Genomic DNA, 121,896 nt, shown 5'->3' on the forward strand with positions numbered 1-121,896 from the left:
AACTTCTTAACGCAACTTCTTGAACATGTGCGGTAGTAAACGGATGGATGGACTAAAAATGCATGAGAATGTATTATGTTTTGAACATTTATTTTTAACACTTATTACAAGTGGAATTATTCATTACTTATCATGTTGAGCAATGTCAGCTCACATTTATCCGAGAGCCAGTTGCAGTCATCAAAAGAGCCACATCTGGCTCGCGAGCCATAGGTTCCCTACCCCTGGTCTAGTGTTTGATTTCATAAATACTGGAGCTTAAATGTAATGAAACTAAAAAGTGTTATTGTCATTTTGCTCAAACAGAGTTTGCAGCTCTTGGTGGGTTAACTTTTGTGGGAAATTGGCTCAAAATGGCCCATTCCCCACAAAATGCCAACCCCTGGTATACTTTTATGTGGTATTCTGTAGGAAGTGTTCCATTTGCGACATAATCAGGTTTTATCCAGCATGCTCTCTGAAGCTTTTACTGAGTGTTAAGTAAAAGGAGGGTTATGTAACTTTGGGCTTTTTGTTAATGCGTTTTTCTTTGAAACCCAACGCAGACTCCGCCTGGTAATTTTACAGCTGGTTCACATTCCTAACAACGCAATTAGATACGCCCCGGCTTGTTTCCACTCAAATCCATGTGACAGCAACAGCTCATAAAATGTGTTGTTGACATGGATACGGGATGTTTACTTATCGCAGTCCACATATTGATCTATTATCCAAGAACTCACAGATGGAAAAACAGCAAACCTCTGAACATTGTTCTCTAATACAAAAGTATAAACTAAACAATGGCCTCTGCCATAATTTACCCATTGTGAATAAAAAAAAATGTACAATTCGTGAAGTACTTCAATTCTTATGGAATAACAATGTTCAATAGATAAGTACAATAGAACATGTTTCTGTGGACAAATAGGCAATAATGCATGATTTACACACCATAGAAAAGCCAGTAGATTTAACTTTTTTTGTTGTGTTTGTTACAACAAATATAAACCCCATTTCCATATGAGTTGGGAAATTGTGTTAGATGTAAATATAAACGGAATACAATGATTTGCAAATCCTTTTCAACCCATATTCAGTTGAATGCACTACAAAGACAAGATATTTGATGTTCAAACTCATAAACTTTTTTCTCTTTTGCAAATAATAATTAACTTAGAATTTCATGGCTGCAACACTTGCCAAAGTAGTTGGGAAAGGGCATGTTCACCACTGTGTTACATCACCTTTTCTTTTAACAACACTCAATAAACGTTTGGGAACTGAGGAAACTATTTATTTATATAAGGTTTTACTACTTACGTATAAAATACTACACGGTCTAGCTCCATCCTATCTGGCCGATTGTATTGTACCATATGTCCCGGCAAGAAATCTGCGTTCAAAGGACTCCGGTTTATTAGTGATTCCCAAAGCCCAAAAAAAGTCTGTGGGCTATAGAGCGTTTTCATTTCGGGCTCCAGTACTCTGGAATGCCCTCCCGGTAAAAGTTTGAGATGCCACCTCAGTAGAAGCATTTAAGTCTCACCTTAAAACTCATTTGTATACTCTAGCCTTTAAACAGACCCCCTTTTTAGACCAGTTGATCTGCCGTTTCTTTTCTTTTTCTCCTATGTCCCACTCTCCCTTGTGGAGGGGGTCCGGTCCGATCCGGTGGCCATGTACTGCTTGCCTGTGTATCGGCTGGGGACATCTCTGCGCTGCAGATCCGCCTCCGCTTGGGATGTTTTCCTGCTGGGTCCGCTGTGAACGGGACTCTCGCAAGGTTCTCATAGTCATCATTGTCACCAACGTCCCACAGGGTGTGAATTTTTCCTTGCCCTTATGTGGGCCTACCGAGGATGTCGTAGTGGTTTGTGCAGCCCTTTGAGACACTAGTGATTTAGGGCTATATAAGTAAACATTGATTGATTGATTGATTTGTTGAAGCTTTGAAAGTGGAATTATTTGCCATTCTTGCTTGATGTACAGCTTAAATTGTTCAACAGTCTTGTTGTCTTATTTTACGCTTCATAATGCGCCACACATTTTCGATGGGAGACTGATTATTTCAGCAAGACAATGCTAAGCCACGTGTTACAACAGCTTGGTTTCGTAGTAAAAGAGTGCGGGTACTTCCTTGGCCCGCCTGCAGTCCAGACCTGTCTCCCATGGAAAATGTGTGGCGCATTATGAAGCGTAAAATACGACAGCGGCGACCCCGGACTGTTGAACGACTGAAGCTCTACATTAAACAAAAATGAGAAAGAAATCCACTTTCAAAGCTTCAACAATTAGTTTCCTCAGTTCCCAAACGTTTATTGAGTGTTGTTAAAAGAAAAAGTGATGTAACGCAGTGGTGAACATGCCCTTTCCCAACTACTTTGGCACGTGTTGCAGCCATGAAATTCTAAGTTAATTATTATTTGCAAAAAAAAATAAAAAAAATAATGAGTTTGAACATCAAATATCTTGTCTTTGTAGTGCATTCAACTGAATATGGGTTGAAAAGGATTTGCAAATCATTGTATTCCGTTTATATTTACATCTAACACAATTTCCCAACTGATATGGAAACGGGGTTTGTAGGTGGGAAGCGGTGTCTTACAGCTGCCTTTAGCAACACAAACACAGCCGGTGTTTCCTTGTTTACATTCCCGAAGGTGAAGCTTTACTATGGAACAGAGCGGTCAAGCGAACATGGTTCCCGACCACATGTCAACCGGCAGCTTTCGGTGAGAAAATTGTGGTAATAAGTTGGCTCTTACCGTAGACATGAGTGGAGCTTGCGTCCTTCCTAGTGCACCTGTCAAAGAGGCAGCTGTGTGGCTTCCCTCAGAGACACTGGCGGTCACCACACCCGTGGCTACACCCTTCCGACTTTCAGGTATAACAGTATAATCTCCCTAAGACACTAGTAACACAATAAGCAGATAAGGGATTTTCCATAATTATCCTAGTAAATGTGTCTAATAACATCTGAATCCCACTGCCCTGTCTTTTTTTTTTTTTTTAGTCCTTTAGTCCTTCACTCTCACTATCCTCATCCACGAATCTTTCATCCTCGCTCAAATTAATGGGGAAATCGTCGCTTTCTTGGTCCGAATCGCTCTCGCTGCTGGTGGCCATGATTGTAAACAATGTGAGGATGTGAGGAGCTCCACTACCCGTGACGTCACGCGCACATCGTCTGCTACATCCGGTACAGGCAAGGCTTTTTTATTAGCGACCAAAAGTTGCGAACTTTATCGTCGATGTTCTCTACTAAATCCTTTCAGCAAAAATATGGCAATATCGCGAAATGATCAAGTATGACACATAGAATGCACCTGCTATCCCCTTTTAAATCAGAAAATCTCATTTCAGTAGGCCTTTAATGGCCTAAGATATAAATGTGTGTGTCCAAGTTAAAGAAAACTGCAGGCTGTCTTCTTTTAATGGAATCATTACAATCTTTGGCAAGCTGGGTAATGTTTGCTGTGGTCTGGAACAACGTGGCATACAAACACCTTCTAGAAATGCAGCCGATATTACATACAAATAATGTGTCCTGCATGAGACATGCAAAACTAAATTATATACAAAGAGGATAAAAGTAAAGGATATCAAATGAGCTCAAATATACCTACATATGATTCATAATGATGCAATATGTACATACAGTTAACCTAAATAGCATGCAAGCATGAATTAGCTTTTAGTCATGCGCTGTTCAAATATGCCTGATTAGCACTCCAGCATGTCAATAACATCAAAAAAGCGCACCTTTGTGCATTCACGCACAGCATTAAATTTTTGGTGGACAAAATGAGACAAAGAAAGAGTGGAAGATTTTACATGTAAACAAACTGTTGAGTCACAGTCCACTTTATGGTGGGTTCAAGAACCGCTGAAATAATTAGGACTAAAAAATGTTCACCAAATACTTTCATCAGTGAAGCATACACACAAACATATTAAACAGTTTGGGAAAGTTTATGTTATGTTTGTCCTCAAACAAAAAAAACATTAAAACATACTAAAACAAAAACTATATTTTCCCCCGTCAACTAACATTTTCCAGGCACTAAAACGCTCCAGGCCCCCTCCCCCGCGACCCTGAAAGGGAGAAGAAGAAGAAAATGGATGGATAAACAAAAGCACAGTAGTTGAAAGAAACATATGTACACATTTTCAAATTTAATGACACTTTGTAAACAAAAAAATATTTCACACACACAAAAAAATCTACTAGTATATAGAAGGTTGTTTGAATACGTTTATACAGATGTAAACAAACACAGTCGTCTAATCTGACGTCACTTTAAACCAACTGCTACTTCTTGGGTACTGATTAATGCGAAGGGCTACCAGTTTGATACACACTTAAATAAATTGCCAGAAATAGCCAATTTGCTCAATTTACCTTTAACTCTGTTATTATTAATAATTAATGATATTTATCTTTGTGGAAACACTGATCATCTCAATGATTTTTCACATTAAGTATACATATATATATACATATATCTAAACTGATAAATATAAAAAAAAAAAAGGGTATTTCTGTCTGTCATTCTGTCGTACATTTTTTTTCCTTCTACGGAAGGTTTTTTGTAGAGAATAAATGATGAAAAAAAAACACTTAATTGAATGGTTTTAAAGAGGAGAAAACAGGAAAAAAATGAAAATGAAAATTTGAAACATAGCTTATCTTCAATTTCGACTCTTTAAAATTCAAAATTCAACCGAAAAAAAGAAGAGAAAGACTAGCTGATTCGAATCTTTTTGAAAAAAATAAAAAAAGAATTTATGGAACATCATTAGTAATTTTTCCTGCTTAAGACTAATTTTTGAATTTTGATGACATTTTTTAAATAGGTGAAAATCCAATCTGCACTTTGTTGGAATATGTAACAATTTGGACCAAGCTATATTTACAACAAAGACAAATCATTATTTCTTCTACATTTTCCAGAACAAAACATTTAAAATAATTTCAAAAGACTTTGAAATAAGATTTAAATTTGATTCTACAAATTTTCTAGATTTTCCAGAATATTTTTTGGGAATTTTAATCATAATAAGTTTGAAGAAATATTTCACAAATATTCTTCGTCAAAAAAACAGAAGCTAAAATGAAGAATTAAATTGAAATGTATTTATCATTCTTTACAATAAAATAAATTTACTTGAACATTGATTTAAATTGTCAGGAAAGAAGAGGAAGAAATTTAAAAGGCAAAAAGGTATGTGTGTTTAAAAACTCAAAAATCATTTTTAAGGTTGTATTTTTTCTCTAAAATTGTCTTTCTGAAAGTTATAAGAAGCAAAGTAAAAAAAAAAAGAAGAAGAATTTACTTAAACAAGTGAAGACCAAGTCTTTAAAATATTTTCTTGGATTTTCAAATTATATTTGAGTTGTGTCTCACTTAGAAATAAAAATGTCGAGCAAAGCGAGACCAGCTCGCTAGTAAATAAATAAAATTTAAAAAATAGAGGCAGTTCACTGGTAAGTGCTGCTATTTGAGCTATTTTTAGAACAGGCCAGCGGGCGACTCATCTGGTCCTTACGGGCACCGCGTTGGTAACCCCTGCTGTATCATATCCGGCAGATTTCGCACTTTTTTTTTGTTTACTGTTGTTTTTCTTTGTCTTAGAACAAACAACATACCACAAGAACAATGAACACACACATGAAATATCCAAAGGGACAAAAGGAAGTAAATGGAGGGATGAATGCCATCCATCCATTTTCTACCGCTTATTCCCTTTTGGGGTCGCGGGGGGCGCTGGCGCCTATCTCAGCTACAATCGGGCGGAAAAGCAATGACAGTATCAGTTCACCACAACAGTAGTTGAAAGAAACATACACCTATTTACACATCTTCAAATTTAATGACACTTTTTAAACAAACAAAAAAAGAATGCACATACAAAAAAAAATCTACAAATATATAGAAAGTTGTTTAAATATGTTTATACAGATGTAAACACATCTGACGTCACTTCCGCTACAGGGCGCTCGTCTCAATGACGTTGCTGTGTCATTTCCGGCTGATTTGGCACATTTTTGTATTTTGTATTTAGAACACACAATACACCAAAAGAACAATTAATACACACATGAAATATCCAAAATGCATTTACGTGTGCGTGCGTGCGTGTGTGTGTGTGCGCGCCGGGCTTCAGACAAAACAACAACACCGGGTTATTTTTTATTTGGCCGTCATTGTTCTTCTCTGATTGGCTGAGGCATTGACCAATGAGAAATAAGGGCGGGAGAAGAGAAACATGGAGGACGAGCACGTCAGCAGGGTTGCAGTCGCTTGTGTAAAATCCAGACAAAGTGTGTTTATGTAACCTTCTCCACGGGTTATTGGCTAACGAAAATCAAGACGTTGACGTGAAATGTCGCTGAGTGCTTCGTGTGACTCGGCCCGTCAGAAAAGAAGTCTTTCAAGCCTTCTTGGTAAGTTGACGGCTGACTTAACAAGAAAGGTGTTCCTCACTGGCCCCGCCTACTTTGTGACTGTTAGCATCTTATTATAACTCTGACTGTTAGCATCTTATTATAACTTTGTGACTGTTAGCATCTTATTATAACTGACTGTTAGCATCTTATAACTCTGTGACTGTTATCATCTAATTATAACTGACTGTTAACATTTAATTATAATTATGTGACTGTTAGCATCTTATTATAGCTCTGACTGTTAGCATCTTATTAATACTTTGACTGTTAGCATCTTCTTATAACTCTGTGACTGTTAGCATCTTATTATACTGTAACTCTGTGACTGTCAGCATCTTATTTTAACTGTGACTGTTAGCATCTTATTATAACTGACTGTTAGCACCTTATTTTAACTCTGTTACTGTTAGCATCTTATTATAACTCTGTGACTGTTAGCATCTTATTATAACTCTGACTGTTAGCATCTTATTATAACTTTGTGACTGTTAGCATCATATTATAACTCTGACTGTTAGCATCTTATAACTCTGTGACTGTTATCATCTAATTATAACTGACTGTTAACATTTAATTATAATTATGTGACTGTTAGCATCTTATTAATACTTTGACTGTTAGCATCTTCTTATAACTCTGTGACTGTTAGCATCTTATTATACTGTAACTCTGTGACTGTCAGCATCTTATTTTAACTGTGACTGTTAGCATCTTATTATAACTGACTGTTAGCACCTTATTTTAACTCTGATACTGTTAGCATCTTATTATAACTCTGTGACTGTTATTATCTTATTATAACTCTGTGAATGTTAGCATCTTATTATAACTGTGACTGTTAGCATCCTATTATAACTCTGTGACTTAGCATCGTATTAAAACTCTGTGACTGTTAGCATCTTATTGCTTACTTTGTGACTGTTAGCATCTTATCATAACTCTGACTATTAGCATCTTATTATAACTGTGACTGTTAGCATCTTATTATAACTGTTCCTGTTAGCATCTTATTATAAGTCTGTGACTTTTAGCATCTTATTGCTTACTTTGTGACTGTTACCATCTTATTATAAGTCTGTGACGGTTAGCATCTTATTATAACTATGTGACTGTTAGCATCTTATTATAACTTTGTGACTGTTAGCATCTTATAAGTCTGTGACTGTTAGCATCTTATTGTTTACTTTGTGACTGTTAGCATCTTATAAGTCTGTGACTGTTAGCATCTTATTGTTTACTTTGTGACTGTTAGCATCTTATTGCTTACTTTGTGATTGTTAGCATTTTATTATAACTCTGTGACTGTTAGCATCTTATTGCTTACTTTCTTACTGTTAGCATCTTATAAGTCTGACTGTTAGCATCTTATTATAACTCTGACTGTTAGCATCTTATTATAACTCTGTGACTGTTAGCATCTTATTATAACTCTGTGACTGTTAGCATCTTATTAACTCTGTGACTGTTAGCATCTTATTGCTCACTTTGTTGCTGTTAGCATCTTATTATAACTCTGATTGTTAGCATCTTATTATCACTCTGTGACTGTTAGCATCTTATTATAACTTTGTGACTGTTAGCATCTTATTATAACTTTGTGACTGTTAGCATCTTATAAGTCTGTGACTGTTAGCATCTTATTGCTTACTTTGTGACTGTTAGCATTTTATTATAAGTCTGACTGTTAGCATCTTATTCTAACTCTGTGACTGTTAGCATATTACTATAACTCTGTGACTGTTACCATCTTATTTTAAGTCTGTGACTGTTAGCATCTTATTGCTTACTTTGTGACTGTTAGCATCTTATTATAACTCTGACTGTTAGCATCTTATTATAACTCTGTGACTGTTAGCATTTTATTGCTTACTTTGTGACTGTTAGCATCTTATTATAACTCTGTGACTGTTAGCATTTTATTGCTTACTTTGTGACTGTTAGCATCTTATTATAACTCTGTGACTGTTAGCATATTATTATAACTCTGACTGTTAGCATCTTATTGCTTACTTTGTGACTGTTAGCATCTTATTATAACTCTGACTGTTAGCATCTTATTATAACTTTGTGACTGTTAGAATCTTATTATAACTGACTGTTAGCATCTTATAACTCTGTGACTGTTAGCATCTAATTATAACTGACTGTTAACATTTAATTATAATTATGTGACTGTTAGCATCTTATTATAGCTCTGACTGTTAGCATCTTATTAATACTTTGACTGTTAGCATCTTCTTATAACTCTGTGACTGTTAGCATCTTATTATACTGTAACTCTGTGACTGTCAGCATCTTATTTTAACTGTGACTGTTAGCATCTTATTATAACTGACTGTTAGCACCTTATTTTAACTCTGTTACTGTTAGCATCTTATTATAACTCTGTGACTGTTAGCATCTTATTATAACTCTGACTGTTAGCATCTTATTATAACTTTGTGACTGTTAGCATCATATTATAACTCTGACTGTTAGCATCTTATAACTCTGTGACTGTTATCATCTAATTATAACTGACTGTTAACATTTAATTATAATTATGTGACTGTTAGCATCTTATTAATACTTTGACTGTTAGCATCTTCTTATAACTCTGTGACTGTTAGCATCTTATTATACTGTAACTCTGTGACTGTCAGCATCTTATTTTAACTGTGACTGTTAGCATCTTATTATAACTGACTGTTAGCACCTTATTTTAACTCTGATACTGTTAGCATCTTATTATAACTCTGTGACTGTTATTATCTTATTATAACTCTGTGACTGTTAGCATCTTATTATAACTGTGACTGTTAGCATCCTATTATAACTCTGTGACTTAGCATCCTATTATAACTCTGACTGTTAGCATCTTATTATAACTGTGTCTGTTAGCATCTTATTAAAACTCTGTGACTGTTAGCATCTTATTGCTTACTTTGTGACTGTTAGCATCTTATCATAACTCTGACTATTAGCATCTTATTATAACTGTGACTGTTAGCATCTTATTATAACTGTTCCTGTTAGCATCTTATTATAAGTCTGTGACTTTTAGCATCTTATTGCTTACTTTGTGACTGTTACCATCTTATTATAAGTCTGTGACGGTTAGCATCTTATTATAACTCTGTGACTGTTAGCATCTTATTATAACTTTGTGACTGTTAGCATCTTATAAGTCTGTGACTGTTAGCATCTTATTGTTTACTTTGTGACTGTTAGCATCTTATTATAACTCTGACTGTTAGCATCTTATTATAACTTTGTGACTGTTAGCATCTTATTGCTTACTTTGTGATTGTTAGCATTTTATTATAACTCTGTGACTGTTAGCATGTTATTGCTTACTTTCTTACTGTTAGCATCTTATAAGTCTGACTGTTAGCATCTTATTATAACTCTGACTGTTAGCATCTTATTATAACTCTGTGACTGTTAGCATCTTATTATAACTCTGTGACTGTTAGCATCTTATTGCTTACTTTGTGATTGTTAGCATTTTATTATAACTCTGTGACTGTTAGCATCTTATTGCTTACTTTCTTACTGTTAGCATCTTATAAGTCTGACTGTTAGCATCTTATTATAACTCTGACTGTTAGCATCTTATTATAACTCTGTGACTGTTAGAATCTTATTATAACTCTGTGACTGTTAGCATCTTATTAACTCTGTGACTGTTAGCATCTTATTGCTCACTTTGTTGCTGTTAGCATCTTATTATAACTCTGACTGTTAGCATCTTATTATCACTCTGTGACTGTTAGCATCTTATTATAACTTTGTGACTGTTAGCATCTTATAAGTCTGTGACTGTTAGCATCTTATTGCTTACTTTGTGACTGTTAGCATCTTATTATAACTCTAACTGTTAGCATCTTATTATAACTTTGTGACTGTTAGCATCTTATTATAACTCTGTGACTGTTAGCATCTTATTATAACTTTGTGATTGTTAGCATCTTATTATAAGTCTGTGACTGTTAGCATCTTATTGCTTGCTTTGTGACTGTTAGCATCTTATTATAACTCTGACTGTTAGCATTTTATTATAACTCTGACTGTTAGCATCTTATAACTCTGTGACTGTTAGCATCTTATTGCTTACTTTGTGACTGTTAAAATCTTATTATAACTCTGTGACTGTTAGCATCTTATTAACTTTGTGACTGTTAGCATCTTATTATAACTCTGTGACTGTTAGCATCTTATTGCTTACTTTGTTACTGTTAGCATCTTATTACAACTCTGACTGTTAGCATCTTATTATAACTCTGTGACTGTTAGCATTTTATTGCTTACTTTGTGTCTGTTAGCATCTTATTATAACTCTGACTGTTAGCATCCTACAGTATTATAACTCTGTTAGCATCTTATTACAACTCTGACTGTTAGCATCTTATTATAACTCTGTGACTGTTAGCATTTTATTGCTTACTTTGTGACTGTTAGCATCTTATTATAACTCTGACTGTTAGCATCTTACAATTTATAACTCTGTGACTGTTAGCATCTTATTATAACTCTGTGACTGTTAGCATATTATTATAACTCTGACTGTTAGCATCTTATTGCTTACTTTGTGACTGTTAGCATCTTATCATAACTCTGACTGTTAGCATCTTATAACTGTGACTGTTAGCATCTTATAATAATTCTGACTATTAGCATCTTATAACTCTGTGACTGTTAGCATCTTATTGCTTACTTTGTGACTGTTAGCATTTTATTATAAGTCTGACTTTTAGCATCTTATTCTAACTGTGACTGTTAGCATATTATTATAACTCTGTGACTGTTACCATCTTATTTTAAGTCTGTGACTGTTAGCATCTTATTGCTTACTTTCTGACTGTTAGCATCTTATTATAACTCTGACTGTTAGCATCTTATTATAACTCTGTGACTGTTAGCATTTTATTGCTTACTTTGTGACTGTTAGCATCTTATTATAACTCTGTGACTGTTAGCATTTTATTGCTTACTTTGTGACTGTTAGCATCTTATTATAACTCTGACTGTTAGCATCTTACAGTATTATAACTCTGTGACTGTTAGCATCTTATTATAACTCTGTGACTGTTAGCATATTATTATAACTCTGACTGTTAGCATCTTATTGCTTACTTTGTGACTGTTAGCATCTTATTATAACTCTGTGACTGTTAGCATTTTATTGCTTACTTTGTGACTGTTAGCATCTTATTATAACTCTGACTGTTAGCATCTTACAGTATTATAACTCTGTGACTGTTAACATCTTATTATAACTCTGTGACTGTTAGCATATTATTATAACTCTGACTGTTAGCATCTTGTTGCTTACTTTGTGACTGTTAGCATCTTATCATAACTCTGACTGTTATCATCTTATAACTGTGACTGTTAGCATCTTATAATAACTCTGACTATTAGCATCTTATAACTCTGTGACTGTTAGCATCTTATTGCTTACTTTGTGACTGTTAGCATTTTATTATAAGTCTGACTGTTAGCATCTTATTCTAACTCTGTGACTGTTAGCATATTATTGTAACTCTGTGACTGTTACCATCTTATTTTAAGTCTGTGACTGTTAGCATCTTATTGCTTACTTTGTGACTGTTAGCATCTTATTATAACTCTGACTGTTAGCATCTTATTATAACTCTGTGACTTTTAGCATTTTATTGCTTACTTTGTGACTGTTAGCATCTTATTATAACTCTGACTGTTAGCATCTTACAGTATTATAACTCTGTGACTGTTAGCATCTTATAACTCTGTGACTGTTAGCATATTATTATAACTCTGACTGTTAGCATCTTATTGCTTACTTTGTGACTGTTAGCATCTTATCATAACTCTGACTGTTAGCATCTTATAACTGTGACTGTTTGCATCTTATAATAACTCTGACTATTAGCATCTTATAACTCTGTGACTGTTAGCATCTTATTGCTTACTTTGTGACTGTTAGCATTTTATTATAAGTCTGACTGTTAGCATCTTATTCTAACTCTGTGACTGTTAGCATATTATTATAACTCTGTGACTGTTACCATCTTATTTTAAGTCTGTGACTGTTAGCATCTTATTGCTTACTTTGTGACTGTTAGCATCTTATTATAACTCTGACTTTTAGCATCTTATTATAACTTTGTGACTGTTAGCATTTTATTGCTACTTTGTGACTGTTAGCATCTTATTAACTCTGTGACTGTTAGCATCTTAATATAACTCTGCGACTGTTAGTATCTTATTATAACTCTGTGACTGTTAGTATCTTATTATAACTCTGTGACTGTTAGCATCTTATTATAACTCTGTGACTGTTAGCATCTTATTATAACTCTGACTGTTAGCATCTTATTATGACTTTGTGACTGTTAGCATCTTATTATAACTGTGACGGTTAGCATCTTATTATAACTCCTTGACTGTTAACATCTCATTAAAACTGACTGTTAGCATCTTATTATAACTTTGTGACTGTTAGCATCTTATTGCTTACTTTTTGACTGTTAGCATCTTATCATAACTGACTGTTAGCATCTTATTATAACTGTGACTGTTAGCATCTTATTATAACTCTGTGACTGTTAGCATCTCATTGCTTACTTTGTTACTGTTAGCATCTTATTATAACTCTGACTGTTAGCATTTTATTATAACTCTGTGACTGTTAGCATCCTATTGCTTACTTTGTGACTGTTAGCATCTTATTATGACTCTGACTGTTAGCATCTTATTATAACTCTGTGACTGTTAACATCTTATAACTCTGTGACTGTTAGCATCTTATAACTCTGTGACTGTTAGCATCTTATTGCTTACTTTGTGACTGTTAGCATCTTATTATAACTCTGACTGTTAGCATCTTATTATAACTCTTTGACTGTTAGCATCTTATTAACTGTGACTGCTAGCATCTTATTATAATTTTGTGACTGGTAGCATCTTATTTAAACTCTGTGACTGTTAGCATTTTATTGCTTACTTTGTTACTGTTGGCATTTTATTATAACTCTGTGACTGTTAGCCTCTTATTGCTTACTTTCTGACTGTTAGCATCTTATAACTCTGACTGTTAGCATCTTATTATAACTATGTGACTGTTAGCATCTTATTATAACTCTGACTGTTAGCATCTTATTATAACTCTGTGACTGTTAGCATCTTATTCCTTACTTTGTGACTGTTGGCATGTTATTCATTATTTTGTGATTACTAGCATGCTATTCCTTACTTTGTGACTGTTATCAATGCTAGCACTCACAAAGTAAGAAATAACATGCTAATTTAGCATGTTATTCCTTACTTTGTGACTGTTGGCATGTTATTTCTTACTTTGTAACTGTTAGCATGTTATTGCTTACTTTGTGACTGTTAGCATGTTATTCATTATTTTGTGATTACTAGCATGTTATTCCTTACTTTGTGACTGTTATCAATGCTAGCACTCACAAAGTAAGAAATAACATGCTAATTTAGCATGTTATTCCTTACTTTGTGACTGTTGGCATGTTATTTCTTACTTTGTAACTGTTAGCATGTTATTGCTTACTTTGTGACTGTTAGCATGTTATTCACTATTTTGTGATTACTAGCATGTTATTCCTTACTTTGTGACTGTTATCAATGCTAGCACTCACAAAGTAAGAAATAACATGCTAATTTAGCATGTTATTCCTTACTTTGTGACTGTTGGCATGTTATTCCTTACTTTGTGACTGTTAGCATGTTATTCATTATTTTGTGATTACTAGCATGTTATTCCTTACTTTGTGACTGTTATCAATGCTAGCACTCACAAAGTAAGAAATAACATGCTAATTCAGCATGTTATTCCTTACTTTGTGACTGTTAGCATGTTATTCCTTACTTTGTGACTGTTGGCATGTTATTCCTTACTTTGTGACTGTTAGCATGTTATTCCTTACTTTGTGACTGTTAGCATGTTATTCATTATTTTGTGATTACTAGCATGTTATTCCTTACTTTGTGACTGTTATCAATGCTAGCACTCACAAAGTAAGAAATAACATGCTAATTTAGCATGTTATTCCTTACTTTGTGACTGTTGGCATGTTATTCATTACTTTGTGACTGTTAGCATGTTATTCCTTACTTTGTGACTGTTAGCATGTTATTCATTACTTTGTGACAGTCGGGATGTTATTCATTACTTTCTGACTGTTAGCATGGTATTCCTTAGTTTGTGACTGTTTATTATTTCCCTTATTCTCTGACTGCTGGAATTATATTCCTCATTCTCTGACTGCTAGAATTTTATTCCATACTTTCTGACAGTTAGCATGTTGCTATTCCTTACTTTCTGACAGTTAACATGTTAATCCTTGTTTTATAACTGTTAGCAAGCTATTCCTTACTTCCTGACATACTCCTTATTCTCCGACTGTTAGAATGTTATTCCATGCTTGCTGTCAGTTAGCATGTTATTCCTTACTTTCTGACTGTGTGAATGGTATTCCTTTTTTCTGACTGTTAGCATGTTATTCCTTACTTTCTGATTGTGAGCATGTTATTCTTTGTTTTATCACTGTTAGCATGTTATTTCTTACTTTCTGCCTGTTAGCATGTTATTCCTTACTTCCTGACTGATAGCATGTTATTCCTTGTTCTCCGACTGCTAGAATGTCCTTCCTTACTTTCTGACTGTTTAATGTTCCTCTTTTTCTGACTGTTAGATTGTTATTCCTCACTTTCTGTCAGTTAGCATGCTATTCCTTACTTTCTGATTGTGAGCATGTTATTCTTTGTTTTGTAACTTTTAGCATGCCATTTCTTACTTTCTGACTGTTAGCATGTTATTCCTTACTTTCTGACTGTTAGAATTGTATTTCTTTTTTGTGACTGTTAGATTGTTATTCTCTTTTTCTGACTGTTAGCATGTTATTCTTTACTTTCTGACTGTTAGAATGATATTCCTTTTTTCTGACTATTAGAATGTAATTCCTTACTTTCTGATTGTTTGAATGTTATTCCTCTTTTTCTGACTGTTAGAATGTCATTCCTTACTTTCTGTCTGTTTGAATGTTATTCCTCTTTTTCTGAGTGTTAGCATGTCCTTCCTTACTTTCTGACTGTTATAATGTTGTTCCTCTTTTTCTGACTGTTAGATTGTTATTCCTCACTTTCTGCCAGTTAGCATGCTATTCCTTACTTTCTGATTGTGAGCATGTTATTCTTTGTTTTGTAACTTTTAGCATGCCATTTCTTACTTTCTGACTGTTAGCATGTTATTCCTTACTTTCTGACTGTTAGAATGGTATTTCTTTTTTCTGACTGTTAGAGTTATTCCCCTTTTTCTGTCTGTTAGAATGATATTCCTTTTTTCTGACTATTAGAATGTAATTCCTTACTTTCTGACTGTTAGCATGTTATTCTTTACTTTCTGTCTGTTAGAATGATATTCCTTTTTTCTGACTATCAGAATGTAATTCCTTACTTTCTGACTGTTAAAATGCTATTCCTCTTTTTCTGACTGTTTGAATGATATTCCTCACTTTCTGTCAGTTAGCATGTTATTCTTTACTTTCTGATTGTGAACATGTTATTTTTTGTTTTGTAACTGTTAGCATGCTATTTCTTACTTTCTGACTGTCAGCCTTTTATTCCTCTTTTTCTGACTGTTCAAATGTTATTCCTCACTTTCAGTCAGTTAGCATGCTATTTCTTACTTTCTGTCTGTTAGCATGTTATTCCTTACTTCCTGACTGCTAGCATGTTTTTCCTTATTTTATAACTGTTAAGCTATTCCTTATTTTCTGACTGTTAAAATGATATTCCCTAATTTCTTACTGTTAGAATGTCATTCCTTACTTTCTGACTGTTCAAAAGTTATTCCTCACTTTCTTTCAGTTGGCATGTTATTCCTTACTTTCTGATTGTCAGCATGTTATTCTTTGTTTTATAACTGTTTGCATGCTATTTCTTACTTTCTGACTGTTAGCATGTTATTCGTTACTTTCTGACTGTTAGAATGGTATTCCTTTTTAATCTGACTGTTAGAATGTCAATCTTTACTTTCTGTCTGTTTCAATGTTATTCCTCTTTTTCTGACTGTTAGAATGTTATTCCTCATTTTCTGTCAGTTAGCATGTTATTCTTTACTTTCTGGTTGTGAGCATGTAATTTTTTGTTTTATAACTGTTAGCATGCTATTTCTTACTTTCTGACTGTTAGCATGTTATGCCTTACTTTCTGACCTTTAGAATGGTAATTCTTTTTTTTGATTGTTAGAATGTCATTACTAACTTTCTGATTGTTGGTTTGTTATTCCTCTTTTTCTCACTCTCCGAATGTTATTCCTCACTTTCTTTCAGTTAGCACGAGGTTCCTTACTTTCTGATTGTGAGCATGTTATTATTTGTTTTATCACTGTTAGCATGCGTTTTCTTACTTTATGACTGTTAGCATGTTATTCCTTACTTTCTGACTTTTAGAATGGTATTTCTTTTTTCTGACTGTTAGAATGTCTTTCCTTAATTTCTGAGTGTTATAATGTTGTTCCTCTTTTTCTGACTGTTAGATTGTTATTTCTCACTTTCTGTCTGTTAGCATGCTATTCCTTACTTTCTGATTGTGAGCATGGGTTTCTTTGTTTTGTAACTTTTAGCATGCCATTTCTAACCTTCTGACTGTTAGCATGTTATTCCTTACTTTCTGACTGTTAGAATGGTATTTCTTTTTTCTGACTGTTAGATTGTCATTCCTCTTTTTCTGACTGTACGAATGTTATTCCTCACTTTACTTTCTGACTGTTAGCATGTTAATTCTTTACTTTCTGACTGTTAGAATGATATTCCTTTTTTCTGACTATTAGAATGTAATTCCTTACTTTCTGACTGTTACAATGCTATTCTTCTTTTTCTGACTGTTTGAATGTTATTCCTCACTTTCTGTTTGTTAGCATGTTATCCGTTACTTTCTGATTGTGGACATGTTATTTTTTTTGTTTTATAACTGTTAGCATTTTATTTCTTACTTTCTGACTGTCAGCATGTTATTCCTCTTTTTCTGACTGTTCGAATGTTATTTCTCACTTTCTTTCAGTTGGCATGTTATTCCTTACTTTCTGATTGTCAGCATCTTATTCTTTGTTTTAAAACTGTTAGCATTCTATTTCTTACTTTCTGACTGTTAGCATGTTATTTGTTACTTTCTGACTGTCAGCATGTTATTCCTCTTTTTCTGACTGTTCGAATGTTATTTCTCACTTTCTTTCAGTTGGCATGTTATTCCTTACTTTCTGATTGTCAGCATGTTATTCTTTGTTTTATAACTGTTAGCATGCTATTTCTTACTTTCTGACTGTTAGAATGGTATTCCTTTTTAACCTGACTGTTAGAATGTCAATCCTTATTTTCTGTCTGTTTGAATGTTATTCCTCTTTTTCTGACTGTTAGAATGTCATTCCTTACTTTCTGTCTGTTTGAATGTAACCCCTCTTTTTCTGACTCTCAAAATGTTATTCCTCACTCTCTTACAGTAAGGATGTTGTTCCTTACTTTCTGATTGTGAGCATGTTATTCTTTGTTTTATCACTGTTAGCATGCTTTTTCTTACTTTATGACTGTTAGCATGTTATTCCTTACTTTCTGACTTTTAGAATGGTATTTCTTTCTTTTGACTGTTAGAATGTCCGTCCTTACTTTCTGACTGTTATAATGTTGTTCCTCTTTTTATGAATGTTAGATTGTTATTCCTCACTTTCTGTCAGTTAGCATGCTATTCTTTACTTTCTGATTGTGAGCATGTTATTCTTTGTTTTGTAACTTTTAGCATGCCATTTCTTACTTTCTGACTGTTAGCATATTATTCCTTACTTTCTGACTGTTAGAATGGTATTTCTTTTTTCTGACTGTTAGATTGTTATTCTTCCTTTTCTGACTGTACGAATGTTATTCCTCACTTTCTTTCAGTTAGCATGTTATTCCTTACTTTCTGACTGTTAGCATGTTATTCTTTACTTTCTGTCTGTTAGAATGATATTCCTTTTTTCTGACGATTAGAATGTAACTCATTACTTTGACTGTTACAATGCTATTTCTCTTTTTCTGACTGTTTGAATGTTATTCCTCACTTTCTGTCAGTTAGCATGATATTTCTTACTTTCTGTCTGTTAGCATGTTATTCCTTACTTCCTGACTGCTAGCATGTTTTCCCTCATTTTATAACTGTTAAGCTATTCCTTACTTTCTGACTGTTAAAATTATATTCCTTAGTTTCTTACTGTTAGAATGTCATTCCTTACTTTCTGACTGTTGGATTGTTATTCCTTTTTTTCTGACTGTTCAAATGTTATTCCTCACTTTCTTTCAGTTGGCATGTTATTCCTTACTTTCTCATTGTCAGAATGTTATTCTTTGTTTTATAACTGTTAGCATGCTATTTCTTACTTTCTGACTGTTAGCATGTTATTCTTTACTTTCTGACTGTTAGAATGGTATTCCTTTTTTATCTGACTGTTAGAATGTCAATCCTTACTTTCTGTCTGTTTCAATGTTATTCCTCTTTTTCTGACTGTTAGAATGTTATTCCTCATTTTCTGTCAGTTAGCATGTTATTCTTTACTTTCTGGTTGTGAGCATGTAATTTTTTGTTTTATAACTGTTAGCATGCTATTTCTTACTTTCTGACTGTTAGCATGTTATGTCTTACTTTCTGATTTTTACAATGGTAATTCTTTTTACTGACTGTTAGAATGTTATTCCTAACTTTCTGATTGTTAGTTTGTTACTCCTTTTTCTGACTCTCCGAATGTTATTCCTCACTTTATTTCAGTTAGCATGTTGTTCCTTACTTTCTGATTGTGAGCATGTTATTATTTGTTTTATCACTGTTAGCATGCTTTTTCTTACTTTATGACTGTTAGCATGTTATTCCTTCCTTTCTGACTTTTAGAATGGTATTTCTTTTTTCTGACTGTTAGAATTTCCTTCCTTACTCTCTGACTGTTGTAATGTTGTTCCATTTTTTCTGACTGTTGGATTTTTAATCCTCACTTTCTTTCAGTTAGCATGCTATTCCTTACTTTCTGATTGTGAGCATGGGTTTCTTTGTTTTGTAACTTTTAGCATGCCATTTCATACTTTCTGACTGTTAGCATGTTATTCCTTACTTTCTGACTGTTAGAATGGTATTTCTTTTTTCTGACTGTTAGATTGTTATTCCTCTTTTTCTGACTGTTAGATTGTTATTCCTCTTTTTCTGACTGTTAGATTGTTATTCCTCTTTTTCTGACTACGAATGTTATTCCTCACTTTCTTTCAGTTGGCCTGTTATTCCTTACTTTCTGACTGTTAGCATGTTATTCTTTACTTTCTGACTGTTAGAATGTAATTCCTTACTTTCTGTCAGTTAGCATGCTATTTCTTACTTTCTGTCTGTTAGCATGTTATTCCTTACTTCCTGACTGCTAGCGTGTTTTTCTTCATTTTATAACTGTAATGCTATTCCTTACTTTCTGACTGTTGGAACAATATTCCTTAATTTATGACTGTTAGAATGACATTCCTTACTTTCTGACAGTTAAAATGCTATTCCTTTTGTTCTCTACTTTCTGACAGTTAGAATGCTATTCCTTTTATTTTTTACTTTCCAATTGTTATCATGTTATAACTCAACTGTCTCCATTCTCAGATAGTCACTCTCTGAAAAGGCCAAAGCAAGGAGATGGTCAGTGGCTGCAGAAAGCAGCCATCCAGTTGTTGGAGCAGCAGCAGGATCTCTGCAGCCTGTTCAAAGAGATTGGGGTGAGTAAATAAAAATTTACCAAGTTATAATTATTTGATTTTTTTGTTTAATCTGTGAAGCAGTGGTCTTTCAACAAGTGGAAGCTCATATTTTAGCTGCTTTATAAACACGAGTGCAGATGCTAGATTTTACAAACCCCAAAACCAGTGAAGTTGACAGGTTGTGTAAATGGTAAATTAAAAACAAAATAAAATGATTGGCAAATCCTTTTTCAACCTGTATTCAAATGAATAGACTGCAAAGACAAGATACTTAACGTTCAAATTGGAAAACTTAGGTTTGGTACGGGGGTCTACCGAACGAGTTTCTAAGCCAAAGTCTTGACAAGCTGCTTTGCTTCTTCTGCCTGTGTGTCAGTACCCAGCATTGTCCCACCCACACAACCATCTGATTGGTTACATACAAAGCGATAACAGCCAATCAGCAGTGCGTATTCAGAACCCATGTCGTCAATGCTTCAGCGTCGAGCAGATATGTGTTTAACAGGTGAGCATAAGACAGCGTACTCTCCCCAAATTATAATAAACACCTCCCAATCAACGTTCTAGTTACATCACTATGAGCCCGTTTACGTTCTAGAAACTAAAACTACAGCTCAGTTCGCTCGCAGTCCTGGCTTGAGGTGAAGGCTAATTAGCTTTTAGCGTAACGTTAGCTCATTTTGCTGTGTGTGAGTGTGCGTGCGTGCCCTGTCTCTGTTATTTCACTTGAACTCCATGGTGTTCAGGGATAAATAGTCTCTCCTATTCCTATTGTGCTATTTTTTCAGCTACAGTTACATTAATCAATAGTAATTTAGCAGCCTAGTTTTGAATAGCAGGGTCCCTGCTATCACATGTTGACAAAAATATAACATTTACATAATAAAAAAACTACAGGCTTCCCAAATCCTGTAATAAATGAAGCATGATGAGTTGACCTGAAACTGTTTAATGTTGCACTTTTTATATTTGGAAGAAAAGTTTTGTCATTTCATTTAATCAAAGCAACAACATGAGGCAGTTTAATGTAGATTAACGTGGGCAGAATATTATAGCGTTCCCAATGTTAAAAGGATAAAGCCATTGTTTACAAATTTTGTAAATAAATAACCCAAAAATTTATATTTTGTTGTTTTCTTACTGTACTGAAAATGAACCGAACCGTGACCTCTAAACCGCGGTACGTACCGAACCGAAATTTTTTCGTACCGTTACACCAATAGGTACTACATTAAAAAACGACATCAGTGTGTAAAGGTTTTGGAGCAAAATATATTGCCATCCAAGCAACGTTATCATGGACGTCCTTGCTTATTTCAGCAAAACAATGCCAAGCCACGTGTTACAACAGCGTGGCTTCATAGTAAAAGAGTGCGGGTACTAGACTGGCCTGCCTGTAGTCCAGATCTGTCTCCCATTGAAAATGTGTGGCGCAATATGAAGCCTAAAATATGACAACGGAGACCGCGGACTGTTGAACAAATTAAGCTGTACATCAAGCAAGAATGGGAAATAATTCTACCTGAAAAGCTTCAAAAAGTGGTTTCCTCTCTTCCCAAACATTTACTGACAGTTCCCAAACATTTACTGAGTGTTGTCAAAAGGAAAGGCCATGTAAAACAGTGGTAAATGCCCGTGCCAACTTTTTTGCAATGTGGTGCTGTCATTAAATCTAAAATTATTGATTTTTTGCAAAAAAAATAAGTTTCTCAGTTCAAACTTTAAATATTTTGTCTTTGCAGTCTATTCAATTGAATATAAGTTGAAAAGGATTTGCAAATCATTGTATCTTGTTTTTATTTACAAATTACACAACAAGCAAACTTCACTGGTTTTGAGTTTTGTACAAAGAAAACGTCACCTAAAGAACTGTAAATTTCTTCTTATTAACTTGGAACAATGGTCCGAAACTTTAAAAATGCTCTGGCAGTAGTTTACATTTCAAGGTTGCCAATTGGGTCGTTTTACTGTCAATCAAAAAGGGATTCAGTCTCAGACAGATAATCCAATCATAATGCGGAAGCCTGGCATCCAGGCTAGCCAAGGCCGAGACTACTTCTAATTTACTTCCAGAGCGTCTGGGCATCTGTGGGCAGGACATAGCAGAGCATTTATCCAACGATTGTCTAGTTTTTCTGCAGTGAAACTAGGGCTGGGCAATATGGCCTTTTATTAATATCTCCATATTTTTAGGCCACGTCACGATACCTGATATTTATCTAAATTTTTTGCCTTAGTCTTTAATGAACACTTGATGCATGTAATCACAGCAGTATAATGATTCTATGTGTCTATATTAAAACATTCTTGTTCATACTTCATTAATATATGTTTATTTTAAACTTTCATGCAGAGAGGGACATCAAAACTAAGTCAATTCACCAAAACTGTATTTATTAAACAGTTATTAAGCAGTGGCACAAACATTGATGTCATTTCAAAACAAAAAGTGCAAGATTGTCAGAGACATTTCAAAACAAACTATGAGTGCACTTTTGTGCATGATGTCACTAAGCAAAACAACACTCAATTAAAGTGCACTTTTTGTACAGAACGCCACTACAATAGTTTAAAACAAATAAAGTGCACTTTTGTGCATGATGTCACTAAGCAAAACGACACTAAATTAAAATGCATTTTTTGTACAGAACGCCACTACAACAGTTTAAAACAAATAAAGTGCACCTTTGTGCATGATGTCACACAAGATATTTCAATAAGTGCCAAATGCAAATGAGCTGCATAATAAGAAATCAAATAGATAGATAGATAGTACTTTATTGTAGTATATATAGTATACGTACTTCGCTATGTTGTAGGTTCCTGCGGACGTTATCTCCTTCTGTTGTTGATTATTTGTTTCATACGGTGTTGATCTGGAAATGGTTGCTTCGGCATTTTGTTGGTGTGGCACCGAACGGAGATGTTGTCATGCAGAGTTTCAAGCACTCTTCATTCTCTTCATAGCGGGTGACTTTTCAAATGATGCTACATTGGCAGTGGTGCTACTTTTTGTAGCAACGCTTTTGCCGCATAACTGTTCAACATATTCCTGCTTGAAGCCAAACCACAGCCCGACGAATTCTTCTTTCATTTGTTACCAAATTCGCACCTTCTCTCTCTCGTATTACCACCCACACCACTCCGCTAGCTTTCACTGCTAACGTTACCATGTCGCTACCTGTCTGCTACGCGGGAGCGTGTGACGTTGCAGACATGACGTATGTAAGAAGGTGCGCTTGTTTTATGTCTGTGAGAAGGAGAGACAAGAAAGCCTGTAGTGTAATGCCTGCAGCTAATAGCAACTGTGTAAGATTCACATATACTCGAATATCACAATATAGTAATTTTCTATATCGCACAGAGACAACCCCGCAAAATATCGAGTATATCGATATATTGTCCAGGCCTAAGTGGAACAACCAACTCTATTCTACCACATTGAAGCCAATAAATGCACGGCTTCAACACTGTTTAATGCACTGTGACGCTATCACAATCAATGAGAAGAAAGACTTGTCAGCTGTGAAAAAAATGTGAACGATTTTTAGGGCATATTTAATCAATGTAAGGTAAAGACAAAAATACATTTCTCACCACTTTTTTAGATTTTAGGAATCTGAGTTTCCCCAGCACTCTTAGAGCAATCGCCACTGCCATATCTCTGCACTGCAGGTCTCCAAGATGAACTTGGAGACATGGCATGGTAGAAGAAGGCTAGTCAGGGAGGCCATCAAGTCCGATCCTCTCAATATTTGCACGGTTCACATTTTGTAGATCGCTGTTTGCTGGTACATCTCAGATATATTAAAGTACGTCAACCGTGCAGAAATGATGCCAGGAAGTACTTTAACACGAGATTGTCTGGAGCGGACGCCGTCTTGTTGTTGGTTGATCAAAGCTTTTCGGTTGCAAGATTTTTGGTGTGTCTTTAGTCAATAGTGCGTAAATAATGGGCTGTATATATCCATTCTAACAATGTATTACTTTAATTGGTTTTCATTTAAAATACCCTCACTTTTGAGGTTTCGTGGCTTTCATGTTGCTGTGGTGCCGTGTAGGGCTGGGCGATATGGACGAAAAAAAAATCTTGATATATTTATACTTAAACTCGATATTTGATATATATCTCGATATGTTTTCCGGTGAAAATATACATATAAAGATATTCATTTTTGAGCGAAATTCACTGAAATTAGAGTGAAAGATAACTGTTCTGTAAACAGTCAGTTGTTCTTTTCTTAACCCAGTTAGTCAAGATGGGTATTAACCGCACAAAAAATAAACCGTTTCAGTAGCACAGAATTACATAACATAAATACAATTTAAAAATATTATTTCTACGTAAAATAAATAAACATAGCTGTGCAAATATTAAAAAATGTATGAAACTCAGATGAAAAAATAATTTGCAGGCATGCAGTTTTTAATTCCCAGTTAACAATGTAATGGACTGTCACACACGTACGGTTCTGGTCAGCGCCAAGTAGGTGACTTGACTTAATTGTGTGGCTATGATCTTCCTCACTTTGGCATACATTTTTGGCAGCATTTCTCAAGAACATTTTTGATTTGGGCTTACATGGTAAACAATTTTATCCATACGCATACATTTGTCCAAATGTGGCCAAGTTGACGCATTGTGGGTATCCTGGACGTCGTCTACATCAGTGGTCCCCAACCTTTTTGTAGCTGCAGACCGGTCAACGCTTGATAATTTGTCCCGCGGCCCGGTGGGGTGTGGGGGGGATCCTTTTTTTTTCTTTTTTTCTTTGTCATGAAAAAGGGAGGTTTTTGTCATGAAAAATGGAGGTTTTTTGGGTTGGTGCACTAATCGTATGTGTATCTTGTGTTTTTTATGTTGATTTAATTTAAACAATTTTTTTAAAAAACAAAAACATTTTAAATTAAAAAAAAAAAATTCTTCTGCGGCCCGGTACCAATCAACCGGGCCGCGGCCCAGTGGTTGGGGACCACTGGTCTACATCGCTAAAAGAAAAATCTAAGAAAGAGAATCTCTCTACTCCACTAGTTTTTTAATATATAAATCGCGCGCTTGAATATTCGCTCTTCTCTTCTACTCTCTCATTGTCATTTGGGATGTCTGTTGTGATTTCCCTTCTTGGTTTGATGACCCGCGCTATCCTGCCTCTGATTGGCCTGTCCCTAATGTTTTGCCCTAATGGCAACCAATCACAATTCATAGTAAACAACCAACCAATCATGGATGTTCATGTACGTGCAAGAAGTAAGATGGAAGGGGAGGGGTTTAGTAGCCCATGGAGCGTTGAGAGGAATCAAGGAACACAACAAATAAGCGGTGTTTGGTCATTTTAACGTGAAATAAATTACCATATTTTTCGGAATATACGTCGCAGTTTTTTTCATAGTTTGGCCGATGGTGCGACTTATACTCATGAGTGACTTATGTGTGAAATTATTAACACATTACCGTAAAATATCAAATAATATAATTTAGCTCATTCACGTTAGAGACTAGATGTGTAAGATTTCATCGGATTTAGCAATTAGGAGTGATGTATAGCTTGTTGTATATGTTATAGTTATTTGAATGATTCTTACCATAATATGTTACGTTAACATAGCAGGCACCTTCTCAGTTGGTTATTTATGCCTCATATAACGTACACTTATTCAGCCTGTTGTTCACTATTCTTTATTTATTTTGAATTGCCTTTCAAATGTCTATTCTTGGTGTTGGGTTTTATCAAATAAATTTCCCCAAAAAATGCGACTTATACTCCAGTGCGACTTATATATGTTTTTTTCCTTCTTTATTTTGCATTTTCGGCAGGTGCGACTTATACTCGGAAAAATACGAAATACAGATATTCCGATATTTTCTTAATCCATATCATGTTTAGAAATATAACCATATATCTTACAAACTCAATATATCGGCCAGCCCTAGCGTCGCGCCACGATCAATCTAATTGATCAAGGTTTGAGGATGATGGCCAAAATTCCAAAAAAAGTGCTGTTTTACTTTTAAGAAGCTGGAGCAAAAAAGTATATTGAGGGTTTCTTTATTTATTAAAAAAATAAATGAAACTTGATTAAAGATATGTGCATATAGTTACTTTTTGAAGACATTCAACAATATGGTTACAATAAAAATAACTGTAATAATTGTGGTCTCAATAGTTCTGATATAAAATGTTCATATTGTGATGTTAATGGCTGTGATATTTTTTCCAGGCAAGCAATCCAATCAACAGCACCGGAGAGGAGCAAAGGAAGGAAGTCGCTGAAGGCATCCCATCAGACGTTGAAGGATCACTTTTGGGTAAAATTCAATAGTTGTTTGACGTCTCTTTAGTTGCATTTGCACTGCAGGTCAAAGCACAATTCTGATTTCCTGCTGACAGTACATCAGATTTATAGGTAAAGTAGTCCTCCTGTTACGACGTTTCACATGAATTATTGATAAAGTACAAGAAGAAAAACACAACTCGATATGTGCATGCTTGTGGAAGAATACGCTTGATGACTGCTTCACGACAATAATGTCCCGTGTGTTTGTTCCATACATGATATCTGTAACATAAAACAAAGGGAGAAGTCCAGTTGAATGATATGTGGTCAACAAGGCAGATGTGTGTGTTGTGATCATGACAGTGGTTCTCAAATGGGGGTATGCGTACCCCTGGGGGTACTTGAAGGTATGCCAAGGGGTACGTGAGAATTTTTTAAAATATTCTAAAAATAGCAACAATTCAAAAATCCTTTATAAATATATTTATTGAATAATACTTCAACAAAGTATGAATGTAAATTCATAAACTGTGAAAAGAAATGCAACAATGCAATATTCAGTGTTGACAGCTAGATTTGTTTGTGGACATGTTCCATAAATATTGATGTTAAAGATTTCTGTTTTTGTGAAGAAATGTTTAGAATTAAGTTCATGAATCCAGATGGATCTCTATTACAATCCCCAAAAAGGGCACTTTAAGTTCATGATAACTTCTATGTGTAGAAATCTTTATTTATAATTGAATCACTTGTTTATTTTTCCACAAGTTTTTAGTTATTTTTTTTCCAAATGGTTCAAGAAAGGCCACTACAAATGAGCAATATTTTGCACTGTTATACAATTAAAAAAATCAGAAACTGATGACATAGTGCTGTATTTTACTTCATCTCTTTCTTTCAACCAAAAATGTTTTGCTCTTTTTAGGGGATACTTGATTTAAAAAAAATGTTCACAGGGGGTACATCACTGAAAAAAGGTTGAGAACCACTGGAACATGAGATTACATAGAAAACATCTGATCGGCATATTTTATCAAGTACTTTTTTAATACATCTGTAGAATTTGAATTCCGCTTGTAACAGTCACTACTAGCTAGTGAGGTCACGTTATAGAAGTAGATCGGATGTCGCTGCAGCAGTACATTTGAAACGTGAAAAAAATGAAAATAATAATGGACTCAGCCAGTGTTCATGTTTACAGTGTCAGGGTTGAGACGCCAAGCTCGGCAGCTTGCTGTGCCGCTGGCAACACTTTCAGTGAAGTTGGTGCTGGAGAGGCTGAGGGAGATCACTGGAAGTGAGGACAATGACCGGGAGATCCTCACCGCACCCCAAAGTGTGAGTACTGTATGTCTGTTATTATTTCACAGTGTTTTGTCCCAGGTTTCTTTAAAGTGTACCCACCACCAAATTTGGGGTGAGTTTTTAACCTCCCATTATATTTGAATCCCTCCATGATTCTGTGATGTTGCAATTGCGCCATGTAAGGGTAAGACAATTAAGAACATGTTTCATTCTGACCTAGCAAAGGGGAAGGATTTACACGACACAAATGTAAAAATGTGATAATATTCTCTCATCGTCTCTCATATATCAGCAAAAATAAGTACTATAGATTGCTCTCAACACTTCACAAATGCTCTTAACGTGTTGGGGTAAACGTGTTGGAAAAGAAAGGATTGTTTAAAATTGACAAACACTTTTCAAATGTAAAACATACACCAAACATCTGTCACTTGTGGACGACAGAGTAGACAGCGGACAATAAGAAAGCCTTTGGTGATGTTTAAATTTATTATTATAAGTAAGATTACTATTTTTCATTAAAATTAATTAAAACAGTACAGTCATTTGAATATCTAGCCATTGCTTGTGTTAGGGATATTTCGTCTTTATGTAGAATGGAATGCATAGGGAGTCGTTCTTTGGAAAACTCTGTTTTGCTTGGAGAACAAAACACAAGAGGTCTCGCATGTTGCTATTGTAACGCCTGCCCTTAGTGCAATACAGAAAATGACTATATTGTGATATTCGAGTATATGTTCTCACACAGTTGCTTTTGGCTGCGGGCATTACACTACATGCGTTTCCCACTCTTTCTTGTCTCTCCTTCTCCCAGAGACATAAACAAGCGCACCTTCTTGCATACGTCACATACTGTCACGCGTGCAATGTCACACGCCTTCCCCGAGCAAAGCGGTAGCTACATGGGTAACATTAGCTGTGATGCTAACGGAGCAGTGCGAGTGGTAATACGAGAGAGAGAAGGTACGAATCTGGTAACAAATGGAGGAATAATTATTTCCCAAGAAAAACAGCATGGGGTGCATCGTCTGGCGGTGGTTTGGCTTCAAGCGGGAATATTTTGAACAATTATGTGGCAAAAGCGTTGCTGCAAACCGTAGCAGCCCTGCTAATTTGTAGCATCATTTGAAAAGTCACCCGCTAGAGAATGAAGAGTGCTTGAAACTCTGCATGTCTACATCTCCGTTCGGTGCCACACCCACAAAATGCCAAAGCAAAAATTTCCAGATCAACCCAGTATGAAGGTCTTTATTGCAGTGGTCTGTAACACAGTGCACAGTGAATGGTGGTGAATCCACTTTTGTACCAGTAACTTTCGGGAATAGGTGTCAACAGTTATGAGCATTTACTTCGGTACATACCACCTTTTACCAGCAACGGGCGCTTTTGCACCACTTCTTCCGTCACATATGATACAAATACTTTTATTTATCCTACAAGCGATCTCATTCAAATTGCAGTAATATTATTAGTAGGGGCATGAGGAGCCCACAGGCAGTGAGAGAGGGACATGAGTGTTTGGCAAAAACTGCAACGCATTTACCTATTGAGACTGAATAAAACTGAATAAAGGCTGCAGTTTAATTGTTTTCACAATTGTTGAATCCGTATTGTTACCTCTAAAGTTGTGCAGCATTAACCTTTTCGGTTTTTATTAAATGGGATTACTTGCTACTTATGTGATGGTTGACGGATGACAGCGAGACTTGTGCAGTCACTTTAATTAGCAATTTTCTACGCACTCGCTCTGATCTGAGTGAATCAAGTGAGGTTCTGCACATGCGCTCTGCTATAGGTAAATCAAGTGGGGGGGAGCCTTAGCGTGCAGGTTAAGTTGTGATCAACTGAATCGATTTGCTTTGGTGAGTGACTCAGAGGTACCCGAGTCAGGAAAAAAAAAAAATCACATTTGCCATCAGTAATGATGGTAAACCCCTGCTTCACATTTCATTCTTATCTGTTGAATCCTCATCCCTCTGAAAGTGGTCACATTTTCCCATCCTCACTTGCATTTTCTCATGTGCTTAGAATCGTTGCCTCTGCTTGTTCCGGTTATTACCATGGAATGTGTCCAGACAAACACAGAGTCTGGTGCTCTTTTTAAACTTAATTGCCGACCTTAACACGCCGACAGCAGCCCTCACACAAACACACTCCAAATTCAGTGTCATAGCATAGCTGATGCTTCCTACAAGAGAGGAGTAACTCTCTAGAGCAGGGGTGTCAAACTCAAATACAGAGTGGGCCAAAATTTAAAACTGAACAAAGTCGCGGGCCAAGGTTGAACAAATTAACCTTTTAATAGGGACCCAAACAAGTTTTGCATTGAATATTGAACAAGCAAGGCTTATATATCTTTATAGTGACATGCAAAATTGAGGTTTCAAATAATAATATTAATAATAAAAAAATATCAATGGCATATCAAATACAATTTTAATAAAAATTGAATGCCTCTTTTCTATTTGCAGCCTTCTGAGGTAAATATCGAAATAAACTTTTTCCACAGGCTAACAATAAATTTGAAAATAAAATAACAATAATGAATGAATCAAACAGTCAAGCTTTGAAGTAGCATGATAAAGTGCATGAATAAAATGTTAATTATTGCTCAGTTTGCTACACTAATTTGCTTTATTTCTGACAATGGAACAAGCAACGCTTGTATAACCTAATAGTACAAAAACAACTTTCAAAAAACAAATTAAAAAACATCAATGGTATATTAAATAAAATGTAAATAAAAAATGTAATGCCTCTTTTCTATTTGCAGCCTTCTGAGGTAAATATCAACATTAACTTTTTCCACAGGTTAATCATTTTTTTATGTGTTGGGTGGGGGTGTATTGTAGCGTCCTGGAAGAGTTAGTGCTGCAAGGGCTCCTGGGTATTTGTTTTGTTGTGTTAATGATGTGTTACGGTGCGGATGTTCTCCCTAAATGTGTTTGTCATTCTTGTTTAGTGCGGGTTCACAGTGTGGCGCATATTTGTAACAGTGTTAAAGTTGTTTCAAGGGCCACCCTGAGTGTGACCTTTATGGCTGTTGACCAAGTATGCTTTGCATTCACTTATGTGTGTGTGTAGTAGCCGCATATATTACGTGACTGGGCAGGCATGCTGTTTGTAAGGAGGAAAAGCAGACGTGATGACAGGTTGTAGAGGATGTTAAAAGCAGTACCTTTAAGGCACGTCTCCAATATTGTTGTCCAGGTGCAAATTGGGAGAAATTCAGGAGAATGGTTGCCTCGGGAGATTTTCGGGAGGGGCACTGAAATTCGGTAGTCTCCCGGGAAAATCGTGAGCGTTGGCAAGTATGAGTATTAGCGGCACCGCCGCTGTATAATTCCAGTGAGCCAGCTCTAATGTTGATTTGATATTGCTTCAAGGGCCAAATTAAATTACACGGCGGGCCAAATTTGGCTCGCGGGCCAGAGTTTGACACCCATGCTCTAGAGTCCACACCATCAGCACAGCACTTCCTCATTATCCACCAATCACACTAACATTAAAGTTAACACCGGAATTCTGCACATCAACATAATAACTCAAGCAGTTTGTTACACAATCTTCATTTGTTTCTTCAATCGTGTATCAAAGATCAATTTTTGGTGTACTCTGAGGATTGTATGCACTTACTGTGCTGTAAAATGTCGCACTTTTGTTTGCATATTTCACAGGTCAAGCTGTGCGCCCTGCTGGAGTCTGCCAAAGAGCTGTTGATACATGGATGCCTCTGCCCCAAGCTGCTTTGGCAGGAATACAGGAAGTATCATGTGTGTGGAAGGTTTTTTTCCAATACTGCAGAAAAGGCTGGGTGATTATGGCCTAAATCTAAATCTTGATTTATTAATTTACCGTTAATGCACAATTATCGATTCACGGTGGCAGAAGGGTTAGTGCGTTAGAGATGCGCGGTTTGCGGTCTCATCCGCGGAGTCCGGTTGACATGACGAAAACATTTTTTTTAATTAGATTCGGGCGGGTGGCGGTTGAACCATCCGGAGACATTTGATATACATGGGTCTGGGATCGGTATCCTTTGCCATTCAAAGAGCCATTTAAGACCTGTTCATAAAGCGAAGAAGTCAATAGGAGACGCTATTATTCTCTTGAACGACTACCGGCAGTCACCCAGATATTAAATATTAGTGCGTGCTATGAAGCCATTGGCTTGGTCGCCTTCTACATCATACACGATCTGCTTGTCAGTCCAGCATCATGTTGTGTGTGGCTTCCGCGGCAACGCGCACACGACTGCAAGGCATACTACGTGCGTCGGTAAGGTGGGCGGGGTTGGGGGTGCGGGGGTGTAAAATATATTCAGGATGTGTCATGAATACAAATGATTATGGGTATTAGTTGTGTTGCGTTTATGTTGTGTTACTGTGAGGATGTTCTCCCGAAATGTGTTTGTCAATCTTGTATTGTGTGGCTTCATAGCGTGGCGCATATTAGTAAGTGTTAGTTGTTTATATCACAACCATCAGTGTACTCTGTGTCACCCAGTATGCCAATCAATCTCATACGTGTGATAGCGGAAGCTGCACACAACATGTTGCTGGACCAACAATCGGTTCGTACATGTGGTTGAAGGTGTCAAAGGCAATGGCTTCACAGCATGCCCATATTCTTGTCATCAGGATAAACGCTATTGAATAGTTGCGAGAACGTTAGCGGCTCCGATTGACTACATTACTCTGTGAAACAGTTTTAAATAGTTCTGTGAGTGGTAAAGGTGGCCAACCTCTGATGTAATTCAGTGGGCGGTTGGCGGGCGGGTACGGTCCCGATAAAAAGTTGGTTCGGGTGGGCGGCGAGTGGATGACGATTTTGGTGATGCGGATGATATAATTGCCTATCCGCGCATCTCTATAGTGCGTCTGCCTCACAATTCAAAGGTCCTGAGAAGTCAGGGTTCAATCCCGGGCTCGGGATCTTTCTGTGTTGAGTTTGCATGTTCTCCCTGTGAATGCGTGGGTTCTCTCCGGGTACTCTGGCTTCCTCCCACTTCTAAAGACATGCACCTGGGGATAGGTTGATTGGCAACACTAAATTGGCCCTAGTGTGTGAATGTGAGTGTGAATGTTGTCTGTCTATCTGTGTTGGCCCTGCGATGAGGTGGGAACTTGTCCAGGGTGTACACCGCCTTCCGCCGGATTGTAGTTGAGATAGGCGCGAGTGCCCCCCGCAACCTTAAAGGGAATAAGCGGTAAAAAAAGGATGAGTGGGTGGATGGATGGATGCACGATTATCGCACTCTCAACTACTATTCTACTTTTTGGTCAATGTCATCCTTATTGTAGCCAAAGTACAGTAGCGTGGTACCTCAACTTATGAGTGCGAATATTTGGTGTCTACGTTTAGGTATTAATGTTGCTTTCAACGACATGTGCTTTACTTTTTATGGTTGTGGTTGATTCTTGTTGGATCAACCAGCACACAAGACCGTAACAATAGTATAACATCACCACAAGTGTCTCCCAGTTTTTCCTCAATGTGTAAAATTTATGCACTGAAAATAGTGTAAAAGGACTTTAGTCAGTGTTTTTTTGCAGTGATAATTATGACCATTTGATACAGATTGTATTACATATTGGAGAATGAATTACTTTGTTATTGTATTTAAATTATTGAAGAATTTAAATAAGTGCTGGGCGATTATGGTGAAATCTAAATTAGATTAGATAGTACTTTATTTATTCCGTCAGGAGAGTTCCTTCAGGAAAATTAAAATTTTCAGCACAATCCCATTCAAGTTTAGACAAACATTACAGGGAGACAGAACAGGATCGCTGACGGGTCTGCCGGCTTCCAGCGCCCCTTACAAAAAAGATGAGATAAAGGTAAACAAAGGGGGGGAGGGGGGGGGGAGAAAAAAATAGAAGATTAAAATAAAATTTAAAAAATCGGTCTTTGCCTGGGCCCTGGAGAGGAGGTGCAGACTGAGGCCAAGGGAAAAAAAACAAATAAATTAAAAAAATAAAAAAACAACTCATAACCATGGTACACATCCCTCTTTCATGTGTGTAAGACGGAAACATCAAAGAACACAGAGGACATTAAAGACATTAAAGCAGCACATAAAACCAGACACTTCTACATACAGCTATGAATAAAAAGTAAAAGAAACATATCCAATGTGGTGGCCTCTGCGGTGTTCCACGCCATCGTCTGCTGGGGAGGAGGGAGCATGGTCAGAGACAGAAGCAGACCCAACAAAGCAACCAAGACAGCCGACTCCACTCTCGGCCAGTGTCCAGTCCGCATGGATGAGTGAGGATACGTCCAAGGTGACTGAGGTGTCCGACACCTGCTCACCCAGTCAAGACACCGCGAAGCCTCTCCGTCCCAGCGCTCAGTGCTAGCTCTGCAGCCCTGTCCCTTCATCCGCATCCCCTCCAGTACATCCAAACATACTCTGGTGTAGCAGACACCCAGCAGCTGGTCTCCATAGCCAAAAGGCTCCCGGGAGGCAGATCCGGAAGTCCACAAAAAAAGCACCACAGAGGTCACGAAAGTGCCACCCCCTGTCACACAGCCCCAAAGGGTCCCGGACCAAAAGGCAAAAAAATATAATAAGACATGAAAACAAGAGGGAAACACAAAAGGATGACACAAGAGCACAGAGCTCCTGCCTACAGCAGCCACTACAGCAGCGCCATCTTGGAAAAAAAAAAAAAAAAAAAAATTGGTTCCTGTAGGAATTTGCGATGGCGCAGACGTTCCAATTAACACAAAATTCAACCGATCTTCGCGAATTATGTTCCGCCTGGCAACTTTGTCCAATGCCTGCAGCTTTCCTGCATATTTGGAACAATCAGGGTCATTTTTGGCAATCAGATTTGTTTGAGGGGTGGCGCTCAGACACGCACATCAACTGGAGTCCTTATTGTAGCCCAACTGTTTCCAAACAACTGACACATAATTGCTCCTGGGTACAAACTGCTGTTGTACTGTTGACTCACTGTTGGACTTTTCCCCATGACACTTCTGTTTAGAGGACTAAATGTGACAGTGTCATGTGACTACTCAACTTCTTCTGCTGCTTTTTTGGCCAGCCTTCATGCTTTGCAGCACCTGGCTGCTTTTTATGTTTTATTAGAGAGAATTACAAGTGGAAGCACCAAAATAACTGTCACAACTGTTTTACATTTACGTTCAAATAAAAAACTCTAAATGTCGGTTTTGATATTTTTTTTAATTACTTTTCTAGTCCTGGTGTATCAACAGAATGATGAGTGTGACTTATTTACAGAAACTACCCAAGCTGGATATTGTGTACCAACTTCACTTGAACGGTGTCCTCACAATAAAGGATCTTTTAAAGAGGTGAGATATGTTTGTTATATTTTGTTAATTTATTGCACAGCTACTTTTAACATTTTGGAGCCCAGGCTAGCTTTTAGAATCTTTAGTTACTTTTGTGTTTACTTTATATTTTACCTTCAAACCATTTATCTTGCCTTAGTTGTTATTTTCGAGGAAAACCTCTCTTGTGGGACATAATTTTTTCCCCCCATTTTGATATAGGGCCCGATTTACTAAGATCCAAATACCATGCGTTAAACGGCGTGTGCAATCTATAAAATACCGTGTTGCGTGTAACTTATTAACACTGTGTGTACAATTGTAAAGTGGTGCTGACCACCTTATTTAAATTAGGATTTTGTGTGTACTATACGGGGCATCAACTCATTTACTGCACATTCATGTTATCATGCAGGAGACATCTACCACTTTTTATGGGCATTTTAGAAGCAGCTGTGCACTGCATCTACATTGACACAACTTTTTTTAAATTTTTACCGCCGAATGTGCGCTTATTGAAAAGAGGCTGCACTTACTCCGCTCCAGACGGAAAAAAAATGTATACTTAAAAAAGTTTTTTCATATAAGGAATTTTTAATAATAAATATTCTATTTAAAGAAAAAAAACTTCACTAAAGAAATACCAAAGTACACCTAAACGCATCAGTTGAATTTGTTTTAATCTGTCCCTTAAATCCTCCAGTCACGATAAAATTATAAAATGAGGATGCTGTGAAGTTTGCCTCAGTACAAGCTATGCTACTCTGTCTGTTACTCTTGTCTGCAGTATGCCCCAAAAATACATTTTGCCAGGGATACACACGAGTTGCTTTTACTCAGTGGCATCTATAGATCCAACAACAAACTTAACGACTAGCAACACACATACCGGCTAATCCACCTAGTGCTACCAACAAACCCTGGTTCACAAAGGACATTAAATTTTCACTTACATTTTCAATCAATCTCCCATCAAGTGTATGGTACCAAAATAATTTAAAGACTCCATTAGCATCCCCATTCCCTAATCAAACAAAATACTGACTTTAATGACTAGGTGGTGCCTCTCCAGGTGAAAGGGGCAGTCGCCCGGGACAGGCAGACGGACGGGGTTGTATTACCTGAGATACTTTTTTTTTTGGACTTAGTAAATATTGACTTACTAAGACAAAATAATGACTAAGTCAAAATAATGACTTACTGTAAATAAGCGTTTGCAATAATGGTTTGAAAAACTGAGTTAAAAGTGCTAACCCGCACCGTCTCTCCTCTCCGCCTGCCTGAGCACTGACTCCATGCGCTCTGAATACGCACTGCTGATTGGCTGTTACCGCTCTGCGTGTAACCAATCAGATGGTTCTGGGGGCGGGACAATGCTGAGTGTTGCAGAGACTTACTGACAGAGGCAGAGGCAGACAAACTTAGTGGAGCAACTTGTTAAGACTTTAGTTTAGGCGGTGGCTCTTTGTTGTTACGGTGGCCGCCTTAACAACAAAGCGATGCGGGAAACCCTGCTACAAACCCATTGTACTGACATCTGTGATAATAAAATAATCATACGAAACTGCAGCACCGGAGCACCCCAACACATACGCGTGCATTCTGTTTATTGATTTTAGTTCCGCATTCAATACAATCAACCCAGCCAATCCCCTAAATAAACTTCTAGAAATTAACATTCAAAGTATCATATGCCACTGGATTTACAATTTTCTCTCCTCAAAGACACAATGTCAGCATGGGTGGGCTCCTATCTGGACCTCTCACCATTTGCAGCGCCCGTGGCTGTGTTTTGTCTCCATGGCTTTTCTCTCTGTACACAAATAACCGCACCTCCACCATCCACAACTCAGTCTCCATGATAAAGTATGCAGATTGTACCACCCTAATTGGACTCACAACAAGCAATAACAAACAACACTACGCTCAGCAAATAACTCAAACAGAAAACTGGTGCCAAGACAACAAACTCCAACTCAATACAGCTAAAACTCAGGAAATTGTCAACTTCACTCTTAACCCCACAATAAAATCTCCCTATACATTGCTTCTGAACCCATTTCCATTACAGACTATTTTAAATTACTGGGCACTCACATCTCCAACTCACTTAAATGAAAACTCCACTCACATCACATCTATAAAAAAGCAAATCAAGGGGCTATTTTTACTTTGCCAGCTCAGAAAATTCAAAGTCCAGACCCAACCTCATCCTATCGTTCTACACCTCAATTATCCAAAGCATACTCACTTACTCAAAAAGTAATTTGGAGTCACATTCACGCAAAAAAACTACAGCCCGTCATTGATAAATCCAGCCTTATCACTGATCAACCACTTCCTTTCATAAATACACTGTGTTCACCTCTGACTACATCCACTACACCTGGTATTCACGCTCATGCCCTCTGGGAAGCGCTACAGATCACCGCCAGTCAAGTCTACAATTCATTAGGACAGGAATAGAACTTTGGATTAATTATGCTACATTCTAACTGAAATCCCTTTTTGTAACAACACAATAGACGTGAGCTATCAAAGAGGTACAGAATGTGAGTTCCACCAATTCTATACGTAGCCATTAAAACAGATTCTAATTCTGCCGAATAGACGATATGGATATTTTTTTTTAACCTCTGACTTGCTAAAATGTTGACACACACGTAAGATGGAAGATTCTCCGTACAGTTTGCACATCCTTCTGACACGTGCTGAATAAAACACAAAATACTGCTCCCAAAATGGTTATGAGTGTTGATAAATCACATTGCGTTTACTAAATAATTATATTTGCATCTTCTCCTCCCAGTATTGTGGGCATTTTGATTATCAGCATATATTTTGCATATTAATGTAGACAGAAACGCATATTGGATTGTATGTCTTATTCTGCTGACTTAACAGACACAGTCCATTTTGCACACATTTAGTAGATCAGCTCTGCGTGTGCTATCAGGTTTACATATGTTTTAGTACATGCAAACCCTTAGTAGATCAGGCCCATAGTGTATAACAACATTTAGGGCTAAATTCACTCCAATACTTCAAAATCGGAGTAGGGAAATGTCAATTATAGTGAGACTCTTTCTAGATCACAATAAGTGATATTAAAAAAAAAATAATTGTCTTTTTATTAGGCAAACCACATCACACCTGATGTAGTGCTGCAAAAATTAATCGATTAGTTTGATTAGGAAAAAGTTTTGATTTATATTCTCTTGCTCCGATTTATTGTTTAATGCTTGTCACAAAAATATTTTTGCTAAAATCTACATGGAGTTTCCAGAACTTAAAATACGTGAACATATTTTCCACACTGCCACTGCAATAGAGCGCAAATGAGCGCGGTGAATGTGTGTGTGCTATGATGCATTAAAGTGTGTATTAGCCAATACTCGATTAATAGATTATTCGATTTGTAGAAAATATGATCGCTGCAGCTGTAGTCTGATAACTTCTCTTTATTTTTATTTTTTTTTAACATTGAAAGTTTGAATGTTGATACATGTGTTAATTACACAGTGGAGAATTTCCTTATCATAAATTTGAACATAAACACAATCGCCACTGTAAATGTTAGTTGCCTCATCTTGTCTTTTGGTGTCATGTCTTCTCAGCGATGAAGGAGTGAGGTTGTGGTTGGTCCCACAATTGAAGGCTCTGTGCAGTTGGACACCTCTACAGGAAGACAAAGAAACCATACAGGCTCAGCAGAAAGTGATGTCAGGTGAGGACACCCTGGTTACACGTTTGGCTCTACAGTATCTCATTTTTTACACCAATATGGGCAGATAATATAGTGATGATCATGTAAAAGCTGCTTCTACACGATATTAATGTTATTGTGCATGCAGATAGCAGATGAGTTGAAATATTTATTTTCTCCTACAAACCTCGTTTCCATATGAGTTGGGAAAATGTGTTAGATGTAAATATAAACAGAATACAAGGATTTGCAAATCATATTCAACCCAAATCCAGTTCAATATGCTACAAAGACAACATATTTTATGTTCAAACTGAGAAACATTTTTTTTTTTTTGCAAATAATCATTAACTTTAGAATTTGATGCCAGCAACACGTGACAAAGAAGTTGGGAAAGGTGGCAATAAATACTGATAAAGTTGAAGAATTCTCATCAAACACTTATTTGGAACATCCCACAGGTGTGCAGGCTAATTGGGAACAGATGGGTGCCATGATTGGGTATAAAAACGGCTTCCCAAAAAATACTCAGTCTTTCACAAGAAAGGATGGGGCGAGGTACACCCCTTTGTCCACAACTTTGTGAGCAAATCGTTAAACAGATTAAGAGCAACGTTTCTCAAAGTGCAAATGCAAGAAATTTAGGGATTTCAACATCTACGGTCCATAATATCATCAAAAGGTTCAGAGAATCTGGAGAAATCACTCAACATAAGCGGCATGGCAGGACACCAACATTGAATGACCGTGACCTTCGATCCCTCAGACGGCACTGTATCAAAAACTGACATAAATCTCTAAAGTATATCACCACATGGGCTGAGGAACACTTCAGAAAACCACTGTCACTAAATACAGTTCGTCCCTACATCTGTAAGTGCAAGTTAAAGCTCTACTATGTAAAGCAAAAGCCATTTATCAACAACATCCAGAAACGCCGCCGGCTTCTCTGGGCCCGAGATCATCTCAGATGGACTGATGCAAAGTGGAAAAGTGTTCTGTGGTCTGACGAGTCCACATTTCAAATTGTTTTTGGAAATATTCGACATCGTGTCATCCGGAACAAAGAGGAAGCGAACCATCCAGACTGTTTCGACACAAAGTTCAAAAGCCAGCATCTGTGATGGTATGGGGGTGCATTAGTGCCCAAGGCATGGGTAACTTACACATCTGTGAAGGCACCATTAATGCTGAAAGGTACATACAAGTTTAGGAACAACATATTCCGCCATCTAAGCGCCATCTTTTTCATGGACGCCCCTGCTTATTTCAGCAAGACAATGCCAAGCCACATTCAGCAGCGTGGCTTTGTAAAAAAAGAGTGTGTGTACTTTCCTGGCCCGCCTGCACTCCAGACCTTTCTCCCATTGAAATTGTGTAGCGCATTATAAAGCGTAAAATACGAAAGCGGAGACCCCGGACTGTTGAATGACTGAAGCTCTACATAAAACAAGAATGGGAAAGAATTCCACTTTCAAAGCTTCAACTATTAGTTTCCTCAGTTCCCAAACGTTTATTGAGTGTTGTTAAAAGAAAAGGTGATGTAACACAGTGGTGAACATGCCCTTTCCCAACTACTTTTGCATGTATTGCAGCCATGAAATTCAAAGTTAATTATTGTATGCGAAAAAATTAAAGTTAATTAGTTTGTACATCAAATATCTTGTCTTTGTAGTGCAGTCAAATGATTATAGGTTGAAAATGATTTGCAAATAATTCCCGCGACCCCAAAAGGGAATAAGCGGTAAAAAATGGAAAATGGATGTATTCAGTTTATATTTACATCTAACACAATTTCCCAACTCATATGGAAACGGGGTTTGTATATGATCAAGCCATAGTTGGCATGTATGTGTATGCCGTCTTGCCACTAAGTTTCTTTTTCATCTAGGTATTGTAGGTTTGCTGGTCAGCTTTGGCTTCCAGTCGAGTCATGAGCCAGCAGCAATGGAGAAGAGGGACTTTCTGCTCTGCACTTCCGCTTTAGATGCCATGCTGTTCTGTGAGTGACTGATAACATCCCTGTTTTTTTTTTGTTCAATCCATAAGTTGTTAAATATTTTAATTAGGGGTGTCCCCATACAATTTTTTTCCACTTCCAATACGATACCGATATTGTTGCCTTAAATCTTACAGATATTAATATGATACGATATAAGCAGTAATCAAGCATGCTTCTAATATTTTGTAGTTTGGAATATTAGAAATGGTTTGATCAAGCAAAATTACTCAGAAAAAACTTAACTTATGACAGTCCTATGCTTTGTAGTGGAGTGTAAATGGTGACCGCAAATGGTCAAAATAAATAATTAATTTAGGCCCATGGTTGAATGATGCTTACATGCCCCTGCCTTGGATAATTTGTATGTGTAAGCAATATGCAACTATAATTATTTGATACTCATTTATCTTGACAAATGTGATATTTTAAACTGCAATATTGTTCAATGAATATTCATCCTGTATGCCTAGCTTGAGTGCTTTTGTGTGCTTAGCTGTTGTGTAGCTGCTAGCTCCTACTAGCCTATAACCTATCATGTTTGCTTTTGTAAATGACTTGACTGAAGACAAAAAGACAAAAAAACACTTTTTGTGCTCTTTGGAAGACATTTAGATGTTGACTGGCTTTCCAGCTTTGCACAAGTAAACACACTGCAGGACTGCTTGTATCGGACATTACATCACACGTTTGCATGCAAGCACATATTATCCGATACTTGCTGATATTGGACAGGATATCCGCTTATCAACATTGGATCAGGACACCCCTAATTTTTATTCTAGAGCAGGGGTAGGGAACCTATGGCTCTAGAGCCAGATTTGGCTCTTTTGATGACTGCAACTGGCTCTAAGATAAATCTTAGCTGACCTTTCTTGATTGATTGATTGATTGATTGATTGATTGATTGATTAAAACTTTTTATTAGTAGATTGCACAGTACAGTACATATTCCGTACAATTGACCACTAAATGGTAACACCCGAATAAGTTTTTCAATCTGTTTAAGTCGGGGTCCACGTAAATCAATTCATGGTAACACGATAAGTAATGAATAATTCCGCTGGTAATCACAGTGTCAAACATAACGTTTAAAATATAAAACATTCTCATGCATTTTCATCCATCCATCCGGTTTCTACCGCACCTGTTCAAAAAGTCGCATTAATGGTAAGCAGTATTTTATTTATTGTTGGTTAGCCTCAAAATAACAATGTTATTAAAAAGGAAGATACTTATCATACTCTAAAAATGTTGGTCTTTCTTAAAAATGCACGCTTATAGTTGTATTCAGTGTTAAAAAAAATATATAAATGGGTCTCACGGAAATACTTTAAAAAATATTTGGCTTGTATGGCTCTCTCGGCCAAAAAGGTTCCCGACCCTTGTTCTAGAGTATGCTGAGTGTTTTTTTTTTGTCATTTAGGGTTTCTGGACACTGTCGATAGAACTTCAACACAGAAATTATGTGAAACTGCCACAGATAGATGGTACTGGTACTTTGTTTAGATCCACTTGTTTTGTTTTCGATTTGACTTATTTCAAAACAATCAATCCGCTTGATACATTTTTAATGAGGTGTCATGATGATGTATTTGTGTTGTCACACCTGTGCAATGTTTGACACAGGTGTCAGCTGTTTGCTGACGTTTCAACATACCCAGATGTCAGTAAGCGCTTCTTCATGCACTCACTTACACAGACGCTCACCTATAAGCCTCGCCTTACAGGTATATACAAAAGAGGTTGATTCAAACTTAATTTTAAATGTGAATATTGGAGATAATGGCTTTTGTTTATTCCTAGTGTCAGATGCAATTAGTCTGCAGAACAAATGGACCTTTGAAAAAGCCAGTCGGTTGCTCACCTCCCTTTTTCGCAAGGTAATTTAGAGACAAAGTTTGAAAATTGTGTCTCTTTGTTTGTGTGTGTGTGTGTGTGTGTGTGTGTCTCGAAATAGGATTTACATTTACATATAGGTATTTTGTAAAACATAATGGGTCTAGGTAACTGAGCTGAGTGTTGTGCGGTATAGTAATGTTCAATTAGTTAACGGAACTGCTGTTGATTAAAATATGAAGCAGGGGGAATTGTTGAGCTGCACTAGGGCTGTCAAACGCATACAATAATCAATCGTGATAAATCCCTTTTCTTCTATGAATAACTCACAATTACCGTGTCATTATTATAACCGTAAATAGATTTTTTTTTAATTTCTAAAATGTTTCCTTATTAAAATGTACACCAAACATGGGAGTGGATTATTTGTTTGACTCCTGCAAATGTTTATTTATTAAACTTTTTTTCTTTTTTTAACACAGCAACACAAAATGGACACAAACACAAACAGTCCTCTTTAATGGTAGGTTTATTTGTCTATTCAAACAGAGTGAAAATAGCAACAACAAAAAAAATCCAGAATTTTTTTTTTTATTATTTATTTTTTTTTACAAATTATTTCAGTAAATATATGATCCCCTACCAACCAACATTCATTGAGACTCTACAACAGGGGTCTCAAACTCAATTAAGATCGGGGGCTAAATGGAGAAAAATCCTCTCCCAAGTGGGCCGGACTGGTAAAATCACGACACGATAACGTACAAATAAAGACAACTTAAGATTGTTTTCTATGTTTAAAAATAGAACAAGCACATTCTGAAAATGTACAAATCATATATATATATTTTTTTTACACTTACACGTTGCGGTTAATAGTAGTCTGTCGTTATTTTTACTTTCTGAATACGTTATGGCATAATGCTCATCAGTCAACATTGGTGTTAATTTTCAAATTATCAAGATAAAAAACAATATCGAAATCAAATTACGGGGTGTTATTTATGTAGTTCGCTCATTTTCCTCCACTGGTGCACTAACATCATCTGGTTTATCTTTTTTACATACGTAGCATAATCTACAAAGAATTGCTATGTGACATTAGTGGACACATTTAGAACAGAAGTTTTTTTCATTCAAAAATTTTGGCTCATTTTTATACTTGGCAAACTCATCCCGCGGGCGGATAAAACCTGTTTCGGGCTGTACGTTTGACAACCATGCTCTACAAAGTAGTTACTTGTCCATGAAGCACACAAATTAGTCCTGTTAATTTAAGAACGTACTGTTCTCCTAATTAGGGCTGGGCGATATGGCCTTTTATTAATATCTCAATATTTTTAGGCCATGTCACGATACACGTAATATATCTCGATATTTTGCCTTAGCCTTGAATGAACACTTGATGCATATGATTACAGCAGTATGATGATTCTATGTGTCTTCATTAAAACATTCTTGTTCATACTTCATTAATATATGTTTATTTCAAACTTTAATGCAGAAAGGGAAATCACAACTAAGTCAATTTACCAAAACAGTATTTATTAAACAGTTATTAAGCAGTGGCACAAACATTCATGTCATTTCCAATACAGAAAGTGCAAGATTGTCAGAGACATTTTAAAACAAGCTATTAGTGCATTTTTGTGCATGATGTCACACAAGATATTTCAATAAGTGTCAAATAAACATAAGCTGCATAATAGGAAATCAAATAGTATATGTCCTTTGCTATGTGGTAGGTTCCTGCGGATGTTATCTCCTTCTGTTGTTGATTTGTTTCATACAATATTGATCTGGAAATAGTTGCTTCGGCATTTTGTTGGTGTGGCACCGAACGGAGATGTTGACATGTGGAGTTTCAAGCACTCTTCATTCTCTAACGGGTGACTTTTCAAATGATGCTACATTAGCAGTAGGTGCTACTTTTTGTAGCAACGCTTTTGCCGCATAATTTTTCAACATCTTCCCGCTTGAAGCCAAACCACTGCCAAACGATGAACCCCGTGCTGTTTTTCTTGGGAATTCATTCTTCCTGCATTTGATACCAGATTCGCACCTTCTCTCTCTCGTATTACCACCCGCACTATTCTGCAAGCATCACAGCTAACGTTACCATGTCGCTACCTGTCTGTGGGAGCGTGTGACATTGCACACGTGACGTATGTAAGAAGGTGCGCTTGTTTTATGTCTGTGAGACTGAGAGACAAGAAAGAGTGGGAAACGCATGTAATTTAATGCCCGCAGCTAAAAGCAACTCCGTGAGAACGTATACTTGAATATCACGATATAGTCATTTTCTATATCGTACAGAGACAAACCCGCGATATATCGAGTATATAGTATATCGATATATCGCCCAGCCCTACTCTTAATGTCAACTCATTAGTTCAATAAAATACATCAGTCACACATTTTTACCTCTTCTCCGCCATGGGCAAGACTAAAGATCTGTATATTGGATGGATAATAATATTGGATATTTTTGCTTATGTCAACATCAGCCAGATAGACTGAGGGCTGTCAACATAAATGGGTTTAAATACATACGGTTGCCTAATATATATACTATAAGCTGTACTGAAGGTTCCGGAATGACTTTTAACTTGACAAAATCTTGCCCGTTTAGCTTTTGGTTTGTGATCAATTAATCAGGAGGTAGGACTTCTGAATGCAAAGAAGGCTGATTTCTGTTCCAATGCTTAGAAGAAGTATGTTCTATGCACTCACAACTAACTCCTGTAAACACCATTAAAAATTCCTACCACTTAAACATGTTTTGCAGAATTTTTTTTTGGTCTTTTTAACTGTTTTTGACTGTATTTGTGTTTTTGAAAAAGCTGTCGGTGATCTTCAGTGTGGATCAGCTATTGCGTCACCTTCAGCAGGTTTTGGAAACCCACGAGGTTAACTGGAAACACGTGCTGTGCTTTCTTTCAACACTGCTGGTGTACAACCCTTCTGCGCAGCCCAGTCTGAGAGGTATTTACTGCCAAAGTGCGGCCTTCGTATAATGTAAAATTCATTACATTGATTTGCTTTTAGCTCGCAATCTGCCAATGTTCATACACAGTGTGGAGCCGCTCTCTTAAGTTAATATTCATCACCTCCTTTGCTTCAAATATTCTTACAAGTATTATTACCCCTGAAGGACCGGAGAATAAGGTTAAACATGTTACACACCAAGTGAAATCAAGCCGAAACAGACTAGAAAGGCATGCTAATTGCTAAACTTTCTTGAGACAACAGAAGAAGTGTATAGTAAAGTTTTAGAAGTGTTGATGGAAACACATTACAGCATAAAGTAAGCAGTTATTTACATGAAATTAACAGATGGATTAATAAGAGTTAGAGGGAAGATAATATAACAATGTCTTTTGCTTTGTAGCGGCCATCTATATATCGGTAGTGTTGATATCCAGGGTAGTATCATTATATGATTGATCATTATTTCTATTTTTACAAAATCTGTTTTTGTCGTTTTTGTTAACGTTTACAAACTCAGGAAATAATTCCCTGGACATAGGAGGACTCTTAAGGTCTGTTTAGTTATTGTGTACTCTTGACCTTTGGCAATTGTATGTAATAAAAAGAATAATGAACTCGTTTAAATATCCATTTTCCATCCATTTTCTACCGCTTATTCCCTTTTGGGGTCGCGGGGGGCGCTGGCGCCTATCTCAGCTTCAATCGGGCGGAAGGCGGGGTACACCCTGGACAAGTCACCACCTCATCGCAGGGCCAACACAGAGGGACAGACAACATTCACACTCACATTCACACACTAGGGCCAATTTAGTGTTGCCAATCAACCTATCCCCAGGTGCATGTCTCGTTTAAATAATGTGTTGATATTGATACACTGTCAATAACAGTCACCATTGCAATACCACAACATTAAAACATTTACGGTTAATACAAGTGATCGGTATCAGCTGATCTCACTCATAGATGATCGGTATCGGCAGCATAAAACCCTAATCGAAGCATCCCTACTTTTAGCATCTTTAATGTACAGATTAATCAAAGTGGCACCAACCTTCTTTGATGTTTATGTATGCGTCCTGTCTGAAAAAAGCCAGTTTTTGGTCACATGTTCATATTTTGTACGTCTAATAAAGACGAACATGAAAATACAAAACATTTCCAACGGTTAGCATTGCCATTGAATTAATGTAAAACCGAAATTAATTACATTCCCACACTTTCGATTATTTTGCTCATTTCCTAGCGTGCTAATTGCATATTTCTGAAAGTTTTATGTATTTTTGGCCTAAATTAAGCATTCTCATGCATAAGAATTGCAAAATAATCCCAAAATCACAAATCTACGGTACTGTTATATCACACAACAGATTATCATCAAACAAGTTGCAATATTTTTAGGTTATTTGTTGTGTTTATTAACTATGTGTGTGTGTCTTATCAATGTTTAGATGTTTTACTAAGCAGTATACGCCTGTATTTATTTTACATTCTACAATATTCGATAAATGGACAGAATTTCTAGGCGCAGCCAAGGCGTTGAGGGGATCCGGTTTGGTGGCCACGGGATTAGGTCTCTACTTTTTGCAGATGATGTAGTCCTGATGGCATCATCTGGCCGGGATCTTCAGCTTTCACTGGATTGGTTCGCAGCCGAGTGTGAAGCGACCAGAATGAGAATCAGCACCTCCAAGTCCGAGTCCATGGTTCTCGACCGGAAAAGGGTGGAGTGCCATCTCCGGGTTGGGGAGGAGACCCTGCCCCAAGTGGAGGAGTTCAAGTACCTAGGAGTCTTGTTCACGAGTGGGGGAAGAGTGGATCGTGAGATCGACAGGCAGATCGGTGCGGCGTCTTCAGTAATGCGGACGTTGTACCGATCCGTTGTGGTGAAGAAGGAGCTGAGCCGGAAGGCAAAGCTCTCAATTTACCGGTCGATCTACGTTCCCATCCTCACCTATGGTCATGAGCTTTGGGTCATGATCGAAAGGATAAGATCACGGGTACAAGCGGCCGAAATGAGTTTCCTCCGCCGGGTGGCGGGTCTCTCCCTTAGAGATAGGGTGAGAAGCTCTGCCATCCGGGAGGAGCTCAACGTAAAGCCGCTGCTCCTCCACATCGAGAGGAGCCAGATGAGGTGGTTCGGGCATCTGGTCAGGATGCCACCCGAACGCCTCCCGAGGGAGGTGTTTAGGGCACGTCCAGCTAATAGGAGGCCACGGGGAAGACCCAGGACACGTTGGGAAGACTATGTCTCCCGGCTGGCCTGGGAACGCCTCGGGATCCCCCGGGAAGAGCTAGACGAAGTGGCTGGAGAGAGGGAAGTCTGGGTTTCCCTGCTTAGGCTGCTGCCCCCGCGACCCGACCTCGGATAAGCGGAAGATGATGGATGGATGGATGGATGGAATATTCGATAAATCAAGTGTATATATGACTTTTTGGGTGTTATTCAAAGTCCAGAAGACTTAACACATCAACACAAAAATTATACAGTGGAACCTCGATTTACAAACTTATTTGGATCTTGAACAGGGTTCGTGAACTGAAAAAATTGTACAGTGAAGCAAATATCGACATAACAAACAATAAATATGAACAATGGTTTCCAGTTTCGACAAAAGTCCATATTTTAGTAAAGGTTTGTAGACTTTGAACATAATATAAAGTGCTATACAGTATTGTATATTAAACAAACATAACAAGGGGGTGATGGATCAACTTTTTTTTTATCAACAAGCCAAAACAACGAGCTGCTGTCCTCTCTATGCGCTGCTTTGCCAACACGCGCACAAACACAAAAGTCAATATGGTGTCCTCACAAACGATCAGAAAACCACAAAAATCCTTAACTTTAACAATCATGTTGCTACAATTAATAAACATATAGCAAAGTAAAATCCACTTACCATTTATATTGGTAAAGGAGGAGCTGAGGAGAAGGAAACAGATGGAGGGTAAGAGGGGAGAGGGGCGGGTCTGTGTGTTTGTGTGCCCTTGGAAGAAGCATCACTGAATGAGAGGCATTTTTTTCCTCTGCTGTGATCTTCTGGTAGTCTCTTTTCCAGAAAAGACCAGTTTCATCCCAATTAAAACTTGCTGTGGTACGAAGCCTGTTTTGTCAATTCGTCCATTCCCGCAAGCGCCATTAGTGTATTCCTCGCAAATACTGTAGACTTTTTTTTAAATCCAAAGTAAGTCCCTTCGTTGCTCGCTGGTCTGCTTAGTTTTTGGGACTCGTTAAGTTAGCAATCTGTACAAAACCTGTCAAAAGACAAAAAATCACAGAAATGGCACGCACTAAGCGCTGAATAGTGATAGTAGTGTACTTTTACTGCACAGCAAGTGACATGATGGGCTCCGCCTTTCCAAAAAGACTATGCCCTGCGGACACAAAATGAATTAATAAAGCCTTTGTACATAGGAGGCATATTTGGCTCGATCTTAAAGTTTGTAAATTTAAAAGTTTGCAAATAGAGAGGTTCATAAAATCGAGGTTCACTGTATTTAAAAGGTCGTTAACAGGATTTTTTAAGCAGAAATTCAATCATTGTGGTTGGGTCTGGAACCGATTAACACAACAATGGGCGACAGTATGCCAATAATATAAAAAACAAATATTTGTTTATTTTCCTACCTCTCTATGCTGTTTGCTTAATAATAAAAATATAATATGAAGATGACATGCTTTATTCCTTCTTTTACATCTCAGAGCTTCTGTCCCGACTGCTGACTTCTGCATTTGAAGGTTATGACTTGGAGAGCATGATAACTGCCTTCTTGTTGGCACGACAGGGGGCGCTGCAGGGGCCTGCCATCTTTCCCTCCTACTGCGACTGGTTCAAGGTTCAATATCCTTTCAGTGTTCTGTCTAAAGATCTCCTAATTCTAATAATGATGTTGCTTGAATCTCAACAACCTGCAAGTGGAGTCCGGTGCATTTCCATAAATTAGAATATTGTGGGAAATGTATTTACTTCAGTAGTTCCTTTCAAAAAGTTAAACACATATAGATTAATTATACAATGGTACACTCTTTTCATATATTTGATGTTTGGCCAACTTTTTTGGCAAAATCTTTCATGATTTTTGAATACTGTCTTGCCTCAGTTATTGTACGTCCAAACAATGCATGTAAAAAACTACGATGTGTACACGTATCATTCTGTTGAATGTAGTGTCCAAACAAATACGGTAATTAACGTGGTGGTGACTCAGTCAATATAAATTTCTTTCTTAAAAATGACTGCAAAATAATTCACCATGGGGCCAAAGAAAGGTGTGAGTAGCAGCACTTTGATGAAGAAGTTGAGAAACACTACTTAATCCCAGAAATAACTTGTACAAAGGTGACATTTGTGTGGCTCCCGACACCTTTTCCGCTCATCGCCGTCCTCGCTAACAAGAGTCTTGAAAAAGTTAAAAGGGATGTTTAAATGTTGACTCATACAAACCCCGTTTCCATATGAGTTGGGAAATTGTGTTAGATGTAATTATAAACGGAATACAATGATTTGCAAATCCTTTTCAACCCATATTCAGTTGAATGCACTACAAAGACAAGATATTTGATGTTCAAACTCATAAACTTAATTTTCTTTTTGCAAATAATAATTAACTTAGAATTTCATGGTTGCAACATGTGCCAAAGTAGTTGGTAAAGGGCATGTTCACCACTGTGTTACATCACCTTTTCTTTTAATAACACTCAATAAACGTTTGGGAACTGAGGAAACTATTTGTTGAAGCTTTGAAAGTGGAATTCTTTCCCATTTTTGTTTTATGTAGAGCTTCAGTCGTTCAACAGTCCGGGGTCTCTGCTGTCGTATTTTATGCTTCATAATGCGCCACACATTTTCGATGGGAGACAGGACTGGACTGCAGGCGGACCAGGAAAGTATCCGCACTCTTTCATTACGAAGCCACGCTGTTGTAACACGTGCTGAATGTGGCTTGGCATTGTCTTGCTGAAATAAGCAGGGGTGTCCATGAAAAAGACGGCCCTTAGATGACTGCATATGCTGTTCCAAAACCTGTATGTACTTTTCAGCATTAATGGTGCCTTCACAGATGTGTAAGTTACCCATGCCTTGGGCACTAATGCACTCCCATACCATCACAGATGCTGGCTTTTGAACTTTGCGTCGATAACAGTTTGGATGGTTCGCTTCCCCTGTGGTCGGGATAACACGATGTCGAATATTTCCAAAAACAATTTGAAATGTGGACTCGTCAGACCACAGAATATTTTTCCACTTTGCATCAGTCCATCTTAGATGATCTCGGGCCCAGAGATGCCGGCGGCGTGTCTGGATGTTGTTGATAAATGGCTTTCGCTTTGCATTGTAGAGCTTTAACTTGCACTTACAGATGTAGCGACAAACTGTATTTAGTGACAGTGGTTTTCTGAAGTGTTCATGAGCCCATTTGGTGATACCCTTTAGAGATTGATGTAGGGCTGGGCGATGTAACGATATATACGATATATCGCGGGTTTGTCTCTGTGCGATATAGAAAATGACTATATCGTAATATTCAAGTATACTTTCTCACGCAGTTGCTTTAGATGCTGGCATTCAGGCTCTTCTCACTCTTTCCTGACTCTCCTCACAGACAAGCAGGCGCACATTCTTACATATGTCTTAACTGTCACGTCTTTGTCACGTACACGCCCTCGCCCAGCAGAGAGGTAGCGGCGTGGCTAACGTTAGCTGCTAACATAGCCGTACGAGACAAAGAAGGTGCGGGTTTGGTAACAAATGAACGAAGACTTAATTCACAATAAAAACACCAGGGTTTCCATCGTCTGGCAGTGGTTTGGCTTCAAGTGGGAATAGGTCAAACAGACAACCGTAATTTGTCAAGTGGGGGGGGGGAAGCCTTGCTATAAAATGTAGCATTACTGCTAATATGTCGCATCATTTGAAAAGTCACTCGCTAGAGAATGAAGAGAATTTCATAACGTCTGTAGTAACCTACCACATAGTGAAGGACGAATACTATTTGATTTCCTATTATGCAGCTTATTTTTATTTGACACTTAAAATGTCTCTGACAATCTTGCACTTTATGTTTTGGGAATGACTTGAATGTTTGTCCCACTGCTTAATAACTTTATTGAATACACTTTTGGTCAATTGACTTAGTTGTGATTTCCCTCTCTGCATGAAAGTTTAAAAGTAGCATTTATTAATGCAGTATGAAGAAGAATGTTTGAATGTAGACACATAGAATCATCATACTGCTGTGATTATATGCATCAAGTGTTCATTCAAGGCCAAGGCAAAATATTGTAATATATATCGTATATTGCGATATGGCCTAAAAATATTGCGATATTAAAGAAAGGCAATATCGCCCAGCCCTAGATTGATGTCAGTTTTTGATACAGTGCCGTCTGAGGGATCGAAGGTCACGGTCATTCATTGTTGGTTTCCGGCCATGCCGCTTACGTGGAGTGATTTCTCCATATTATTTGAACCTTTTGATGATATTATGGATCGTAGATGTTGAAATCTTGATGAAACGTTGTTCTTAAACCGTTTGACTATTTGCTCACGCAGTTGTGGACAAAGGAGTGTACCTCGCCCCATCTTTTCTTGTGAAACACTGAGCATTTTTTGGGAAGCTGTTTTTATACCCAATCATGGCACCCACCTGTTCCCAATTGGCCTGCACACCTGTGGGATGTTCCAAAAAAGTGTTTGATGAGCATTAATAAACTTTATCAGTATTTATTGCCACCTTTCCCAACTTCTTTGTCACATGTTGCTGGCATCAAATTCTAAAGTTATTGATTATTTAAAAAATATATATATATATATATATTTATCAGTTTGAACATCAAATATGTTGTCTTTGTATCATATTCAACTGAATATGGGTTGAAAATGATTTGCAAATCATTGTATTCCGTTTATATTTACATCTAACACAATTTCCCAACTCATATGGAAACGGGGTTTGTAAATCACTGTATCAATCCATCCATTTTCTACCGCTTATCCCTTTTGGGGTCTCGGAGGGTGCTGGAGCCTATCTCAGCTGCATTCGGGCGGTAGGCAGGGTACACTCTGGACAAGTCGCCACCTCATCGCAGGGCCAAAACAGTATATATATTTCAAATTGTTTTTCTGCATGTGAAACTATAAATATTCTCTCTAATATGTGTTTTCTCTTCATATGTGTAGGTATATGGAACAGATTAATATTTCTTATGGCAAAAATGGCTTATGCATTTGTAAGATTCGCTGATTGCTTGCTGGCAGCTAGCAATTCTAATTGGTAGCTGGCAGCTAGCGAGCTAAACACATTGCTGTCTTAACAAACAAGCTATTTAACTGTGCACATTGATCCTACAGGCTGTGCTCTCTCAGAAAGGGTCGATAAGTACAATGATCTAATGGGAACTGAACCCATGTGACATCACGTAAACTGGAAGTGATACCTTTACAAAACTTTTGCAAATTACAATGGAAGATACACATATTTAAACTTTCACATAACAATAATAATGTTTTTCAGTAGCCAGAACAATATTTAATGTTTCTTTGCAAAGGAAAGTGCGTGCATGTGTGTGAAAATGGATTATATACGTGTTGCGTTTTTCTACATTCAAGATGCTCAAATCTCTTTGACACTATTACTATTTACACCTTTTGATAATGCAGCATCAGGAGCAACTGAGGGTTCTGTATCTTGCTCAACGATACTTCGACATGGTCACAGGGGGACGAACCTGTGTTTATAAGCAGCAACACGCACACGACTGCAAGGCATACTGGGTGACACAGAGTACACTAATGGTTGTGATATAAACAATTTTAACACTCTTAGTAATATGAGCCACGCTGTGAAGCCACACCAAAGAAGATTGACAAACACATTTCGGGAGAACATCCTCACAGTAACACAACTTAATACTAAGGATTATTATACTTTACATAAAATAAAAGAACTAATTCAGTATGTCATGAAATTGGAATACTGTATTATGAAAAAGTAACATCTTATGGACTGCAAAAGCTTCCTGAGCCTTTAAATTGTGTCTGTCTGATATGAACTACTGAACTACTACTAAATTTTTGCATGATATTCTAATTAATTGAAATGCACCTGTAAATAAATACTGTAGCTCCAATTAACAGTAAAAGTTATGTTTCATGTAGTACATCAGCATCTTCAGATGTGTGCTGGGGTCTATCCCAAGTGATTATGGACGTGAAAACATTAATACTTTGGTGTTTATAGAGAGAGAGAGAGAAAAAAAGAATTCCAGTATTGCCTTTTTTGATTAATGTCCTTGTTGCAGGGGTGTTTTGGTGGGGCCAGTGGTTTCCACGCAACCAGCAAGAAATCTTTGGTGTTCTTGCTCAAATTCCTGTCTGACTTGGTGCCCTTTGAACCCCCACAGTACCTCAAGGTAACCTTTTACTACGGCAACTGATAACACTACCAATATTTGTTTCATATTGAAAAAATAGCATGTCAGGATGCAGGCGTAACTGAGTGATATTGTTCTGGTAAGAACAGTATCAAAATAGTTCAAACAGGCTTACATTAGGCTCCTTCCCAAAGAGCCTGGAAAATGTTTGTGGACTATTCTTAAAAGCCTGGTGGATGTCGGAAAACCAATCAGTTAAAATACATGTATTTATAAATTGATAGGATTGTCTTCAAATAGTCAAAGATTTGACGATTCGATTCAGAGGAGTCTGATTTGACAATCAACCTCACAGCCGACTCGTCTGATATTAAACCAAGCTGCCTTCTGCGTAAGAGGGAGGTGCAGGTAATACATGCTGAGGCCCCCCGCCAACAGCAGGTGTGTTGGGGTGATAGATTGATTGCGTTCATCATGGGTTCTTTAGATATTAGTAAAATACTCTTTTGTACAGAAAAAATAGTTTTTAGAGAAAACGTGATGATTTTTATCTGCTTACAATTTTGTCGCAATGCCAATCGCTGCTCCGGGGCGCAGCTTCTTGGTGTGATGTTATTAGCTGTATTCTGGTCCAGCCCTTACGCCCAATATTATAAATTATAATGCACACAACAACGTTTTACAAAGAGTGCTGGGAGGAACTTTCTTTCCACTCAAGATGACTTGACTTTATTAATTCATGCTTGCAATGGAGCCGAGGCCTCAGTGAAAAAACAGCTCAACTTTACAATAAATATCAAACAAACAACAATAAAAAAATGAAAAGAACAGACAGTATTTTAAACATTTTGAACATTCTCAGGGCAGCAGCAGCATGGAAACGGTTAGCATTCTGGTATATGACTATATTACTTATTTAATTATATAGTGTCTTTATACAGCTTAATTGTAGCGTGCAGGCTAGAGTTTTTAAGTCTCTTTGTCTTTGCTCTGGGCTCGGGTTCAGCCAGCTTATGTTGGTTCCTCAATGTCCTGGCAGTGCGGCTGCCTCGTGTTGGAGGTAGCAGGTCATGCAAAGGATGTTGGCTCATCATGCATATCCCTGACCAGCTTCACTGCAGTCTCCTCTCTCCTGGTCTGGAGTGATGGTAGGAGTAGTGAGATGTTTCCAGCTCTCTTCGTAATGATTCTACAGGCACGTTTCCGGACTCGCTCTAGCTCTGCGTGTTGTTTTTTGGAGCAGCCCACTAAGAGCACTTAGCTTTATTCAAGACACGGCCTGATGAGAGTGGTGTAGATGGTAACAAGGTCGTCTGCAGGTAGTCCATGTCTCGCTTGGAGGCGGTTTTTATTGCCTTCTCGATGTGCACATCTCCAGTCAGGTTTTGGTCGAGGTGGTAACCCAGGTACTTTGTTGTTTCCACGACAGGGACCTCCTGTCCCCCCAACATCAGTGCAGGAGGTTGTGGTGGATTTCGGGCAAAACTTATCCGGAGTTCGACCGACTTCTTCCCGTTGAGTAACATTTTCTTATTTGCTGCCCATTCGTCCAGCCTTCGTGCCTCCTGGCACATGGTTTTGCCTGACATGATGCTGGATATGGGGATCGCTCTCGATAACCCGATGTCGTTTGCATATCCGACATCAAGGGTGTCCTCAAAAGATGATCCCCTGCTGGCCCCACTATGGACTGGACTCTCACACTATTTACTAGATCCACTCGACAACCATTGCACCGGTCACCCAGGGGGCGGGGGTTCCCACATCTGTGGTCCCCTCCAAGGTTTCTCAACACATCCCATTGGGTTGAATTTTTTTCTTGCCCTGATGTGGGATCTGAGCCATGGATGTCATTGTGGCTTGTGCAGCCCTTTTGAGACACTTGTGATTTAGGGATGTATAAATAAACTTTGATTGATTGATTGATTGTTTTTGACATGGAGGATATGATTGAGGCTTGTCGGGACTCACTGTTGTCAGACACGAAACACGCCATGCCGTGGCACACCTCTTGCCAGTCAAACCCTGTGGTATGCCCAGAGGTGTAGCGCTTATTTTGCAAAGGTAATGACCTTTCACTGGTTTGCATACGGAAACTATGTTATGATTTTTACTTTCTCTATTTAATCACGTGAGATATGTCCTCTTGGTGCGAGGCCATGCAGAGCCGAGAACCTCACTAACTGTGGTTTGTTCTGTCGTTAAAGGCCTTCTGAAATGAGATTTTCTAATTCAAACGGGGATAGCAGGTCCATTCTTTGTGTCATACTCGCGATATTGCCATATTTTTGCTGAAAGGATTTAGTAGAGAACCATCCATCATCCATCCATCATCTTCCGCTTATCCGAGGTCGGGTCGCGGGGGCAGCAGCCTAAGCAGGGAAGCCCAGACTTCCCTATCTCCAGCCACTTCGTCTAGCTCTTCCCGGGGGATCCCGAGGCGTTCCCAGGCCAGCCGGGAGACATAGTCTTTCCAACGTGTCCTGGGTCTTCCCCGTGGCCTCCTACCGGTTGGACGTGCCCTAAACACCTCCCTAGGGAGGCGTTCGGGTGGCATCCTGACCAGATGCCCGAACCACCTCATCTGGCTCCTCTCGATGTGGAGGAGCAGCGGCTTTACGTTGAGTTCCTCCCGGATGGCAGAGCTTCTCACCCTATCTCTAAGGGAGAGCCCCGCCACACGGCGGAGGAAACTCATTTCGGCCGCTTGTACCCGTGATCTTATCCTTTCGGTCATGACCCAAAGCTCATGACCATAGGTGAGGATGGGAACGTAGATCGACCGGTAAATTGAGAGCTTTGCCTTCCGGCTCAGCTCCTTCTTCACCACAACGGATCGATACAACGTCCGCATTACTGAAGACGCCGCACCGATCCGCCTGTCGATCTCACGATCCACTCTTCCCTCACTCGTGAACAAGACTCCTAGGTACTTGAACTCCTCCACTTGGGGCAGGGTCTCCTCCCCAACCCGGAGATGGCACTCCACCCTTTTCCGGGCGAGAACCATGGACTCGGACTTGGAGGTGCTGATTCTCATTCCGGTCACTTCACACTCGGCTGCGAACCGATCCAGAGAGAGCTGAAGATCCCGGCCAGATGAAGCCATGAGGACTACATCATCTGCAAAAAGCAGAGACCTAATCCCGTGGCCACCAAACCGGAATCCCTCAACGCCTTGACTGCGCCTAGAAATTCTGTCCATAAAAGTTATGAACAGAATCGGTGACAAAGGACAGCCTTGGCGGAGTCCAACCTTCACTGGAAACGTGTCCGACTTACTGCCAGCAATGCGGACCAAGCTCTGACACTGATCATACAGGGAGCGGACTGCCACAATAAGACATTCCGATACCCCATACTCTCTGAGCACTCCCCACAGGACTTCCCGAGGGACACGGTCGAATGCCTTCTCCAAGTCCACAAAGCACATGTAGACTGGTTGGGCAAACTCCCATTCACCCTCAAGAACCCTGCCGAGAGTATAGAGCTGGTCCACAGTTCCACGACCAGGACGAAAACCACACTGTTCCTCCTGAATCCGAGGTTCGACTATCCGGCGAAGCCTCCTCTCCAGTACACCTGAATAAACCTTACCGGGAAGGCTGAGGAGTGTGATCCCACGATAGTTGGAACACACCCTCCGGTCCCCCTTCTTAAAGAGAGTGACCACCACCCCGGTCTGCCAATCCAGAGGTACCGCCCCCGATGTCCACGCGATGCTGCAGAGTCTTGTCAACCAAGACAGCCCCACAGCATCCAGAGCCTTAAGGAACTCCGGGCGGATCTCATCCACCCCCGGGGCCTTGCCGCCGAGGAGCTTTTTAACTACCTCAGCGACCTCAGCCCCAGAAATAGGAGAGTCCACTACAGATTCCCCAGGCACCGCTTCCTCAAAGAAAGACGTGTTGGTGGGATTGAGGAGGTCTTCGAAGTATTCCCTCCACCGATCCACAACATCCGCAGTCGAAGTCAGCAGAACACCATCCGCACCATACACGGTGTTGATAGTGCACTGCTTCCCCTTCCTGAGGCGCCGTATGGTGGTCCAGAATCGCTTCGAAGCCGTCCGGAAGTCGTTTTCCATGGCTTCCCCGAACTCTTCCCATGTCTGAGTTTTTGCCTCCGCGACCGCTAAAGCTGCACACCGCTTGGCCCGTCGGTACCCGTCCACTGCCTCCGGAGTCCTATGAGCCAAAAGAACCCGATAGGACTCCTTCTTCAGCTTGACGGCATCCCTCACTGCTGGTGTCCACCAACGGGTTCTGGGATTACCGCCACGACAGGCACCAACTACCTTGCGGCCACAGCTCCAATCAGCCGCCTCGACAATAGAGGTGCGGAACATGGTCCACTCGGACTCAATGTCCCGCACCTCCCTCGTGACATGTTCAAAGTTCTCCCGGAGGTGTGAATTGAAACTCTCTCTGACAGGAGACTCTGCCAGACGTTCCCAGCAGACCCTCACAATGCGCTTGGGCCTGCCAGGTCTGTCCGGCATCCTCCCCCACCATCGCAGCCAACTCACCACCAGGTGGTGATCGGTAGAAAGCTCCGCCCCTCTCTTCACCCGAGTGTCCAAAACATAAGGCCGCAAATCCGATGACACAACTACAAAGTCGATCATGGAACTGCGGCCTAGGGTGTCCTGGTGCCAAGTGCACATATGGACACCCTTATGTTTGAACATGGTGTTTGTTATCGACAAACTGTGACGAGCACAAAAGTCCAATAACAAAACACCACTCGGGTTCAGATCCGGGCGACCATTCTTCCCAATCACGCCTCTCCAGGTTTCACTGTCGTTGCCAACATGAGCGTTGAAGTCTCCCAGTAGGACAAGGGAATCACCCGGAGGAGCACTTTCCAGTACTCCCTCGAGTGTACCCAAAAAGGGTGGGTATTCTGAACTGCTGTTTGGTGCGTAAGCACAAACAACAGTCAGGATCCGTCCCCCCACCCGAAGGCGAAGGGAAGCTACCCTCTCGTCCACTGGGTTGAACTCAAACGTACAGGCTTTGAGCCGGGGGGCAACCAGAATTGCCACCCCAGCCCGTCGCCTCTCACTGCCGGCAACGCCAGAGTGGAAGAGGGTCCAGTCCCTCTCGAGAGAACTGGTTCCAGAGCCCTTGCTGTGCGTCGAGGTGAGTCCGACTATATCCAGCCGGAACTTCTCTACCTCGCGCACTAGCTCAGGCTCCTTCCCCCCCAGTGAGGTGACGTTCCACGTCCCAAGAGCTAGCTTCTGTAGCCGAGGATCGGACCGCCAAGTGCCCTGCCTTCGGCTGCCGCCCAGCTCACAATGCACCCGACCTCTATGGCCCCTCCTATGAGTGGTGAGCCCATTGGAGGGATGACCCACGTTGCCTCTTCGGGCTGTGCCCGGCCGGGCCCCATGGGAACAGGCCCGACCACCAGGCGCTCGCCATCGTGCCCCAACTCCGGGCCTGGCTCCAGAGCGGGGCCCCGGTGACCCACGTCCGGGCGAGGGAAATCTGGGTTCATTTCGTTGTAATTCCATAGAAGTCTTTGAGCTGCTCTTTGTCTGATCACTCACCTAGGACCTGTTTGTCTTGGGAGACCCTACCAGGGGGCATGAAAACCCCCAGACAACATAGCTCCTAGGATCATTGGGACACGCAAACTCCTCTACCACGGTAAGGTAGCAGCTCAGAGAGGAGAGAACACCGCTTTAGTGGAGAACATCGACGATAAAGTTCGCAACTTTTGGTGCTGATAAAAAAGCCTTGCCTTCACCGGAAGTCGCAGACGATGACGTCACAAGGGTGAGGGCTCCTCACGTCCTCACATTGTTTATAATGGGAGCCTCCAGCGGCAAGAGCTATTCGGACCGACAAAACGACAATTTCCCCATTAATTTGAGCGAGGATGAAATATTTGTGGATGATGATATTGATAGGGAAGGACTACAAAAAAAAAAACAATAATTAAATAAAATAAAAAGTGACGGCTCCGGGCGGCGGCAGTGTAAGCGTTTCCGATGTAATTAGACACATTTTCTAGGATAATTCTGGAAGATCCCTTATCTGCTTATTGTTTTAATAATGTTTTAGTGAGATTGTAAAGACATACCTCGAGGTCGGATGGCTGCGGTGAACACGCAGTGTCTCAGAGAGAAGACGAGGAGCCAAGCTCACAGCTGCCTTTTAAACAGCTAGTGCAGGAGGACGAATAATCCAATGACGTCTCCGGTAAGATATATATCACAATTTTCCCATCCAAAAACATGCTGGTTGACGTAGAGAAACATGTTCGCTTGACCGCTATGTGTTAAAAACAAAGAAACACCGGCTGTGTCTCGGTGCTAAAGACAGCTGCAATACACCGCTTTCCACCAAGAGCATTGTTCTTTATAGTCTCCATTATTAATTGAACAAATTGAAAAAGATTCAGCAACACAGATGTCAAGAATACTGTTTTATTACGCGATGAAAAGAGATGACTTTTAGCTGCAAATAGTGCTGCGCTAATATTTCCTGACAGTCCGTGACATCACGCGCACATGTCATCATTCCGCGACGTTTTCAACAAGAAACTCAGCGGGAAATTTAAAATTGTAATTTAGTAAACTAAACCGGCCGTATTGGCATGTGTTGCAATGTTAATATTTCATCATTGATGTATAAACTATCAGACTGCGTGGTCGGTAGTAGTGGGTTTCAGTAGGCCTTTTAGCCATTTTTGAGGTGGCAAAGACATAAACAAAATATTTGTTTTGTTCACATGAATGAAAGACAGTATTCCTTTATGATTATATTTATTAACTTTGGGAAATTCAGTGAGACAAGTCCTAGAGCACATCCACTACATTACTGAGACCTAGTGACCAGTCAGTATACACTACTACATCCATCCATCCATTTTCTACCGCTTGTCCCTTTTGGGTTCGTGGGCGGTGCTGGAGCCTATCTCAGCTGCATTCGGTTGGAAGGCGGTATACACCCTGGACAAGTCGCCATCTCATCGCAGGGCCAACACATATCATCATCTATTTATTTCTAAGAAAATGCTTTAGATTTGACTCATAGTCAACTATGGGCTAAATCTAACGGATCAGATTTGACTATGAAACTCATTGGTTAAAGACAGCCCTATAAATTGATGCTTGTTTTTAAAAATCACTGCAAATGTAAAACAAAGAAATGTTCAAACAAATCCTCGTGCTCAACATTATTATGACATTCATTCCCTTGAGTGCGTTTGTAGTTGATACATAACATACAATGGTTAGTACAAACATTTTTTACATGAATAATAAAAACATTTACACAAGAGCAACACTGTCATTTCTTGGTATATGCTTGGCAAAACCTGTCACTTTACCCAGCAAAAAAAAGTTACTTACCCTACTGTCCACATTTCCATCTGCTAGGTGCACATCCTCCACCCCCCATATGTACCTGTGAAATACCGCAGCCTCCTGATGGAGTATGTTTCCCTGGCTAAGACCAGACTGGCTGACCTCAAGGTAACACGATGGCTACAAATCTAGTTTACCACCGCCAATTGTGAATGTGCACTGAATGAAAGATGGCTTCTCAGTTCTCATTTTAAAGCGCTTTGAGTGTAGAAAAGCGCTTATAAATCTGATCCATTATCATTATTATGATTATTTAAAAAATAGATAGATATATTGGCTTTCAGAAAGGATATTTACTCTTATACAATTATCATATAGTGACTATTTTTATTACATACCCCGTTTCCATATGAGTTGGGGAAATTGTGTTAGATGTAAATATAAACAGAATACAATGATTTGCAAATCTTTTTCAACCCATATTCAAATGAATGCACTACAAAGACAAGATATTTGATGTTCAAGCTCATAAACTTAATTTCTATATGCAAATAATAATTAACTTGGAATTTCATGGCTGCAACACGTGCCAAAGTAGTTGGGAAAGGGCATGTTCACCACTGTGTTACATCAGCCTTTTCTTTTATTTGGGAACTGAGGAAACTAATTGTTGAAGCTTTGAAAGTGTAATTCTTTCCCATTCTTGTTTTATGTAGAGCTTTAGTCGTTCAACAGTCCGGGGTCTCTGCTGTCGTATTTTACGCTTCATAATGCGCCACACCTTTTCAACGGGAGACAATTCTGGACTGCAAGCGGGCCAGGAAAGTACCCGCACTCTTTTACTACGAAGCCACGCTGTTGTAACACGTGGCTTGGCATTGTTTTGCTGAAATAAGCAGGGGCATCCATGATAACGTTGCTTGGATGACCAAAACCTGTATGGACCATTCAGCATTAATGGTGCCTTCACAGATGTGTAAGTTACCCATGTCTTGGGCACTAATACACCCCCAAACCATCATAGATGCTGACTTTTGAACTTTGCGCCTATAACAATCCGGATAGTTATTTTCCTCTTTGTTCTGGAGGACACCACGTCCACAGTTTCCAAATATAATTTGAAATGTGGACTCGTCAGACCACAGAACACTTTTCCACTTTGCATCAGTCCATCTTAGATGAGCTCGGGCCCAGCGAATTCGGCGGCGTTCCTGAGTGATGTTGATAAATGGCTTTCGCTTTGCATAGTAGAATTTTAACTTGCATTTACAGATATAGCGACCAACTGAAGTTACTGACAGTGGTTTTATAAAGTGTTCCATGTGGTGATATCCTTTACACACTGATGTCAGTTTTTGATGCCGTACCTTAAGTTGCTGGCACGGCCATTCTACCAACCGAGCTATGCCGAACAAATTACTTTTTTTTTTTCTTCTAAATTAGCCACTTGTGAAGTGAAAATTAAATATAACGTAGCCTTGCATTGACATTATATATCAAATAAAAATAAAAGTGAAAAAGTTGGGCTACTTAGTGTGTAATCTCTGTCATGTACAAACCCCGTTTCCATATGAGTTGGGAAATTGTGTTAGATGTAAATATAAACGGAATACAATGATTTGCAAATCCTTTTCGACCCATATTCAATTGAGTGCACAACAAAGACAAGATATTTGATGTTCAAACTCATAAACTTAATATTTTTTTGCAAAATATAATTAACTTAGAATTTCATGGCTGCATAATGAGCCAAAGTAGTTGGGAAAGGGCATGTTCACCACTGTGTTTCATCACCTTTTCTTTTAACAAGGCTCAATAAATGTTTGAGAACTGAAAAAACTAATTGTTGAAGCTTTGAAAGTGGGATTCTTTCCCATTCTTGTTTTATGCAGAGCTTCAGTCGTTCAACAGTCCGGGGTCTCCGCCGTCGTATTTTACGCTTTTTAATGCGCCACACATTTTCGATGGGAGACAGGTCTGGACTGCAGACGGGCCAGGAAAGTACCCGCACTCTTTTTTACAAAGCCACGCTGTTGTAACACTTGTCTTGCTGATATAAGCAGAGGCGTCCATGATAACATTGCTTGGATGACAACATATGTTGCTCCAAAACCTGTATGGACCATTCAGCATTAAAGGTGCCTTCACAGATGTGTAAGTTACCCATGCCTTGGGCACTAATACACCCCCATACCATCACAGATGCTGGCTTTTGAACTTTGCGCCTATAACAATCCGAATGGTCATTTTCCTCTTTGTTCTGGAGGACACCACGTCCTCTGTTTCCAAATATAATTTGAAATGTGGACTCGTCAGACCACAGAACACCTTTCCACTTTGCATCAGTCCATCTTAGGTGAGCTCAGGCCCAGCCAAGCCGGCGGCGTTTCAGGATACTGTTGATAAATGGGTTTGGCTTTGAATAGTAGAGTTTTAACTTGCACTTACAGATGTAGCGACCAACTGTAGTTACTGACAGTGGTTTTATGAAGTGTTACTGAGACCATGTGGTGATATCCTTTAAACACTGATGTCGGTTTTTGATGCAGTACCGCCTGAGGGATCAAAAGTCCGTAATATCATCGCTTACGTGCAGTGATTTCTCCAGATTCTCTGAACTTTTGCATGATTTTACGGACTGTCGATGGTAAAATCCCTAAATTCCTTGCAATAGCTCATTGAGAAATGAACGGCAATTTGCTTACAAATTGGTGACCCTAGCCCCATCCTTGTTTGTGAATTACTTAGCATTTCATGGAAGCTGCTTTTATACCCAATCATGGCACCCACCTTTTCCCAATGAGCCTGCACACCTGTGGGATGTTCCAAATAAGTGTTTGATGAGCATTCCTCAACTTTATCAGTATTTATTGCCACCTTTCCCAATTTATTTGTCACGTGTTGCTGGCATCAAATTTTAAAGTTAATGATTATTTGCAAAAAAAAAAAATGTTTATCAGTTTTAACATCAAATATGTTGTCTTTGTAGCATATTCAACTGAATATGGGTTGAAAATGATTTGCAAATCATTGTATCCCGTTTATCTTTACATCTAACACAACGTCCCAACTCATATGGAAACGGGGTTTCTAGTTATATTTGTTACAGTCGAAATCTCAAATTGCTGATATTTTGCAGGAGTCAGTTGAGGAGATGGGTCTTTATGGAGACATTTCTGGTGCTGAAGCTGCACCGGTGCAGGTACAGTATATTGACATTTAATTATATGATAGAATAGTAATGGAAACACGATTATGAACTTGTGTGTATCAAATCATGTTTTTATTTGCGTTTTTGTGTGTGGGTCATAGTGCCAGGCTGTCCAGGATGTAGATAAAGCTGTATCTCTTTTTGAGAGTACAGGGAGACTCTCTGCCACAGTCATGGAGGCCAGGTATTTTAGCAATACAAGTCACTTTTAGTTGTAATTTCCTTGCTGTATACCAGTTATTTCATTAATTCAACAACTATATACTTTTGATATAACACTGATTAAAAATTGTTTCCTTTTCCAGTATTTTCCGTCGGTCATATTTCCTCACAAGGTTTCTTCCTACTCTGCTAAAGCCAAAAGTGGTAAGTCTCATCAACGTCAAATGTTGACACCAGACTTTGTGTCTAACAGTACCTTACTTTGTATTATATTGACATAGGATATGGGTCCAATATTTTCAATTCATCATCAAGTATGGGATTATATGTGCTTGCATTTTAAATGTGTGATATAATGTCCGATACAAGTAGTCCTGCAGCGAGCGTGTTTAAGTGTGCAAAGCTAGACAGCCAGTTAACATCTAAATGTCCTCCAATAAGCAGAGTAGGTTGATGTTTTTGTTTTGTATTTTAGTCAAGTCATTTAGAAAAAGCTAAACATGCTAGGCTACAGTCTACCAATAAATATCGATAGCTGTATTATTTAACCAGTATCTTAATGTACCAGGCCAATTAAAATTGGCACCAAAAAGTACATGCAATCTGAATGCATCTTTAATCATCACACCCGTATATATTAGTGCTGTCGAAAGATTTTTTTTCTTTAATCATATTAATCACACTTTAGAATTTTGATTGTGATTAACCACAATTAATTACATGCTTGTATAACTTAAGTTAACTTTTAAATTAAAAACAGTGTTATGAAAGAAATGCAATTTTATTATTAGAATGTCATAGAGGCACATTTTTTTAATGTTTTACTTGAATGCATGTTATTTATTTGTTTAAAACCTACTAATAGTTGTATCTAAAGTCCACTCAGAGTTTATTTTGAAGTGAAATTTGCTTTGGACTGAGGCATGCATTGATCTGATCATTGACCGTGTAATAACGCACCTTTCGGGTAACCATCTACTGTTAAGGTAAAGGAGCATGTGAGTTCAAAATAAATTGCATAAATAATTTGCATAGCTACATGTTTAAAGCGATATGTTTTTGTGATTAATGGCGTGCGTTATAGTGTGTTAAGTTTGACAGCCGTAATAAAAATACTTATTTACTGTCTTATACCCCGAAAAATGTGGTTTTGTATTTTTACGTTGATTAATTTCAAAATGATTTCAGTGGAAAAAGCCATACATTTTCTATAAATTATATTCACTAGGTTTGCGGGTTAACTGGAGCCTATCCTAGCTGACTCCTGGCAAGAGGCGGAGCACATCCTCAACTTATTAAAATTATTCATTAACATGACAACATTAAAAATCATGCAATAATCAATAATAATTGCAATTTGGACATTAACGATCATAGAGTCGATTAGTAATCATCAATAATACATTTATTTATTATAAATAAAGTAATGCAGACAGTTCTAGAAATTGACTTACTTCAGTGTGCCACCTCACCGAGAGATCAGACCAGCTACTTTAATTTCTGGCACTTATGGTCCAGTTTTGCACACATTTTCATTAATTTGATAAATGTGGGAATGAATTTAATTGTTTCTTAATCCAAATGAATTGTTTTTTTAAAGTTGCAAGGGATGAAACGAAAATAAATGTAAAACTGCATCGATATACATGAATTAAAGATGCATCAATAATCTGTTGTTAATTGAATCGTAGTTCCTGAACCGTACTCGAATCGTAACGTGCCCAAAGATTCCCACCTCTATAGTGCATAGCATCACATTCTATAGCTTGAAGAAAACTCAATCGCTCTATTCGATTTCAAACGTTCTCCTTAACTTTCTAAATCATTGCTTGGCTACTTTACCTACTAATTAGTGTTGCTTACTTGTAATTTTGTATCATCAATTGTTCAGAAATTATATGGATTGAATATAGTAGAATAATGAAACAGATTTGACTTCGGATTTTATTTTTAGCTTCCTGTGAAAGCAGATGCTCAGATGAGTTTCATCGAGGCCCTAAAAAAGTAAGTAAAATTCCTTTCACATTTTTTTTTTAACCACAATTTTATGAAATGTTTTGTAGTTTTTTCAATGTTCATAATCGTGTTAGCTTGCCCGTGTTTTCTAACAGAAACTGTGCAGGCGGATCTAAACCAAGTGTAACAAACCAGAGCATAAACAATGGCTTTCAACATGTTGACTGTATTCAGTTGATATTCATTAAATGTATCTATTTATTAAAATAAGGCATTCTCAAAAATTCTATTTCCAAATCATGGAGTTAGTAACCTGAAAAGAAGAGTCCTAAGTACAACTGTTTCATCGAAAAGTTATTGCAACTTTTCACTGAACACTTTACAACCTGTTTCAAATGACAAAACACTGAGTATTATACCACCAGACATTGACTGATGTGGCAGTCATTTTATGAAAAACAACCTAGTGACTTGCCTTTTTCCATGATGCGATCACCCTTATGTGGTGTCTTTGTACGTTTTACGTCAATGGATAGCTTATCATTGAGAGATTGACCTAATACAACATTTCATTAAGCCTGGGCAATGTAGCATAAAAATGAAACACCTTTTTTCCCACAATATATTCCTGTGAAGGTAAAAAACTAATTATTTTAAAGAGTAATGTTAAGATTTGTTGACTTTTTTTTTTTTCTCAAACAATGGTTTGTAAAAAGAGAGGATAAGGAACTAGTTGTAATATTCTGATGATATCCTTAAACTGTCAATAACACACACTAAATACATTCAAAGATTTGTAGTTAATACATGTGATCAGTATTGGAATCGACAGCATGGATTTAGTGAAGACTTTGACAGAGTGTCTTTAAATGGAACACCTTATGAGTGCCTGATACAAACATTGGAACTCTGTGTAAAATATTACGTGTTTGTAGATGAAATGGGATTAGCTAAGTACTCCATTTATGAACCAAATGTGTTTCCAGTCCGTATGTCCAAAGTATGGTAGTTATTTTGCAGGCACATTTCTGAAAAAAATATGTAAGTCAACTTAAAACAAATCCCTATTTTTCAGTGTATTAAAACTTGTTTTTGTTAGTGTCTGTAGTACTTAGATACTTAAAAAGTCAGCTTGTTACCTTTCAAAAGAACTCAAAACCACGTTTCTACCCTAAATGGTTCGTTGACTGCTTTACTTTTACTTTGGATACTTTTTTAGACACCTTAGCCGAACACAATTCTGGGATATTAGGGAGTTAAGATGTGTGTCATGTTTTAGAAATAGCATTGATGATCTATGAGAAAATTGTACTATTTTTCTTTTCTATACTTAGGGCAGATAAGATTCCTGCTGCCCAATATTCAGCATACGTGGACTCCTGCCAGAGACTAAGACAGCAAGAGGGTGGGTATCATTTTTTTAAAGTGTATTACTTCTTAAAATACATTGGTGGATAAAAAAAAACAGTTAATTATAATTATGTAAATGCATTCAATGAGTTAGAAAGTCGTGAATGTCTTTTTTGACATGGCAATTTCTCTTCTCTTTCTATACTTTATGTAAGAACAAGGTTGTACTCTGAACTTAACATTTACACTTACAGGGAATGTAGTGCGTGTGGACAATCATGACCATCCTTTGGAGCTCCTAGAAGTTCAGCTGCAGGAGCTTGTGGAGCATGTTGTTGATGGAAGTGAAGGAGGTAGGTCCATCCTGAACAAATCAGACACTGATACACAGATGAGAAATTAAGCTAAGAACACTTTGTGGGACCGACAAAACTCAACAAACTCTTCTCTCTCTGTGCAAAATACAAACCCCGTTTCCATATGAGTTGGGAAATTGTGTTAGATGTAAATATACCCATATTTAGTTGACTATGCTACAAAGGAAACATATTTGATGTTCAACCTGATAAACATTTTTTTTTTGCAAATAATCATTAAATTTAGAATCTGATCCCAGCAACACGTGACAAAGAAGTTGGGAAAGGTGGCAATAAATACTGATAAAGTTGAGGAATGCTCATCAAACACTTATATGGAACATCCCACAGGTGTGCAGGCTAATTGGGAACAGTTGGGTTCCATGATTGGGTATAAAAGCAGCTTACATGAAATGCTAAGTAATTCACAAACAAGGCTTGGGTGAGGGTCACCACTTTGTCAGCAAATTGTCAAATAGTTTTAGAACAACATTTCTCAACGAGCTATTGCAAGGAATTTAGGGATTTTACCATCTACAGTCCGTAAAATCATGCAAAAGTTCAGAGAATCTGGAGAAATCACTGCACGTAAGCGATGATATTACGGACTTTTGATCCCTCAGGCGGTACTGCATCAAAAACCGACATCAGTGTGTAAAGGATATCACCACATGGGCTCAGTAACACTTCATAAAACCACTGTCAGTAACTGCAGTTGGTCGGTACATCTGTAAGTGCAAGTTAAAACTCTACTATTCAAAGCCAAACCCATTTATCAACAGTATCCTGAAACGCCGCCGGCTTGGCTGGGCCTGAGCTCACCTAAGATGGACTGATGCAAAGTGGAAAGGTGTTCTGTGGTCTGACGAGTCAACATTTCAAATTATATCTGGAAACAGAGGACGTGGTGTCCTCCAGAACAAAGAGGAAAATGACCATTCGGATTGTTATAGGCGCAAAGTTCAAAAGCCAGCATCTGTGATGGTATGGAGGTGTATTAGTGCCCAAGGCATGGGTAACTTACACATCTGTGAAGGCACCTTTAATGCTGAACGGTCCATACAGGTTTTGGAGCAACATATGTTGTCATCCAAGCAATGTTATCATGGACGCCTCTGCTTATATCAGCAAGACAAGTGTTACAACAGCGTGGCTTTGTAAAAAAGAGTGCGGGTACTTTCCTGGCCCGTCTGCAGTCCAGACCTGTCTCCCATCAAAAATGTGTGGCGCATTAAAAAGCGTAAAATACGACGGCGGAGACCCCGGACTGTTGAACGACTGAAGCTCTGCATAAAACAAGAATGGGAAAGAATTCCACTTTCAAAGCTTCAACAATTAGTTTTTTCAGTTCTCAAACGTTTATTGAGCCTTGTTAAAAGAAAAGGTGATGAAACACAGTGGTGAACATGCCCTTTCCCAACTACTTTGGCTCATTATGCAGCCATGAAATTCTAAGTTAATTATATTTTGCAAAAAAATATTAAGTTTATGAGTTTGAACATCAAATATCTTGTCTTTGTAGTGCACTCAATTGAATATGGGTCGAAGAGGATTTGCAAATCATTGTATTCCGTTTATATTAACATCTAACACAATTTCCCAACTCATATGGAAACTGGGTTTGTACATGACAGAGATTACACACTAAGTAGCCCAACTTTTTCACTTTTATTTTTATTTGATATATAATGTCAATGCAAGGCTACGTTATATTTAATTTTCACTTCACAAGTGGCTAATTTAGAAGGAAAAAAAAAAGTAATTTGTTCGGCATAGCTCGGTTGGTAGAATGGCTGTGCCAGCAACTTGAGGGTTGCAGGTTCGATTCCCGCTTGTGCCATCCTAGTCACTGCCGTTGTGTCCTTGGGCAAGACAATTTACCCACCTGCTCCCAGTGCCACCCACACTGGTTTAAATGTAACTTATATATTGGGTTTCACTATGTAAAGCGCTTTGAGTCACTTGAGAAAAAGCGCTATATAAATATCATTCACTTCACTTCACTTCACTCTTCAAACATCCCCTATTGCTTGGATTTAAATGACTTCACTGTCGCCTCACATTTGTCTCATTAAAAAGGTGTGGTGGTCAAGCCAGCGTCTGTTCTCAATGCGTACTAGATTACGCTTAGCCTTATGCTTGCGATGTTTTCGGCTGTACAAACCGTTCAAATCGCTAAAAGGATAAATGTTTCTTCAGAGTTCCTCAAGAGGTAATCAGAAAGGGAGGAAAAATACAGTATTTTATGAAAAACACCCCTGACCCATAAGTCCTTTCAAACTACAGGCTCCAATCTCCCTTTCATATCTAAAGTAATCGAAAGCAGTTGCCACCCACCTTCAGAACAACCTCTGAAAAAATTCTAGTCTGTTTCACAGTGGCCTTGTGGTTTGAGTGTCCGCCCTGAGATCGGTAGGTTGTGAGTTCAAAACCCAGCCGAGTCATACCAAAGACCATAAAAAAAATGGGACCCATTGCCTCCCTGCTTGGCACTCAGCATCAAGGGTTGGAATTGGGGGTTAAATCACCATAAATGATTCCCGGGCGCGGCACCGCTGCTGCCCACTGCTCCCCTCACTTCCCAGGGTGGGGATTAAGGGGATGGGTCAAGTGCAGAGGACACATTTTACCACACTTAGTGTGTGTGTGTGACAATCATTGGTACTTTAACTTAACTTTAAAACTGCACTACTGTCATCAGATCTGCATTCTCCCTCGCTCCTTATCCTTGTGGACCTTTCTGCTGCATTTAACACTGTTGACCATGACATACTGCTCACATGGCCCTTCCAGTTATACCTCACAAACTGAACAGAATACTTCCTTAGTCACTCAAAATCAAAACCACAAATAGTTACTCGTGGTGTCCCTCAGACTTGTCCTGGGTTTACCGCGCCTTCCGCCCGAATACAACTGAGATAGGCTCTGTCACGCCCAATTTCTTCCCCCCTTATAAAAACCTTCCCCCCCCATATAACGCTATATTATAAAAATACAGACGTCTTGTTAACGCTATATTATAAAAATATAACGCTATATTATAAAAATATAACGCTATATCATAAAAATAGAGACGTTTTGTTAACGCTATATTCTAAAAAAAAAAATTAAAAAACAATTTACAAACACAAGCTATGGGATGACGCATTTACTTCCGGGGTCACGTTTCCTCTTATGTCATCCCATAGCTTGTGTTTGTAAATTGTTTTTTAATTTTTTTTATAATATAGCGTTAACAAAACGTCTGTATCTTTATAATATAGCGTTATATTTTTATAATATAGCGTTAACAAAACGTCTGTATTTTCATAATATAGCGTTAACAAAACGTCTGTATTAATCATGACCCCGGAAGTAAATGGGGGGGGGCGAAGGTTTTTGTAGGGAGAAGAAATTTGCCGTGACAGCTCCAGCATCCCCCGCAATCCCGAAAGGGACAACCGGTAGAGCATTTGCAAAATAAAAAACATTAAAAACCTTTTTACATTGTCCCTGTGGAGAATTGTCTGTAGAATTTTGAGAACAATAATGAATTTATTCAATTTTGGAATAAGACTGGAACATAACGAAATGTGGAAAAAGTGATGCGCTCTGAATGATTTCTGGATTAATTGTCTATATAGCCTTTATTTAGCTGGAGCCTAAGCATTTGTATAAACAGAAAATGTACTAAAAGATGGCAGATCGCAGATATTTGCTGCACAATACTGAATTGGTAGTTGTTCAATAAAAAGATAAATCCTCGAAGTCACAACTTGCCTCATAATAGTACTTCCTGCAGAATTGTCCTATTTTTTAATGTTTCCCGTATCTTCCGTCAGACATTTCAGCCCAATTGTCCAAGATTTCTCACACTTTGGGCTTCATTTTTCCTGGTCTAACCACTGACGCCTTTGAACAGGAAGTCATCCAACTTCAAACTGACACACCACCGTTTTCAGAGCTCCACATGAAGGTAATGTTAGTTTTCACGCAGTATGTTATTCGTATGTGATTGACAATTCTTCTGTCCTTCATATCCTCAGGTTGTCAACGTGATTCTCAGATGGTTTTGCCAGTGCATTTTAGATTCTTCCAAAGTGCTATCCCCTAATAAGTGAGAAAACTATTTTTAAATTCTTTTGTTGTTTTGTCAAAAAATAATTTATATGTCTTTTTGTCTTTGACCAAATGTAAATCAGGGGTGTCCGAAGTGAGTCCCAGGGGTCTTTTGCAATCCTAGCTCGTTTTCTTATGGGCCCTTTTGGGTATTATTGTAGACGTACAATTAAAAAATTAACAATACTATGAGAAGAAGTTGAAATGTTGATACAAAGTAAGCCTTTGGAATATCTGAGCATTTGATCCAAGAGGAGAAGATTACAGATTGACATGATATTTAAGGAGTATTTCATTAAAATAAACTTACCATTCTATGATGCCATTAAAAAAAAAACAAAAAAAAACTTGGAATTAGCAGGATAGGACCCATAACTTGTTTTTTTGCCTTGTTTTTTATTTTATTTTAAATTAAAGGCCTACTGAAACCCACTACTACCGACCACGCAGTCTGATAGTTTATATATCAATGATGAAATATTAACATTGCAGCACATGCCAATACGGCGTTTTTAGTTTACTAAATTGCAATTTTAAATTTCCCGCGAAGTGTGCTGTTGAAAACGTCGCAGAATGCTGACGTGTACGCATGACGTCACGGACTGTTAGGAAATATTAGCGCTGCGCACACACACAGCTAAAAGTCGTCCGCTTTAACCGCAAAATTACACAGTATTTTGGACATCTGTGTTGCTGAATCATTTGCAATTTGTTCAATTAATAATGGAGAAGTCAAATTAGAAAGATGGAGTTGGGAAGCTTTAGCCTTTAGCCACACAAACCCACGGTAAATCCTTGTTTAAAATTCCCGGAGGTGAAACTTTACTATGGATCAGAGGGGTCAAGCGAACATGGATCCCGACCAAATGTCAACCAGCAGTTTTCGGTGAGAAAATTGCGGTAAAAAGTCGCCACTTACCTAGGATCAGCTGAGCTTGTGCCGTCTGTACAGCTGCCGTTGACTTCCATCAGACCCTGGCCTCAAGACACCTATGGACACACCGTTCCGACTATCAGGTACTATTAAACTACTAAAACACTAGCAACACAATAGAAAGATAAGGGATTTCCCAGAATTATCTTAGTAAATGTGTCTAAAAACATCTGAATCTGTCCCAATGCAATCGCGTTTTTTTTTTAACTTGATTTTTTCTTTTTCCTTTTTTTTTTTGTAGTCCGTCGCTATCAATATCCTCAAACACGAATCTTTCATCCTCGCTCAAATTAATGGGGAAATTGTCGTTTTCTCGGTCCGAATAGCTCTTTTTGTTGGAGGCTCCCATTAAAAACAATGTGAGGATGTGAGGAGCCATCAACGTGTAACTTCATCGTCTGCTACTTCCGGTAAAGGCAGGGCTTTTCTGTTAGCGACCAAAAGTTGCGAACTTCATCGTCAATGTTCTCTACTAAATCCTTCCAGCAAAAATATGGCAATATCGCGAAATGATCAAGTATGACACATAGAATAGACCTGCTACCCCCGTTTAAATAAGAAAATCTAATTTCAGTAGGCCTTTAAATCCCTAAATTGCCCCCTCATACTTTTGATTTTTTTGGTATGTGACCCTAGTTGAGAAAGTGTGGACACCCCTGGGCTGGATTCCTTTTTGACCGTACAAAGAACTTAATTTTGTTGTGCTGTTTATGTTTGTTTTTTAAGACAAATGACGTGGGCTTCCAGGTTTGTGAGTGTATTCGCTTGTAACATACAACTCCTCTCCTGCCTTCTACACAGAATTTGGGATCTACTCCATAACCAGGTGTGTAAATGTCTGCTCTTACACACTTTTATGACAAAAGAAGCCTAATTATTAGTAGTTATGTTCTAAAAATAACAGATTATAATAGAAAAAGGTTTCTCTCTAAAAAAACCCATAGTGCAGGAATGATAAAAGAGAATTGGAGAATATGATTGTGGATATTCAGGTGCCAAATCAAAGTCATGGAATGTGTTGGGAAATGTTCTTCCATTTAGTCTTGTACTGGAGAATTTATTTATTGCAGCTATCAAAATTTATGGGAATATGAGCATATGAAAAATGGATGGATTTATGTCAACATGTCTTGTACTATTGTCAACTTTATCTGTATCAGAAAGCAGCATAACAGTCTTAAAACATGTACACAATCGTGACTTCCTGTTCATTGCAAAGAAACCTTCATAATATAAGCATTAACCTAGATTCTACCACAGCAACAGACAAAATGTACACATTTGTTTTTTTGAGATTAAATACACACATTTAGATTATATGCCCACATGTTTTATTTTAGATTAAATGCACACATTTAGTCTTTCTTTAGATTAATTGCACACATTTCTTTTTTAGATCAAATCACACATTTAGTCTTTATTTTTGATTAATAGCAAACATTTACTTTTTAGATAAAAATCACACATTTGATTAAATGTACATGTGTTTTTTTAGATTAAATGTACACATATTTTATTTGGATTATATGCACACACTTGGATTATATGCACACATTTATTTATTTTTTTAGATTAAATGCACAATTATTTTTCAAGATTGAGATCATATGCACAATTATTTTGAAGATTAAATGCACACTTTTTTTTTTAGATTAAATGCACACATATCCTTATCTTTAGATTAAATGCACACATTTCTTAATTTTTTTAATAAATGCAAACATTTAGATGATCCATCCATTTTCTACCGCTTGTCCCTTTCGGGATTGCGGGGGGTGGGGAAGGTGCTGGAGATTATATTAACACATTTCTTATTTTATATTTACTTTATAGATTTACATTATATGCACACGTCTTTTTTTTAAATGAAATCCACATTTAGATATATGCACACATTTCTTTTTTAGATTCAATTTACACATTTAAAAAAACAAACATTTATTTCGATTATATGCACACTTAGTTAACCGTATTTGGACACATTTAATTTTTTAAGATTAAATGCACACATTTATATTATTTGTGAATTATATTTATGTAGCGCTTTTCTCAAGTGACTCAAAGTTCTTTACATTGTGAAACCCAATATATAAGTTATATATATATATATTTTTTAAACTAGTGTGGGTGGCACTGGGAGCAGGTGGGTAAAGTGTCTTGCCCAAGGACACAACAGTAGTTACTAGGATGGCGGAAGCGGGGATCGAACCTGCAACGCTGAAGTTGCTGGCACTGCCGCTCTACCAACCGAGCTATTCCGCCCCAATATTATATGCACACACTTATTTTTTTGTAGATTAAATGAACACTTATTTTTTAGAATACATGCACAAATGTACATTAAATGCACATACATTTTTTTTTAGAATTTATAAACACTTTTTTTTTAGATTAAACGAACACGTTTAGATTTTATGCATACGTTTTTTTTAGATAAATGTAGATGTTACATTTCTAGTTTATAAGCACACATTTAGATTAAATGCACACATTTATTTTTGGATTGAATATACACCATTTATTTTAGATTATCTGCACATATTTAGATTAAATTGACGCATCTCTTTATTTTAAGATTAAATGCACACATTTGGATGTATGAACACATTTTTGTATTTTAGATTAAATACACACATTTACATTATATGCACACATGTATTTTTTCTAGATTAATTATGCACATTTCTATTTTTAGATGACATTCACACATTTAGCTCATATGCACATATTTCTTTTTTTGTAGATTACATGCACACTTGAAACTTTTTTTATTAAATGCCCAAATTTAGATTAAATGCACAATTTTTTTTATATATATTATATGCACACATTTCTCGTTTTAGAATAAATGCACACATCCACCCATCCATCTTTTTCCACTTATTCCGGGTTGGGTAGCGGAGGCAGCAGCCTAAGCAGAAAAGCCTAAATTTCTTTCTCCCTGGTTTCTTCGTCCAACTCTTCCCGGGGGATCCCAAACACCTTCCCAGTCCGACTGGTAGACAGAGGGTCTGATTTACTAAAGATTTACGTGCACTAAAACATGTGCAAACCTGATAACACATGCAAAGCTGATCTACTAAATATGTGCAAAGTGCTTTGCGTCTGTTATGTGAGCAGAATAAGACGTGCCATCCATTTTGCATGTTTTCATTGTTATTTTAAAATTTATGCTTATCATCAAAACCCCCACAATACTGGGAGAAGACAATGCAAATATAATTATACACCATGCGCAATGTGATTTATTAACACTCATCACCGCTTTGCGATCACTATTTGGCGTCATATTTTGACACGTGTCCGAAGGACGTGCAAACTGGCAGTTCCACACACGGCTGCAGGATCAGTTCTCGCGCTGCAGAGAGAGACGAGAATCCTCCGACCTGTGTGTGTGCGTATCAACATTTTGGTGGAGGGAGAAATTAAAATGTTAGACACTCCGTCTATTCAGAAATTTCATTTTAAAATGTGTTGCTACTGGATGACTTATAGGACTGAATAAAATGAATTCAATCGTTGCGTTTTGGTGGCTACTGGCGTTTTTTTTTAACGTCATTTTATTTTTGTAGGTAGGTATATTGCCATAATGAAAAAATGAAAAGACGTCTTGTATTAAACATTTTCTTGCGATTGAGTTGTTCCAGATGCACGAATGCGCCCCACAGCTTCGCACACGGAATGTGAAAGTGGAAGATAAGTGTCAGTGTGCATGTTTTTTACGAATCAGAAAAGGTGTTACAGATTATAGATATGCCCTGTTGGTTCAATACATTGCCCACAGGTAGGAGCATGATAAGATAAATATGCAAAAAATGAGAGTGTCTCCATGGTAAAAGCCCCGAACGCATGCAAAATAAGGCACTTTGCACCACTTTTCAATTGCACACGCATTGTTAGTAGATCACACACAACATGAACACTAAGGTACACACTAGGGGTGTGGGAAAAAATCGATTCCAATACGAATCGAATCGTTTACGTTGTGCGATTCAGAATCGATTGTCATTTAAAAAAAATCGATTTTTTTATTTTTATTTAATTATTATTATTATTTTTTTTAATTAATCCAACAAACCACTACACAGCAATACCATAACAATGCAATCCAATTCCAAAACCAAACCTGACCCAGCAACACTCGGAACTGCAATAAACAGCAATTGAGAGGAGACAAACATGACACAGAACAAACCAAAATTAGTGAAACAAAAATGAATATTATCAACAACAGTATGAATATTAATTATAATTTCAGCATAGCAGTGATTAAATATCCCTCACTGACATTGTCATTAGACATTTATAAAAATAATAAAAAAGAACAATAGTGTCACAGTGGCTCACACTTGCATCGCATCTCATAAGTTTGACAACACACTGTGTCCAATGTTTTCACAAAGATAAAATAAGTCATATGTTTGGTTTGTTTAATAGTTAAAACAAATTTACATTATTGCAATCAGTTGATAAAACATTGTCCTTTACAATTATAAAAGCTTTTTTTTTTTTTAAATCTACTACTTTGCTGGCATGTCAGCAGACTGGGGTAGATCCTGCTGAAATCCTATGTATTGAATGAATACAGAATCGTTTTGAATTGGAAAAATATCGTTTTTGAATTGTGAATCGAATCGAATCAAATCGAAAAAATCGATATATCATCGAATAGTGACCCCAAGAATCGATATTGAATCGAATCGTGGGAGACCCAAAGATTCACAGCCCTAGTACACACTATTTAATTTTTTGCATACACTATATAGCGTTGTATTTGGATCGCAGGAAATCACGCCCATAGTCTCTCCAGTGTGTCCTGGGTCTTCCCCTTGACGCCCTTCCAGTTGGATGTGCCCACAACATCTTCCCATGCAGGCATCCAGGGGAGCCACCTCATCTGGCTCCTCTCGATGTACAAGAGCGGTGACTTTATTCCAAACACCTCCTGAATGACTGAGCTTCTCAGCCTATATCTAAGGGAGAGCCCCGCCACTTGATAGAGGAAACACATTTTGGCCGCTTGTACCCGCAACCTTGTACTTTCAGTCAGTTCTTCTTTTATTTCAGATGCACATATATATATATATTTTTGATTAAAATAATAGTAATGGATTTGATTTGTTAGCGTTTTTTTAGACACTCAAAGCGCTTTACGCTTGGAACTGAGAAGCCACAGTTTTTTCACTCTACATGATGGTGGTAAGCTACCGCATTTTTCGGAGTATAAGGGGCTCCGGAGTATAAGTCGCACCCGCCGAAAATGCATAATAAAGAAGGAAAAAAACACAAGTCGCACTGGAGTATAAGTCGCATTTTTGGGGGAAATGTATTTAATAAAACCCAACACCATGAATAGACATTTGAAAGGCAATTTAAAATAAATAAAGAATAGTGAACAACAGGCTGAATAAGTGTACGTTATATGACGCATAAATAACCAAATGAGAAAGTGCCTGGTATGTTAACGTAACATATTATAGTGAGAGTCATTCAAATAACTATAACATATAGAACATGCTATACGTTTACCAAACAATCTGTCACTCCTAATTGGTAAATCCAATTGAATCTTATACGTCTAGTCCAGGGGTGTCAAACTCAAATACAGAGTGGGCCAAAATTTTAAACGGAACAAAGCCGCGGGCCAAAGTTGAACAAATTAACCTTTTAATAGGGACCCAAACAAGTTTTGCATTAAATATTGAACAAGCAAGGCTTATATAACTTTAGTGACATGCAAAATCCAGTTTCAAATAATAATAATAATAATTTAAAAAATATCAAAGGCATATCAAATAAAATGTAAATGAAAATGTTATGCCTTTTTTCTATTTGCAATCTTCTGAGGTAAATATCAAAATTTTTCCACAGGCTAATAATAAATTTGAAAATAAAATAATGAATGAACCAAACATTCAAGCCTTGAAGTAGCAAGAGAAAATGCATGAATAAAATGTTAATTATTGGTCAGTTTGCTGGAAGTTTCCCGGAAGAGTTAGTGCTGCAAGGGGTTCTGGGTATTTATTCTGTTGTGTTACGGTGCGGATGTTCACCCGAAATGTGTTTGTCATTCTTGTTTGGTGTGGTTTCTCAGTGTTGCGCATATTTGTAACAGTGCTAAAGTTGTTTATACGGCCACCCTCAGTGTGACCTGTATGGCTGTTGACCAAGTATGCCTTGCATTCACTTGTGCGTGTGTGTGTAAAAGCCACAAATATTATAACACTGGCGGGCCAGCTCTAATGCTAAATTGATATTGCCTCAAGGGCCAAATTAAATTACACGGGCCAGAGTTTGACACCCATGGTCTAGTGTCTTACGTAAATGAGCTAAATAATATCATGTGATATTTTCCGGTAATGTGTTGATAATTTCACACAAGTCGCTCCTGTGTATAAGTCGCACCTCCGGCCAAACTATGAAAAAAAACTGTGACTTATAGTCCGAAAAATACGGTACATTTGTAACCACAGATGCCCTGGGGTAGACTGACAGAAACATGGCTGCCAATTTGCGTATCCAACCACCACCATTCTTTATCATTCCTTCCTTCAATTTCCTACACCAGTGTTTGTGGACCTGAGTGCAAGGTGGTTGAAATGTCTGCTCTTGGACACAACAGCAGCAAATACGATGGCAGAAGCTTGATTTGTACCAGAAACCCTCAGTTTTCTGAACTGCCGTTCTACCATGCACACTTCTTTTATGTTTCTATTAAATACACACATTTAATGTATTTGTTTTTTGGTTGTACGAAAACTTTACTGTCATTGCAATCAAGACATACAACCAAATAACTGAGTAGCGCTGTCAAATAAGAATATCCATCCATCCATCCATTTTCTACCGCTTATTCCCATTCGGGGTCGCGGGGGGCGCTGGCGCCTATCTCAGCTACAATCGGGCGGAAGGCAGGGTAAGAATATAACATTTAAAAAAACAAAAATTAACACCAAAATATGCACAAATAGCAAAAAAAAAAGCATTTCAATAAAACAAATTGTTAATCAAACATTTTCCTGATATCACTAGGCAAAAGTCACAAGTAAATGTGCAAGGAACAGCTGGTTGATTTTGGTTATTTTGACCACCTATTATAGACGCCAGCCCAGTGGGCATCGATATAATGCGGTTCTACGTACTCTACAGCAGTGGTTCTCAACTTTTTTTCAGTGATGTACCCCCTGTGAATATTCTTTTAGTTCAAGTACCCCATAATCAGAGCAAATAATTTTTGGTTGAAAAAAAGAGATAAAGAAGTAAAATACAGCACTATGTCATCAGTTTCTGATTTATTAAATTGTATAACAGTGCGAAATATTGCTCATTTGTAGTGGTCTTTCTTGAACTACTTGGAAAAAAAGTTATAAAAGTAACTAAAAACTTGTTGAAAAGTAAACAAGTGATTCAATTATAAATAAAGATTTCTACACATAGAAGTAATCATCAACTTAAAGTGCCCTCTTTGGGGATTCTAATAGACACCCATCTGGATTCATGAACTTAATTCTAAACATTTCTTCACAAAAAAATAAATCTTTAACATCAATATTTATGGAACATGTCCACAAAGAATCTAGCTATCAACACTGCATATTGCATTGTTGTATTTTTTTTTCACAGTTTATGAACTTACATTCATATTTTCTTGAAGAATTATTCAATAAATATACTTATAAAGGATTTTTGAATTGTTGCTATTTTTAGAGTATTTTCAAAAAAATCTCACGTACCCCTTGGCATACCTTCAAGTACCCCCAGGGGTACGCGTACCCCCATTTGAGAACCACTGCTCTACAGTATCAGTCTGATTAGTTGTTCTCCTGTTTCCAAAGGGCTCCTTGCTGAGTGGGCCACACATGCTGGGTCTTGCAGCTTTTGTTGTCCACCTCCATGCTTCCACGTTGCAAAGGCCTTTAGTTCATCTGGCATCACTGTGCCCCGCCAAGCCAGTACCTATCTCAGAGGCCCTTAGCTCAGCATTGGTGTGCAGCACACAAACTAATATGCTGTTTTGTGTCAGGTGAGGTTGAAATATTTTGCGGATGTAAAATCAGATGTTAATATAATAAAGATTTTGCTTGTCAATTTGCAGATTCTGCATGGCTGCTGTGAGCTACGGGATCTGTAGAGGTGATTCGTTGACTCAGCCGCTAAAAGACTTGATTCCCAGCAGCTTCTACAAGAAGGTAGCAATGCCTCAGTTCTTCAAATTTGTTGTGTAAAAATATTAATGGCCTTAAGTCACTTGCCTGGTTTATTTTGACAAATGGTCTGGCCGTCGACTCCCCAGGCTTAGGTAGTAATCTGATTTACTGTTTTGAACATACTGTATATATCTAATTCATTTGAAGTATATGACATGCAGTGTTTCCCCCAGAAAATGTGTTAGTTAAGGTGGGGACTCTTCAGGTGGATGGGACCGGGGAAGAGGGTGGGTGGGTGTAAGGATCAGTGTAATTCGGCCTGAAGCCATCACGTCTCCACCTCGTCGCTGCCACCACAGACTGGGGGGGCAATAGACTACAGACTGCGGTGAAGTAGGCCGCTTGAAGAAGCCAACAATTATTGGTTGTGTTTTCCGCTCCATTTGCTTAACGGTGCTATACAATATATATCTTCATATTATTTCCGTAAAGTAAAAACAAAACAGTCCTAGTTACCTGAGATACTAAGTAAGTCATTGTTATGACCCAGTAATTTACTAAGTCAAAATAATTGACAAAATAATGACTTCCTTCCATCCATCCATTTTCTACTGCTTATTCCCTCTTAGATTAGATTAGATAGATTAGATAGTACTTTATTTATTCCGTCAGGAGAGTTCCTTCAGGAAAATTAAAATTTTCAGCACAATCCCATTCAAGTTTAGACAAACATTACAGGGAGACAGAACAGGATCGCTGACGGGTCTGCCGGCTTCCAGCGCCCCTTACAAAAAAGATGAGATACAGGTAAACAAGGAGGGGGAATAGAAGATTAAAACAAAATAAAAAAAATCGGTCTTAGCCTGGGCCCTGGAGAGGAGGTGCAGACTGAGGCCAAGGGAAAAAACAACAACTCATAGCCATGGTACACATCCCTCTTCCATGTGTGTAAGAGGGAAACATCAAACATCAAAGAACACAGAGGACATTAAAGACATTAAAGCAGCAGATACAACCAGACACTTGTACATACTAGCTATGAATAAAAAGTAAAAGAAACATATCCACTGTGGTGGCCTTTGGGGTGTTCCACGCCATCGTCCGCTGGGGAGGAGGGAGCATGGCCAGAGACAGGAGCAGACCCAACAAAGCAACCAAGACAGCCGACTCCATTTTCGGCCTGTGTCCAGTCCGCATGGATGAGCGAGGATACGTCCAAGGTGACTGAGGTGTCCGACACCTGCTCACCCAGCCAAGACACCGCGAAGCCTCTCCGTCCCAGCACTCAGTGCTAGCTCCGCAGTCCTGTCCCCTCATCCGCACCTCCTCCAGTCCCTCCAAACTCTGCAGTCCTGTCCCCTCATCCGCATCTCCTCCAATCCCTCCAAACTCTGCAGTCCTGTCCCCTCATCCGCATCTCCGCCAGTCCCTCCAAACCGACTCCGGTGTGGCAGACACCCAGCAGCTGGTCTCCATGGCCAAAAGGCTCCCGGGAGGCAGATCCAGAAGTCCACAAAAAAAAGCACCACAGAGGTCACGAAAGTGGCACCCCTTGTCACACAGTCCCAAAGGGTCCCGGACCAAAAGGCAAAAAAATATAATAAGACATGAAAACAAGGGTGCGCCTATCTCAGCTACAATCGGGCGGAAGGCGAGGTACACCCTGGACAAGTCGTCACCTCATCGCAGGGCCAACACAGACAGACAACATTCACACTCACATTCCCGCACTAGGGCCTTACTAAGTCAAATTAATGACTTACTGTAAGTAAGCGTTTGCAATAAGTGTTTGAAAAAAATAGTTAAAAATGGGGCCACATGCTGACATATGCTCAATCCATCATGCTTAATTTATTACAGCATTTGGGAAGACTGTAGTGGATTTTTGTTATGTAAATGTTATATTTTTATCAACATGTGATAGCAGGGACCCTGCTATTCAAAACTAGGCTGCTACATTACTAATGATTAATGTAAATATATAGCTGAAAAAATAGTACAATAGCAATAGGAGAGGCTATTCATCCCTGAACACCATGGATTTCATGAAGGCTTTATCATGCAGTTACATTATTATATAAATGATCAGAGACAGCGTCAGGAAACTCTTCATTTAACAATGTCTTTTTTTGCTGCTTCAACACAGAAAACGGCAAAGTGAAATAACTTAGTTGTTAAATGTAGGCAAATAATGATTGTCTTTCTCTCAGACGGACAGGACTTTGCTGTCCGTAACACACACACACGCGCACACACTGCACAGTGAGCTAACGTTACGCTAAAAGCTAATTAGCCTTCACCTCAAGGACTGGGAGACACCGTTTGATGAAGTCCCCGTCTGAGAAATGTTGTCTGTGTGTGGCAATTAGTTGAGCCACCTCATAACTGGCTAATGTTGCATTTTGTTAAGCACTCTTACCACAATGAAAAACTGTTGCTGCGTTAGCAAATTAGATGCCATTTGCTTAACCTTTGCTTCCAGCTCAACACCTGTGTAGGACGTGAAGGCCTGATGTTTTGAGTCATAATGTCCTCTTACATTGTAATCTTTCATCACAGCGACAGTTTCATTGCAAATTAAACAAGTGCACTTACTCTTGTTTCTAATGAAAAAGTAAGGATTTGTACACCGGGTCCGAAATCACTTGCAATCTTACGTCTTTGTAGTTCTGCTATTTTCGTTAGAGTGAACAATTAAGTGTTGATGACTTCTAATCAATAAAGTTGCTATGATATGAATCACTTATGTGGAAGATGATGTCCACAATAGCTCCATATAGTGTTTAAACTAGGAAGTACAGAACAATTAATTAAAATGCATGTTTTGTGTAGGCCAAAGTCCATCTAGTTTTAGACTTCACGCGGGCCGTTTGAAAAGGGTTGGCGGGTGGCATTTGCCCCGCGAGCCGTAGTTCGAACACCAATAATTTAGACCATCTGCTGGTTTCTGTTACCTTTCAAAGCCTTTTTATGCATCTATCCACAACGCTAACATTATATTTGTACACATTGCTAGCTTCAGTACCTTATCCCAAGACTGTTACCTGAAGCCAGAAGGACTGCTGGAAGTAAAGAGGCTGGAATTCAGGAGACGGACAGTTTTGGGCTGTGGAGCAATGCCAAAGACAGCAGCAGCCATTGGAAAAAGACAGCTTGGTGTCTTTGGAGACATCCTGCTTTCAGTCAGCTACGACAAGCACCCCAATATCAGGTAGGACAAATGCCAAATGTTCTTATTGGGTGTTTTTAAACTTCTGTCAAGATTTAATGACACTGATTGGGACTAAGACAATTTTAACACAAACGCGAATATTTTAAAAATGTTTTTAGTTTCCCCTCGGCTCTTTGTGTTTAACCTACTACGGCCTCGGTGCATCGTCAATTCTAAATCATCATTTAGTACTGTTATGACCCAGTGTAATGCCGTGTATGCTTGAGTTATCGTTTGTAAAAACAGCACCATATGGTTGTCCAATTTGATCATTGCCTGTATTCCGTTTGTTAGTGTGACTTCCCTGTTACTTTCTTTGAACCGTAAGTAGATTGCACAGGCAGCTGCATCTACATGGTCTTCTCAATTCATCTTTTGCTCAAGCAACATCTGTAAGTGTGTTCACAATATCATGTATATTTAATTTGACCAGTTGCATGTTTGATGTGTCCGGTATTGCTTGGTTTTAAATGTCACGTCCCGCTCATTAAATATGCGTGGTGGTCAAGTCAACGTCTGTTCTCAGTGGGGAATAGCCTTTAGCCTTTCTTTAAGAAAAATGCCCTTTTAACTGTACAAACCATTCAAATCGCAAATAGGATAAGCATTTCTTCAGAATTCCACGAAAGGTAATCAAGAAGGGCAGAAGAGTGCAAGATTTTTTAAAACGACGCCAAAAAAAGTAGCTCCAGTCCAAGGGAGCAGAGTCCAAGAGTTTGCAGTGATCACTGTCAGAGTTATTTGGTGTTGAACCCCAAGATGTAGAGATGGGTGCAGGCATGGAATGTGAAAACATGATTTAATTAAATACTAAGACAAAAACAAAACCAAAAGGGTACAAACGCAAAGCGCGCACGAGGCGGATAATCAAACAAAAGGAGCTAGCCTGGGAGCTAGAAAATAACGAACAGGAGCTTAGTGTGGAAGCTAGCGGGTAGCGAACAGGCAAACAGAAGTCGTACTTGTATAATGAAAAATAAAACAGAAGCAGGGAACAAAAACAGTAAGCTACAAACATCAACTGAATATAGCTTACCGCTACGCTGCAAAGACAAGGTACGACACGACAGGAGCGATAACACATCAGAAGAGCGCCTAGACGTGACATTGACAAGACAATACAATGATCCAGCAACTGACACAAGACAAAGCAGGTACAAATAGGAGCAGGCTGATTGGCAACGGGTGTGGCCAGGGGCCAATCAGCCACTGCTGGAATGGAGGAACACAGCACTCAGGGAACAAGACAGGAAGGTGACAAAATAAGACCACTAGACAGGAACTGAAGACAGGAGATACTAAACACAGAGGAAAGACAAATGCAGAGGAAAAAAATCAAACATAGACAAACTGCCCGGGGAAAGCCTGACAATCACGTCGTTAGAGGTTTGTTTGATATACTTTTAAGGCTTAGTGTTTCCCATTTTAGTATTATCTTGATATTATTTATATTTCTCAAAACACATTTTTGCTACTAATGTTTTTGAAATGCACAAACTCGGCGAGTCTAAATAAAAGACAGAAAATGTGAGCAAAACCTAAAAGGGTTAAGATTTTACCAAAGGCAGCAATCATAAATGAAGCTTTCAGCACATCCACAGCGTTGACATCTATAGTTATGTTTCGATAAAGACGGGGAAACACATGCATACTCGTAAACAGTGTGTGAAACGGCAACAACAAACTTGGCGATCGGTGCACAGTTAAATCGTAAAATGCAACCTTACGCTAGAAAAAATTATGCATAATTATCTGGCAGTCTTGATATCAATTTCCTTGACCCAGCCACACACAAGTTGTAGACCTCCATGCTTTTCCTTGTTGTAATCTGTTTTGTAGTGTAGAATGATGTCTGGAGCACAAGATAGTTCGACATGTCTGGGAACACGGCCGACGGATAATTCTAGATATCATTTGAAGAATATTTTTTTAAATAAAGTATAGGGATTTATTCCATTGCATTGTTAGATTTTTTTTGCTTGTATCTGATTTTTGCAGATAAGATCTAGCTTCCTTGTGACACAGATAGTTCTCTTGCTGCTTGCTGCGCAACAGCAATCTTGGCTTGGCTGACCACCACTGTTTTTCACTTCCGGGAAGAAATCACGTCACAGAATACAAGCAATTGTTCTATGCATATTTTGTACGTGCTAATTGCTACATAGCTAAACTAACATTGCAACCATTTGTCCTTAGCCTAGCGTAGCATTTTCTTTGTTTTTTGATGGATCGATTGAAACTTTTACTAGTAGATTGCACAGTTCAGTACATATTCCGTACAATAGACCACTAAATGGTAACACCCGAATACGTTTTTCAACTTGTTTAAGTCGGGGTCAACAGTCGATTCATGGTATGTTTTTTCAGTTTCACAAAATCTTCAGTAAACTTCTGAAGCCTTCTTCACCGTGGAGTTATTTAGTGTTAAGCTGATTGTAGGGCTTAGCGATATGGACCAATACTGATATCCTGGCTTTAAGTCCTGGTGTGGATGGCTATTGTTTTTAAACACTGCATTGGGGAAAATATTTGTGTTGTTGGTTATTCAATTTGTATTGCATTTGTAATATAACCTTCACCCCCTTTTTGTGTGCAGTTATCCTTTACAGAATGGCTGGCAAATGAATCCCAAGTGGAAAGAAGTAAAGACGCCATGACTGACTCAGAACGGTAATACAGAGGCTGACACTCATTGCATATGCACAACATACCCACAGACTAGGTCTAAGTCTACTTGTGTGTGTGTGTTAGACTGGAGTACCACCAGTGGGCATGTCTGCACCTTTATCTAACTGCTCCAGATAATGAGGGTGGCTGTGGAGGAAGCATGAAAAGTGTTTTCTTTCATCTCATTCATGCCCTCATGGACCAGCAGTCCAGGTTAGTGTGTTGCTCAGCAGTACAAAATTGATCTCTAAACTCTGCCCTAGCTTGCATTGGCGTGTACCGAATTACGTACTTAAATGAGTACCGACCGAATTCCGTCTCCACTACTGCATACGTAAAATTAAAATGTACCATATTTTGATACCTTTTGTTAAAAGCATGTGACATCACATCCGGTTGCAGACTTGGCACTAGCTCAAACACTTAAAGGCCTACTAAAATTAGATTTTCTTATCTAAACGGGGATAGCAGATCCATTCTATGTGTCATACTTGATCATTTAGCGATATTGCCATATTTTTGCTGAAAGGATTTAGTAGAGAACATCCACGATAAAGTTCGCAACTTTCGGTGCTAACAGAAATGCCCTGCCTCTACCGGAAGTCGCAGACGATGACGTCACATGTTTGATGGCTCCTCACATATTCACATTGTTTTTAATGGGAGCCTCCAACAAAAAGTGCTATTCGGACCGAGAAAACGACAATTTCCCCATTAATTTGAGCGAGGATGAAAGATTCGTGTTTGAGGAGATTGATAGCGACGGACTAGAAAAAAAAAAAAAGTTAAAATTAAAAAAACGCGATTGCATTGGGACGGATTCCGATGTTTTTAGACACATTTACCAGGTTAATTCTGGGAAATCCCTTATCTTTCTATTGTGTTGCTAATGTTTTAGTGAGTTTAATAGTACCTGATAGTCGGAAGGGTGTCCCCACGGGTGTCTTGACGCGCAGTGTCTCAGGGGAGTCGACGGCAGCTATGGACGGCACAAGCTCAGCTTTTCTCCGGTAAGAACTGACTTTTTAACCACAATTTTCTCACCAAAACCTGCTGGTTGACATGTGGTCGGGATCGATGTTCTCTTGACCGCGCTCTAATCCATAGTTAAGTTTCACCTCCAGGAATTTTAAACAAGGAATCACCATGTGTTTGTGTGGCTAAAGGCTAAAGCTTCCCAACTCCATCTTTCTACTGTGACTTCTCCAATATTAATTGAAAAAATTGCAAAAGATTCAGCAACACAGATGTCCCAAAAACTCTACAATTATGCCGTTAAAGCAGACAACATTTAGCTGTGTGTGTGCGCAGCGCTCATACTTCCTAAAAACCCGTGATGTCTTGCGTAAACGTCATCTTTACACGACGTTTCGAAGACGAAACTCCCGGGAAATTTAAAATTATAATTTAGTAAACTAAAAAGGCTGTATTGTCATGTGTTGCAATGTTAATATTTCATCATTGATGTATAAACTATCAGACTGCGTGGTGGGTAGTGGTGGGTTTCAGTAGGCCTTTAAGTCATTGGTACTTTAACTCTAACTTTAAAGGACAAACAAGCAATGTTGTAATTTTTTCTGCCGACAAGGCAAGCATGCCTGATAGAAAGCTCTCAAAAGCAAGGCTCCGCTTTTTAAAATGCGCTTGCTAAATGCTAATTTACATGTGATATGTCAAATTAGGGTTGTCAGAAGTATCAATACTTTGATACCAACGTGCAAAAATTACATCAATACCAACTTTTTTAAAGTATCGTCTGCACCAAAGACTGTCCAACATGTTTTCATCGGCAAGCTATGTCGATTTTTGGCATGTGAGAACTGAGCAGTCCGCACTGAAGAAGAAGCCTTCTATCCTAAAAATATAAGCCTGTGTTTCTCATATATTTATTTATCTGTATCATCCTACCACAAATTTAGTGCTTTTGCTTATTCCTCGCTTATTAACAAATGATAATAGAACTTTGGTAGTATGCATTGTAACTTTGATTGTATGCTTTACAACACATCTAATTTATACCTGCTTCGCCAGAGAAAGACATAGCAGAAGAGCTCTGCTTTGCTACTTTACCAACACACAAATTAAAAGTGAAACGAGGAGGAAGTGCCGGGTTTCCCACACATTCATTTATTTGTGGCGGCCCGCCACGAAAGAATTACGGCCGCCACAAATAAAAAAAAAAAAAGTTTTTTATTTTATTTTATGTTTTTTCGGCTTTTGACCCCCTTGACCGCTCATAAAAGCAATGAGACTGTCTGTGAATGGAGCTTGTAGTTAAATATGATATAAATATGTAAATATGATATAAATATGTATATAAATATGTACATAAAGTGTTGTAATTATATTCCAACTCCGCGTTCTTCTTAGTCATCGCCGCCGCCGCTGCTCCCTACCCCCGACCACACCACCACAAATAGATGCCTCACCTGTGGGAAACACTGAAGTGACAGAGTGTGTTATACCCCATGCATTTATTTACTAAATGAATACAAGCGGTCATGAAAAGTGAAGTATTTGCTGGGTGAGTAAGAGCAGCGATCCGCCACCACAAACCTGGAGTGTGCTTTAAATGTGGAACACATGCAGAAAACTTCCACAAAGTTTCTACCCAATTTTAACACTTCTATAAATGTTAAGAAGACACAGCTTAGAGACACTCTTACATCGTTTGGTCACCATCTTTCTGGTTAAATAAATAAACCAGTGGTGTTCAAATTGTAGCCTGGGTGCCATTTGCAGAACACAGCTCTTGTTTATGGGTCCATGGCACTTTGTAGAAATAAAATGAAGAAAAAAACCCCATGGAAAAATAGATCAAACCAGCATAACCTAATGAAAAAAGGCTAAAATGTTGACACTAATAAGGAATAAAAACACAAAGTCATGGACTTTGTTGGTTTTGTTTGTGAATTTGTCTTTAAATTTATGTTTAAGTCTTTTTATTAGTCTATTTCATTACAAATTACACAATGCCACACCACCACCTTATGAAATACTATTAATAAAAAATATATATTTTTTTAATATACAATACTTGAAAGCTCCATGCCACTGCTGTTGTTTTTAGAAGGTACAATAGTTGACTATTGTGGTTATTAATATGATATTTACAAGCACAGTCTGGAAGGTTATTGAACACTGCTGTTTTTTTTTTATGTATATTTTCTCTTGGTAGCTGATACTACAATTTAAATTATTTGCAAAAACTGTTGAAGAACAGTCATCTTAAATATTTGACACTCTGAAACACTTTTCAATGAAGTAGTAAATTTAAAAGTCCATTTTCTACCGCTTGTCTCTTTCAAGGTAGCGGGAATGGTGGAGACTATCTCGGCTGCACTCGAGCAGAAGGAGGGGTATAATGGGTTCAGATTTTTATTTTTGTTTTATTGTGATATCAAATAAGTATTGAAATTCTGGTATTGTGGCGATCTAATGCCATTACTGATTAGGATTAGAGATTTTACATGCCAATTTCAACATCTGCAAATTTGGTGATGAAAACTACAACTAAGATGCACAATACAATCAAACAGCTGGTATGTTTAAAGTACAAACTGTAGTTCCTGTTTGTAGGAATCAACAAAATACAAGGCTGGCATATTCATCTTAATGGCAAAGACTATTTACTTACTACAGCAACATATTTAGGACAAACTGAAATTAATGTATATTTGAAAGTGATACTCAGAGGTGTAAGAAAGAAAAATATAATAACTGGACATCACAAGTTATTATTATCAGCACCCTGTTAAATGTTGCGTTTTAAAAATATGATGTCATTATTAAACACATTAACAACATTTATTATCACATAAACACTAAACGAGAGCTGAGCCAGAAGACAAAGCTCTCGGTCTACCGAGCAATCTACATTCCTACTCTAATCTATGGTCATGAAATGTGGGTCATGACCGAAAGAGTAAGATCGCGGATACAAGCGGCCGAAATTAGTTTTCTCAGAAGGGTGGCTGGCATCTCCCTTAGAGATAGGGTAAAAGTTCAGTCATCCGAGAGAGACTCGGAGTAGAGCCGCTGCTCCTTTGCTTGGAACGAAACCAGCTGAGGTGGTTCGGGCATCTCGTGCGGATGCCTCACAAGCGTCTCCCTAGGGAGGTCCTTGTTGCACGTCCCACTGGGAGGAGACCCCGCGGCAGGCCAAGGACCAGATGGGGGATTACATCTCCTCTCTGGCCTGGGAATGCTTCAGGATCCCCCAGGAGGAAGTTGCTAATGTTGCTCTGGAGAGGGAAGTCTGTGGGTCTCTGCTGGATCTGTTGTCTCGGCGACCCGGTTCCGGATAAGCGGTTGAAGATGGATGGATAGATAAACACTAAAGACTTAAAATTGGTACCGTTGAGTGCTTGTATCGATTCCAAATTACGGGGAATTGGTACCGTACTGGTTCAAATGTGAATAGTACACATCCCTTGTTGTCAAGCTGAGATGGACCACAATCCCAGTCTATTTTGTTCTAGAGCAGGGGTAGGGAACCTATGGCTCTAGAGCCAGATATGGCTCTTTTGATGACTGCATCTGGCTCTCAGATAAATCTTAGCTGACAATGCTTAACACAATAAGTAATGAATAATTCCGCTCGTAATCACAGTGTTAAAAATAACGTTCAAATTATAAAACATTCTCATGCATTTTAATCCAACCATCCGTTTTTTACCGCACCTGTTGAAGATGTCACATTAAAGGTAAGAAGTATTATATTCATTGTTGGTTAACTTTAGAATAACAATGTTATTAAAAAGAGTAAGAGACTTATTATACTCTAAAAATGTTGGTCTTACTTAAAAATTAACGCATTTAGTTGTATTCAATGTTAAAAAATATTATGTGGCTCCCATGGAAATACATTTTGAAATATTTGGCTTTCATGGCTCTCTCAGCCAAAAAGGTTCCCGACCCCTGTTCTAGAGTGTAGCCCACCTCACCCAGTAAGTCATAGGAATGACACCTAAAGCCAGTATTCACACTCACATTGGCACCAATGGACAATTTACATGCTCTTTTATGACTGGGAAGACGCTGAATCATCTTGCAGAAGCCCAGCTGATCATCAAATACAGAACTTGCTACTGGTGGCCAGCCGTGGTTAGAACTTTGTCTCACCTTTATTTTCTGTTCCTGTGATGTTTTTTGATGACCTTTTTAATGCTTATTGGATGACTTCATCACACATTTTCAACTCTTTCACACTTTTCATGTTCACAGTGAGAAGAGTCCAAAAGATCACGCAATCTCACAGAGAGGAACCTGTCTTCCAGACATCATCTGCATATTACAGGTAACCAATTACGATCTTCATTCAATACTACTTAGCAACCAAAAGTAAATTGTAACGCATACATGGGGACAAACTCATCATATCCTTGTCCACCTTTTTTTTTTCTAATTACTAAAAGCTTAAAGGCCTACTGAAACCCACTACTACCCACCACGCAGTCTGATAGTTTATATATCAATGATGAAATATTAAAATTGCAACACATGCCAATACGGCCTTTTTAGTTTACTAAATTGCAATTTTAAATTTACCGGGAGTTTTTTCTTGAAAACGTCGCGTAATGACGACGTGTACTCGTGACATCACGGGCTGTTAGGAAATACTAGCGCTGCGCACACACACAGCTAAAAGTCGTCTGCTTTAATGGCATAATTACACAGTATTTTGGAGATCTGTGTTGCTGAATCTTTTGCAATTTGTTCAATTAATATTGGAGAAGTCAAAATAGAAAGATGGAGTTGGGAAGCTTTAGCCTTGAGCCACACAAACACACGGTGATTCCTTGTTTAAAATTTCCGGAGGTGAAACTTTACTATGGATCAGAGCGCGGTAAAGCGAACATGGATAACGACCGAATGTCAACCAGCAGGTTTTGGTGAGAAAATTGTGGTAAAAAGTCGCTTCTTACCAGAGATCAGCTGAGCTTGCCCCGTCCATAAAGCTGCCATCTACTTCGCTGAGACATTGGCGTCAAGACACCCGTGGACAAACCCCTCCGACTATCAGGTACTGTTAATCTCACTAAAACACTAGTAACACGATTGAAAGATAAGCGATTTCCCAGAATTATCCTAGTAAATGTATCTACAAACACGTCCCAATGCAATCGCATTTTTTTTTTAACTTCTTTCTTTTTTTTTTTCCAGTCCGTCGCTATAAATATCCTCAAACACAAATCTTTCATCCTCGCTCAAATTAATGGGGAAATTGTCGTTTTCTCGGTCCAAATAGCACTTTTTGTTGGAGGCTCCCATTAAAAACAATGTGAATATGTGAGCAGCCCTCAACATGTGACGTCATCGTCTGCGACTTCCGGAAAAGGCAGGGCTTTTCTGTTAGCACCGAAAGTTCCGAACTTTATTGTGGATTTTCTCAACTAAATCCTTTCAGCAAAAATATGGCAATATTGTGAAATGATCAAGTATGACACATAGAATGGACCTGCTATCCCCGTTTAAATAAGTAAATCTCATTTCAGTAGGCCTTTAAGTCAACGTCGACATACATGGTCAACATAAGGGGTAATCTCTATGAAAAATTGTTCCATTTATGTCGACATGTGTTGTAGTACAGAGGTATCTCGGTTTTCCTACGCCACACTATTCATATGCTTTGGTTTACGTAAAATATGATTTTAAATTTGATGTTAAAATTGTTTCTGCATGTTAAAATGTCATTATTTTATTTAAAATGTGTTTTGTCTTCTGATTTTTGGCTCTCAAACAGATTAATTGGATTTACATTATTTCTAATTAGAAAACAATGCTTGGGTTTTCGTCTGACCTTGACAGATGATAAACAAAACATCGAGGTACCACTGTGATCTTGACATTATTATAAGCAATGTGAAACCACAGTAACACCACTATTTCTTAATTCCGCAACATTAAAATGTTGCGGAATTAACATTAACAATTAATTGCACATAGTGACTTTCTGTTTAGTGAAATGTAAGCTATAAAATAAAAAATAAGCGGTATTAACTAGAGATGTCCTGAAATAATATTGATATCGATTCAATATCATCAAAAGTATGGGATTATATTGGATTATGGTTTATGGTGTAAATTTATTTTGAACATGCATACAGTAAAAATACGTCTCATTACATGTCCAAAGAGGAGTAGAAGCAGTCCGCTGACGGTGGTTGCCTCTTTAGCAACTTGCAGAACTTCTAACATGTATATTTCAACAATTTTGTACCTTGTGCCGATTAGAGCTCAACTGGATGTGTCAACCCGTCAAACGATATTACTCTGGTTTTTATATAAAATGTTGGATGATATCCCAGTTAGAAGAAGTCCTACACCTCGTCTCCTTAAATAATAAAAATAAGGAATTATATAGCGCATATGTGACGGACTTCCTGCCGTCCTGGTGTGGGTTGCGGGGACACCTGACACATGGCGCATAATAGCAGTTTTGACCTTGATTTATTATTTCAATAAATCTGTTGTCAGTTGGCCCTTTGGTATGGTTACTTTTCAGTCCGCCCTTCCGGCCTGTCTGCTGCACACCTTTCGGCGTCCGGGGCTTGCGTCCGCTGCGGGGGTGCGTCATCACTCTCTCGGTGTGGCTTGTGGCGCTCTTCGTCTGCTGGCCGTTGTTTCCTCCTCCGTGCTGCTCTCTCGCTCGTTCCTCACGCGCCCTTTTTGTACTATAGCAGCAGATAGACAGATTTTGAGCAGGTGTATAATATATGCACCTGGCTCAGATTGCCGCTCCAGTGTCGCTCCACATGAGTCACGCCTCTCCTCGGCGCCGCATGCCCCGCCTCCTGGCCTCCAGGTGGGCCCGCGCTGCTGCTTTCCGCCCGTTGTCGGCCCGTCAGCTGTGTCTCTCCACATACCTCCCCCGCCAGTTCTAGGCCGGACTCCGGTCCGGCCGAGCATGCTCCCCCCGCTCGTTTCCTTCCCGAGCGGGGAAAAAAATTGCTGCGGCCCTCTGACTTCTTAGCCTTTGTCTTTGTCTTTCTTTTCTTGTCTTTTGTGAGTCTTTCCTTGTCCTCTTTGTCCTCTTCTTTCTTTTCTTGCATTTCTCCAAGAATGTCTGTCTCCTTATCCTCGGTGAGTTTTTCCTTGTCCTCTTCGTCCTCTTCTTTCTTTTCTTGCATTTCTCCAAGAATGTCTGTCTCCTTGTCCTCTGTAAGTTTTCCTTGTCCCCTTCTTTCTTTTCTTGCATTTCTCCAAGAATGTCTGTCTCCTTGTCCTTGGTCAGTTTTTCCTTGTCCTCTTAGCCTTCTCCGTCTTCATCTTCTTTATCTACCAGAATTTCTTCAATTATTTCTTTTTGTTCATTATTCCCTTGGACTTCAACTTCTTTAACCTTTTTTCCATCATCATCAACTTCTTCTTCTTTAACTTCTTCTTTTCTCTCAATTTCTTGAGGTTTTTCGACTTCGTCCTCATCTTTGAGTTCTACTTCATTTTCATCATCTTCATCTTCTTTATCTTCCAGAATTTCTTTTTCTTCATCATTTTCTTGGACTTCACCTTCTTTAACTTCTTTTTCATCATCATCAACTTCTTCTTTAACTTCTTCTTTAACATAAATTTTATCATGAACGTCATTTTCATCGTCGTCGTAATCTTCATCATTAACATAAATTTTTTTCATTTACGTAGACTTCACCATTAAAGTAAATTTCATTTTCAACGAAAATTTCTTCTTTATAAACTTCATCTTCTTCTTTACCGTCATCAACAATAATGTCTTCGTCAACGTAAACTTCTTCTGTGTTGGCCGCCAGTTCGTCCTGGTGGTCGGTCACCGCTACTGTCACCTCTCCAGTCCCGCCTCCCAGGTAGATGGCATCGACACCGGCTTTCTTGGCTTCTTCTTTCGTCGTCTCCAGCAACGCTAGCATCATCTGGGTTTCCTGACGTTTTTTCTCAAGCAGCCTGGTGTAACCTGCCACAAGAGCCCAGATGACATCGTCGTCCTCCGCTTCCACTGGTGTCTTTTTGTTGGGCGCCACTGTGACGGACTTCCTGCCGTCCTGGTGTGGGTTGCGGGGACACCTGACACATGACGCATCATAGCAGTTTTGACCTTGATTTAATTATTTCAATAAATCTGTTGTCAGTTGGCCCTTTGGTCGCGTCACTTTTCAGTGCGCTCTTCCGGCCTGTCTGCTGCCGCTGCACGCCTTTTGGCGTCCGGGGCTTGCGTCCGCTGCGGGGCGGCGTCATCGCTCTCTCGGTGTGGCTTGTGGCGCTCTTCGTCTGCTGGCCATTGTTTCCTCCTCCGTGCTGCTCTCTCGCTCGTTCCTCCCTCGCCCTTTTTGTACTCTAGCAGCAGATAGACAGATTTTGAGCAGGTGTGTAATATACGCACCTGGCTCAGATTGCCGCTCCAGTGTCGCTCCACGTGTGTCACGCCTCTCCTCGCCACCGCATGCCCCGCCTCCTGGCCTCCAGGTGGGCCCGCGCTGCTGCTTTCCGCCCGTTGTCGGCCCGTCGGCTTCGTCTCTTCACAGCATACATATACAGCGCTTTTGTAGACACTCAAAGCGCTTTAAAGTGATAATGAGAAGCCATCATTTATTCACTCCACATTCACAACCTATGTTTGTAGTCACAGCTGCCCTCGGGTAGACCGATGGAAATGTGGCTGTTAATTTGCGCCTACAGCCTCTCCGACCACCACGTAACATTAATTCATATTCATACACCATTGTGAGCAGCAGTGGGAACAAGGTGGGTGAAGTGTATTTCCCCCTCAAAAAAAACAAGCAACTTGTGCAAAGCTGGACAGCCAGTGAACATCTAAACGTCCTCCAATAAGCACACAAGGTAGGTATTTTCCAGTCAAGGCATTTACAATAGGTGAGCATGGAAAGCTATAGGCTACTAAAAGCTAGAAGCTTCTCAACACACAATATAGCAAACAAGCTAGATATACTGTATGTAATAAGTATCCTTCATTGAACAATATTACAGTCCAAAACAGCACATTTGTCAATTTAAACAAGTATCAAACAATTATACAACTCCAGACCAAAAAAATATGAAACCGCCAGTCTTGCAAGATGTTCATTCAGTTGTTTAATTTTGGTATAAAAAAGAATAAGATAAAAAACATGACACAAAATCATAATCGTTCCAAATGGCAACTTTTAGCTTTTAGAAACACTAAAATAAATCAAGAAAATAAATTGTGCTTGTCATTAAGTTACATTTTTAGAACAATCCTGAGGGAAACAAATTATGAAAAATAAAGTGCAACCCAACCCACCATTAGTGCTTTTTTGCACCATCTCATGCTTTTACAACAAGTTGCAGTCTCTTAAGCATGAAGTTAACGAGTGACAACCACTACTCTTCATCAATCCTACTCCAACTTTCTCTGATTGCTGTAGTCAGATAAGCTTTGCAGGTGGAGTCTTGTCGTGTACCATTTTCTTCAATTTCCTCCACAGATTTTCAGTTGGATTAAGATTCAGACAAATTGCAGGCCATGACATTGACTTATACATCTTTCTGCAAGGAAAGATTTTCCAATTTTTGCTCTATGGCAAGATGCATTATCATGATGAAAAGTGATTTAATCATCTCAAACATACCGTATTTCCTGGAATTGCCGCAGGGCATATAGTATGCGCCTGCCTTGAATTATTGCCGGGTCAAACTCGTTTTCCAAAATAATTAGCGCATGCTTGGTATTACCGCCTGGTCAAACTCGTGACGTCACGAGTGACACTTCCCCTGTCATCATTTTCAAAATGGAGGAGGCTGGTTTCAATACTGGTAATCTGAAATCACATAAAGGGAAGAAGATTAAGAGCTATTTAGTAGGATTTAAGGTCCAAGCTTACATCACACTCAAATTTTTACTGCATACCTTTGGTAAGTGCCGGAGTGAGAAGAGGTTTTAAAATAATTAGCGCATGCTTACTTTTACCGCATGCCTTTGTTAAACGCAGGAGTGAGAAGAGGTCTGAAATTAATTAGCGCCCCGGCGGCAATTCAAGGAAATACGGTAATTTAGATTGATAGAAGAGTGTCCAAAATGCCAATGTAAACTTGTGCATGAACTGAATATGTAATGAAAGTTGTCCACTATGCTGACAACTACATTAAAAAAATTGTGAGCAAAATGCGTCTCTTTGAAAATGTAATGTTGAAACATCCATCCATCCATCCATTTTCTACCGCTTAGTCCCTTTCGGGGTCGCGGGGGGCGCTGGCGCCTATCTCAGCTACAATCGGGCGGAAGGCGGGGCACACCCTGGACGAGTCGCCACCTCATCGCAGGGCCAACACAGATAGACAGACAACATTCACACTCACATTCACACACTAGGGCCAATTTAGTGTTGCCAATCAACCTATCACCAGGTGCATGTCTTTGGAAGTGGGAGGAAGCCGGAGTACCCGGAGGGAACCCACGCATTCACGGGGAGAACATGCAAACTCCACACAGAAAGATCCCGAGCCTGGATTTGAACCCAGGACTGCAGGACCTTCGTATTGTGAGGCAGACGCACTAACCCCTCTGCCACCGTGAAACAATTGTGTAAAAAAATTAATCCATCCATCCATTTTCTACCGCTTATTCCCTTTCGGGGTCGCGGGGGGCGCTGGCGCCTATCAAAGCTACAATCAGGCGGAAGGCGGGGTACACCCTGGACAAGTCGCCACCTCATCGCAGGGCCAACACAAAATCAAGTGCTGAAAAATTTAGTGCAGAAAAAATTGCTGCTTCAAAAACGCAAGACCCACTTCTTGTAAATTAAAAGCAAAGCAAGCGATCCTGTCTCGGAACCAGCCATGGTGTCATGTCATGTTTGAAGTCCCGTGACATGGGTCTTACAAAGAGGAAGGTTATGCAGCACTACACGCCACAGGTGTGCTTGGGTCCCTTGTTATGAACACTTTAAACAGTGGAGGTTTCTCTGCATTAGTGTGTGTCCTCCTTGACTACAAGGGCATGTGCTTTTTATCGCTTGTAATCCTGTGGCAAAGCTTCCAAAGTTTTTGTTTAGTCTTTATTTAAAGGGACAATGCACTGAAACATTGAGATCAAAGACAGATATGTTCTGTACCAGATTATATATTTCCATCTGCAGTCCCTGGCTACCTAAATTAAAGGGATACACAAATCATACAATGAAATTATGACAATACAATCATACCATAGCATGTAGTCAAATTAAGAAAAGTCATAAAATGCCCTTTCATGGACATACTTAATATATGTGAACGGCTTCTTGTGGGTTGCATGGATCATCGAGGAATGATATCGCTGAGCAGGTTTGACTGGCTTTATTTTTCAATAACAGCTTGTCTTTTCGTCGGATCGCTTTTCAGCTGCTCCGCTCCTTCCTGCTCGCTCCTCTCTCACTTTTTGATCGGCTGTGTCCTCGCTGTTGTCTTCGGCTCGCTCTTGGTCGTTGTAGCTCTCTAGGTCTTTTTCCTAGTTCTCCTACTTCTGCCCCGAGTGTTCCTCCTTCGCCCCTTTTATGCTGCAGCAGAAGATGATGGGATTGAGAACAGGTGTGTAGTTTACGCACCTGACTCGGCTGACTGCAGCGTCGCTCCGAGTGCGCCCCGCCTCTCTGCTTCGCTGCGTGCTCCGCCTTCTCGCCGCCATCTTGAGCCGAACCATCGTTTGTCCGAGCCTGCTGTCGGCTCGTCGGCTCAGTCTCTCCACAATATACAATACAACCATACCTCATTTACATCATCCCACAGAGACAATACATGCTCTTGTTCACATCTGTCATCGTTTGTAAAAACAACCATGATTTTAACAGACACATCTCACAATTTACAACAAAAATGCTGTCATGGATGAATATAATACACATTAAGTTGATCTGTCAAACATAGTGCCCACCTTAGTGACCGTGTTAGCAGCTTTGATTGCTCCAAAGCCACTTTTTAACTTCAATTGTGAATGAAAACCACCTAAGTGGTTAGAGTGACCGCCCTGAGATCGGTAGGTTGGGAGTTGAAATCCCGGACGTGTAATATTTCCTTTGATAAATATTTGTTCACATTTTGTTGTGACCTCCTTAAACTTTATAGGGTGCTGGAGGGATAAGACTGGGTCTTTGTTTCTTGAATGGCACACTTTTGACTCTTGAGGGAATTTGATGTGGATTGAATATGTATACACAACATGATGGCAAGAAATATGAATACTATAACAAAAAGAAGTAATAAGATGAACTATAATAGCAAATTAAAGCGGTCAACAAATAGTATGGCACTCTAAACATATCCTCTATCCTCACTGTGGTTTGTATGTGTATGACTAATTGTGACCTACAAGTCCTGAAACCAAAAGACACACCCACACACAGTACTCCTCAAACCTCTAATCCTGGCCTACAGTAAATGTCATTGTAGTCAAAACATACAAGTAAATTATCACAGCTGTTCAGTAAGATAGGAGTTTAAAATATGTGAAAAATCCAAGGATGTTAAAAAATAATTGCACAAAGGCAGTAAAAGCATGTCAACAAACAACCATCTATTACTATCAGTCATTCTCTTAATGCCTCTGAACAAAGTCAGAAGTAAATGTGTAAGTTATGAATAGTATTGGGTAATGTCATCTACCACTTATGTCTCAGTAAGTCAACCAGTATAAAGTGGTGTACACATAAACGTTTTCCACTGTACGGTGTGTGTTCTGATGTGTGTATGTATGCACAAATGCAGGAAGTGGTGTATGAGATGGATCTGACCACCACTGCTGTTAGTCACCCAGGCAGCTCTGATGTATGTGACTTCCTGTTTGAGTTGGCGTCTGAGAGGTTTTCCGGCTCACTGACTGAAGCTTCAGCACAACTCAGCTGTGAACACACACTAAACACATGGAACAGGTATGCACAAATGAACCAACCCTCCCGTGAGTCACTTCAGAAGCTTAATGTGTTTGTGTGTGTGTGTATGCCAGAGTACTGCTGGCTCTCCCATCAGTGAGTTTTATTAAGGTGAAGGCTGAAGAAGGTAGGAGGCATCTGGACTGTGACAAACTGATCCAACATATCAACCAACATCAGGTGTGCATCTCTTTAACATCTGATGACGCACTGTGAAAAAAACACTCTATAAGATATTTGGGTACTTTTTAAGAAATTTTCACAATCATCTTTTCATCACTGGAAAATATTTAATTACTTGTAAAAATCTTGTGGTCTCCCAATCTGATATTGATCAGATATCAGCCCGATATCAGCAAAACAATAAGTATGGGGTTATATCGGCTTGCAAGTAAACTTTGTGATATACAGTACAGGCCAAAAGTTTAGACACACCTTCTCATTTCAATGCGTTTTCTTAATTTTCATGACTATTTATTTACATCAGGGGTCTCAAACATGTGGCCCCAAGCCAATCCATCCATCCATCCATTTTCTACCGCTTATTCCCTTTTTTGGGGTTGCGGGGGGCGCTGGCGCCTATCTCAGCTACAATCGGGCGGACCATGAGACGTTATTTTGCGGCCGGCAGCTTAATAAGAAAATTTAATGTTGGTACGGCCCGCGAGTTTGATATGAATGGCGCTTTACAACGTCATACTTGAATACCTTCGATTTTTCCGGGCGACTACCAGTTTTCAGTGCCCCTCCAGGGATGATCATTCACCCAAACTTAACACAAAGAACAATTTTAAGAGGGCACCGTGGAGGCACTGCCTTTAACGTCCTCCACAACCTGTTCAAAGAGTGCGGGCCCAGCCGCATGTTGTAGTTGACCTCTGAAAACACAGTAAGTGACTGCAAGACATAGTCATAGGTCACACTGAGGGTGGCCGTATAAACAACTTTAACACTGTTACAAATATGTGCCACACTGTGAACCCACACCAAACAAGATTGTCAAACACATTTTGGGAGAACATCCGCACCGTAACACAACATAAACACAACAGAACAAATACCCAGAATCCCATCCAGCCCTAACTCTTCCGGGCTACAATATACACCCCGACCCCTATTGTGTATATATATATACAATATACTCCCCTGCCCCCCACCAACCCCGCCCCCATTATAAAACATGTTTTCAGTTATTTCACCCTGTTTGTTAAGTACATAACTCCACATGTGTTCATTCATAGTTTTGATGCCTTCAGGGACAATCTACATTGTAAATAGTATTGAAAATAAAGAAAACGCATTAAATGAGCAGGTGTGTCCAAACCTTTGACCTGTACTGCACATTTTGAAATAAAAAGTCCTGCAGCGTGTGAACTTGTGCAAAGCTGGACAGCCAGTTAACTGTCGTCCAATAAACACACAAGATTGGTGTTTTCTTGTATTTTAGTGAAGTCATGTACTAAAGGTAAACATAGCAGGCTAAAAGCTACTAGGAGCTAACAGCTATGCAACAGCTAAGCACACAGTACCACACAAGCTAGACATGTAATAAGTGTCCATCATTGAATTATAGTGCAGTGTAAAACAGCACATTTGTCAATAAAAACAAGTGTCAAATATTGTTTGTTGCATCATACTTATACTTACAAAGTCTCCAATCAAAAGTAACAAACATGTCCGCATTTTTCAACTTATTGTGTCCAGAGCTAAACTTCATGAATTTGCTGCCACTGAGTGTCGCCAAAAAACAATAACCACTCCACTTAAACTTAAAGAAAACATAAATCAATTCCAGACAGGTAAAAATAAATGTTTTTCATGCCTACCATTGTTCTCTATTTGACTAATTTCACGTGATCAAAGCTTTTCTAACATTCCACACTACAAAATAATACAAGTATGTATGATTCCTGCTGATATATCGTATCAATCAATGTCAGTCTCGGCCAGTACGCAAGGATCCATTATCTGTTTTGATTGATTGATTGAAACTTTTATTAGTAGATTGCACAGTTCAGTACATATTCCTTACAATTGACCACTAAATGGTAACACCCGAATAAGTTTTTCAACTTGTTTAGGTCGGGGTCCACGTAAATCAATTCATGGTAATTATCGTATCGTTAGTGAAAAAGTTGTATTAGGACAAATGTTCTCATGTCTAAATATGTATAAAACCAAAAATGAGTCGACCTAATAGGCTAGTAGCACTGACCTCACTGTTAAGTTAAGCTTTAAGGATTTATAGTTGGTAATAGACTGCCATCTTCTTTCATTATGCATCAGAGGAGTGTGTGTTTACCAGGCGGATTGTTGTCCTTTCATCTGACGTCACACTTCTTGAAAGTAAGAAATACTAAATACTATCAGATGAATAAATAAATATTAAACATCGCCTCCCAGCATTAGTACGAGCTCTTGAACAAACGTTTTTTCCACTTCAGGGTATTTTGTATGCCAGTGCACGCTGCAGTCATGTTGGGGAAGAATTCTGCAAGACCTGGTCTCTGATCAGCCAGCGTTGTCCTCTGCTGCTGGTCTCCACAGTGGTTGGTATCGTGCTTACATCATATTGTTTTCTCGCATTGCTTTTTGTTGTCTTCACGTCCCATAAAGCAGTGGTTCTCAAATGGGGGTACACGTACCCCAGGGGCTATTTGACGGTATGCCAAGGGGTACGTGAGATTTTTTAAAAATATTCTCAAAATAGCAACAATTCAAAAATCCTTTATAAATATATTTATTGAATAATACTTCAACAACATATGAATGTAAGTTCATAAACTGTGAAAAGAAATGCAACAAATTATTCAGTATTGACAGCTAGATTTTTTGTGGACATGTTCCATAAATATTGATGTTAAAGATTTATTTTTTTGTGAAGAAATGTTTAGAATTAGGTTCATGAATCCAAATGGATCTCTATTACAATCCCCAAAGAGGGCACTTTAAGTTGATGATTACTTCTATGTGTAGAAATCTTTATTTATAATTGAATCACTTGTTTATTTTAACAAGTTTTTAGTTATTTTTATATCTTTTTTTCCAAATAGTTCAAGAAATACCACTACAAATGAGCAATACTTTGCACTGTTATACAATTTAATAAATCAGAAACTGATGACATAGTGATGTATTTTACTTCTTTATCTCTTTTTTTCAACCAAAAATGCTTTGCTTTGATTAAGGGTACTTGAATTAAAAAAAATGTTCACAAGGGGTACATCACTGAAAAAGGTTGAGAACCACTGCCATAAAGTACTCTTCTTAAAAACAACCCATTCTTAACACTCAAAGTGCTGTTCGGGGCATTTCATGTGCAATCTGTTAAAGTCTATGTGGACCTGCTGATCACCGTGTTCTTACTATCACGAAAAAATGTGGGCGCGAAGCAGCAACATAACTATTTTCTAATTACATAACATTAAAACATGCACACTTTTTGTTCAGTGCAAACTGCAAAGTGACCTACAAAATAAAAGCATGGCCATATTAACCTGGATTCTACCACAACAAATAACAATACGCACATTCATTTTTGTACTCGTATGTTTTTTAATGTTCTGTGCCTGAAGAAATATTTGTTCAGTATGTGGTTAATTTGTTCAGTTAGCTTAGCATAGTCAATCAATCAAAGTTTATTTATATAGCCCTAAATCACAAGTGTCTCAAAGGGCTGCACAAGCCACAACGACATCCTCGGTTCAGAACCCACAAAAGGGCAAGGAAAAACTCACAACCCAGTGGGACGTCAATGTGAATGACTATGAGAAACCTTGGAAAGGACCGCAGATGTGGGTGATCCCCCTCCCCACACCCCCCTTAGTGGTTATGGTTGAATTTTTTTTCATGTATGTGCAGCTGGGATAGTCTCCCACACCTCCCGCGACCCCGTAAAGGACAAGCGGTAGAAAATGGATGGATGGATGTGCAGAATGTATCAGAGTTAAGGTTGGGCGATAAAACAATAATGAGTTGTTGCGTGTTTTTTATTTCTTGCATTGAACAAAGACAGGGCAGTCTACCAAGTCAAATTCTTTGTGGGTAAACATACAGTACTTGGCCAATAAATCTGATTCTGTTATACTTTATAACTTTTCCTCGATAGAAATACGAGACAGTTTCGATAGATGGTCGAACTGACCTACAGTGGGGCAAAAAAGTATTTAGTCAGCCACTGATTGTGCAAGTTCTCACACTTAAAATGATGACAGAGGTCTGTAACTTTCATCATAGGTACACTTCAACTGTGAGAGACAGAATGTGGGAAAAAAAGAGAAATTCACATTGTAGAAATTTTAAATAATTTATTTGTAAATTATGGTGGAAAATAAGTATTTGGTCAACCATTCAAAGCTCTCACTGATGAAAGTAGGTTTTGGCTCAAAATCTCACGATACATGGCCCCATTCATTCTTTCCTTAACACGGATCAATCGTCCTGTCCCCTTAGCAGAAAAACAGCCCCAAAGCATGATGTTTCCAGCCCCATGCTTCACAGTAGGTTTGGTGTTCTTGGGATGCAACTCGGTATTCTTCTTCCTCCAAACACGACGAGTTGAGTTTATACCAAAAAGTTCCATTTTTGGTTTCATCTGACCACATGACATTCTCCCAATCCTCTGCTGTATCATCCATGTATCCATTTTGGTATAAACTCAACTCGTCTTGTGTGGATGAAGAAGAATACTGAGTTGCATCCCAAGAACACCAAACCTACTGTGAAGCATGGGGGTGGAAACATCATTCTTTGGGGCTGTTTTTCTGCTAAGGGGACAGGGCGATTGATCCGTGTTAAGGAAAGAATGAATGGGGCCATGTATGGTGAGATTTTGAGCCAAAACCTCCTTCTATTAGTGAGTGCTTTGAATGGTTGACCAAATACTTATTTTCCACCATAATTTACAAATAAATTCTGTAAAATTTCTTCAATGTGAATTCCTGGATATTTTTTTTCACATTCTGTTTCTCACAGTTGAAGTGTACCTACAGACTTCTGTCATCATTTTAAGTGGGAGAACTTGCACAATCGGTGGCGGACTAAATACTTTTTTGCCCCACTGTATGTGGTTGCCTCAGTGATTCGGTAACAAAGTTGGCGAGGTGACTTGACTTGGTGGACAGGAGACACCTTCAGTATAAAAACACGGGAGCTTCAAAACGCTCACATCATTGCCTGTAACACTGCTATAGCAGCTAGCAGCAGTAGGCATGTTGGTTTTTGGGCTACAGCAAACTCACTTTTAGTTTGGTTAAATATATGCACCCACCAGTGATGGGCAAGCTACTTGGAAAATGTAGTAAGCTCACTAACACTTTACCCTTGATTAAATTAAGCTAAGCTACTGGGTAAGCTATCCCCAGAGAATTGTAGCAGGCTACACTACAAGCTATGCCTCAAAAATACCTCGCTACATTAAAGCCACATTATATAAATATATAAGTTCATGTACATCTTTCCACCAAACAAGTCAAAAAATGCTCAGTTTGATTGTTTAATTAAAAAAAAAAACACGAGCTAGAAACATGCCCTCTATCTGACTTTTTACATTTCTTTGATATGCTTACCATGTACAAAATGAGGGAGAAACACAGGAAACAAATTAAATATGAGGCTGTGAAACAATAATAATGATTAATAAACATCATAATGCATGCTCTAATTGAGACTTTTCAGCACAGGGTAAATTACTGTTTTAATTTGTCTCACAAAAGAAACATTAAAGGGGAACTGCACTTTTTTTGGAATTTTGTCTATCGTTCACAATCATTATGAAAGACATTACGACCGATGGATTATTTTTTTTAATGCATTCTAACTTGTTAATTAATGTAAATAAAAGTCATCTTGCAGCTTAGGCATTTGGAGGTCCTCTTTTTCACCCTTAAAACCCAATAAATAACCATTTAAAAAGTGCCAACAATACTCCATTTACATTTTGTAACTTCAATATTAACCAAGTATTAGTGATTATATTATAAGCGCTAACAGAGACCAATTACTTAGAGCGGGGAGGTGATCAGCAGTTATAAGCACTAATGCAGACAAATTACTTATAGCAGTGATGTGATCTGCAATTATAAGTGCTAATGCTGACAAGCTATTTATAGCGGCGACGTGACCACTACCGCGTGTCCCTGTTTCATCATCGAGTGGTCATCTGCTCTCTCTCTTCACTGCCCCTTGGAAGTTCATTGTAGATCATAAATTATGCATCTTCCCGGGATAGAAGAAGGCTGGGACAAATTCCAACAAGTTGGTACACTTTGACATTAAATTTAGACCCGGTATTGGTGAGAACGACACAAAAAGACACTTGGCTCCACCTCCCTTTCTTCGCGAGGATTATGAGGCATTCTTCATCTAAACGGGATTATACCAAGATTCGATCATTCGGCATCCTACTGATTGCCGGCTCTCATAGAGTCAGCAGTGTGCAGTAATCAGTTATGTTGTTGGGGGGAAAAAAAGCAAACGTTGTGATGCCTTTTATGTAAATTAATGCGCTGCGTATGCTTAAAATGATCAACATGTAAATATTACATCCTATTATTAATGTGCATTTCATTTTGTTTGGCTCTGTTCCCCAGTCAGGAAAATGTGTTAATATCATATGCTTCAAGTATAGGGGCTTCGGTGTCATGGCTTCCAGTCTTCGCAGCTCTTTCTTCCAACTTTGTAAAGTTGTACTTTCTCGGCCTGACTTCCGTCATGTATTTTCCCGACCTTGGGTGGAAACAAACACGACAAGAACACGACCATCAATTGATCCAGTTTTGTGTGTGTCTTTGTAGTACTGGTGGGACCGCATGTCTGCAGCGATGTTATCGTTGTGGTGTCGTCTGAGTGATGGAGAGACACCACCAGCGCAGCTGCAGATCATTGCTAGCAGCCAACACTGGGCCTGCAGGTGCTAATAGTCCATTTGTTTAACCTCCCTAATCCTTTTTTCTATTGTTCAACACACTTTGGATTTGTTCTGGTCTTCAGCTTAATGGGGGGCCAGTTGCTGCGGGTCCCTTCAGCTCCTGCACTGCTGTTGGCCTCCAGCATTTATGAAGCCCTGCAAGGCAGGCAGGATGTCCATGCTGCTCTCAGCCTCCTGGAACCAGACAAGGACTTTAAACACAGAGAGGTAAAAGCTTCTCAGTCACAATATAGACAGTTACATATAATAAATACAGTACTATATCGCAATATACAGTGGGGCAAAAAAGTTGTGCAAGTTCTCCCACTTAAATTGATGACAGAGGTCTGTAATTTTCATCATAGGTACACTTCAACTGTGAGAGACAGAATGTAAAAAAAAATCCAGGAATTCACATTGTAGGAATTTTAAAGAGTTTATTTGTAAATTGTGGTGGAAAATAAGTATTAGGTCACTTCAAACAAGGAAGATCTCTGGCTCTTACAGACCTGTAACTTCTTCTTTAAGAAGCTCTTATGTCCTCCACTCGTTACCTGTATTAATTGCACTTGTTTGAACTCGTTATCTGTATAAAAGACACCTGTCCGCAGCCAACTCCACTATGGCCAAAACCAAAGAGCTGTCGAAGGACACCAGGAAAAGAATTGTAGACCTGCACCAGACTGGGAAGAGTGAATTTACAATAGGCAAACAGCTTGGTGTGAAAAAATCAACTGTGGGAGCAATTATCAGAAAATGGAAGACATACAAGACCACTGGTAATCTTCCTCGATCTGGGTACATGGATGATACAGCAGAGGATTGGGAGAATGTCATGTGGTCAGATGAAACCAAAATAAAACTTTTTGGTATAAACTCAACTCGTCGTGTTTGGAGGAAGAAGAATACTGAGTTGCATCCCAAGAACACCATACCTACTGTGAAGCATGGGGGTGGAATCATCAAGCTCTGGGGCTGTTTTTCTGCTAAGGGGACATGACGACTGATCCGTGTTAAGGAAAGAATGAATGGGGCCATGTATCGTGAGATTTTGAGCCAAAACCTCCTTCCATCAGTGAGAGCTTTGAAGATGAAACGTGGCTGGGTCTTCCAGCATGACAATGATCACAAACACACCGCCCGGGCAACGAAGGAGTGGCTCCGTAAGAAGCAGTTGAAAGTCCTGGAGTGGCCTAGCCAGTCTCCAGACCTCAACCCCATAGAAAATCTGTGGAGGGAGTTGAAAGTCTGTGTTGCTCAGCGACAGCCCCAAAACATCACTCTTCTCGAGAAGATCTGCATAGAGGAATGGGCCAAAATACCAGCTACTGTGTGTGCAAACTTGGTAAAGACCTATAGTAATCGTTTGACCTCTGCTATTGCCAACAAAGGTTATATTACAAAGTATTGAGTTGAATTTTTGTTATTGACCAAATACTTATTTTCCACCATAATTTACACATTTTTTCACATTCTGTCTCTCACAGTTGAAGTGTACCTATGATGAAAATTACAGACCTCTGTCATCATTTTAAGTGGGAGAACTTGCACAATCGGTGGCAGACTAAATACTTTTTTGCCCCACTGTATATTGCAGCCTCTTCCACATTGTACTTGCCGTTTATTACAAATTCGAATGCATTAAAAAATAAACATGGCTTCTTGTTTGTGAATGGGTTTGTGAATGATAGGCAAAAAAAAAAAAAAAGTGCAGTTCCCCATCACTTAAATAGAGTGACTTTCTTGAATGTACTGTTGTCACTGGAGGATAAGGAATAGCTAAACGTGCTTTACCACACACTGTAGGACAGTGGTTCTCAAATGGGGGTACGTGTACCCCTGGAGGTACTTGAAGGTATGCCAAGGGGTACGTGAGATTTTTTTTTAAATATTTTAAAAATAACAACAATTCAAAAATCCTTTATAAATATATTTATTCAATAATACTTAAAAAAAATATGAATGAAAGTTCATAAACTGTGAAAAGAAATGCAACAATGCAATATTCAGTGTTGACAGCTAGATTGTTTGTGGACATGTTCCATAAATATTGATGTTAAAGATTTCTTTTTTTGTGAAGAAATGTTAAGAATTAAGTTCATGAATCCAGATGGATCTCTATTACAATCCCCAAAGAGGGCACTTAAAGTTGATGATTACTTCTATGTGTAGAAATCTGTATTTATAATCTAATGACGTGTTTATTTTTCAACAAGTTTTAAATTATTTTTTTATCTTTTTTTTTCAAATAGTTCAAGAAAGACCACTAAAAATGAGCAATATTTTGCACTGTTATACAATTTAATAAATAAGAAACTGATGACATAATGCTGTATTTTACTTCTTTAGCTCTTTTTTTCAACCAAAAATGCTTTGCTCTGATTAGAGGGTACTTGAATTAAAACAAATGTTCACAGGGGTTACGTAACTTAAAAAAAGTTGGGAAACACTCCCGTGGCAGAATATAGATAGATAGATAGATATATAGATAGATAGATAGATAGTACTTTATTGATTCCTTCAGGAGAGTTCCTTCAGGAAAATTTAAATTCCAACAGCAGTTTTAAAGAGTTGAGATCAATTTAAAAAAGTAAATAATGGGGGTATAAATGGAAACAAAATAGAAAATTATTACAATAAGAATAAAAATAAAAAGCAACAATGAGAATAAAAATATAACAGTAAAATAAGAATATAACAAGAGAAACAAGGCAGTATAAGAAGCCATGCTAACCGCTAAAGCTCTTGAATGTTATAGGAGGTGGGGAGATCAGTACAAATATCGACAATAAGGACACCAGTTATAGTATCAGTATGTGTTCAATACTACAGTGATTATATCAATATTTTTAACGATTAAAAAAAATCTACTGTTGTTTTTGTTATTGGTCACAAAATCAGAAAATGAGTTCTTGTACACAGGATGTCTTTAAGGGCGAACACCAAATGATTTAAATCTGACCCAGTAGTAGGAAATCATTTGAATATTTAATTGATATCGTTACACCGCCGTCTTGTGTTTTTGTCTGACTCTAATGGTGAGCAAAAATTTGATCTTAGAAATTTGAAGTATCAGTATGGACACTGGAAAGACTGTACAATAAGGATACCATTTATGACTGATTTACAGTATCCAAAGAAGAGAAGAAAAAGTGCTTATTATATTTTAGCATAAGTGTTGATATAACCATGTTACTACAGAAAGTAACCAGATATTAAGTAAATCAACAAGGAGATTAATACAGTTTTGAAAAAATAATACAACCGCAAATGATGCAATACGGTACCTCATATGTTAGCAGTAATTAGAAACTTTTTTTTTTCATCCCATTTTGAACAATTTTGTTTATCATTTATATATACCCAATAAAATTTCATCATATATATTGTTATCGCAGGAGTCTGCATTATTTAGATTTTAGGCCGTATTGTATCACCCATCCCAGGGGTCGGCAACCTTTACCACTCAAAGAGCCATTTTGACCCGTTTCACAAAATAAAGAAGACAATGGGAGCCGCAACAATTCTCGCGAATATCTGCTGGTGGTCATCCAGACAAGAATAATAAGGGCGTGTTATAAAGCCATTGTCTTAGACGCCTTCTACAACATGTACAAACTGCTTGACAGTCCAGCGACATGTTGTATGTGGCTTCCGCAGATACACGTACACGACCGCAAGACATACCGGGTGATACAGGTTACACTGACGGTTGTGATATAAACAACTTTAACACTCTTACTAATTTGCACCACACTGTGAACTCACACCAAACAAGAATGACAAACACATTTCAGGAGAACATCCTCACAGTAACACAACATAAACGCAACACAACAAATACCCGGAATCCTTTGCATCCTAGACTCTTCCTGACTATATTTTACACCCCCGCGTCCCCAACCCCGCCCACCTCAAACGACGGGCGGGGGGGGGGTGTTGTAAAATATAATCAGGGTGACATTAAACTTACAAACCCCGTTTCCCTATGAGTTGGGAAATTGTGTTAGATGTAAATATAAACGGAATACAATGATTTGCAAATCCTTTTCAACCCATATTCAGTTGAATATGCTACAAAGACAACATATTTGATGTTCAAACTGATAAACATTTTTTTTGTATGCAAATAATCATTAACTGTAAAATTTGATGCTAGCAACACGTGACAAAGAATTTGGGAAAGGTGGCAATAAATACTGATAAAGTTGAGGAATGCTCATCAAACACCTATTTGGAACATCCCACAGGTGTGCAGGCTAATTGGGAACAGGTGGGTGCCATGATTGGGTATAAAAGCAGCTTCCATGAAATGCTAAGTAATTCATAAACAAGGATGGGGCGAGGATTGCCAATTTGTAAGCAAATTGTCGAAAAGTTTTAGAACAACATTTCTCAACGAGCTATTGCAAGGAATTTAGGGATTTGACCATCTACGGTCCGTAAAATTATCAAAAGTTTCAGAGAATCTGGAGAAATCACTGCATGTAAGCGATGATATTACAGACCTTTGACCCCTCACGCGGTACTGCATCAAAAACCGACATCAGTGTGTAAAGGATATCACCACATGGGCTCAGGAACACTACATAAAACCACTGTCAGTAACTACAGTTGGTCGCTACATCTTTAAATGCAAGTTAAAACTACTATGCAGAGCGAATGCCATTTATCAAGAACACCGAGGAACGCCACCGGCTTTGCTGGGCCTGAGCTCATCTAAGATGGACTGATGCAAAGTGGAAATGTGTTCAGTGGTCTGACAAGTCCACATTTCAAATTATATTTGGAAACCGTGGACATGGTGTCCTCCGGAACAAAGAGGAAAATAACCATCCGGATTGTTATAGGTGCAAAGTTCAAAAGCCAGCATCTGTGATGGTATGGGGGTGTATTAGTGCCCAAAGCATGGGTAACTTACACATCTGTGAAGGCACCATTAATGCTGAATAGGTTTTGGAGCAACATATGTTGTCATCCAAGCAACGTTATCATGGACCCCCCTGCTTATTTCAGCAAAACAATGCCAAACCACGTGTTACAACAGCGTGGCTTCGTAAAAAAAGAGTGCGGGTACTTTCCTGACCCGCCTGCAGTCCAGACATGTCTCCCATCGAAAATGTGTGGCACATTATGAAGCATAAAATACGACAACAAGACTGTTGAATGACTGAAGCTGCCCATCAAGCAAGAATGGTAAATAATTCCACTTTCAAAGCTTCAACAATTAGTTTCCTCAGTTCCCAAACGTTTATTGAGTGTTGTTAAAAGAAAATGTGATGTAACACAGTGGTGAACATGCCCTTTCCCAACTACTTTGGCACGTGTTGCAGCCATGAAATTCTAAATTATTTATTATTTGCAAAAAAAAAAAAAAGTTTATGAGTTTGAACACCAAATATGTTGTCTTTGTAGTGCATTCAACTGAATATGGGTTGAAAAGGATTTGCCAATCATTGTATTCCGTTTATATTTACATCTAACACAATTTCCCATCTCTTATGGAAACGGGGTTTATACAAACTGTCCTTCATTCGAACCTAACGCTTGTTTTTTCTTTCAGGTTCTCGTCTTCCTGCTTTTCTTGTGTGTGAACAACTACCTGTCAGCCCTCCTTTATCCTCAAGTAATTCACACTACTTTGAAAATACCATTTGTTGGCAGCTCTACCATACTTAAGTACACTTAAACATATACCTACAGTACTTTAGTGTAGTGAAACCCAAATTTTCGGGTTTCCTGAAACTTCAAATCTGGTATGACTTATAAGAAAATGTCTATACAGTAATGGAACATATTTTCAAATGTTCATTCATATGGCTGACATGAACAAGGAGTAAACATCTATTTCCACAAGAGGGCGCTCCAGGCTTGTGACAATTAGTACTTAAAGACCCAGAAAGATTGAAAACAAACAAGGACATTCCAATCAAAGTGCAAATTGCAGGTGGTAAAATATATATGATAATGATTATGAATGAAAAAAATTATGGAAAGAGGTGCTGGTGAAAAGCTCAGTCGACATTCTCGGAATTTAGTCAGCAGTTTTGCCAACTCAAAGTACACTTTTTACTTCTGACATTTGAAATAATGGTAAAAATTTAACTGAGTAACTGGAACCTGCTGGTAGTTGATTGATCAATTGCGCTGTTGAAGCTTCTAATACTGCAACTTCACAAAAACCTTTGCCACTTTTCTTTCCTCTCTTTTGAAACTCTAAACTTCCATGTGCCTAAACCACAAGCATTTATTCTGCTGACTTGATTGTCACCACATAGCTTTTATTTTTCTTTCTATCCCCTCCTGCTCCGGTTTCACTGCACCAAACACTAAATATGTCCATTTACCAAAATCAAATACAAATAAAGCAACAAGAGAAGTATCCCACACTTTTCTTTTGTAAAGTAAATCTGTACAGCAGATACGAGCATCTACATCAACTATATGTTTTGCCTGTGTGACTGGACAGGACATATAAACAAAACAAAACAATGGTACTTAAATCCTACTTATACTAGTCCTTAGTAGTAGTACTAGTACTACGGATGTCCGATAAAATCGGACTGACGATAGTTTCGGCCCGTAAATGCTTTAAAAAGTAATATCGGAAATTATCGGTATCGGTTTCAAAATTACCGGTATCAAAAAGTAAAATTTATGACTTTTTAAAACGCTGCTGTGTACACGGTCGTAGGGAGAAGTACAGAGCGCCAATAAACTTTGAAGGCGCTGCCTTTATGTGCCGGCCCAGTCACATAATGCTTTTCACACACGAGTGAATGCAACGCATACTTGGTCAACAGCCATACAGGTCACACTGAGGGGTGGTATAAACAACTTTAACACTGTTACAAATACGCGCCACACTGTGAACCCACACCAAACAAGAATGACAAACTAATTTCGGGAGAACGTCTGCACCGTAACACAACATAAATACATTAGAACAAATAAATGATAAATGGGTTGTACTTGTATAGCGCTTTTCTACTTTCAAGGTACTCAGAGCACGTTGACGCTACTTCCACATTTACCCATTAACAGTCACATTCACACACTAATGGAGGGAGCTGCCATGCAAGGCACTAACCAGCACCCATCAGGAGCAAGGGTGAAGTGTCTTGCTCAGGACACAACGGACGTGACGAGGTTGGTACTAGGTGGGGATTGAACCAGGGACCCTCGGGTTGCGCACATCCACTCTTTCCCACTGCGCCACGCCGTCCCTAATACCCAGAGCCCCTTGCAGCACTAACCCCCCTACGCATCCCCCCAAACCCCCTTCAATAATAAATATGGCATTTTTTTCCATAACTTGAGTTGATTTATTTTGGAAAACCTTGTTACATTGCTTATGTATCCAGCGGGGCATCACAACAAAATTAGGCATAATAATGTGTTAATTCCACGACTGTATATATCGGTATCGATTGAAATCGGAATCTGTAATTAAGAGTTGAACAATATCGGATATTGGCTAAAAAGCCATTATCGGACATCTCCACTTAAAGCATACATATGCATACTAAAAATACCCAATAATACACTTAGGTATGCATTGAAACACACTTGAACACTCAAACATATGTTAGTAAACACTTCAACATACTTAAGTACACGTAAGCATACAACATTCTATCCATGCACATTTATCAGTGATGTTTGTTGTCAACTATTGATAGCAATTTGTCAAAGTTTAGTTGCTAACATTAACTATCATTGAATGGTTGTGTGTGTGCATGCCTTTTTAAGGAAAAATGTCATCGGAAAGCTATTAAGCTGTGCACTGAAGTTTTAAGAGTGGCAGTGGATTCTACCGACTGGCTTCTCATCTTTAAATCCAATGGTAAGTTTTATTATTATTATTAAACAAAAAACAATGGGACATGTTAATATTAATTTGAAATCTGTTTACTGTAATAAAACAATGTATTAGATGTTATTAATAATGCAAATCAGATTATTGTTACATGAAACACAATATTGGATGTAAATAATGATTCAAAATCGGATCTTTATTAAATAGTGAAGTGAATTGAAGTGAATTATATTTATGTAGCGCTTTTGCTCTAGTGACTCAAAGCGCTTTTACATAGTGAAACCCAATATCTAAGTTACATTTAAACCAGTGTGGGTGGCACTGGGAGCACGTGGGTAAAGTGTCTTGCCCAAGGACACAACGGCAGTGACTAGGATGGCGGAAGCGGGAATCGAACCTGCAACCCTCAAGTTGCTGGCACGGCCACTCTACCAACCGAGCTATACCGCCCCAATAGATGTTAATGATTTGAAATATATTTTTCAAATAAACAGAAAATGTGCTGATTGAATAAAACACAATGTTAGATTGTTCATTTAAAATCAATGTGCTTGAATTTCATCAGCTGCAGAAAAGGGAGTTTATCAGAGTGTTACCATGGTGACGTCGGATCGATGTGATCAACTAATGCCGTGGGCTTTCTACAGGTGTGTACTCTATTAAGTACATCACGTATTCCTTTCATGTTGTACACTTTATATACACATTGTGTATGCATATAATATACAGTATATATAACCTGCTCAGTGGCCTTGTGGTTAGTGTTCTCCCTGAGAATAGAAGGTCGTGAGTTCAAGCCCCGGCCGAGTCATACCAAAGACTATAAAAATGGGACCCATTGCCTCCCTGCTTAGCGCTCAGCATCCAGGGTTGGAATTGGGGGTTAAATTGCCAAAATAATTTCTGAGCGCGGTCTTCGCTGCTGCTCACTGCTCACCTCTCCTCCCAGGGGGTGAAAATAGGGATGGACAGAGGATAATTTCACCACACCTAGTGTGTGTGTGACTATCGTTGGGACTTTAACTTTATACAGCGTTTATAAACATTATACACTGTATATATTCATTTTACAATGTATATATAATTGTACATGTACATGGAAAGTATTCACGCTACGTAACTTTCATCAGTATTCTACAAACAACATTTCATTAGAAAATATATTTTTTAAGTTATTTCGAGATGTTTGTGGAATTTAAGGGGAAAATGTATTGACCATATTTCATTTTGGTAATAAGAGCAGGTACAATACAAAAGTGTACAAAGAAGTGTAAGTACACAAGTACACACATTTGACAGAACTTAAAGGCCTACTGAAATTAGATTTTCTTGTTTAAACGGGGATCGCAGGTCCATTCTATGTGTCATACTTGATCATTTTGCGATATTGCCATATTTTTGCTGAGAGGATTTAGTAGAGAACATCAACGATAAAGTTCGCAACTTTTGGTTGCTAATAAAAAAGCCTTGCCTGTACCGGAAGTAGCCGACGATGTGCGCGTGACGTCACGGGTTGTAGGGCTCCTCACATCCTCACATTGTTTATAATCATACCCACCAGCAGCAACTGCAATTTTGACCGAGAAAGCGACGAGTTCCCCATTAATTTGAGCGAGGATGAAAGATTCGTGGATGAGGAAAGTTAGAGTGAAGCACTAAAAAAAAAAAAAAAAGGCGACGGCAGAATGAGCTATTCAGATGTTATTAGACACATTTACTAGGATAATTCTGGAAAATCCCTTATCTGCTCTTTGTGTTAATAGTGTTTTAGTGAGATTATAAAGTCATACCTGAAAGTCGGAGGGCTGCAGTGAACGCCAGAGTCTCTGAGAGAAGCCAATGGAGGAGCCAAGGTCACAGCTGCCTTTTTGACAGCTGCAAGAGGAGGTCGCGTAATCCACTCAAGTCTCCGGTAAGAGCCGACTTAATATCACAATTTTCCCATCCAAAAACTTGCTGGTGGACGTAGAGCAGGGGTCACCAACGCGGTGTCCGCGGGCACCAGGTCGCTTGTAAGGACCAGATGAGTCGCCTGCTGGCCTGTTCTAAAAATAGCTCAAATAGCAGCACTTACCAGTGAGCTGCCTCTATTTTTTAACTTGTATTTATTTAGTAGCAAGCTGGTCTCGCTTTGCTCGACATTTTTAATTCTAAGAGAGACAAAATTCAAATAGAATTTGAAAATCCAAGAAAATATTTTTTAGACTTGGTCTTCACTTGTTTAAATAAATTCCTTTATTTTTTTTACTTTGCTCTTATAACTTTCAGAAAGACGATTTTAGAGAAAAAATACAACCTTAAAAATGATTTTAGGATTTTTAAACACATATACCTTTTTACCTTTTAAATTCCTTCCTCTTCTTTCCTGACAATTTATTTTTTTGTTGTAAAGAATAATAAATACATTTTAATTTGATTCTTCATTTTAGCTTCAGTTTTTTCGACGAATAATATTTGTGAAATCTTTTTTCAAACTTATGATTAAAATTCAAAAAAATATTCTGGCAAATCTAGAAAATCTTTAGAATCAAATTTAAGTCTTTTGAATTTCTTTTAAAATTTTTGTTCTAGAAAATCTAGAGAAATAATGATTTGTCTTTGTTAGAAATACAGCTTGGTCCAATTTGTTATATATTCTAACAAATGCAAATTGGATTTTAACCTAATTAAAACATGTCATCAAAATTCTAAAATTAATTTTAATCAGGAAAACTGACTAATGATGATCCATAAATTATTTTTTTAATTTTGTCAAAAAGATTAAAATTAGTTAGTTTTTCTCTTCTTTTTTTCGGTTGAATTTTGAATTTTAAAGAGTCAAAATTGAAGATAAACTATTTCAAAATTTAGTTTTCATTTTTTTCCTGTTTTCTCTTCTTTTAAACCGTTCAATTAAGTGTTTTTTTCATCATTTATTCTCTACAAAAAACCTTCCGTAAAAGGAAAAAAAATGTACGACGGAATGACAGACAGAAATACCCTTTTTTTTTTTATATATGTATAGATTTATTTATTAAAGGTAAATTGAGCAAATTGGCTATTTCTGGCAATTTATTTGTGTATCAAACTGGTAGCCCTTCGCATTAATCAGTACCCAAGAAGTAGCTCTTGGTTTCAAAAAGGTTGGTGACTCCTGACATAGAGAAACATGTTCGCTTGTTGCTGCGTTTCGGTTGCTAAAGGCAGCTGCAATCCACCGCTTTGCACCAACAGCATTCTTCTTTGTAGTCTCCATTATTAAATGAACAAATTGCAAAAGATTCAGCAACACAGATGTCCAAATTACTGTGTAATTATGCGATGAAAAGAGACGACTTTTAGCCGTGTGCGGTGCTGGGTTAATATGTCCGCCACAAGCCGAGACGTCACAAACACGCGTCATCATATCCGCAGAGTTTTCAACAAGAAACTCCACGGGAAATTTAAAATTGCAATTTAGTAAACTAAAAAGGCTGTATTGGCATGTGTTGCAATGTTAAGATTTCATCATTGATGAAATCCATTCTTTAATCACACAAAGAGAAAGTAAAAAAAAAAAGACTTGCGTTGTTTTCTTCCTTCTGATGATGCTTTTTTTATCCAGAGTTGTTGTGTGTTCAGTGTGTTGCTTGAGCAGAGCGCCGAGTTGCGTCACAAAGTTGTGCGTCGTCCAGACTTCCTCAGCGTAGCAGTGTGTTGTTACATCGGCCTGCAGCAGATCTTCCTGGACGGATTCGCCATCAGTGACCCACCTGAAAGTCAGGTGTCTGATCTTCATGACGTCATCAACATAAGGCCGGAAGTGCGGCACTAACGTCTTTTTTTTTCGACTTTGTCGTCAGATTCTGAGCCGCAGCAAACGCTTCCTGCTCTCGGCCATCCCGCACACGCCGGCTTCTTCCTCATCCTGCAGGCTGCTGACACAGGTGAGCAGCAATTACCTGTGAGAAGTGACAGAAAGTAGATGACACTTTTACTTCCGGTCATTTCTCATGTCTCCGCTACTGTGTTTGCAGCTGCAGACTCAGTGCGTGGATGTTGATCCAGAGGTGGCGGCAGCTCTGTTTGCTCACCTGAACGCTCACACGCTCATTACTGAGATGGAGTTCCTCTGAGAAGATCACATATTATTCATAAATTCAAAACAGCTGCCTTTTTTTTTGGATATTTCCAATAAAAGTTTTTTTTTTTTTTTTGTAAAATACTAATTAATGTGTTTATGATACACATATCCCTTATTATTACCACAAATTTACTTGCTTATATGTTACTATATGGTAACATATAAGCTTCTGAAAAAAATAAATAAATACATTAGGGGTGTGGGAAAAAATCGATTCGAATACGAAACGAATCATTTACGTCAAGGGTGTCAAACTCAAATACAGAGTGGGCCAAAATTTAAAACGGAATAAAGCCGCGGGCCAAAGTTGAACAAATTAACCTTTTAATAGGGACCCAAACAAGTTTTGCATTAAATATTGAACAAGCAAGGCTTATATAACTTTAGTGCAAAATCCAGTTTCAAATAATAATAACAATAATTAAAAGAATATCAATGGCATATAAAATAAAATTTAAATAAAAGTATTTTTCTATTTGCAATCTTCTGAGGTAAATATCATTTTTTTTCCACAGGCTAATAATAAATTTGAAAATAAAATAACAATAATGAATGAACCAAACATTCAAGCCTTGACGTAGCAAGAGAAAATGCATGAATAAAACGTTAAATATTGGTCAGTTTGCTGGAAGTTTCCCGGAAGAGTTAGTGCTGCAAGGGTTTCTGGGTATTTTTTCTGTTGTGTTACAGTGCGGCTGTTCACCCAAAATGTGTTTGTCATTCTTGTTTGGTGTGGGTTCACAGTGTGGCGCATATTTGTAACAGTGCTAAAGTTGTTTATACGGCCACCCTCAGTGTGACCTGTATGGCTGTTGACCAAGTATGCGTTGCATTCACTTGTGTGTGTGTGTGTATGTGTAAAAGCCACAAATATTATGTGACACGCTGTTAGTATGGAGGAAAAGCGGACGTGACGACAGGTTGTAGAGAACGCTAAAGGCAGTGCCTTAAATGCACGCCCCCAATATAGTTGTCCAGGTGGAAATCGTTAGAAATTCAGGAGAATGGTTGCCCCGGGAGATTTTCGGGAGGGGCACTGAACTTCGGGAGTCTACCGGGAAAATTAGGAGGGTTGGTAAGTATGAGTATTAGCGGTGAATGTGGTGTTACAGCGGCACCGACGCTGTACAACACCGGCGGGCCAGCTCCAATGCTAAATTGATATTGCCTCAAGGGCCAAATTAAATTACACGGCGGGCCAGAGTTTGACACCCATGGTTTACGTTGTGCGACTCAGAATCGATTCTTATTTTTCAAAAATCAATTTTTTTTTAATCAATCCAACAAACCACTACACAGCAATACCATAATCAATATTACTTATAATTTCAGCATAGCAGTGATTAAAAATCCCTCATTGACATTATCATTAGACATTTATAAAAAAAAAAAAAAAAAGAACAATAGTGTCACAGTGGCTTACACTTGCATCGCATCTCATAAGCTTGACAACACACTGTGTCCAATGTTTTCACAAAGATAAAATAAGTCATATTTTTGGTTTAGTTAAAACAAATTTACATTATTGCAATCAGTTGATAAAACATTGTCTTTTACAATTATAAAAGCTTTTTTTTTTAAATCTACTATTCTGCTAGCATGTCAGCAGACTGGGGTAGATCCTGCTGAAATCCTATGTATTGAATGAATACAGAATCGTTTTGAATCGGAAAAATATCGTTTTTGAATCGAGAATCGAAAAAAATCGATATATTATCGAATCGTGACCCCAAGAATCGATATTGAATCGAATCGTGAAACACCCAAAGATTCACAGCCCTGAAATTCATATATATACATATATATATATAAATATATATATATATATATATATATATATA

At 38.5% G+C, this 121,896-nt stretch overlaps 1 protein-coding gene across 5 annotated transcripts; it reads left to right on the top strand.

Moving 5' to 3' along the window:
* The first annotated feature begins 6,245 nt into the window (after positions 1 to 6,245).
* LOC133568186 (Fanconi anemia group A protein-like) lies at positions 6,246 to 121,637 on the top strand. Of its 5 annotated transcripts, none has more exons than XM_061919937.1 (42): positions 6,246 to 6,430; positions 20,069 to 20,181; positions 26,383 to 26,470; positions 27,641 to 27,777; positions 31,422 to 31,517; positions 35,000 to 35,073; positions 38,670 to 38,779; positions 40,650 to 40,760; positions 42,184 to 42,247; positions 42,387 to 42,487; positions 42,564 to 42,640; positions 45,440 to 45,581; positions 49,291 to 49,424; positions 53,890 to 54,000; positions 61,355 to 61,450; positions 64,422 to 64,484; positions 64,595 to 64,677; positions 64,799 to 64,859; positions 66,610 to 66,659; positions 67,946 to 68,016; positions 68,216 to 68,314; positions 72,139 to 72,272; positions 72,343 to 72,413; positions 74,076 to 74,175; positions 81,185 to 81,372; positions 81,445 to 81,538; positions 84,513 to 84,707; positions 87,304 to 87,377; positions 87,459 to 87,587; positions 92,601 to 92,673; positions 101,064 to 101,227; positions 101,302 to 101,407; positions 103,514 to 103,573; positions 103,672 to 103,776; positions 108,022 to 108,137; positions 108,218 to 108,362; positions 113,698 to 113,760; positions 115,887 to 115,980; positions 116,519 to 116,600; positions 119,554 to 119,695; positions 119,775 to 119,858; positions 119,949 to 121,637. In XM_061919937.1, exons 1-42 carry the CDS (start codon positions 6,370 to 6,372, stop codon positions 120,045 to 120,047), a joined length of 4,260 nt encoding a protein of 1,419 aa, XP_061775921.1. In that variant the 5' UTR covers positions 6,246 to 6,369; the 3' UTR covers positions 120,048 to 121,637. The 5 variants fall into 5 exon arrangements, 4 of the variants coding, with proteins under 4 accessions (XP_061775921.1, XP_061775922.1, XP_061775923.1 ...); XM_061919938.1 differs by having other exon boundaries at positions 74,151 to 74,175; XR_009809547.1 differs by lacking the exons at positions 116,519 to 116,600; positions 119,949 to 121,637.
* Positions 121,638 to 121,896: the final 259 nt, after the last annotated feature.

Source organism: Nerophis ophidion, linkage group LG14 (genome assembly GCF_033978795.1).
Source record: "Nerophis ophidion isolate RoL-2023_Sa linkage group LG14, RoL_Noph_v1.0, whole genome shotgun sequence".
Classification (NCBI taxonomy): domain Eukaryota; kingdom Metazoa; phylum Chordata; class Actinopteri; order Syngnathiformes; family Syngnathidae; genus Nerophis; species Nerophis ophidion.

What these genes read in the sequence shown, in the direction of transcription:
- LOC133568186 (XM_061919937.1), top strand. Translation starts at nt 6,370, where the DNA reads ATGTCGCTGAGTGCTTCGTGTGACTCGGCCCGTCAGAAAAGAAGTCTT. An exon ending in GCCTGTTCAAAGAGATTGGG is followed by an intron (nt 20,182 to 26,382) that starts GTGAGTAAATAA and finishes TATTTTTTCCAG; the next exon opens with GCAAGCAATCCAATCAACAG. An exon ending in CAGCCCTCCTTTATCCTCAA is followed by an intron (nt 113,761 to 115,886) that starts GTAATTCACACT and finishes TGCCTTTTTAAG; the next exon opens with GAAAAATGTCATCGGAAAGC.